Consider the following 121,896-nt stretch of genomic DNA (forward strand, 5'->3'; position numbering starts at 1 on the left):
AGTTTAAAATCTGTGGCTCTGGTCTTTTGTAGCAAGCTGCTGTCTGACTGTCAGTCAGTGTGACCATCTGCCTGTGATAGAACTGTGATGTTACTGCATACATGTTCAAAATAAATGGTTTTTATTGATTTATTTCTGGATCAAGACAATTAAACAGTAATCCAAAGGATAACATGCTAAAGTAAATTACTTATTTCCAGCACGGTCCTTGAAATGCAAAAACCTTTCCATCAAAGCGGATGGAGAACTAACTGCAGTCCAACTACTGTAGTTGAGGCACAGACAGGGGGCAGCATCATGACTCCAACAAGTCTAAAATATATATATTCTTCCTTTTCACTACAGATGTTTTCCCCCCAAAAATAAAGGAAATATGATTTACATTGCAGATCTATACAGTATGCTGTAGCATAACAACATGCAATTTAATTTCCACTAGATTTACAGTACACTATCTAAACCAATTTTAAGGAGACGAAACAACTAACTTTTAAGATTCTTCAGCTGTAAACATGAATAAGATCTTGCAATGACTTAAGCTTTGACATTCCAAACATGCCACATTTTAATGACATGAAAACATAATGGTTAAATTGGCTTTAAAAAGATGTGATTAATCATCATGTCTAGTCGGTACAGTATATGATAGACGGAGGGGATATCTACACCTCACCTGTCAACATGCCCTCACTAACCATTAGTTACTTATGATGTCATCTTTCAAAATCTAGGACTGTGTCTTATGAAACTCTTCTTATCAACCAGCAATCCTGTGACAGCTTTATGGATGTAGCTATAGTCACAAGTGGCTGTGATTCCATCGGATTCAAATTCACTTATCTGTCTCCTTGACACATCCAGCCAGAGTGACAATACATTTTCTCATCATAAAGATTTGAAAGCTGTTGAAAAAATGTATTTAGTCTTTCTAAGGATATTTTTGTCTCCTCCGATCACTGCACACTTGGAATTGGGTATCCAGTGGATTTTATGTGTTCATTTTAGTTTAGATTCCTCAACAACAGCCAATCTGATTTACAATAGTCTATATCCACGACGTTCCACTTTCGGGATTGCTCTTGTTCTGCCAGAAATTCCGCCAGATGTCACTCTTTTCGGAGGTCTGTTTTTGGATGTCCCGTTCCCTTCCTCTTTCTTTGTGTTGACGTTCTAACCTCTGTTGGATTTGTGAGGACTATGGTTAACTGCTCCTCAGATCTCTGCAGGGTAAATCCAGACAGCTAGCTAGACTATCTGTCCAATCTGAGTTTTCTGTTGCACGACTAAAACTACTTTTTAACGTATACGTTATTTTGGCTATTTTGCAGAAGCACTGTGGCTCCGCTTGGTGCTTAGCACCACCCAAGACGATTGTGATTGGTTTAAAGGAATCCCAATAAACGAGAGCACGTTTTTCTCCCATCCCAGATTGTTGTGTGGACTAGCCAGGCCCTCCTCCGCAGCGCTGTGGAAGAGGGTCTGGCAATGCGAGACTAGATTTACAGACACTATGTTGTCCTGTTCTTCTGTATGTGAGCCTGGCAGCAGATCTATGCTCTCTTCAGTGTGAAAATCCCAGAATATCCACGTAAAGCAGGATGGATAGCATCCATTCTGAACCTTTAGATGAGGTCTGTGATCTAATTCCTCAGTCTTTGCTTGTTGGGAATCTTCCTCTGTCACGTGCGGATGGATAGCGTGATGTTCTCTTAATGTCCTGTGGTCACAAAACAGGCCAGATCAATACTTGCTTTCCATAACGTATCGCTTCAAAACACATACTGGTCCTGCATTTTTATAAATGATTGGTTCTTTATGCCTATATAAGCCTGCGTCAACTAATGAATGTTTTCTTTTTATGATAAAAAAGCATTAGAGAATGCTATTTTTTTTTAAACAAGCAATTGGTGGGGGGAAAATTAATCTTATGATTTCTTTGTTCCTTCCTGAAATATTCATAGTCAGGGCTGAGGTGTGTCTCAACGTTTTACTGCTGTTGGCATATGTCCTGCTGGATCAATACACTCCGGTCATAACTTATCAGCAATCAATATCTCAGGGCTTTGCAGCAGGGCTTTTGGTAACCTTTATTTTTAACCTGGGTAGGATCAGTCTTTTTAAGCTGCGCTTGGATCTTTATTCAGACGTACACATTGACATCTAGCAGCTGCACAGTCACAGTCCTAAACCACAGAAAAAGTTAATTTAAGAGCACATCAATGAGACGTTGCTTTTTTAAATGTTTTTAGGCATTTTAGTCCTTAATTATATAGGACAGCTGAAGACAGGAAAGGGGAAAGAGACATGTCCGGACCACCTCGCAGTACCCCGAGTTCAAAATCCAACATGGCTGCTCTGTGCATCAACAGTTGTGAAAGCTGTAGTAACATACAGTTATTAGCACTTCTGTCTTATTTGTGTCTCACTAAATCAGTCGTACACACAGTCCTGTCCAACTTCTATCTTTGGACTTCTTGTTACGCTGTTCGTATGCACACAAAAAACAGCAAATTGTATTGTTATCAACTGGTATTTCTATGCTAACGATGGCTAACCTGGGTAGAGCTGCCATAGCATATAGCATAGCATATAAACCATAGCAACGAGCAGAGCTGACCGTAAGGCGTAAACATGCAAGAGGCCGTAAACGGTGGTAAAAATCCTGATTGAGACGCACATTCCAAATGCGCTGTATACATGTCAAAAGAATGCCTCTAAAACCCAAATAATACCGCAATATCCCACGTGTTAATCAGAAAATGCTATATTCAAAAAAAGGCCTTATTAGGAATATCCAACTGGAATGTGCTGTTTGGGATATTGTCATATTTGGAAGAATAGTGGAATATTGGTGTGCGTGTAAACGTACTCAATGGGATCATTTTAAACTTCATCTGTTTTTGAAGAGGGAGTCATGTAGTAATGAATAATCTGGTGCTCCTGCTGTATGGGGATTTATTGTATTAGTCTGTGTTTTGTATTGTTTTGTCTGTATTTCCTTATGAGTTTTTGCACATTAAGGTATGTATCTATTGATGAGTTTGTGTTCTCTACTGTTACTGTCTACTGTTTTGAGTGTTAAGTTGTTGTATTTAAAAAAAGGGTCCATCTAGGGACGTGCATTGCAAATTAGCTTAGGGTATGATGGTGCGTGTGTGCTTGTGCATAGGTCTATGCTACATACTTGTTCCTATACAAATAAACATAAAAAAAGAAAAGCTCAGCACACTCTTTGTTGCCTGTAATTTATATGACTTTTGATGTGTCTGCCACCTCCGTACTTCATCTCTTCTCTGCAGCTTCCTCCCTCAGTTGAGTAAAAAACTACAGACATGGCCATTATGGCTGATGTGTTGTCGCTCCTGTCATGTCCCGTCCAGAGAACAAAGACACCTAGAGATGGACGACCTCTGTGTGTCGGTGTGTGTGACGAGACAGAGGCTATACGATCGTCCTCATCACAGAGCAACAAAGATTCTCCTTTTCGAGAAAAGCTACAAAATAAAATGATGAGGGCTGTTTTTTGGAGCTAAAAATCAGACATGGTTTGCATAGAGATTGACCAATCTCAAGACTCAAGACTGTATTCTACAGCGGCGCAAAATCCTTTGACTAACAATCAAGACCATCAGATAGCTTCACCACAAGAATGCACTTTAGTGATGGATATAATTACTGTATTGTGCAACATGTGAGAAGTTAATAATAACCTGATTTATCTGCCATACTATAACTAAGCACATGCAGTAAATAACTGTTTTAAAATGTCAGGTGACATGATGTAAATTCTTATATACAGCTCATAATATAATGCCTCATTCAATTCAAAACCAGCTCTACTCCAGGGTATAATTGTTCTTAAATAAAGAATGCTTTACACTTTTTCTTTTGAGCAGAACTCTTTCATGAGGATTTTTTCAATGACAAATTTTCCTTCATTTGGTACCATAGTACCATTCATACATTGATCTGGATCGATATATCGATTCAATCCTCAATTATGTCAGTTGGCAGGCGCCTGAATTGAATCAAAATCGTATCGTGGCAGACTTTGTGATGTCAGTAAATATTGAATCCAAAGAATCAATATAATATCGTATTGTGATAAAACGTGGGATTTACACCCCTAGTAATTAGGTATAGGGGTCAGAGAGTAGAACACCATTTTTTAGAAAATATTCAGCTATACTGTGCAGTGTATGAGATTAGTAGTAAATGGGCTAAACATGCACAAATAGTGGAACGATCCTGGTAAGATAGGCAGTCATGTGGACAACTAACTGCTTGGTGAAAAGTGCTTGAAAGCTCAGCATAACGCTTTTGGTCTACCTCCCTACTTCCCCTGCCTTCCTCTCTGCTGCCCGCTGACTGAGTTCCTGCTGCAGCAGAAGAAACTACAGACAGGGCCATTATGGCTGACGTGTCGTCATCCCTGTCTTGTCCCGTCCAGACAAACAAAGACAGAAGATCCTGTTGAACGGCTCTGTGATGATGAGACACCGGCAGTCTCCTGTCTGCCCCAGCAGGGCCTCAGGATGCGGCAGAAAGCAGGAGCTACATTCACTCCCATTCACAGTGGCAGCACGTGATGGAAAGCCTGTTAATGTTCAACTACAGACAGGAACTGATGCTAGTGCTTCTGCCAGGGAACGTTACACCCCCTCATTACACCGCTGCATCCCTATTCATTCATCATCTTTCTGTTGGCTGGCTCAAACAGGGTTTAGATTTGAACAAGTAGCAATATCCACAGGAATATTTGTTATCACTATTTAGTATGTATGATAAAACATACGCGCTAGGGTTGTAACGATACACTCAATGTAGGATTCAATACAATTAACCATTTTAAGTTCACGATATGATTTTCTCGCAATTGTTTTGACAGAGTGAGCTGCAGACAAATGACTGAAAATATTCCTTTATTTGTATGAACTGTTCAAAACAACACGTGTTCTATTATCAAAAGTGTAACTGAATTTGTTTTTTTATCTTAAAAGTACTACTAATAATAAGATTTTTCAAACAAATCCCACTTCAAAATAAATGAATATGTCTGAAGTCAAACAGGTAAAAATGAAAGAGTAGATTACGCCCTAGGCTTTTTAAAAATATATTCACAATTCATTTTTAATCTCAACCGATTACAATTTTTAAACATTTGTATAGATTTGTAACCGATTCATGCATTGTTACATCCCTAATATAGACTATTTTCATTTATGGGAATGTTGAAAACAGCATCTATTACATAACCTATATATTAATGTTATACACACATGCCTGTTTTACCAATTGTATTTAATGCTATATGACATAAAAGGCCCATAAATACTAACATAAGCAAATAGAAATATAATACACATGCAGATACAGACTGATATATGACTAATAATATGAATACACATACACAGTCAGTGGTGGAAGAAGTATTCAGATTCTTTACTTCAGTAAAAGCACTAATGTAAAAATACTCTGTAAACTGCATTGAAAATGCTACTTAAGTAAAATTATGTAAGTATCATCAGGAGCATGTACTTAAAGTAAATGTACTCAATGCAGAAAAATCCTCACATTTTAGAAACCGGAAACAATCTAAACAGTTCTGTCAATCAGCTAATTGGTTAATGGTCTAATCATTTCAGCTGGACTTGTAGGCTTATATAATGTTGGGTAGTTTAATTTATAATAAAAATCAGATTTTTTAAACTACATGTGTTTTGTGTGCAAACATTTCACTTTGTAAACTAAATAGTAGCTAAAGTTGTCAGATGAATGTAGTGGAGTAAAAAGAACAATATTTCTCTCTGAAATGTAGCGGAGGAGAAGTAGAAAGTGGCATGAAAAGAAAAGACTCAAGTAAAGTACCAGAACCTCAAATTTGTACTTCCGTACAGTACTTGAGTAAATGTACTTAGTTACATTCCACCACTGTACACACTATATACACACTAAATTGATAGTGCAATTGAAGTGCAATTTCCGCACCACATTGTACCCCCCCCCCAGTACTCGTGTATGGGACTGCTGGTAAAACTGAGAGACCCATCCGTCTCCCAGGTGACAGTCAGTACTACTCCACCAGGCCTTCTCCCAGCTTGCAGCTCCACATGTCCTGTTACCCCCTGCTGCTCTCTCTGCCCTCTCTGAGAGGCGATCTGTCCCTCCATCCTGCTGACCTACACTTTGGCTGCACATCTACTGCACAGATAGGATATTCGTGATTCCCCAAAAAAAATTAATATTAATGTTTTGGTGACCCCAGGACTTTGTTTCTAGATTCATCATCAGGTCAGAAATGTGCATATGAAGAGGATGGGTGGATGAAAGTGTTTGATTTCAATGCACCTATTGCCTTGTTTTTTTAGACACCCAGCGTAGCTCTGGAGATGGAAATGTTGGTAAATGTGTAACTGTCTTCTGTCCAGACTGAAATGTCTCCATAACTATTGGACTGCTGTAAAATCTAGTTCAGACACTCTTGGTCCCCAGAAGATTCATCTTAATGGCTTTGTTGATCCCCTGACTTTTCATCTAGCGCTATACCATGAGGTCAAACTTTTTGGTTCTGAGTGAAATGTCTTGACAAATACTGGATGAATTGCCATGGAATTTAGTACAGATGTTCATGGTTCCCAGATGAGAAATCCTATTGACTTTAGTCAACCCCTAACATGTCCTGTAGCACCACCAGTCCAAAACTTTGGTTCAAGCTAATATTTGCCAAACTAAATTTCTCAAACAATTTCTATCCTTGAGAATGCACACAAAGCAAGGTGCAGATTTGATGCAAGTCCGTCAAAATTGAAATAATCTTGTCCAGGACATTCCATTGCGTAAGTACGGTGTCTAAGGTAGGATGGTGTATATAAGGACACCAAACGGGGGTGTCATACGTGATCGGTCAGTATCGTACTCTGTCTACATCCTTTTGTTCACTTTGTAATGTAGCAATGGTACTGCTGTATATGAGTATTTCACTCATGTGTTAGAATTTGGGGTGATGGGGCAAAGGTTTTAATGTATTTAATGTAGCCTATTGAAGTTGATTAATAACAACTCAGACCTAACTGTGTGTGTGTGTGTGTGTGTGTGTGTGTGTGTGTGTGTGTGTGTGTGTGTGTGTGTGTGTGTGTGTGTGTGTGTGTGTGTGTGTGTGTGTGTGTGTGTGTGTGTGTGTGTGTGTGTGTGTGTGTGTGTGTGTGTGTGTGTCTGTGTCTGTGTGTGTGTGTCTGTGTGAGTGTGTGTGTGAGTGTGTGTGTGTGTGTGTGTGTGTGTGTGTGTCCTTACAGTTAGCAGTGTACTGTGTTAGCCCCCTGCTGTTTTTTTTCTCCTTATCCCCCATGACTGCTATTCACAGAGTAAATCAGCTCATCTATCTTTGTTGGTTAGTCCCTTGATCCCGAAATGTTTCAAAAACTTGAATGTGCATGTCCCAAGATGGCAAGCAATATTTCTGCAACCCTTTTGAGTTTAGCTGACTTGGTAGAGCAGAGGTTTTCCATGGTTCGCCTGGTCACAGTTAATCCCAAATGTCATGCCTATAAATGTTTGCGGATGTGTAAGACCGACTACAATCCTTTTTTTTTTAAGGAGCTGTCCGATGGTACTCTACATCTCTAAATGCAGAAAGATGCTGTCAGTGTGTCGTTACACAGACACAGCATCGTGTCGTCCATCTCGGGTGTCTTTGTCTCTTTGACAGGACAAGACAGGAATGACGACACATCAGCAATAATGTCCATGCCTGTAGTTTTCTGCTCCAGCAGGAAGTCAGTGGAACACAGAGGAGGTACAGAGCTGGAGGTACCTCTGATAGGAACGTCATCAGAAAAACTAATGTAAAGCTGGGGGGTCGAGAGGGCCACAGTGTCTGTGATAACGTCTATTATTATCTATTATAATAATCAGAGGTTGAAAGTAACTAATTACAATTACTCACATTACTCTAATTGAGTCGTTTCTTGTACTTTTGAGAATCTGTAATTTTGTTTGTTTGAAGTGTTGTACTTCGCTACATTTTAAATCACATCTGTTACCAAGTAAAAAAAATAAGGTTTTGGCATAGTTTTGTTATTTTTTTAAAGGATTTTGTCACTTTTTAATTTGCTTTTTTTTTCTTTTCTTTTTTTAAGGTTTTTGTCGCTTTTGAGTTTGTTTTGGCTATGTGCCCATAACAAATCGCAAAAGACAGTGATTTTTTATTAAATAAGTATAATAAGTATTACGTAAAAATAAAAACTATATTTCTCCCTGCTGTTAAAAAGTAAATCAGTAACTTTTACTCTCATTTGAAATGAGCTACTTTTTACATTTACTTGAGTAGATTTTCTATACTGGTAATTTGACTTCCATTCCCACTGGGAGCCGACCAGTTGGGAATCTCTGCCGTGCTGCTGAGCCCTCAGCAATGCACATAACCCAACTCAAAGGCTTATGTTCGCTCCAGTGTTTCAGATTGGTCTCTAAAATTCTAAAATGACCCAGACACACTGAAACATGAACACAACAGAAAAGTGCCTACATTTACCTACATCTACATTTGGTGTGAAATGACTGAGACTTTTTTATTTGTGAACCATCTTTTAAAGATTTGTATATTTATTAAGATCAGCGGCTGTAGCCAGGATTCTAGAAATAATGAGGTCATGACTCAAAGTCCCCCAACCTGACCCTAACCCACCCCTTCTAAAAGATTGTTAAGTTTTGGATGTTTGGAGAGCTGTTGAATCATATTTTGCCTACTGCAAGCTATTCAAATAGAGTAGTTCTTTCAAAAGAACTTAGTCTGAAAATCAACAGCTGCATCACAACTAACCAGAATCAGATCAATCAACACAAACAAGGAAGTTGCATTTGTGCTTGGTGCATACATAAACATATTAAAAAGCAAAATACTGCAGCAGAACAGGACAAAAATATAAAGTAGAAGTGTTACATTAAAAACACAACAACCTAAACAAATATGTATAACATGTAAAATTTACAATAGACAATAAGAATATAAACAATATATATTTTCCCTATAATATGTAACATATTAGTTCTAAATGTCCTAAATGTAGGACCCATTAAATTACTTTTTTCATTTCTAAATAATGTCAAAATACTTTTTCTAAGACTGCTCCATACAGCCAGGGATCACATCTGCTGAAGAAATACTGAATCATGGTGGAAGGATACTAGGTCCAAAAGTATTAGAATCAGCCTAAACGTTCAGTTTTTTCTTCTTCTGTAGATCACCGCTAGTGTTCCTTAAAAAAACAAATTCCAAGAAAAAAACTTGAAATTTAAGGACAAGTCTTCAGTGTCTTCAATGGCACAGAGAGGAACATATGGGCTTGGAGCTGAGTGCCACAGACAGGATGGAGAAGATTAAGATTATTGTTGGATTTGATCTTTCTTTGTTGACAATTACTGCCGGGCCTAGATCTCCATAATTCATTATTTCATTTCTTTTCATAAATCAATGCCAGGTCGTCGTTGCAAATGAGAACTTGTTCTCAACGGCCTACCTGGTTAAATAAAGGTTAAATAAATAAATGCTATTGGTCACCCTTCACGTACGTCTGTGGGTTTTATAAATATTTAAACAGAGACAAGGCAATTAAGTCTAAGGTAAATAGCTCAGTAAAATGTTGTCAAATTAGCCTTTTTTCATTTCCTCAAAATGTTTTTGGACATGCAAGGTTTTCACCCGACAGCGACGATATAGAATATCACCAACCTTATCTGGCATAAATGTCAGCTGACTCTAGCTTCAGGCTAAGAATAGCAGTGTTTTTTTTAACCCTCTTCCTCCTCAAAAAAAAAAAAAAAATAGCCTTAATATGATGCATTCAGCAACTGAATAAATTTAACAAGGAAGTGTCCTTTGTGGAGACTGGAATCCCTCCTGAGTATGTGGGGAAGGTGTGTGGGAGTGTTGTGTGGGCTTTCCCCATACAGGGCAACTCTAAAGGCCAGCCTACACACTCAGGATCCCACCTCTATCCCAGCCATGACATCCAGCTGGAGTCTGTCAGCAAAACAGCCAGCAAGGCAGAAACCATAGAGGAAGAGGACAACAAGGAGACCGGAGGAGGACAAAGGCTGTGTGAGAGTGAGTGTGTAAAGAAAGGAAAGAAAAGTGTGTGATGGAGAAAAGTGTGAGGTGGACGGGGATGCAGAAAGTGTGTGTCGGTGTGACCATCCTGGTGTGCAGAATAGGCCCACTCCTACACTCACATTCCTCTGCATTATATACAAGTCAGCAGGAATGACAGTATGGACACGCACATCCTCGACAGCTGCACGGTGAGCAGAACAGCCCGGGTACCTGCAGCAGGAAGAGATGGGACTCTTTTCCCTCTGAATTCAATTCAATTCAATTTTATTTATAGTATCAAATCATAACATAAGTTATCTCGAGACACTTTACAGATAGAGTAGGTCTAGACCACACTCTATAATTTACAAAGCCCCAACAATTCCAACAATTCCAGTAATTCCCTCAAGAGCAAGCAGTGCGACAGTGGCGAGGAAAAACTCCCTCTTGGGAAGAAACCTCGGACAGACCCAGGCTCTTGGTAGGCGGTGTCTGACGAGCCGGTTGGGGGTGTGATGAACAGTGGCGATAGTAGTCACATTAATAATGGAACAGTGACTGGATGTAGCGGGAAGCAGCAGGGTTCAGCAGGACGCAGCATGACATTGCAGGGCATCGCTGAGCTCAGCAGGGAGTGCAGCAGGACCACGGCGACAGCTGCAACCAGGGTCTTGGTGCAAACGTTCTCCAAGGAAATACGCTGGGGGAAAAAACATAAGGACTCCGGGGAGTAAACTCCCCAGAAGCTAGGATTAGTAACAAGCATTTCTACAACAGCGTAACTATAACAGGTAACTAAGAGAGACAGGTCATAAGGAGAGGTAGCTTTTTCGGGCTTAGAACTCTCCCCCTGCCGGATCTGGCTTGGCTGGCCTGCCTCCCTCTGCTCTGAAGAAGGAAAGCTCAGAAACAACAAGTCATGCTTTCTGTTTGGCAGGTGTGGACCTCCTCACGCTGAAGTGGTCTGGGACCCCACTGGGCTGGATGATAGGGCTGGGCAATATAGATCCATAATATATCGACAGCGATACATAGATATCGTCTTAAATTTTGGATATCGTATTATCCTGAGTGTTGTCTTTACTGGTTTAAAAGGCTGCATAAGCCGCCTGCACATCCACGGCAAAACCGCGAGGTAGGGCGCAGAGCGAAGAGGCAAAGCGCAGCGCAGGAACGTTCTGGAATTTGTTGCGCCTTGAAAGGTCAGCAGCGGTCAAAGTTGAAATAACTTGGACTTTGAAATGAAATGATTAACACTTAACATTTACTTTCTTGAGTAAATGGCAATGGTGAGATCCTGTGTCTCGTATCCAAAATTAAAATTCCACAATTGCACAGTATTTAGAGGCTTGATTACCCTAAAAGCTGCTTCTGACCAATAAGTGGCACAATTACGTAAATGTAAAACTTGACTTAAAACACACACACACACACACACACACACACACACACACAAACACACACACACACACACACCAAAATACAGCTGTGGAGTGGTGGAGTGCACATGCAGCAAGGTTCTCAGAGCCAGAGTTTGTCTAGTGGCGCCCCCTGATGGTCAATGACAGTACTGTACAGTACACAAAACAAAGATTAGGCCTTTACATTCATATTTAATACTGCAACATGACACAAAAATGTTATATCTTTAGACAGAAGTAAAGTATCTAGTGAGAATAATATCATAATACATACTAATCATGTAAGAAAAGATGACAGACTGCTATGGGTTGTTTTGTGTTTAAAGGAACAGTACACAACGAATGAATAGTCTGATTGCTGTTGTTGGATGAACATTTTGTATCTCTGTAATGCTGGGTTTCCACAGGCAGCTGAAATAACGGCAGAGCGCAGCAATTCAATTAATTCCCAATGAGAACAGCAGTACGTGCGAAATCCACTGATGGCGGCGAAAGTGCCCGGATGTTCACCGCTCTGCCCGCTCCCCCCAAAGTTGACTCCGAGTCAACTTCTGCAGAGCGGTAGCCAGTGAGAGGGCAGACTCACGAACGGGCCTCCAACATATTCTACCGTGTGTACACACGTGCTATACATGTAGACTAAAAGATTGTGATTTGCCTACGGCTGACTTTATGATACATCTTTGAGTGACTACAGGGATGCTAACAGCTAGCTTGGCAAAAGGTCGTCCAGGCAGTTGGTACTCCTGGTGGGTTTTTATATACTGTATATTTGTTTTAGTAGTTGTAGCATTGTAGTAACGTTAGCATTGTAGCAATGACAACTAGCTTTTTGCTAGCAATATAACGTTATTAAAACTAAACTAAACAACTTTTTAAGCAGCAAAGTATGTGATGTCTGCTTGTTGCAGTTGAAAAAGGCTGCCTGTGGAAACCCAGCGTAAGCCAAAAAGTTTGAGAACTTCTGGTTTAATCTTTAACACAGTATCTTAATTTATAGACTTGTTTTAATGTAAAGTTTGAATTTGAAAATTAACTGTAATACATAAATAAATAAATGTGGAGTAAAAGGTACAAACATTAGTTGGTACTTAGTACTCGATGAGTTTCGGTTATTTCAGCATGAGTGTCTCTGGCAGAGTGAACAGTCCTATGTGCATTAGAAAGCACCTTTGACCAAAAAAATGGAAGACTGGACAATATGTTTTGCTTCAGGTTATGTCATCTGTCACACAGGTGAAACCATAGACTGAAACACTGAAGGGTAACGTTTGTGCGACATGAAAACCAGTGAATAACTTGAAGCTGTGTCGGGTATTTACTGAACCATTCCAGTTGCTGGATGGCGAACTTCCTCCAACACAACAATGTTAACCCTCTGGAGTCTGTTCATCCCTGACTACACTAAGCATCTTTTATTAGTTTATTTCTCATGTAGAGACAAGCTGAGAAAAGCAATTCAAAATGCTGATGTGTGGCTTTCACACTGATGTTTGTCGATACAGCATAGTATCGCAATATTTTCCGTGGTAATACTGTATCAATACACAGACGCCAAGTATGGATCTATTATATATGTGTTGGTCAGTTTGTCTGCTTGACAATGCCATTTCGCAGCAATACAATTGAAGTGAGATGAACAAACAGAGACATTTATCTTTTTTTGATAAAACAGATGTTGACAAAGTTTCCTTTTGGGGACGTCATTTGAAATTGGGAAAAATTTGCAATTCTCGCAATAATATCGTATTGTGACAACGTATCGTGATGATATCGTATCGTGAGGCCTCTGGTGATTCCCACCTCTAGTGACTTAGGCCTGGTGGGGGGCAACTTAGGCCTGGGGGGGCCACCACCAGGCTTGCAATACACTGGGGGGGAAACCCTGCAGAGAAAGCTTGACCAAAAGATTAACCAAAATGAACCTGCATTCCTAATTCCTGACCCTATGCTTGATAGAATCGTTACTGTGGGACTTCCTGAAGGCATATTATGATCAGGTTATGGAAAAGTGTGTCCTCATATCAGACAGTGTCCCACATCTCCCCGTGCTCTCTTCCCTGCTCTTCTCTTATTTCAATGGTGTTCCTGTGCTGAGAGGCCACTACAGGCCCTTGACAATGACACCACTGTGTTATTAAGCTTTGTGTTGTACTATATTCATCTGCCCCCCTTCATCTCCCTCTTCATCTGACCCTGTTCCCTCTCTCTCGCAGCCTTCTGCCTCTCTGGCAGCGTCTTGCTATAGATCCCCTCTTTCTTCTCCGAGCCCTCCCCTCCGCCGTTCTCCACTTCTACAGTATCTTTTATTCAATGAGCCATGACTCAATTCACATTTGTCTGTTGTTTGCTTGGACGCCTACAGAGTTCCTCTCAGACAGTGCTGAGGCCAGAGCAGTGCAGGGCAGCTGGAAACTCTGCTCCGTATGAACGTAGACTGGGCTGATGTTCTTGTGAACGTGAATTACTAAGTATTCATTATTTGGATCCAAGTGAATTATTATGATAGATAACAAAAAAATACAATGTTATGGAGTTTCTTTGTTTTATAGCACTTCAAAGACACACACTTTACACAAATAAATAAAGATTCACAAATGTATTAAACTTATTTTAATGATGAAGATAAACCATGTGTAAGTGTGGAAAAATTAATTAGTGGATAATGTCCCCCTTCTTGCTGTGAGGACTTTTGTGAAAATTCATTTTTCTTGTGTGGAGTTCATATCCTGCTTTTTATTTAAGGTTTTATGAGACACACAAACAATAGACACATCATTTTTAGGATGGTATTAGTAATTCAAGCCATTGTGGATCCACTTTATCTATTATTAATTAAACTGTAAACTAGCGGACACCTTCTTTAAAAACACTTACATTTACAGTTCTGCTAGTAGGAAATGTATTACTAAGAAAATCTGAACTGATTTGTGCTGACATGAACATCCTGAAATTATTTGGAAGTCAGTGCACGCTCATCTGTACATGTTCATGTGCTTGTGTTTAAAACTGTGCATAAGTATAGTTTATAAGTAAAAGACATTGGATGTCTTGCAGATTGGATGTGTCTCTGCAATTGAGCTCTAGCTGCAATCCATAATCAACCTATCAATATATTTTCATGGAAGCAGATACTGTATGCGCAGGAAACTGTATGAACTGAGCTCCATCTAGTGGTAGATGGAGTTCAAAGACGCACATTTTACACAAATACACACTCTTCAAACCCACAGTACAGGCCAACTCTCTGTGTTGTTTTTATTGGGGAAAAGCTTAACATGCATTTTCCAACACCAATGAATACAATGCAAAGTACTGTATGCCAAAAAGATTTACACATGGAAAATGATGACAATAAAACCAAATGAACCAACCGGGTCATTTATACTTCCTTCAGACATTCATCATTAAAACTCATTGGCCACTTTGTCTGTTTTGAATAAAGTACATCACCTTCAGCACAGAACACTGTTCCTTAAAGTATATCAGGACATACAAATGCATCTTGGGCACATTTCAGAATGCTGTGGATAACAATTCAAGGGCACTATCTCGAGATTACAACTTAATAAAGTGACTTCAAATTTGGCAGTAATGCACCTCCATAAAGTTGGGGAGATATCCTGACTCTTTGTCTTGAATACGTGTCAAACTCCAAAATGGCAGAATTCTACATGCAATGGCATCTTCGTCAGACCATCCCTGCCTGGCAAATGCCAACATCTTTTCATAATCCATACACTGTTAGTAACGCAGGTTTTCTGTTAACTATTTGTAGTCACCAAGCCCAAACTGAGATCAATTTTTTCAGACGTGACAAAGCTCCCCCAGAGCCACAGAATATTATACAACTGTCTTCGCAGGCAGAGTAGTACTCCTCAAGATGATTAAACTGAATTTAATGTGTAAAATTAGACAGAACCACATAGATTTACATTCTGGAATTACCAGCAAACCACGGCCTGAAAACATGATTACATAAAGCTCATTTGTATTTGTATTTATTATAAGGATCCCCATTAGCTGACGCCTAGACGACCCGCTAGGCTTCCTGGTGGTCCAAAACAACATTAAAATCAGACAATATTAAAACATTTCCTGACACATACAGAAAAGAAAAGAACACAAATACCACAACTGCATACAGAACTAAATAACAAAAAAGCAACCAAAATAAAAATTTAATAAAAACAATAACAAACCAAGCAAATAGAGAAATATCTTGAAAACAAAGCTAAAAAATAGCTAACATTAAGGTAGCTCACATAGACAAAAAAGAAAATCTAATATTTTAACCACATAATAAGAAATCTCATGATAAATAATTTAAGTAAGATTTGACTTTTTTTTCAAAATGTACCTTTCCTGTGATAAAACGAATGTTACTTGGGATATTATTCCACAAAAAACTTGCTCTGGAAATGAAAGTTTTTTTCAGGTTTTGGGATTTTGGTAAAGGTGCAATCATCTGCCCGCTACTGGCTCCTCTTGTTAAATACTGTTAAGTGTGGATATGTGAACTGTAAGTTAGGTTATCAAAACTAAATGACAGCAGAGATGCAAAGAGAATAAGTGCAACACCCTACAATTCTATACAGTGGGAGGTCCCTGTTTTATAGCACTCTCTGAAGGACTGTTGAACCAACAGCAAGTATCACTTCCTCCCTCACTGAATCAGGTAAATCACAAATTATTCATGTTTCCACATAACCTGTACAGTGACTGACAGGGGCAACACAGAGTCACTGAAAAAGCAAAGATGCTATCACTATACGTTTCTCACCGGAATGACAATATCAAAATACCGGTGACCCTGTAATACAGGACATATACTGCAAAACAGTCACATAATACATCCAGATTAACTATACACCTACAATGGCAAAATCTTTTTTTATAAAAAATTATTACACATATATATATACACACACTATTTATTTACTGCATTGTGAAGTGCTTCAATGATATTTATAGACAACTCAGATCAAACTGCACGCTAGACAATTCAGTTCTAGCCTTTTACACATTTATACACGTGTAGTCATAGGAATGTCTTTAAAAACAGCCATATCCTGGTAAAAGGCTGAACCTGCAAAAAGCACAAAAGAGTTTACAGTTTTTCTTAATCGATTTGGCACATTTACTGAAACAAACTTGTCAAAACTCTAAGTACAACCCTCACACCACTTGGTACATTCAGCACATCACTCTATGTGACCTGCAAAAGGTGATTACTCCATCAAAATAATGCTGTAAATAAATCCATCAATGAATAAATCATTGGCATCAAAACAAAAGGTTCCTTCATCATAGCTTAGACCAAGACAGTCAAAATGCAAAGACATCTTGTCAAATGACAGTGCACGCTGAAAGGGTGATAGTTACCCACTAATATTGTCCAGTTGCTAACATTGTATATTTAGGTAGCTGAATATTATTGATGTCAGCCATGGCACACAATATACTTTCTCATTGTATGTACACACCAGCCAAATGCAAATACATAAAGAAAGCCTGTACAGAAAAAAAAAAGATATACAACAGCAAAATGATCATGAAATACTGTACAAAGTGTGCAAGAAAAAAGAAAATATGTAGCAAATGTATCAACCTCATGGGTCATCCAATCTCTCCTCTCTGTCTGGCCACAACATTTTATCGACATCACACCTGATATCCTCAGTGGTGTAGTCTACGTGATACGCAGGTATACGCAGTATAGCCACTAAGAAAGCTCCAGGATTTCCATATATCCACTTAAAAATACCCAATGACACGCAACAACATACTTTCCATTATATTTTTTATATATTTTGAATTGTCATCTGTGTTTTTCTTCTTCACATAGGCTAAATAAAGGTATTTCCACCGTAAATTGGTGCATAAAAGTGTTTCCGAATACAAGAAAACAAAATCGTTGATGCTGAAAAATTCTCCTGGGGGGACACCCAGACCTCCCACTATGATATGCCTCCCCAAAAGGCAAATTCTGGCCAATATACACACACAGTACAGTATACCTACTACAACACATTAGACTACACCACTGGATATCCTCCCTTGCAATGCAACGAAAGAACAACTTTTGGCATGACGCGCCCGCGCCCCCTCATATCCTCACCTGCCACCTGTTTGCGTTTGGTTGCTCTAAATTGTGAGGAAATTGTATAGTTCCCTATATAGTCTAAGTCTATTCATCTGAAAACTTGTACAACTAAACCACATACCTATTATGTATCTAATATGTATGTGTGACAGGTTATTGTGATTGTTGGTGGCTCTATTTTGCATGTAGGGATTTACACAATAAACATATGTATAACTGCATTTGAGAATAATATGATTCAATGGCAAATGAATGCAAACTATTTTGACCTGCGAGGCTTACTCAATGCATTTTGTGCCAAAGCAATTACAAATGACTATAGTCATGTGAACAACTGACCTAATGTTCATATAAATAATCATATATAGTATGATGAAGTTTAATAGTTATTCAATGATTGTGCCAAAGCGATTGAGAAAAACTGTATAGTTTCTACAGAGAAGAAAGGAAACAGCTCTGCCTCAGAGAAACTCTCGTCTTTTCAAGCAGTCCAAAGTCAAGAAAAAATACAAATGGCACATCATTTCACAAACAGGAAATAACAACCATAACCATACGTTCACTTTTGATGGCAATTACTGATTACGGTGTATTGACAACAAATAACCAACAACATGATATCCTTATGTATTGTGAAGAAAAAAATCCAACTCCATATTATTTTGTAATAGCAGAAGTGGCTTTGTTTCAAATATGACGCTAGAATTTTCACTTAATATATGCTATCAACCATGGTTGTGTCTTTTTGTGTCTATGCCTATGTGTTCTTGTTTTATGATTATGGGTTGTATTGTTGTGGCTTATCTCATGTTTTAAGCCATCAACCTGCTAGGGACTGCAGATGAAAATTAGCCTGCATGGCCAAATCTGGCACATTTACATGTTGGACTCTGGGCTCATGTTGATTAAAGCTAGCTAAAGTGCGTAGTTTCTGTCGCCCCCATGAGGAACTTTAAGTAATCTGCATCCTCACGATACAAGCCTTATGTGATTGCGCTCCATTGAGGCAAGTTTCTTTCAAAACCCAAATACTGTTGTAATCTCTTACTATAAAAATGTAATTTCTATGAGACAGGGTTGTCATGGGATATCGTAGACATCTTGACCTCAGATATTGGATCTCACAGTATAAGTAGGGTTCATCATACTGACAAAGATATTATTTTTTTCTGGATCACATGATTGCAAATTACATAACACATGGACATTTTTGGTCTGGTTTCTAATAATTGGTAATGCTTATTATAGGCGCAGATAGTTTCTGATGATTTCAAAGTGTGGCACTATGGGAAGCTCTTACCCAGACTGAAGGGGGTAAACTTCTGGGCCTGCTGAGCTCCAATCTCAGCCACATACAGGGCCCCTGTCTTTAGGTCCAGGTCTACCAGGTGGGGCTTCACTTCCTCAGCCAGCTGGATCACACTGACCACACTGCACTGGCCAATCAAACCCACCGGTGGGGCATCCAGCAGCGAAATCTGGTTGGTGTTGAGCTGGACAACAACAAAGTACTTCTTGTCTGGTGTCAGGCGGACAGAGTAGGGCGCATCCTCAGTGAAGCAGCTCCCCCATGTCCCCAGCCAGTCCCCGGTAATGGAGTTAAAGACCTGGATCCTCTTGTTCCCCCTGTCGGCCACCCACACCCTGTGGGCGTTGTCCACAGTCAGGCTGTGGGGGATGTAGAACTGAGCCAGGCCTTGTCCTTTCTCTCCGTGCATCCACAACACCTCCTGTTCTTTGGACAGCTTGATGAGGCGGTTGTTCATCCCCCCGTCACCGTCCACGATGTACATCTCTCCGGAGTCGTGGACGAAGATCTCCGCCGGCTGGTCGAACTGCAGAGGGTTCAACCCGGAGCCTGCCTTCCCTGGCGTACCAAGAACCTGACAAAACCAAGAAAGTAGTCAACACCAAGCAACATTTGGCTTTTCTAATTATATATATATATATATATATATATATATATATATATATATATATATATATATATATATATATATATATATATATATATCACGCTAAATACTACAAGCTAATGGAACCTGAACCTAGTCTCACATAGCCAGACCTTCCTCAACAGCGCTGCAAAGGAGGGTCTGGCTAGTCCACACAGCAATCCGGGATGGGAGAAAAACGTGCTCTGTTTATTGGCATTTCTTTAAACCAATCACAATCGTCATGGACATCGCTCAGCGGCGAACGGAGCAACGATGCCTCTGCAAAATAGCCTCGGGAAGGAACTTGTTTTGGTGGAATGTGGAGGTTCAAAAGTAGTTTTAGTCGTGCAACAGAAAACTCAGATTGGACAGATAGTCTAGCTAGCTGTCTGGATTTAACCATAGAAAAGAGGGACATCCGGCGGAATTTCTGGCCGCACCTGAACAATCCCAGAAGTTGTATATTGTGGATAAAGACTAACCTGAACCAAATATTTCTAGTTACAAATCAAATCCTAGAGAAAGCAGTCACCTGCAGGAGCTTCCCAGATGGGGAGTACTGTTTGATGCAGTGGCCGTACGGGCCGTTCCCCACATCTGTGATCCACACAGTGGGGTTTGACGAGGCAGCGTCTGCTACAAATATACCATGAGGCATCTCCAGGGTGGTCGTGTTCCAGGCCATAAGGAAATCTCCGTCTGTGGTGAAAACCAGCACCTTGGGCACATTGTTACCTAATAGCAAAGCAAAGGCAAACACTGTCTGAAATGTCTGGCAGTACATTTTATATTGATTTGATCGGTACTTGTTCAAAGTAAAAAGTATGATCAAGAGAATAGGAGCTAGGAAGATGAATAGAGTATGAATAATACTATTCTGCAACGTAGGGGTTGTAAAGATATCAAGAGACAATTGTTTGACAGCCATTTAATGCTTTATAGAAACCAAATGTGTTTCTGGAATTTTTTGACAATACTAAAAATATGGAATATTATCAGCTTTGTCTTTGTAAATGGTAATGGGTCTAACAATTTGTATATGCCATAAGGATCTGAATGCCACTCAGAAATGGTTATTATGCATCAACAAAGGGTTAAATGTACTGTGTGTGAATTTTCAGATTTGGGATACACTTTGTGGTGCTTACTAGCTGGTTTTGGACAAACACACACTTAGATGTGGGTATTAGGACTAACTCCAAGTCATGCTGGAGGAGGATTAATTGATGATATTAATGGGTGATATATTTACAAACAGCTGTATGCAGATTGGGTACATTTGATTGGCATGAAAAGTTGAAACAAAAGAATAAAACATGAGCCATCTGTAACAATTTCAAATTTCAAATATATATATATATATATATATATATATATATATATATATATATATTTGAAATTTGAAAATATATATATATATATATAAAAAATATATATATTTGAAATTTGAAATATATATATATATATATATATATTTGAAATTTGAAATATATATATATACATACACACAGTACATTCACAAATCTTAGGAAACAATTGTAAGCTTTTACAAAAATCAGTATGCATTTACACAACAAGATAGACATTCACACATCTCAGTGCACGTTTAAGCATCAACAACAAGTCTCAGCACACATCTGAAAATGTCATTCATATTTTCAAATTAGAACACACCTACAAGTCTTATACACATCTGGAATTATTTTCACAAATGTTAATGAACATTTGTGACGGCTCCTAGGCCTATTAAGTCCCTTTGGTTGCTGGGCTCTGGGGATTTGCTAATGAGGACTGATGATTGACACCTGGAGCAACTGATTGCTCACCTGTCTATAAGTAGGAGTGCTTGGCCAGTCATTCTCTCTCCCTCCTCAAGACTACTTGGTTTGTTTGGATTTTGGGTTTAGTTATATTTGCGTTCTAGCTTTGATACATCTACAGACATCCATACATTTCACACATTACTGATTAACTGATTTCACATTTATCTTGGTTACTTTAATAAATGTGGTTTAACTGAACAAACCTTTGTCAGTTAAACCAATGTCATGCCTTTGAGCCAGGTCGTGACATGGGGGCTCGTCAACTCAGCCATTGGTAATAATTATTTATCTTGTTAGGTTGGGGTGGAGTATCACATGTGATTTTAGTTGTTTGGAGTTTTGTTTGAGGACTTTAGAGGAAGGTTTTTCTTTGGCTCAATGTTGAGGTAAACAAATAGTGCTTAATTGGTTGGTGTGGTCTTGTTGTGACTGGTGTCCTCCTCTGTCAGGTTTAGCAGCAGGTTATATTAGAGTCTGTTGCAGGGTAATTTGTTAGTGTGACGGGGGAAGTGGTTGGAGTTTTATGCTCGGGATCACATCCATGGTGTTCTGAGGGTGACTGCATAGCAGGGGCCTTTTCAGACCCATTGGTTTACAGTGAATAAATACCCGCCACCTGTACCTGTCCGAAGACTAGGGATGAGTTTTAGTTAGCTAGTTTATTGTACTAGTTAGTTTAGAATGAGGTTCCAGTTTGTTTTTATATGTTTTGGACCATGTTATTTTGGGAGGATTTGTTTGCTTCACATTGAGTATTATCCTTTTTTATGCTTGGTTTGTTAGGTCTAATATTGTTGAAAATTTCAAGGTCCATCTGTTGAGTTGCTGGAGCAATGTACTAAAGAACAGCTGAAGAGGATTGCTCAGCATTACTCTATTGATGTGGACCTAAGGAGGCCCTGAGGTGTGTCATTATGGCTAATTTGGCAGAAGAGAAAGTGTTGGGGGGGGATGAGGGAGATAAGAGTAGTTTAACTATTTCCACTACTGCGTTAACATTTGAAAAACAAAAAATATTATTGGTTTTGAGAATGGAACAGGAATTGGAGAAAATCAAATTCAGAAGGGAACAATGGAAATTTGATTTGGAAGTTCAAAAATTGACATTGCTGAAAGAGGGAAAAATTTCTGCATCAGCTTTAAATTTTGAATCTCCTCGCTTATGTTTTGATGTTGCAAGCAATTTGAGGTTGTTGCCAAAGTTTAGTGAATGTGATGTAGAGATTTTCTTCAGTTTGTTTGAGCGGATTGCAGATTCGAGAGACTGGCAGGATGAGGAGAGAACTTTGTTGTTACAGTGTATTTTTACAGGTAAAGCACAGCAGGCTTACTCAGCTTTGTCTTCTGAAGCCTGTAAAAAGTACAAAACGGTCAAAGCAGCTGTCTTAAAGGCATATGAGCTCGTTCCTGAGGCATATCGTTAATGCTTCAGGGGCTGCGAACAGACTGGTGAACAAACACATGTTGAGTTTGCCAGGGATTTGAAATTGCATTTTAATCGTTTGTGCTCTTCTGGTGTTACGTTTGATGAGTTATGTGATTTAGAAGTTCTAGAGCAGTTTAAACAGTCTGTGCCCGATTATGTCGCGACCTATGTTAATGAACACAAGGTCAAGTGTCCGAGTGAGGCTGCAGTGCTGGCCGATGAATGTGTTGACACACAGGCGTATCTTTGGTGAGCAGGGCAACAATGAACGCTTTCCCAGGGCAGAGGTTATGTCCCCAATGTTGGAACACCATTCTATGGACAAAAGTGACCCAACGGTGTGTAATTATTGCCATCAACTAGGTCATTGGAAGAAAGGGTGTCCTCTGCTACAAGAGAAAAGTACGATGTACAATGTTAAGTCGGCTGGTTTGACTGCCCCTGTTCGGAGTCTTACACCTGGTGTTGCGGCAGGTTTGGTGGCTCCATTTCGGATGCAGGTTAAGCCAGTATATACTTCGGAGATTGATTTGTGTTATGCTCAATTTGTCTCTGAAGGCTTTGTAAAGCTGCTTGGTAGTGATGAGGGGGTTCCAATCAAAATTTTGAGGGATTCGGGAGCGCAAAGCTTTGTGAGGAGAAAGATTTTGCCTTTTTTCTCCAGTATCAGACACCAGTAGCTGTTCCCATTTGGGGCTTGGGCCTGCGGACTATTTTTGTGTCTGTGCACAAAGTGCATCTGTCTTGTGGATTGGTACAAGGGGAGGTAGACGTAGGTGTTTGTGCAGAACTACCAGTTGAAGGGATTGACGTTATTTTGGGAAATGACCTGGTAGGGGGTTGTATGTGGCCAGAGGATGTAGGACCAAATGGTGTACCCCTACCGCCAATACGAATGCATATGTCTGCTTTAGTTTCAGGAGTGCCAGAGGTCCCTGAAAGGGGGAGGGCAGTGTGTGCAGTCTTGTCTTCTGAGATGCAAGTGGCCGGTAAACCAGAAAGGAGAGAGGGAAGAGAATGCGCCGCATTACGGACAATGTGGTGGCAGATGCCCTGTTGCGTGTGCCATTGTTGTGTCAGGACTACCTATCATTTTCTTGTTTCATGAAATGTTCCAGTATTTCCTTGGATTTACGACCCTTGGGTTATGTAGATAATGCGCTGAGCTGAATGTTAGAGATGGTATTGACATGGTCGGTTGTTTAATATAAAATGTGTTTTGTTGGATTTAACTGTTTTTTTTTTTTTTTTTCCAAGGTCATGGTGGGACGTTGTTCTTGAGGAGGGGGGTGTGACGGCTCCTAGGCCTATTAAGTCCCTTTGGTTGCTGGGCTCTGGGGATTTGCTAATGAGGACTGATGATTGACACCTGGAGCAACTGACTGCTCACCTGTCTATAAGTAGGAGTGCTTGGCCAGTCATTCTCTCTCCCTCCTCAAGACTGCTTGGTTTGTTTGGATTTTGGGTTTAGTTATATTTGCGTTCTAGCTTTGATACATCTACAGACATCCATACATTTCACACATTACTGATTAACTGATTTCACGTTTATCTTGGTTATTTTAATAAATTTGGTTTAACTGAACAAACGTGTCTCCCCCTTTTTGTCATGCCTTTGAGCCAGGTCGTGACACATTTTTAATTTATTCTATCTATTCATTTAAAGTAAAGGTTTTATTTACAAAACAAACACAAATGTTTTTACTAATATGATCAAAAACCTACATTTGGAGTACACAAATGAAATAAAGCAAAATGTAGATTTGCTCTAACTTGATAATTTGCATGTGGAGCTGGGCGATATGGAAACAAAATCAAATATCACTATTTTTGGCCAAATAAATCAATGTCGATATTGTGGCAATATAGTAACGTTAACTATTGGTGCTTTCACAAAGCTAGTTAGTCAGGTAAATTCAGAAGTAATACACTTTAATGAAACCTCTTAAACCTTAAAAAGACAACCCTTGTGTCATATCACGATATTACGATATCCAAACATTAAGATATCTGTCCTCATATATCGATATAATATCGACATATTGCACAGCCCCTACTTGCACGTATTTACCTCTCTGTGCCACATGCACCACACCAGCGTACTGGTTGACAGCCACTCCGAACACCTCCCCGGTGAAGAGCTCTGGGTTCTTGGGCCAGCTCAGGTCCAGTTTGTACAGGGGTCTGCCCAGCAGCTGGTAGTCCCGTCTGAGGCTGGAACTGCCGGGCTGCTGGGTGCCAATGGTTCCACATCCGTACAGCATCACCATGAGCAAAACTAACGAAGCCATACTGGACGCTAGCAAACACGTATGGCCTCTCTTTTTCATCAGCATCGGTGGTTTAGCTGCTGGCTTGTGTTGCGTTTAATATCCTGGTCAAGTGACGCTCGGTAACGTTAGCTCTGCGAGAACACACTATGAAGTAGGCTAATCAGTTACCGTCAGCCACACAGTTTGTTCCGAAACAAGCAAAACATGTAATGTGATAACTGTTAAGATGCGATACTATAAAGTTAAAACCCGGGGATTTACATATCATTTGAAACCCACTGACCACATTCAATGTAGAATTCACTTCCTCGAGTCCTAGACAAAAACAAAACAGAGTGCAAGTGATTAACGCATAGCATTTCCGGTAATATTTCGCAATAAAAGCATTCCTAAAACACTAAGACCATCAATTCTGGCTAACGTTAATACTTTACCGTTACCGGGCAGATTATGGGCCAAGCAAGAGGTCCGACTCAATGTTTGAGTGAATATTAAAGAAATGCAGATGCCTGGTTGTTCGTATTTTACAAAGACCGTTGCGACTATTCCAACGCTATTATTTGAAGGCTTTTAATTTCAGGGCAAGCCTTTTTCTATTCCTGGTAATTTGTGGGATTTGACGCAGCACAACGTCTAACCAAAACGTACTGTAGAACGGATGTGACATCATCACGACGTGTTGACGCAGCTTTGACTGTGGAGGCGACTGTTGTGCTTCCCTGACAGTAGCTAATATTCGTATAATTCTTTTTTCAATACTTTTTTTTTGTTATCGCAGTGCGAATGACAGCGACACATTTCATGTAGTGTAAACCATAGAAGAATCGATTCCATGGAGGTCGTGGACAGCCCGCTTAATCTCGTAAGTTTCGGTCTTGATGTTGCAATAAGAGGCTAACGTTACTGTAGCTAAGAGAGAGATTGCATAGGTGAACTCCACTAGCTGGCTCCCATACAAGTTAGCGGCTAACCGTTCTGTTTGCCTTGTTCCTGTTGTCTGCTGACAGGCTACACATAATACATTTTGGGTTTGTCCTCGACAGAACGAGCCAGACTTCTGACGTTGGAACATGGCAGCTACTATCCGATTGAATAACGTTAGGTGTTTATGTTGTTATGGCTATGTCGTGTTAAGACTTGTTATTAACAGCGAGGTGCGAACTTACTTAGTTGACTTGTTTGCAAGGCCATTTAATAACTAATGTTGCTGTTAGCCGGGTATTTAAAAACGTATCGCTGTATGACCTCACTGCCATTTAATCGCTATAATGTCTCCTTGTTGTCAATTAAGGACAATGACAGTGGCATTCTTTTGAAGGCAAGTTACCCGTTTTGATCTAGCATATAACATTGTAATCAGCATTGTAATTAAGAAAGACGACATTAGGGGTAACGTTAGGGTTGGGTATGGTTTGGATTTTAGGGATTCCGATTCCAATTTTGCTTATTTATTCCGGTTCTTAACGATTCTTGATTACGATTCTTTGAGGGGCGGGATGAAAACCGATCACATGCTTAAGTCACAGATTGTGAATTGCTTGTTTTGTGGTTCGTATCCTATCATGTACTGACTTGACTTCTGTGAGTTGATTCTGTATCAGTGGAGCACTAGGGCTGCACATTAATCACGATTTTACCAAAATCGCAATATGAACTCGTGCAATATCCAAGAGTGACGCAGAGATCGAAAAGTGGGTGATGGTCAGCCGCTGTGGTAAATCGGTCCCTCCAGGATTCCGCGATGTTGCGATTGCGCCAGTTCACAGAAATTCGTGAATTTGGTGTGACTGCAACTTTTCCGCAAATTTGACCAATAACCAGAGTTTCCTGTGACTTCGACCAATCCCAGCAGTACCACGTGCCAGACTTTGCGTCAGTATGTGACTCTGAGAGCCAATGACCAAGCGGGAGTGAGACGTAACACACAGACGTCGCCAAATTAATTTCCTTGTTTCTGATATGAAGATGAGACGTGTGTGACTGACTCGGAACATCTCACATTTCCCAACAAAACGTACAGCGAAAGACTGTGCAAAACATGTCAGGCTGTCCTGCCAGCCTGTAGACATTTTAACGTCAATGTACGCTGTAACGTTTTTTCCCTCTAAAGTCACTGAAAACTGCTGCTGTTTCAATCCTGTCGCCCCCCCGCAACTGACGTGCACACACACACACACAAACAACACACATGGTGGATGCAGGAAAAAAACGGAGATGAGACGTACAGGATGACCTAAATTGAGGACAGCTACGCTCGTTATTGTAAGTGAAATGATAAGTTAAAGTCCAATAAGTAGCATTACTTTATCAAACTGTATGACTGTGTCCCAGGCCAGGATAGGAAATTAACTAACAATGTAAAGATCAACAAGCCACTGACATATGTTCAAATTTGATTCATTCAATAAATTTATTTTTGGTCTTAAATCCACCAGCCATTTTCATATAATACCAACGTTTGCAGCATCCTGAGCCTTTTTGGTTACTAGGAAAACTCAGCCCAGAGTCATTTTATTCTCCCCTAAACAAGTTTCCTTTTTATTTTTAAATTAAAATTTCACTGTCTCCCGCAACTTCATTGCAACAAAAAGACATCGCAACTTTTATTGCAATTTTTTACAAAAGCTCCCGCAAAATCAGGCATTTTGGGCCGCAACATCTCAAAAAAAGGTAGCGAATTCCTGGAGGGACTGGTAAATAGGCATAATTCGATTCCCTGGCGCCACATACCACTCACTACAGCGGCATTTGCCGGAGAGAGGAGAGATAAACTTGCGCTTAGTCGCTCTCGGGTACCGAAATTTGGCACCGTTTGATTTAGCGTGAATCAGTCCACGGTAGTACCGACATAATTCGGTCGGTACCCTAAAATGTACCAAGTTCGGTACCCAACCCTACTTTTCGGCCGGATGTCCGTTACCTTCCGCTTCATTGTGTTGTCATTTTAAACTCCGGTGGATTTTTGAGGACTATGGTTAACTGCTCCTCAGATCTCTGCAGGGTAAATAGCCTGTGATCCGTTAATCTGAGTTTTCTGTTGCACGACTAAAACAACTTTTGAAAGTACACATGTTCCACCAAAATAAGTTCCTTCCTGAGGCTATTTTGCAGAGGCACCGTGGCTCTGACCTCCCAAGACGATTGGTTTAAAGGAATGCCAATAGACCAGAGCACGTTTTTCTCCCATCCCGGGAGAACTAGGAGTGGCCAGATCCTCCTCCGCAGCACTGGGGAGGAAGGTCTGGCAATACGAGACTACTACATCCCTAGACGAGTGATTGCGGTTCACCGGCTCTGCTACCAACGGAGAGCCTACGAGCCTCTGTACAGCAGCGGGGGCGGGTTCAAAAAAGCAACTTGTGACAAATCTAGCAATTTTCTGGAGAAGAGAGACACCAGTATTGTCCGGAGAGAGCGAGGTCTTTCTCTGTGTGATCATTTTACAATCAAATACAGCCAAACGCACACCACAGCTGTTGTCTTTAACTTATGTATTAGGGGATTTGTCATATGATGTCGCGGTTATAAAATTAAAAGCCGTAAAGCCGCACATTTGAGAAACTAGTAGCACTAAATGATTCACATTTTCCCCGAATAATGACTGAAAAGATAAAGCAATTGTCAAAATTCTTGCGGATTCATTTTCTGTCGTTTGATTGTATTACTCTTATAATTACGTCAGTCAATTGTCCGTCGAAACCCACATTCAAATCAAATCATTCTACAAACACTCTGCGACGGGGGCAAGTCGAGGGGGACAAGAGAACGATAACGTAATTTATGATACGATGATGATTGGAAAATATTATTGAAACTTGCCTCTCTTCAGGCTCATCAGCAGTGCAGGAAGGCAGACCGTTTGCTGGTGGCTGGAAAGTATGAAGAGGCCATCTCCTGTCATGGAAAAGCAGCAGGTAAGTTCAGTGACACAGACACTGAGTCTGTGGCAATCGTGCTACTTTTGAGGATAGCTGCTCTTAAAGGAGAATTGCGGCGCAAAATGAACTTAGGGGTTAATAACACGTGTACTGAGTCGACCATTCTCTGGGATATGTTTTCATGCTAATTGGATGTGACCAGTTTTAGGGCAAACCGCTAATTAGCTTATAATGCTAGTCGTCGGGGCACTGCTAAAGTAAAAAGAAATCGCTATTTCTACACCACTAACAAGGCTCAAAACGGCACCACACTTCCACGGTAGTATAATGAGGGTCCCTACATGTAAACCGAAGCATTGAGAACTTTGTAAGTGGACTGACAGTTTCCAGTTAATCTTTTAATGTGTGTAATTATAATGTGTTGAGTTATTTAAACAAACCATCGGTGAAATAAACGCCTCCTGTCCGCGAGTCTCATTGATAGAGCCTGCGGATGGATGGAGCTCTATCAATGAGAGCTAGCTAGCCTCCTCTTAGAATTCCTCAGAAATTCACAAAAATTCATTAACTTGAAATCGGACACCGTTGTTAGCTTTATAAGACCTTGAGGTAGATGTTATATAAGTGGCGTGACGAAATTCAAACTGTAAATGTTCTCTAATTACGCCGAAAATGAAGCTAACTATCCATGATTTGTAGCAGCTAACGAAACCCCTAATGTTCACAAAAATTCATTAACTTGAAATCGGACACCGTTGTTAGCTTTATAAGACCTTTAGGTAGATGTTATATAAGTGGCGTGACGAAATTCAAACTGTAAATATAGCTACTCTAGTTATGCCAGCATCTGGCAGCCAGCCAAGATTAACTGGAACCTGTGGTAAGAGATTGCTGGCGTAACCAGCTCGCTGAACGCGCTCTCACTCACACACACCGGCCATTTAGCAGGAAGAGGGGAGTTGCAGGCCCTGGAGCTCTGTCATGGCAGCGGCGTTTGGTAGTCCATTAGCCCAAAAACCGGTGACTTTGCACGGGTATGAAGTGCTGTGGGCTGCCAGCCGTGACGGAGCTCAATCTACCTCACAGCAGGCCGGGGTCTGTGAAGGAAGGCAGGCTGGGCGACGAGGCAGCTACACAGGCAGCACCGGCGGCTGAACTCCGACACACAGTCGGACAAAATTTGCAATTAGCCATACATTTTCGTAAAACGGCCCATATTTGAGCTTTATACAGTTGATTTCTCACTTAAAAAAGTCTCAGAAGTGAATTTAATAACGAAATAGCCCGACAAACAATGTATAATTGTATATAATTGTCTGAAATACGAGATTATAACTTCTGTCTATGTCTCCATGTTGTTTCTATGTATTTGCAAAAACCAATCCGCACGCGCTCAATTCGATATGAGCATATACATATATGAGCATACCATATTTGGAAGAAAAGCTCTTGTTCCAAATAGAGCCATATTCACAGGGTAGTTAAGGGCCTAATAAAGTAGCATTCGGGCAATTTTCAGCCCAACCAATGTTACATACCCTATTAGGAGACCTTAAGGAACAGTGTAAAATACCCTATAGAATCATTCTATCACCCCTTTAATGGTTTCATGGGCGTGCTGGTCTTACAGGGAGGTGTGTTCAGGTGCATTCTGGGCATGCTGGTCTTACCGGGAGGTGTGTTCAGGTGCATTCTGGGCATGCTGGTCTTACAGGGAGGTGTGTTCAGGTGCATTCTGGGCATGCTGGTTTTACAGGGAGGTGTGTTCAGGTGCATTCTGGGCATGCTGGTCTTACAGGGAGGTGTGTTCAGGTGCATTCTGGGCATGCTGGTCTTACAGGGAGGTGTGTTCAGGTGCATTCTGGGTGTGTTGGTACATTCTGGGAGTATTGCTATCTTGAGGCAGCGAGAAGTGATCACACCATTGACCAACAAAAACCTGGTCTAAAGTCAATAACGCAGCATTTCATTGTTATTTTAACAGAGCATTAGTAAAATGCTCCTAGGCTCGTGCAGACTATGCTTTTTACACACACAGGGACCCACAGCAGCACACAAACATGCAAATGATTAAAAATAAATATATTACGGTGCAAATCCTCCATCATAACAGCAATGCTCTAAGGTCCAAACGCGCCTGGCTTTTAAAGGGAATGGGAGATACTCTGATTGGTCTATTGCATGTTACGCCCAAAACACACCTCTGATTAATGAAGACACTAAGTACAACCCTTGTATGCCATGCGCTTAGATCGTTAAAATAGGGCCCGAAGTGTTGCCACACTGGTGAATTCAAGGAAGGGGATGAATTTTCCAGTTCTCTTGTTTCTCCATTATCTCCGCCTCCAGCAGTGGCCATGGTGTCTGGAGAAGTGCAGCTGCAGGCTACTGATAAGCTAATGTTATGCTGTGTCTTTAGCTGCATACTACCAGTAAGCTAAGCTGTGTTTTTTTCTTTTTTCTTGGGATGTGCGCAAGCAGCGGGGATGGAGAGAGAAACAAATACTTGGGGGAATCGCTGATCCTACTTTTGATTTTGATAATCAAAATTGAAACCTTGATTTAAAATCGTGGCACCCCTAATTTATAGCCTCTATTTACATTGATAATGGAAGTTTGTGGAACAGGCAAAGTTGTTGGCCTCCCCCCGTGTTTCTGAACTCTCTTCTCTCTCTCTCTCTCTCTCTCTCTCTCTCTCTCTCTCTCTCTCTCTCTCTCAGATCTTTTGACAAATGCAATGAAGACAACCGAGTGTAAGCAGGTGAGATATTCCAGTTTGTTTGTGTGTGTGTTTGTGGAAAATGTGCCCATGGAGTACTTTTACTTTTGATATTTTAAGTACATCTTGCTGATAATACTTTTTTACTTTAAGAAAAGTAAACCTTTTCTGACATTATTAATGTTAGACAATGCTGTAATTTGCTTGGTGTCTCATACTTAAAGAGATATTCTGGCCATTTAAATCCAGCTCTGTGTCATGGCGGTGTGGGCAGTGTGTTTAGATGACTTTCCTCCGTGGCGCCAGCGCATGGGACTCCAAGCGGAGGTCTGCCAAAAGCCACTGGATGACACAAAACGCGTTGCATTATAAAAATTGCTCCTATATTATATTCCTAACATTAAAACACTGTCTGAAGTTTAAAAAAAAATGTAACAAAGCCATTAGTCACTATTACTGCTGATGTGGATTCACTGCTGGACAGGTAAGGCAGGTAGAGGGAGGAGTGGCTGGTGGGGGCTGCCATCGCAACCTGTAAATCTACATTCTTACAGATTTTGCCAAATTTTAAGAAACGTGCATATTAGTCAAACCATTACAAGCTTTTATTTTAGCTTGTTCATAAGAATTTCCTTACCAGTACGCTATGGCTGAAACATACCGGTGGTGGATGGGAGGTTTTATTGCACTTCCAGTAAGGAGTATAGTCGTCACCAGCTTGACTGAAAGGTTAACTTTCACTTCTCACCACTGCGGCCTATCTGCTCTCTCTCCGCTTTCGAACCTAAAAATCTCGATACTTACGATAAGTAAGAACTACTTCCAATTCAGAACTGGATTTTAGGGGGCATCCCTACTTGTTTACTAATTCTTTACAGACAAGTCTGCGTACTGACTTTCTTTCCTTGTGTTAGTTTGATATGTCAGTGTAACTGTAAATATTGTAAGTGCTGTGGCTGGTGTTGATACTGTGTGTCTGTAGGCCTGTCTGTCCATGGAGCTGCAAAGGGACAGTCATATCAAACAGCAGCGACTGATCCAAGAGCGCTTGAAGAGAGAGGCTCGCCGTGAGGCAACAAAGGCCCGACCTGGCCAGGTGCAGCTCTCCGGCAGCCCAGCCCTCCCGTCTCAAGCCCAGTCCGCCGGCCAGCTCCAGCCCCACGGTTCCCCAGGCCTCTCGGCTGAAGAGGGTGTAGGAATCAGGGAGAGGGAGTACGACACCTTGCTCTACCAACTTCAGACTCGGCAGACTGGCGGCTGCCAGCCTTTGACTCCACCATGCCCTGGATCTAAGACCACCAAGGACGACAAAACTCGCCTGGAAGAACAACAGACCACAATCAATGACCTGCGGCGCCTGGTCGACCAACTAATGAATGAAAACCAGCGGCTAGCAAGCGAGAACAAGCAGTTACAATCGGAAAACGCCCGGCTGCGCTCAGAGGCATGCGAGGCGGCAGACTTTGTGGAGCGCTCGGAGCTCTGGGTGCTCCCTCAAACAGGTGGCGCTATGGGAACAGGGGGTGGGCAGGAGAGGAAAAGCACAGGGAAGGGAAAGGAGATCGCAATCCCTCAGCTGCCACCGCTGGAGATGCCAGCTCAGGAAGATCTGTGTTTGGATGATCTGCCTCCTCTGGAGCTGCCAGAGGACATCCAGAATGAACTACAGGAGCTACTGGACAGGGACAAACTGTGATACGAGACATGTCTCTCTCAAACCCCCCCCACACCACACCACACACACACACCCACACACACACACACACACACACACACACCACACACACACACACACACACACACACACACACACACACACACACACACACACAAGGGTTCAACCAATATGGCTTTTGAGTTTGGATGCCAAAAATGTTTGACATCTGAAACCCACAGGCTCTGTCTGATCAGACCTCTGCTCAAGTTAAAGGTGGACAGAGCTATCATGGAAATTCTATGAGCCCCAAACTCTCTGCACTAATAAGAATGATACAGGTGCAGGAAAACTAATAATAATCAGGCAGATGAAGTGATAACACCTATACTACTAATACAATGATGCAATCGGAGATAACGGAATAGTTCAGCCACAATGTCAGATGGAAAACAGTGAGATTGTATGTCAGACAGTGATGGATGAGAAGATGGATGTTGAGGTTATATTTTAGTTTTTTTTTCTTAAACTACACAGAACATATTTTACATTGTGTCTGGAAATAGCCATTAAATAACTCTGAACAACTTAGGCAGCATAATTTCAGTGTTCCCAGAGCTAAATTATAGTGCTCTTTATAAGTCAATCATTTACGTAATATTTTGTACTTGTCAGCACAGTAAATAAACAACATTACATTGTTTAATTATTCCATTGGTGGACTTATTTGTAATTTGTGTGTATGTGATTTTGCATTACCTTTTTGACTTCTGCAACAGAACCTGATTTATTTATTTTTTTCTGACTACTGGAAAAAGAAAGAAAGAAAGAAAGAAAGAAAGAAAGAAAGAAATTTAAAAAAAGCATGAATGAGAGGTGTTAAAACACACCATTGTCTCAAACTTTATGAATGAAAACAACTGAATTTTCCTATTTCTGTCTAAAAACGATACTATGTTTAAAATCATCTAACATGATTAATGTCTATAAGATAATCGTGTAATCATGGACTTTTTTCAGAGCCCTTAATATGCTACATGAGCTGTTTGGAGTTATTTTCTGGGTTCCCAGCTGCCTCAGTTGTTAGATAAGTCACACACTGACATACAAACTCCACAGCTTGCATTAGGGTGAGTTGATAATGGCTAAATTTAGAATGTGTGGATGAACTGCTCCTTTAAGGGCATCATTGGAAGGGCGCAGCACCAACTTGACTGCCTATTAACAGTGTCAGAGGGAGGTATTGGTCTATCATAGGGGTTTCAGACTCATTTTAGTCCATTGGCCACATACAGCCTAATTTGATCTCAAGTGGGCCAGACCACTAAACCACTCCAGAAAGATCAGAAACTGTTCGCAAGTTGCTTCTGCTACGACGGAATTCTAAGGCCATTGTTGGAAGAAAAAACAATGTTACGGAAACAAGGAAGAGGGGTAATATTAGGCCTGATTGGACCCTTTGGCGGCCCGGTTCTGGCCCACGGGCCATATGTTTGACACCCCTGCCCTACCACACACACACACACACACACACACACATATACATCAGGATCATGCGCAGTGTGATTCAGTCACAGGAAAGCATATTGCTGTTGTTGAAGAAAAACTACATTGCTGCATATTTTCTTTTCTCTTAGCATACTTAAATTAAAAGCTTCAGTGATCATTTGTGTGTGAAGTGATTTTTTATGAGCAGGTCTTTGACATGTTATGGCTGCCAATGAGAGAATACGTACCATCTCTGATTTTCTTGCAGATTGGTGTTTTTATGCAACAACAGCAATACACACACACACACACACACGACATTAGCTAAAGCCTGAGGTTAACCTAAAGGTGATAGAGCCTTGCAGACACATCCAGACACTGCTTGTTCACACTGTGAGCAACTAAGTTGATGAGTTTCTCTGTTCTCCAAAGCTTTGCAACAGGAATAAGGAGTTTGCTGTTTAGATCACGATCCTTTGGTAATGCTCTCCAGTGAAAAGAGCATACTAAGTGCTTTACCCCAAATCATCTGCCCTACATCTGCTGAGCTTTTCCCAACATTGCAGTGTCACAGACTTTTGAATGTTGTTCATCTTCCAGGCAGACAATGCCACATTTGTAGAGATCTGAAATTTGCTTATAGAGCTAAAACAATTCATTAATTTATCAGTCAATCAATTGACCAAAATAAAATGAACTATTTTAATATTGTTCCAGCTTCTCAATTGTGAGGATTTTCTGCTTCTCTTTAGGTAATTGTGCTTTGCGCTGTCGGACGGACAAAACAAGTCATTTGAAGATGTCATCTTGGGCTTCAGGAAATTGTGATGGCCATTTTTCTATATTTTCAGACCAAAAGATGAACTATTAATCGAGAAAATAATTGGCAGATTAATCGATAATGAGAACAACTGTGCAACTTCTATTTACGTTCGTAAAAGTGCTTCTTTTGCCGCTGACAGACTCAGATTAATATTCTTAGTGTCTGACAACATTATGGAAAGGATTTCTAAGGAGGTCGACCTTCCTGTTAAAGAGTAAGATCCTTTTTTTAAACATAAAAACATCCGCGAAATTGTGTTTGCAGAACAAAGCACTTTTAGTGGACCAAATTGACGATGCACATTTCCCCATAGGGTTATATTACAGCCCGGTCTGTGGCTGCCGGTTACAGCTTTCATGCTTAATACTGGACCAATTTCAAAGATTGTTGTTCCTATCAGTCACTTACACACAAAACCATAGGACAATAGGGTCCAGGTTGAAAAAAAAACGAAATTACCCTTTAATACCTTATGGTAATAAATTAAAAATAAATGACTGCCTGGAAGCCAAGAGAAACACATTTAGAAATCTAAAGCGCTGTTAGGTATTGGAAGTTGGTCAGCAGAAAGGACATAAAGAGGACTAAAACATGTAAAAACACTGGTGTTGTTCTTTGAAAGGTCCAGTGTGTAACGTGTTCAGTTGTTCATTCTCTAAATCTGTGTTGCCCGTTCACCAACTTGTCCTTTTTCATGAATATTTACCACCACCATCAATTCCAAGTATTCCTTTTGGCTTGAAATTTGACATTTGCATGAACTGGGGTAGACGCTCCATATTCATGTTCCATCTTGAAATAAGTTAGCCAGTAAGGGACATACAGGACGTACTGCTCCGTCTTTCACGTTTTCTCTGTCACATGATAAACTCACAGGTGCTGCTAACGCTGCTAATGGGTATCGTAGCTTCCCGGCCCCGGTGGCAAGTTTGAAGAAGGAAACATGGAGGACCACACGTATTCAAAATCCAAATGTCAGGAACAGGAGTCTTCTTCTTCGCCCCGAGAAAAAGAAAAAGGAGATTGAAAAGAGCAAGAGAGTGGCTTTTTGAAGCGTGAAGGCTACCGTAGCTGTAATACCTACTTTGAACTGCGTGGTGCGAAAAGAGTTGATTGCGATATATGATATCAATGCTAGATGGGAGACATTCCTACACATTGGACCTTTAAAGCTGCACTAATCCATTTCTGCTCACTAGTGGGCTAAAGAACTCCAAGCAAATTGATAGACACAGCAACCATACCAAATCTGTTATGGCCAGCATGGTAGCAAACTATTAGACTATTTACACATCCAGCAGATATTGGCATTGATTTGGAGTGGTGTTTCTGGCCTGATCTATTCACTTTCAGCTCTGCTTTGGTCTCCCTCAGCTACAGAAAAACATATTTGGCTCTTTAGCTGCTAAATGCTCCACAATGTTCATCAGCTAGTGTGTGACAGCTGTTGATACGAAGGAAAGAAAAGGGCTTGAGATAACTTGTTGACTGTTGCTTGCAGTCTGAATGTGCATGCACACACTATCACACACTGTGAGGCATTAGAACTCATGGACTCACACTTAGAACATTGTACTGTATGTACTTACTGGAACAATAATGGTATGCAGAACTGGCTTCAAACAGGACATTATGCTGCTTTCACGACCTATGCAAAACATGATAAATCCACATTTTCAGCAGTGAAATACTCACATTATGGTTACCTTAGCTTTTAGCTGTTAAATACTACAATACACGTTTCTTAGTAAGGGTTAGCATTAGAATTTGACTGTAATGCTGTAGAAAATGAAAGCTGATTGAGTAAAACATTTTTATCATCATTTCTGATCACAGCTTTTAAAAGCTATGGCAGAACATAACGTCTCTCTGGTTGTTTTAAAAAAAGTCTTTGACATGATAGACATATTTCACATACTTAGTAAGTGTTAAATGTGAAAAGGTCAATGAGGAGCTACTGATCTCTACAGAAATCTACATTCGTGGACTTGAATTTAAATTAGTGAATAATTGTTGGTTGTTGCGATTATCATTCTCATAGGACGTGAATGCAGCATTACAATGAAAACAGACATTCATTTCATACAGCTAAAGGGAGAGTCACCTCTCACTTGGAATTGATGGCCGGAGTTCTAGAAGGCGTGGAAACTCTCCGGTCACTTCTCCGTCAGCTTCACAAAACTTATGCTGAATTGTCTATTTTCCAAATATTAGTTGTGCTTTATGTGGTTGACATTGGAAGGTGATGGCATGTGGCTTTGAGTCGCTCATCACGCAGTCTCCTGCTGACTCTGCTAGCCTGGAAAAGATGAAGACCACTATCAGCTAGGACCTATGGCTACGATCCTGACCAGGGGTGTCGGACTGGGGGTGGAGAGGCGAATGAGTACCCAGGGCCCTCATGTGAGGAGGGCCCAAAAAGGTGCTAGAAAGAATTGCTGTGGATGTGGGGAGGGGCCCAAAGAGAATGCCTTTGTACAGGGCCCAGCATTTTGTGCTACGCCCCTGTTCCTGACTACATGGACAAGAAAGACCATCTCTGTGTCCGTCTCCATCTCTCCATCAGAGGGGGCTAAAGAGGCAAGCGTGGAGGAATCGAACACCGACGGCGACTTCTCTGCTAGGCATCCTGCTAGCCAGTGTGCAGGCGTCGGGCGGTGGGCTGGGGGGCCTCTGAGTCTGGGTCTGTTTCCAGCTGGATGTTGGGAGCTGTGGTGTCCTTTCCCTGAGACTTGGCTGGATCCTGGAGTGCCGGTGCCATTCAACCGGGTGACTCTTCTGTGTGCCGACCTGACCTGCCACATTCTGCAATCAGCACAAGTTTAACGAGCTGATGGGATTACATTTCACTGGAATTGTACCTCGTACGAAATTAAAACTGCCGGCTGGCCGGCTAGAATTAATTAAAGTAGCCGAAACAGCTTCAACAACTCTCTAAACTCTGTTCCCTTCTCAACAAAGCCAACCCGTGCCTTGGACTGTGGTGGCAGTCACATCTTTGGATCTTCAGATGGATAGATGCAGTTGTCTTTGAACATATTGTCCGACAGGATTGTTAATCACACTGTACTCAATACTTAATTAAAACATACTCAATTGTCAAAATAGGTATCTAATGCGGCTTTACCACAGGCCTGCCATAGCCTGCGGTAACCACGCTGTACCAAGCCACGACCATGTACTGTTGCCTTGTGGTTCTGCTCGGGGGCAGAGCCTGTGGCTGTAGAGAAAGCTCTGCTGCTTTTACATACGACAGATAGCAGGTGTTTATTGAGAAGCAGCTACAGGAAATGAAATGTATTTGGCGTGGAGAGTAGCAGCTCTGTTTGCTTTGTTAGCAGTGCTATTGTTCAATAAACAAAATATAACAAAATATTATTCAGCACTATTTGCACAGTGGATTAGTATTACATATGGCATGAAGGAATAGTCCAAGCAAAAACATGAGCTGTTACTCCTCGTTCACTAGAGGTGCCGTACATTGGGAATGGAACCTCCAGCACGGCCTGAAAGAGTTAACAAATGTCTTCTGACGTGTCCTCTGACAACCAATTGAACTTGTTTAGATTCCCTTGGGAAACAGGTGTACTACCAAAGAAATGTTTGTCTGGCTCCGGCCAGAGGTGGAAAGAGTACAAAAATATTCTACTTAAGTCAAAGTACTGCTTGAATGGTCACGGTTGCTCAAGGCTTAGCTCAGTGGGAATACTCGCATAAAAGAAGTCTTGTTGATGCAGACTTATTATGAGCCGACAGTGTGCCGACTGAAACCATTGTCTTTTGGTATCACGATGCCTCTCAAACATAATTCAGAGCATGAGACGGCGACGATGGGAACTCAGACGGTTTGACAACTGCAGACAGCGCAAGGATCTGACGTTAACTTTTCTTACACCATTCCTATTCTCTCTCTCTCCAGATGAAGACTTGTTTTGATGACTTTAATGATGCGTGTGTAGTTATGGTAATGTGATATTATGTGATTTGAAGACTGATGTGTTTTTGTTCTACCACCGTAAAGATAGAATCTTGTACGTGAAAGTTGTGTCTTCGTGTGTTATTGGACGTGTGTGTGTTGTATGAGTGTGAGAGTTTGACTGATTTAGGGTGTCTTTACCTCCCTACTGTAACCAACAGTTACCTATGTTTTTGGCTTATAGTTAATATTTTATGCTGGTATCTATTAGTATCGGTTGCCACCAAAGAAGTACTGAAGTGCGATACTCAGCCCTACTTGACACAGAGTAGACTATGGGAAACTAAAGCTCAACATTAAGATAACCCCCCCCCCCTTCACAATAAAACACATGCACTCAATTCTAATGAATCAGATCCAAATTTCTATTAGAAACTGTTCCAGAGGTTTCTACCAGAGTGTAGTTTTTCAATTAGGCAAACTAGATCATATATGTCATATCAGCAGACTAACTGACAGTTGGCCGTCTCATATCAGTCTAGTTCTCGTACACTCTTGTACGGTCAGCTGCCATCTTCCCACCAGCCTGTGAAGGGAGCAGTATGTTTTTTTTTATTTTATTTTGTTAATTTGAAGGGAAAATACTCATTTAAGCTATTTGCTTATTTTACAATGCTATGCAGTATATTGTCTTTTTTTTGTGGGACAATAAAATCAACACCACTCTCTGAGAGTGGTATTGATTTGGCAAGAAAGTAAATAAGTGTATTTCCCATAATGTCAAACTGTGCTCTGCCTTTTTTTTTTCCTGTGCTAGTTATGGCAGTGAGCAGAGCATTCTTTGGAAACCAACGGTACATTTTTTTTCCTTTTGGTTCACATAGGGCCCCCTATGTGACCGTATGGAGTGCTGGGGTCACAAATGAGGCTATCCTAAACTGTGATAAAGAGCATAATAATGTTTTTTTTTAAATTCAATTCTATTTAAGTTCTGTAACATTGTAACATGTTTAAGTTGACTTTTTGTAGCACACTCAGAGCGGCAAAAGCTAATTTGTCCAAGCTGTCTATCCAACAGTTTGGTCCAATTACAGGCCTGATTACGAAATGAACCGCAAATATTCATAGTCCCCAGGGGATTGAGCCTAATGTGAACAAACACCGCACCACAGCACAAACTTTACACTATAAGAAGAATATAAGAATAGCTAAATTGTATCTTGTTCCAACTTTTGCATTGCTGAATGTAATGTACATTTCAGCCTCTAGGTGTTGCTGGTGGGGTTTAGGACTTCCATTTATTTTATTTACTTTACTGTCAGTCTTATTTAGTTTTTTTGGCACTTGTGTGTATCGATGTTCGAACATCTTGTGCGTTCTCCAGACATAAAACCTGTCAGAAATTTGGTATCAGAGGTTTATGTGTAGCTTGTATCCCCAACCTGGATTCAGTTCAGGTGAAAAAAAGGGAAATAAATCTTCATCCTGAGGAAGGACGGGTGTCATTTTACACCGAGACACAGTTGCATTTCCTGTATGAATATCTGTTGTTACCCATGTGTGTTGTTCTGAACCAGAGACACAGGTGGCATGGCTGCATTAACCTGCACGTTAAGTAAAGTTAGCTGCTGGGTCCCTTTTATCAACCTGCCCCAAGGTTTGCTGTGCTGTTGTAATTTGATTATACACAAACTAATTTGGGAATATGCGCCATGCAAGAACAATATCAGCTAAATTAAAAATAGCCCCTGACAAATAGCCCCTCTTTATGATAGGGCCTCAGGTTTAGGTGCTAGAACAGGACCCATCTTATCAGTTGAAACTATGCTGTGCCAGTCGATACAGAGTGAAATGACCGAGTGCCAGCTTCAGACTCACCTGTGTGTGTTGAAGAGGGAACCAGACCTGACTTGTTATTTTTCTAATAATATATTTTATTTAATGTCCAAATGCATAGTATGATTCACACAATTTGTATGTTATGTGAGCGTCATGTGCTGTTTAATCTCATATGAACAAAGACGATGGTGATGAATCTGTTTTTCTCTGATGATGATGCATGGATGATCATAACTAATAATAAAAAAAATTGTATTTAATTGAAGTGTGTGGTATGTGTCTGCATGTGTCAGAGCTTCATTCCATCAAGCTTTCACTCCGAAATATTTTCATGCGACAGATTTCCATCACACTTCCATGATTATAATTTACGAAACAGACTACCATATTAGTGAATATTATATTGGCATTTCCTCTTACATTTCCACCCTAGCTGGCTAACTAGCTAGGTGGGGTTGTGGCCCACTACAGTTCTAGGCAAGACCCTTCCTATGAAGCAACCCAATTGGTTGAGGTTAGGCATTGACATAGAGTAGTTACGGTTAGGATAGTCGATATCTTTCGCGTTCCACTTCCGGGATTACTCTGGTGCTGCAGGAAATTCCGCCGGATACATGTATTTTCCGTTTCCTTCCTCTGTCTTTGTGTTGGTGTTCTAACCTCCGGTGGATTTGTGAGGACTATGGTTAACTGCTCCTCAGATCTCTGCAGGGTAAATCCAGACAGCTAGCTAGACTATCTGTCCAATCAGAGTTTTCTCTCGCGCGACTATTTTACAGCGGTTCTGTGCGGAGCTTAGCGCCGCCCATGATGATTGTGATTGGTTTAAAGAAATGCCGATAAATCAGAGCTAACCCTGACCCAGTTTTCCTCCCATCCAAGAAGCGTTATTATGAAACCCACGCAACTTCTAGGCAAGACCCGCCCTTCAATAGCATTTACACACTACTATTGGCCAGACGTCCATGCTTACGCAAGGTAACGTAACCCGATTTGTTCAGGTCCTATCCCCTGACCAATCGGCTATCCTAACCTTAACCACTCAAGGTCAATGCCTAACCCCAACCAATCAAGCTGCTTCGTAGGGCGGGACTTGCCTAGAAGTTACATGGGATCCTATGTGGAGTAGTCAGACCCTCCTTCAGAACGCTTTGGAGGAGGGTCTGGCAAAGTGAGACTAAGGTTAGAATAGCTGATTGGTCAGTGGATAGGACCGTTGGGTTCCGTTACCTTGTGCGAGCACGGACGCCTGGCCAATCGTAGCGCGCAAATGCTATTGAAGGGCAGGTCTTGCCTAGAACTGTAGTGGGTTCCATAATAATGTGGGGTTGTGCGCTTGATTCATATAATCGGCATTGAAGTGAAGAGACTTATAACTGCAGCAGCTTTGAGTCTAAAAATGTTCCTCAGAGAGAGGCACGCAGCTCTGTGAAGAGCAAAAAGACTCTAAGGTTGCTCAAGCTAAGAGGAAGTTAGCTGGCTAACACTCAGTGTTTACACTGTATACTGTGTATAGCCTATTAATACCAGTCTCTAGTTGGTTGATTCAGAATAGCAGTTGTTCTAGCTAACAGGCTAAATGTGATAGCAGTTGTTGAGCTTGCTAGCTTAAGCAGAGACGGTAGTATAGACTAGAGCAGGGGTCTTTAAAGGGGTGATAGAATGCAAAACCGATTTTACCCTGTCATAGTTGAATAACGACAGTTTGGTGGGTAAATAGGACATACATAGAAGCTCAAAGTCCCACTGACACCCCTTTACTATGAAAATCTCAAATTTTGAAACTGCCTCTGAAAACGGGCGAATCCCAACAAAGCTGAGTTGCTTACGCAAGCATCTCAAAATCCGGAACCTTAAGAGAACAGTCACGCCCCAACATTTACATAGGCTACACAACTGACCTGAGATCAGGTAGTCTTCTGAATCTAGCTAGGTCACGCAGATCTCTGCTATTCCATTACAAAATTCACTTCTGAAACTTTTTTATGCGAGAAATCAACCATATAAAGCTCGAATATGGGCCGCTTTCCGAAAAGGATGGCTAATTGCAAATTTTCTCCGACTGTGTGTTAGAGTTTAGTGCCGTGTTGGTGCTGCCTGGGTTACTACATCGCCGCCCTGACCGCAGTGTCAGCGAAGCTTGTTACGCCCGCAATCTTTTACCCCAGCCCGCAGGTTCCAGTAAATCTTATAATGGGTATGTGTGTTGAGTTATTTAAACAAACAATCGGGGAAATAAAGCCTCTTGTCCGCAAGTCTCATTGATAGAGCCGCGGTGAGATGGAGTCCATCAATGAGAGCTAGCTAGCCTCCTCCTAACTCTGACATTCACAAAAATACATTCAATTGAAATCCGAAATCGAAAAAGTGTTAGCTAAGCTTTGTAAGACCTTGAGGAACCTATAATATTCATGCTGTGACGAAATTCAAACTGTAAATATACTTTAGTTATGCGCGAAGTGAGCAAGCTGCGATATTTCTCCATTGTAATGAATGGGACATATAGCAAGCAGCTGCGCCGTTCACCTACAAAGACGCCTTTGCGTTTTCATAAAAGCCTTAAAAATCAAATCGGACACAACGGTTAGCTTTATAAGACATTGGGGAATGATGTTGTATAAGTGGCGTGGACGAAATTCAAACCCGTAAATATATTAATTATGCCGGCAGCTGGCCGCGGAGCCCCGTAGTGCAGTATCCACAAAGGGTGACTTTGCCCTGGGTATGGAGCCCAGCAGGCTGCCGCTTTCTCGTCAGACTGTGTGGAGCTCCTAAAGTCCGACACGTCTTACCAAATTTGCAATTAGCCATCAATTTTTGTAAAACGGCCCATATTTCAGCTTTATATAGTTGATTTCTCGCTTAAAAAAGTCTCAGAAGTGAATTTGGTAATGAAACATTGCAGTGTCTGGAATATGAGATTCTGTCGCTTCTCTAATGTATGTGTATTGGGGATTCGCTCAACCAATCAGCGCGCGTCTCTAATGTCTGCGTATGGCAAGTCGCTCAACCAATCAGCGCGCAGCTCATCTAAATATTCATGACCATACCATATTTGGAAGAAAAGCTCTTGTTACAAATAGGGCCAAAACACAGGGATGCATAAGGGCCCATAAAATATCAACCAGGCCATTTTCAGCCCAACCAATGTTACATACCCCATTAGGAGACCATAAGGAACAGTGTGAAATACCCTATATAATCATTCTATCACCCCTTTAATGTTTTTTAGGCCAAGGACCCCGGCTGAAAAGTATACGGAGCAGGGACCCCTTACTATATGTATTGTATACAACTGAGTTGCATATTAAACTGGGCCTACAACAATGTGTAGGGCAGCCTAGAGCCTTTAGACATACCTTGCTATGGTGCATACAATACTAAGCTTTTCAAATAATAATTGTTGACGGGGTTTTTTTCACGTATGTATACATCATGTTTTAATGTTAAAATGTGGCACAGGGAATCCTCAAGCTTAACAGTAGGCCTATCTGTGGATGGCTACCTTACCTCTAGAAAATAGGGCTGGGCGCACTCAACTCATGTAGATACTTGGAAAACTTTGAAGGCTGGGTGCCGGATCCTAAACATGAATAATCATAAATAAAGTTACTAGGACAGCACTCCAATTTGATTGAGTTCATTCATTGCCACACAACAGATGTTTCGGGCAGCGCCCCTCCTGTACACAGGCAAATCCAAACAATACTCCACACAGGTGGGTATAATTATACAACCACTACTGCACAGGTGGAGTAAATGATCTACAACTAGCACATCAATCCCAACGGAGGGAGCCACAACCAATCGGATCAGGGTTAGTAAGCACTAGTCTGGCTTTGCCAGACCCGTCCTCCAAAGCGCGCTGAAGGAGGGTCTAGCTACTCCACATAGCATTCAGCGAATGGGAGGAAAGCGTGCTCTGGTTTATTGGCATTTCTTTAAACCAATCACAATTGTCATTGTGATTGGCGATCCGCAATCGCTAAGATCCGCACAGAGCTGCTGTAAAATAGTTGTGCGAGAGAAGACTCCGATAGGACAGATAGTCTAGCTAGCTGTCTGGATTTACCCTGCAGAGATCTGAGGAGCAGTTAACCATAGTCCTCACAAATCCACCGGAGGTTAGAACGCCAACACAAAGAAAGAGGAAGGACACAGAAAAACCATGCATCCACCTGATTTTTCTGCAGCACGGGAGCAATCCCAGAAGTGGAAGGCAAAGGATTTAGACTAGTAAGCATAAACCAAAACATAAATAAGCAGTGAAAAATAAATGTAGGTATTTGAAACTGAAGAAAACTAAAATCTTCAAGAAAACTTTAAACTAACTACAACTATATGACTGGGTTTTTTTATTGTTTGGAATTGCCTGTGCACACGCTGAGGAGGGGCGCTGCCCGAAACGTCCGTTGTGTGGCAGTAAACTCAAATTGGAGTGCTGTCCTAGTAGCTTTATGTACCTTACCTATAGGCCAGGAAGCCTATCATCAATGTAGTGTAAATAAATGAAAACAAGATTTATCTTTACAATTAATTGGTTGGTTCCTGGAATATTTTCAGACATATACAGTATATATATTTTTTAAACTATCAAACAATAATTTGGTGCCGCCCCCCCTGCAACAACTCTGAGGACCCCCTGTTGAAGATCTCTGGCCTAGAGCTGCAGGGGGCCTGTGATTGGCTGAAAAATGAGGGGGCAGAGACTGTTGACAACAATACATTCTGTCATTATAAAATAAAACTTCATAATTAAATAAAAATGTCTATAATGAAATAAAACATATCCAATAAAAGTTATTAAAATAAATGATAACAATTTGAAACATTACAGATTGCGAAATAGATTGCCAAACCTAAGAGAATATTACCATGCAGCACAAATTAGACCAATAATATATTGGTGTACTAAGGACTAGGAAGCAAAATGGAAAAATCTAGAGCTATATGTACAAGAAAGGGAAATCCAAAGCCTCATTGGAGACAGAGATGTAGCAAAGGGATTACTGGAACAGTTAGACTGTGTCACTCAATTTACATTACAACTTTAATCTGATACGAAAATATGGATTAGAGCAGGGCTCTACAACAGGGTCCGTGACCCCTAGGTGGTCCTCAGAGTCAATGTAGGGGAGCCTCCAAATTATGGGTAAATTTTTTTTTAAGTTTATTTCAAAAATTAGAAAAGTCCAGCATATTACTAGCAAATATAACTCCCCACTTATGATTGGCTTACTGGCCTATAGTAGGTAATGTAGTCACTAAGGCCATCTACAAATAGTTCATCCTAACGATTCACTGTGCCACATGTATGTTTAACATTAAAACAAGATTAAAAAAATCATTCCAACAACTATTTTAATAGCTTAGTATTCTATGCAAAAAAGGTATGTATAAAGGTTTTGGGCCCAGTTTAATACGCACAAAATGACACACTATGCAACCAGAACCTCTTAGATATTTACAGTTTAGGGACTTATACAATAGAGAAATAAAGCATAATGTAAATTTCGATAGAAATGGAATAACTAGAACCATGATTGGACTTTACAACTCAAAGAAGTATAGAATAATATCTACATTGTATCAGCACCTAATGGAGAGAACAGGAAATACAACCTTATATGTAAAACAAAAATGGGAGAAGGAACTAGGTGTGAATATCACAGAAGATGAATGGTTGCATATTTGGAGAACGCAACGGTCAGCGACAGCCTCACGTTCTTGGAGAGAACACTGTTGGAGGAATGTAATCGGATTCTTCTTTACTCCCAAAATGAAGAGTAAACACTTGTCTGTGGCACAACCATGTTGGAGACAGTGTGGGGCAATACATGTAGATCATTCACATGTATTCTGGCTTTGTCCTAAAATTGAACAGTTTTGGGTAAATGTTCTTATGATCACTATCACAATTCAGGGCTATGACATACCTTTGTCATGCAAAGTACTGTATTTTGGCAAAATGATAGGGGATATTGTACTAAGAGAAGACATATTTGCTTAAGGTGCTGTTGGCAGCTTGTAAAAAGGCCATTACGAAGAGATGGTGCAAGGCAGAACCCCCATCACAAGAAGAAGAATTGTGACAGGAATATATGATATGGAATAATGAACCTATATGATTAGAGGGCAGATGGAGCAATGCAGAGAGGAGTGGGACAAATGGACAATGTTTACAGGACAACGGCAAGAAGAGAATGTACCATTAAACAGGTCCCAGGAGTAAACCCATTTTGTGGGGACATAACAATCCAGATCTTCCATGGGTTTGGTTATGTTACTGTAATTTGCGTTTTCTGTTTTTATTGCAGTTACTCTGTAGCTTGCTTGGTTTGGTCTGTGAGATTTTTCTGTAAAGGAAAAGTAATAAAAATAAATCCTTAAATAACTTTCCATAATAATGAAATTAATAATACATTTTTAAGTTTTAATAATCTTATTTAAAAAAAAAATGGTTCATTTATATATTTTACACAATTTATTCATATAATTATGTATTTTTTTATTGATATGAACATATATTCAAGTGATTACTTTTTCTTTCTTTTTAAGATAATTCTTTGGGCATTTTAGGTCTTTATCTATACAGGACAGCTGAAGACATGAAAGGGGAGAGAGAGGGAGAAATAACATGCAGCACAGGACAGCAGGTTGGAGTCGAACCTGCGGCCGCTGCCTCAAGGAGTAAACCTCTATATATGGGCGCCTGCTCTACCAACTGAGCTATCTGGGCACTCTCAATAGTGTAGACCAGGGGTCTTCAACGTTTTTAAGCCAAGGACCCCTTAAGTGGAAGAGACGGAGCACGGACCCCCTACTACATATGTTGTATAAAATATTGCTGAAAATGGGCCCAAAACCCAAAAAAAAACCCTTTTTAAAATTTTAAAAAAAAAATAACTAAAAAAAACTAACAAACAACAAAAAAAAAATTTTTTTTTTATAAATTTTAAATTTTGAAATCAACTTTAAAAAATGTAACCATAATTTGGAGGCCCCCCTGCATTGACTCTGAGGACCCCCTAGGGGTCACGGACCCCCTGTTGAAGAACCCTGGTGTAGACATTATGAAATAAATATTAAAAGATAACAAGGTCATCAGTGAAACATCGTAAAAATATTTTTTAGGAAGTTCAACAGTCTTTTGCAAAAAAAAAACTCATGTTTCTTGTTGGAAAATGTACTCTTGAGTTGCTAACTCCTGTTGGAAGTGTTCTTTTAGGGCCACAAGTCCGTTATATTGAGAGAAAAAAGTCACACTACATTTATGTGTAGTGTGACTTTTTTGGCAGAACCCATGTGTGCTCCTATAGTCTGTATGGAGATGGAAAGTCCACACCAACACAAACACCCAAACTTTCTGGTATTACACACTTCCTGAAGGCATGGAGAAAATAAATGCAACAGGCCACAGACACACTTTACTTGTTGGCCATTCTTTATTTGGATAGCCTTCATTGAATTGCATTTGCAATCCACACAGCAGACATTTTCCCCACACAGATCAAAAACCCCAGCCACACAGCTCCGGGTGAGTACATGAAGCTTTGGTATCACTATTTAGTTAGGGTCATTAAAATGGACATCAGACATGAGAAAGTTTGGCTCGTTATTGATATACTACAAATCACACACACACACCACACACACACACACAGCTCTCGTAATACATTGAGTGTCTGCATGTACGGATAATAGGATATAAGAAATCCGTGCAGATTCTAGCAAAATTGGGCCAATGACAAAATGTACGGCACACAGATCCTTTTGTATGAAGTTGTTCCACCACAAGCCTCAAGAACAGCTTCAGTGCTCCTTGTCATAGATTCTTCAAGTGCGTGGAATCAACAGCATTCTTTCAAAACATATTCCCTCAGTTGATGTTTTGATGGTAGTGTGTCTAAAGGGTAGAATATACTGAAAAATGGAGGCAGACATGCATGCTGTTCTGTTTATGCTCTGTGGAAAACCATTCCTACCATGCCAGCATGGCTTGAATGGTCGCGCACTTACACCCCAGCTCAGGGGGAGTAGCCCCACCTGTATCGAAAACGGTAGAACGGTATACAAAACAGCCGTGGACAGCAGGGTGGACAACTTCTTCCGTTTATACTACACTGGGGATGTGCTAAGGCACGCATGTTTACCCATGTGCAGGGTGTGTATGGTCATAAATTACGCAAAGTAAAGGGCAAATGGTGAAACTCATGCCACACTAAACCTAGTCAGCATCAACGGAAGAACATTTCCAGGATGCCCCTGACCTTCCGTTCTCTGTGTTGACGTTCTCAAAATCCCTTCGCTTCAGGAAACAAACTTCGAGCTAGCGAGCTACACGCTGAAAATGGCAAGTTTAGAAGAAAATTTGGACCGTGCAACAAGGCAGGCCTGCTTGGTTCTTTCGGGGAATGATCGTAAAGATTTACAAAGAATATGTTTACGGCATTTCCTCTGTTACTGGGACGTTTTGGGACCGATTGACGGGACTGCTGTGGCTAAAGTACACACGACGATACACTGGTAAGAGCACTTTTTTTCTTCTCCTATCCTAGAATGTACGTGGTGTAGCCAGACCTTACTCCACAGCGCTGTGGGGACAGCTCTGGCAACGTGAGACTAGTATTTAATCGTATCTAGGAATACTACTAGGCCAGTTTAATAGTAGCAGTAATTTTGCTTCAGCCAGACGTACCCATGAACCACAAGAAAACGGACACAGAAAGCACAGAAACAGACTGTTCCATCTCTAAACAGCAACTGTAGAAGGAACTTCAGCTACAGCAGCGTAGCACTAACTGCACTACCAGAGGACAAAAACAAGCCAAACTTTAGGATGTCATGAGAGGCCGTTAGTATTAGCATTCATCATCAAGAATGGCTAAGCTCATTTGTGTGCTGCATCCTCCCACAGCGAAAGTACATTATAAAATGAGATGACAAGCAACAACAGCATTGATACAAAGGTTTGGGAGGAGGTCTATGTGTGCAAAAACAGGTGGTTAACATACAAAAAGACTCCATCTGATCCAAAGGTAACACACATACACACACAGAATAACATTTAAAAAGCTAATCTTCACTGATACTAAGAAATACAGCGAGAAATTTACAACCAGGGGTGTGATCTGGACACAGCCATATAAAAAATACATGAGTAAAAAGCAGTAAAATAAGAAATCATCATTTAATAGTCAGCGGGAGTTCTGGGTCCTTTATAAAGGCTGACATTTGCACGGAGAAACCTGGGAGAATCACGGTTTCATTTGGTTTTCTCTTCCCTTTCTTTCTCTTCATTGGTGTCCACAGTCTCCCTCCTCTGACAGGAATAAGGGATAGTGTTCATCTGCTGGTGTTCAAGTGTGTTTCATCGCATTCATTCAACTCCACTCTACTAAAGTTCAAACGTTGATGTCAGAGTTGCTGGTATCCTACTGCGAATCAGAGCTCTCGTACTGTCACCACTGTGACAGGGAATGTTGCATGTGTCTGAACCTACAGGACATGTCCCTCAGGGTAAGAGCTAGTCTCCATTAGTATGTTGAGCCACACGGAAGTTAACGGACTCCAACACTAGTGTCAGATAAAATACCTGAAAGGCAGCGAAGCAACGTTTTAATACAATACTCTTTATAAAAGGGTTTTTAAGCTGAAACTAATAACATACTGAATGTGTAATACAATAGTTTAATAGGTCACTTATGAGCCATTAATCTAAACAACTTTTGAATTGCTAGGTTGTTAAACAAATCTCTTTATCTCCATATCATTGTTTAAAAACAATGTAGTAAGTCTTTTAAAGCTGATAAAGTCCAATATTCACTTTCCTCACCAGCTAGTTGCTAACTTTGTCTGCTGCTTGGTGTGGAGAAGGTAGTGTCCAGTGGGGTTTAAAGCTTGAAAACAGATGCCTGCACTAGGAGAGGGAACCAAAACAGTAAAGTTGTGGGCCAAAACAATGAGCTAAAAGCTGCAAAAAAAGCCCTCTGAGCTGAGGGGAAATTCAGAGTTGGTGCAAACACATAGCCCTTCATTTAGCTAACATTAGCCAACATTAATCACTGATAGACCAAATAATGCTGTAGTAGCAAAGCCCCTGAGTGTATTGAACTGATCAAAGATGTACTTTATTGATTGTAAATTCAACTATTTGTTTGCCAAAGGAAGAATGTGTTATTTCTAGTTGCATAGTTGTTTGCATTAGCAGATGATATGTAATGTGAGCTAAAAGGAGAGTGAATATTGGACCTTGTTGTGCTGCACCAAGTAAATGAATGCCGCTTTAATAAGGGTCCATGGATTTTCACTTAGTAATACTCAACAGTTGTACATGTTTACAAGCTGTTGAACAATAAAACCTGTTTTGGTGCAGATATTGGGAGAGTCTCCCGGACAAATTAAAGAGCCTAAAAGACAAAGCAAGTGTTGGAGGAAAAACACAAGCTGAAAGGATTCACAACCCAGTAACCCAAGCTTGTTCTTATTAAGGGCTTAGAACCATGATATTAAGCATTAGTGAATGATTTAACTATTAGTTAAGCCATTCATTTCAGTTTATGAACTTTTTTTTAAAAGAATGCCTTATTAGAAAGAGGCTAAATTAAACTAAAAGACTGAAGCGACTAGATGTAAAATCTAAAAGACTACGCATAACATCACACCTACACCTAAACTACAATTCTAACAAACAACAGATGAAACACACACAAGTTCATGCAAAAATCAACCCAATGAAAAACGTCAAAGTTCTCAGAGTGTAGGCTCTCGAAGAGTCACTGGTTTGGGATGAATGAAGTAGTAATAAATATGCTAGAAGAAAGCTCATCATCAAAGAGACATAAAAGTTCAGGCTCTAAAGAGCTGGAATCCCATCCACCGATCAGCAGATTGCTCTGCTGTGTGCGTGTGCGTGTGTGTGTGTAGCATTCTTTTCACATTCCATAGTTAACAGAGCTCAGCGCTGGTCTCTTCTTGCCTTTAATCTTCAAGGATCCATAACGCACCTGGTGACAAAATGATGAAAACAGTAGTTATGTATGTATGTATGTATGTATGTATGTATGTATGTATATATATATATATATATATATATATATATATATATATATATATATATATATATATATATATATCACTGAGTTTCTGCACCATTTGTTGTGATACAGATTGATTTTAAAATGAATATAAACTAGGGGTGTAAATAATATTGGATCATTGAGGATTAAATTAAATCAATATCTCGATCCGGATCGACATATACTGTATGTACAAAGTCTTGAGCACCTCCTCTCTTTGCCTTGTAGCGCCGTTTTTTATTCTTTTTTTATTATTCATATGTCTGGTTCAGGGCTGTAGTACTTGAGTCCGGACACAGACTCAAGACGTTTTTCTGTTGTCTCGGATTTGTCTTGGGACTCGTTGGTATTTAGACTCAAACTTGGACTCGCCAAATATTCTAGTTGGTCTCGACCGAGTCCAGCACTATATGCTTTTTTTTTTGTAAGTAACTACCTCCTTTAAAACAAAACCATTAATGAAGCGTGCTTGTTCAGAAAATTCTGAAAAAACGTATTAGTTTAATTCAAAATCCATCTAGACGGGCACTGACACTGGTTGCCTGGTACACACCTGGCTGCCCCGTATACCTCAATCATCAGGTATCAATCTTTTTTAGGATTCTTTTTTTTCTGTCTCGGCCAACTAGTCCTGTCCAGGACTTGTCTTGGACTCGACTACAGCCCTGGTCTGGTTATTATTTTTCTTTTGATGGACTATAAAATAGGAACTAATTACAGAGGATTTTTGCTATCTGAATACACCGCCTCCAACAACATGGGACAGAAGACTTACATCTTTGCGGACTCTGGATCGTGAGATCTTGACACTCTGCGATCGCCTCAGTCCTTTCTGAGTGACTGCCTCGTCTTCAGAGAAGGTTGGTTCCGCCTCTTCATCAGTCCTCTCCTCCTGGTCATAGTAGTAGTCTGCAAAACATAGACACACACATACACGTATCAGGAATCACTGAAACAGACTGAGATTTGTGTCCTGACAACACAAATGTTTCAGACACCATGTTTGGGTGCATAACTGAGCCGGTCCTTTTCACAGCTGAGGTTAGGACTGCAGTACTACATCCACGACGTTCCACTTCAGCGATTGCTCAGGTGCCGCCGGAAATTCTCTTTTCAGCCGGATGTCCATTACCTCCCGCTTTCTTTGGGTTGTAATCTTAAACTCCGGTGGATTTGTGAGGACTATGGTTAACTGCTCCTCAGATCTCTGCAGGGTAAATCCAGACAGCTAGCTAGACTATCTGTCCAATCGGAGTTTTCTGTCGCACGACTAAAACTACTTTTGAACGTACACATGTTCCACCAAAACAAGTTCCTTCCCGAGACTATTTAGCAGAGGCACCGTTGCTCCGTTCGGTGCTTAGCACTGCCCAAGACGATTGTGATTTTTTTAAAAGATGCCAATAAACCAGAGCACGTTTTTCTCCCCTCCAGAAATGCTGTGTGGACTAGCCAGACCTTCCTCCGCAGCGCTGTGGAGGAAGGTCTTTGCGGCATGCTTCTACCAACATCTTATGTGAGACGGGGCTCACGTAGTATGAGCTGAAACATAAATAGAGAGATCTGTGCCACAATGTGTAATGTTGTAATTTCTAAAGTATCGTTTAGGAACCGGAATCAAAGTCAGGTTATCAGTCTGGGTACCGTTATCAGGAACTTTTGAACGATACCCAGCCCTAGCAAACACCATGGCCATTAGAACTTTATTATTATTATTATTATTATTATTATTAGCACAGAGACAGGAAAAAGACAGAAAAAGAAAATTGCAGGAAATTATTATTTTAAAGATAGAATGAAAGAAAAACTACTATAGTAGTAGTGGGAACTATATTCGCTGTATTTCTATTTCACTAGTTTTACAGTGAATGCATCGTGATCACACAGGCCTGTGCTGATATTGTGTTGAGGTGGCCATGTAGAGAGCGGCTGGTCCAGCAGAGGTCAGCAGACACTCCGCCAACACACCGCTGCCTCGCTGCTCGGCTCTCTTTGTCTCTCCTCATAGAAACACAACAGCTAGAAAGGTCATACACTAGCCATCTGTTTTACACTCCAGCAAGAAAATACACTTTAGTAGCACGATCTCAAAGGCTTTTGAGAGCAGCTACGAATTATATTTGTAATTCAGATTCATCACACAAGAGCTACCATGTTTTTTTCTGTTCTGTTTCTGTTTCGGACTCAGCTCATTACTTAGCATGGTATGGCCCTCATTTCAATACACATTGTATAATTTATAATAAATTGAACGATATCAACATTATGCCACATTTTCATGCTTTGCAGCCCTCTTACAAAAAAGCAAACCTACTACTAACCCTAATGCAAATGTTCACGAAATGTTTATTATGAAATATAATAAAAGGGTAAGGTAGTTTTTTTTTGGACCCTATTTTTCCATAGTGACTGTCTGATGGGAACAACAATCTTTGACATTGGTCCAGTATTAAGAAAGATCGCTGCTGTCGGCAGTCAGCTAAACAAGCTACAGTGCAAGTTAATAGGGCAATTGTCCAGCTTGTATTTACCTTCACAAAAGTGCTTGATTTGCCACTGACAGGCTCAGATTAATATTCTAAGTGTCTGACAACATTATGGAAAGGATTTCTAAGGCGGTCGACCTTACTGTTAAGGAGTAAGATCCTTTTTTAAAACATAAAAACATCCACAAAATTGCGTTCGCTAAAGCCACCAGACTCCATGTAAATAAACAGTAATTTTAGCATCGTAAAAAACACTTCATTCAAAGTCAACAGATACAAAATAAAACTAAGAAAAGCCGTTTTGGGTTAGTCTTTCCACTTTTCCAACCATCACAACTCTAGTTTTGGTTGAAATAAACACACAGTTTACCGATTTACATGTAAAATATGTTGGCTCTATACACTCTAAAACTATTGTTTTTTTAAATGGAGTCTGGTGGGTTTTAGCGCAAGTGACCTCAGAGCTGTTTCTGGAACAAACAGAAAGGTAAATGTTACTTATATAAGGCCTATCTCTGTAGGGATCATTTCCATAATGTTGTCAGACACTTAAAATCATAATCTGAGCCTGTCAGTGGCACAAACAGCGCTTTTAGTGGACAAATTTGACGATGCTCATTTGCCCCATAGGGTTACATTGCAGCCTGGCCTGCGACTGCTGGTTACAGCATTCACGCATAATATTGGACCAATTTCAAAGATTGTTGTTCCTATCAGTCACTTACACACAAAATCATAGGACAATAGGGTCTAGGTTGAAAAAAAAAAACTAAAAATTATCCTTTAAGTCAAATTCTGGAGAACTGACATCTCTGGAAACACCCAAAACACTGTTTTATGTTAAATACTGTTACTTAAAGTATTGCCACCTGGTCGTGTTCTTTCATCCAAGCGCTGCCTGAAACCATGCCCAGGCAGTATTAGTGTCCATCAGGGTTTTCTAACGCTGAGTTTGTATTTGAACAGCGATGTTTTCCATTGGTTCTGGTTCTAGCTGCTGCTGCGGTTGTTGTCACATCTGGAGTCTATAATAGAAAAACCTCCCACTCTCTAGAGTTGGAAGCAACCTTTCCCCTCCCAGAGGAAACAGGGTGGGATGAGACAGAGGCCAGCTTCACATTAGATTTCACATTCCAACACAAGATCAAAAATACCATCTGAATTCTGGATACGTTGGTTGCTATACAACAAAAACAATCCAGAGCTGTAGTTTTGAGGTTGATATCGAGTAGTAGTCCTGCTACTTGTGTACGGTGTTCAACTCCGCAGTTGAAACTACCCTTGTCTAGAAACTACCCTTGTCTAGAAACCAGGCGGTTCAATGTCCGCAGCCTGCTTGGCTCCCACTATACCGAGGAAGGACTCTGCAGCTCACATAGTCTATATCGCCGACGTTTCATTTACAGGATAGTTCCTGTGCTGCCGGAGGTTCTGCTGGATGTCCCTCATTTTAGGCCAGGCATTCTAAACTCCGGTCGACAGCCAACAGCAAAAATCTGCAGCAACAAAAAAAATAAGCACAGTCTAGTCTTTGTAGATTTACACCGTCTTAACCTGCTGTTGAGCTTTACTTTTATTCTCAAAACACACTCCACCTACTCATGCACCCTCCAAAAATGCACCTGTAAACTACTCAAAGTACACCTGATGTATCTTTGGACAAAGTAAGGGGGCATGTTTTTTTTTTTTAACTTGCAGGCCTGGAGTCTTCCTCTATCAAGTAGCCGTAGCATTTTCAATTTCAAATTTTAAAACATTATATCTCTATCCTTTGTTACGCAGATGATACTCAGTTATATAGACCAGTATAATGATCCCCCTTCATCTCTACTGTACTGAATGTCTGGATGATACTACAATTCGGCCCACCTACCATCACTAAACCCATTTCTGAAAAACTTTATAGTGATCCAGTTTGTTTCGAGAATGCCATATCTAAATTACTACTACTTTTAAATATTTGCCTATATTATGTTTTATATCCTCTTTTACTTTGATGCTGATGATACATAACAAGGACAGTAGATTCATCTGTAAGAGTGCTTAAAGCCAATATTTTACATTTTTCTAATAGTCAACCAATCCCATGAAACAACCAAAGCCAAGAGTTGTGTTGGTCCGTCTCTGACTTCCCTACCCCCTGTCTGTGGCTTTCAGCGACAAGCCCATTGGTTCCTACTGAAGATCTGAACACCTGATCTCACGCATATATATTGGTTCATTTAAAAAAAAAAGTTCCTGGTCACTGTAGTTTTTAACAAACATTATTCACACATATAACGCATTTTTTTGGGTACTATTTTCAGTGGCGGAATAATCAACATGTGGGTGTTTTTGGGTCAGCAGGACGGTGTATGTTGGACTGAGTCAAAATAAACTACAGTGTGTGTGTGTGTGTGTGTTTGTTTCATGGTAAAGGAGGAATATGTCTCAACAATGGAGCTCTACAGCACAGAGAAAGAAGATATATCAGGCTTTGATACCCACATACTTGGATACATTTATTGTTAGTTTGAAATTTGTTGATTGTAAAGAAAAATATATAGAATATCACCAGAGGTATCCTTTGAGTCACATGTTTCACAAAACAATCATCTGTAGAAAACCATTGTTGCCTAAGATATGATGACCTCCAATATGGCCACCAGAGGGTGTGTGATGTCATGTCAAAGCAGTTGGAGGGTAAAACAAATCCCTTTCTCCCCTCATCTCTCTGCTGGCTGGCTGAGCTGAATACATTATACTTTTTTTCCTCTCTCAGTATGCTAATGTTGTCTACCAGCCTTGCTTCCCTCCGTCAATCCACCTCTTCTTCCAAATTCACTTCTTCTCCATCCATCCCTTACATCGCCACTCTCCTCCTATACATTCATCTCAGTTCTCCCTTTCTTCTCCTCCACTACCACCCCCTGCTCTCTCCCTCTCCATGCCTCACTGACCGGCTGTGTGTTTGAGAGAGATAGACAGAAGGAACAGAGAGAGAGAGAGTGTGTGCATGTGTTTGACATTCCACCAGCATCCCACTCAACCTCATCCCCTCCGTCTGCTGGGAAGTCATCTCACACACACACACACACACACACACACACACACACACACACACACACACACACACACACACACACACACACACACACACACACACACACACACACACACACACACACACACACACACACACACACACACACACACACACACACACACACACACACACACACACACACACACACACACACAAACTTCATTGATATGACAGCCAGCCTGCAGTTCTCGTTGTTTGACACAAGCATGGTGTTGCAGTGATATGGACAGCCCTATCTGTGTGGCTAATGTCCTTAAAGATTTGGAAATTTGCATTATTTTGCCAAACCCAAGTTAGGACAACGAAACCTAGCTGAGTCCACCTGTACCAGTTAGGCTGAAATCAATTTCACTCATGATATGATAGATAGAGATATGATTGAGGATATATATATATATATATATATATATATATATATATATATATATATATATATATATATATATATAGTGTTCTTTTTAAATTACTTTTTATTGTTGTCATTTTTGAGAAATGTAATGTAAATATATAGCACACGCATGTTTTCTTGTTCTTATTTCTATTTAGGATAAACAACTACTACGGTTCCCATCATGCTTTGGGTGATGAAAACAGTTTTGCCATGGAGTCAGTGAGCTAGGTGTGGGCTACAACAGATATTCCTATATTTTGTTACACGTTGGTGAATCTGCACCATAAAAATTCAGTTCCTGTTTAAACTGTAACCACGGAACCATGAATACTGAAGAAAATGTCTAAACATGACATAAGAGCTCAAGTCAGCCCTATCTCTGGAAAGATTAGGTATTGCTGATTTTGTGTATGATGTCTGAGTTCAGATTTGAGTGTGTTGTTGTATGAGGTGTGCCAGCTTTAACAAAACTATGACAGTCAGGCTTAAAGGGTTAAAATACTTCAGAATGCGCTCACAGTTTTCACTTTTAACTTCCTGGATTTATTTTCCTTTCAAGGGATGTTTGGGGTTTGTATATTGTCATATTACCTGGCTAGCGCCACATATACAAGCGTACTGATCAGTCCTGAATCTAAGGTAAAGACTATGGGTGACTAAGCTTTTACAATCAGGGCCCTTGAGCTATCCATTCACATTTTTCTCAATTATATATATATATATATATATATATATATATATATATATATATATATATATAAAACTTTGGGTTTATATTTAAATATAAATAGATAGTGTGCCCTTTAAAAAAATAGACAAAAAAAAATAATCTTACTAGCATCTTCCAGGAAAGCTGTCATCTGCATTTCACTTTCTCGGCAGATGGATTTTTCTCAGTTGTCTTAGAGGATGACAACTGAGTGAACTTAATCTGCTAAAGAAGTCTGTGCAAAAAACGGCAGAGTGTGTGTGTGTACCTGTTCTGTCGCCAGCGTCAGTGCTCTGAGATCTCCTGGCGGCAGGGTTGGCTGAGCGGGAGCTGTACTCGTAGAGCTGGTTCCCTGCGCCGTCATCTTGCTGGGTTATCTGTGTGAGGTCGTGCATACTCAGGCTACGCAGCTTGTCTGTGATGGCACCCTGACCCTGTGACACACACACACACACACAATTACATCACCAGCAGACTGCACTTTAGACCTCACAGAGAACAACACTGATGAAGTGAGTAAGTGTTGAAAACAACCAACTACCAACTCCTCCCCTCAACATCTTTTTGGGTGAGGGGGAACTTTTTGGTGCAGTCAGACAAATCTCAATTTGTGAAGTAGACCAGTATGTGACGGTCAGTGAGTTTGTTTTATTGTAAATGAGCGTGGTCATCTTCTTATTTATGGGTTACTACCATACAAATTAACTACTGACTGCTGCTTAAGTACTAAAAACAGATGTATGTTGTCTTACTTACCCAAAGCCCTGACAAATATTCTATTAGTTGGATGCAGCTTGAAAAGTTAGAAATATTCCAGCAGAGCCTTTATGTTCATCCAATGCACAGCTAGTGTAAAATTTAACGTTGGCTGCTTTTCATTGCATTTCCAGAGACTTATAAAGTCCACTGAGCTTTAAATCGTTTTGCTTTGAACCTGTGTTTTTGTCTGAAGAACACCAAGTCCCCCCTGTGGTCCCATTACGGACTTGTATGTTAATGGTTTAACTTCACTTTCACAATATCCTTAAATCTCTGACCACTAGAACTTCAGGTCATCCACATCCTTCATCTGACCCATAAGCTGACAGACTGCTCTCACCTGTTCACTACTCAAGAGTATTAAAATAAAATTGCCCAATATTTCGACTTTATAATTATTATTACAACTAGGTCTGGGCGATATGGCCAAAATCTTCTCTGCCGATCATTTTATATACTTCCAAAATGATATATATCATGATATAGCTTCTTTTCTGGTAATTCAATAAATAAATAGTCTATATGAAATAGCCTATTTTTGTAAAGTACTGAGTATTTTCTCATTTCATTTTATTAGTGCAAAATGCACGACATGGATCAGAACATAAAGCGCCGTCCAACGCAGTTTGGCCGCTGCGTTTTCAAAATAGTCAGACAAAATATAAACAATAGACATTTTTATGCCGTTTTGACGATATACCGTATATCGTCATTTCACCCAGCCCGGATAACAGCGTTTCTTGTAAAAATCACTAGCTGATTTAATTCTCATATTCCATTTCTTTTCCTGTAAAACTATCACTTTATTCTCAAAACATTTTGTTTTTTTCTTGTAAAACTTGTTTTTCCTTTTTAGTGGCCATACTACTGGAATATATACTGTTTTGCTGCCATTTTAATATTATTTCATGACAAATGCAGGGGTCAGATGTCATAAACATAAGCATTTAGCCTTCATTGCGTGCCAATGACTTGACCAGTTACAAAATTGATAAGGCAAATTAATAAACCTCACTCCGAACCTCTGATAGTTAGGGCTGTTAACTGTAGCAGGCTAACTTATTCTTAACGGTAGTGACAACGGAAAATGTGATTTTGTGTCCTGGCTGGCAGTTTATCAGGTGCGCCAGACATATTAATGTCAGAGATTAAAATGTCTAATCAAAATTCTACAGACAAAGAAAACATCATCATGGAAGTAAACAAACTTGGGCAACAACAAGAAGGGAGGAAAAACAATTGAGGAAAATTTGACGAAACAAAGCAAGTGAAAAAAAAAACTGGAAGAATATGTGAAGTGTTATAATGAAATGAAAGGTTTAAACACACAAACAGCAGTGCAAACATTAAGAGATATAAATGAATAAAAATTAGATTTGTAAATATTGAGTTGAATGTATTTGTAAAGGTTGATTCTTTATTACAACACTAAGAACTAGATGGAAATAAACACATTTATTTTTCAGCTACCAGGCCTGGTAAAAGAACAGAAATGTTTGAATATCAAAGGATGGGGACCATGCTATCATGGAGGAATAATGCTGGTATGAAATGGAAAGTTCTGTCCATGCTGCTTACACTGACTGGTTTTACCTCCCAGAGTAGCCTGCTGAAGCACACAAACCCTAAAGAAAGAAGGATGTCAGTACAGAGAGAGAGAAAGAGAAACAAAGTCAAAAGAGGGTTAGCTAATAAGCAAGCTGGGGGCAGATCCACACAACCTCACCCTGACCAAATAGCAAAATAAATAAATAGAAACCACACAATGTGGCTTTCAGTCTTTCCAAATTCAGTGTACATGGTGGTTAGACACTTAGAGCAGAAGCCCAGCAGAAGTGATACAGTTTTCCGACAGGCTCCCAATAGTTGACACCATATTAAGCATTAGCAGCAGAAACATGCCTTTTGATAACCTTCAATCAATTTCAAAACAAAGACAAGGCTTTGCAGGGATCAGGGTTGCACTGCTTCATCTAATAAAGAATCTATAAAAATCTATAGTGCAGCCCAATCAAAAGCAACAACTATGTAAACCTGTAGTCACTTTAGCATCACAAGCTAGTATTACTTCCAAACATTACAGTTTTAGAGGACCAAAAAATATACATTTTGTGAATTAAAGCTATAGTGCGTAGTTTCTGTCTCCCCATGAGGAATTCTAAGTAATGACAACCAAACTATCGGCGCCTCCACATGATACAAGCCTTCCGTTGAACACGGAATCGCGTTTAAGATTGACATGGTTATTAACCAGGTGGTGCAGTGGTCAGCACTGTGACCTCACAGATAGAAGGTTCTGTCCAAAGTAGGTATAGACTGATTATCGGCCCGTTTTTTTGGCAGTGTGCAGATTATCTGTATCAGCGTTTTATTTGGCTGATAACAGATAACGTTAATTTATTAAAAAGTGTTCTACTTTGGCTCTGCTACAGCTCTAGGTCTGTCCCACTGCTTCAGTTTCACTCACCACTGAGTCTGACTTAATTGCCTGACTTAAGGCCGGGACACTCTGGCGAGGTCAGTGACTCAAATCTGTTCGGTGTGTCCCGTGCCGTCGTCCGTCTGGGGGGCTGTCGGCGTTCATTTTGGCCGACCTGACATGTTCGGTCGGCGGCAGGGAAGTCGGGACGAGTAAAATCTTTTAAACTGACCTTTGACGATCTGAAATGAAGACAGATTCAGCAACTGCACGGCCTATTTCTCGTTTAAAATGTTTTCAGAAACACGTTTCAGTGAACTATTTTAGTACAATATGAGATCGTATTCTGAACGGCCGCCATGACAGTCTGGCTCTGAATTTCCGGAGAAAACAAACCCATGTGACGCGTTCGTCCAATCAGCTGCCGGTTTTCATTTCTTGGGCAACATTACAGATTAGCGCCGCCTGCTGTTATAGAGATGTATTACATCTCGTCTCCTCTCGTCTTTTTGGTCTGTTCTGTGGCAGTTTTTTGGACCTCGGGGACGCGACTGATCATATCGACGGGGTTTTCTGTCAACGGTCGCCCGTCGGCTATATGTGTCTACACCATTAGGTTAACTGGTGACCCTAAAATTGCCAGTAGGCGGCTTTCTGTCCCTATGTGTCAGCAGTGTGATTGAATGGCGACCTGTCCGGGGTGTACTCCGCCAAACTTAATAGAATCTTAAGATTCTGATTCAGGTAGAACAGCAGCAACAACTGAAGGAAGCAGTAAGAAAAGAAAAAAAAAACAGTCTGCTTCTTCACACCTATAGAAGCTTTACAGATGCAATTTAAATCAGCCTCAGGCTACATGCACTTCGATATGCCTGTATAAAAAAGAAAAAGAGGCATTTGTAAACCAAACCACGGCTCCAGTCTCTGCTGAAATCCTTCAAAGTGCTCTCTGAGCAGTTTTCTTCTGTCTGGCAGGTTCAGACGATGGATTTTATGTACGGTGCAGCTGGCTGTATTGTACAAGCCAAGGTTAATCAAATTCCAGCTTAGAACGCAAAAAGCTTTTTAAATGATTTGAAATAGCACTGTGACCTAAAACGGTGATGATAAAACACAGGGGGTTAGGAAGGAAGAAACAATAAAGACAAGGGGAGGCAAAGGAAATAAAAGAAATGTAAGAGATAAAAGGAGGGAGGCGGGGAAGAGACGAGAACAGTTTTCAGGCAGAGAAGAGACAAATAAAAAGAGACACAAAACGTGGTGGAGAGAGAGAGAGAGCATGACATTGGAATGCTGGAGAGTGAGAGAGGGGCATAGCTTTGAAGCAGTGATTAATGACATGTTTAATGTTAGCAGAGACAGGAGGGTTTTTACAGGTCCCACACTGGTGTCACTATACGGACACATACACTATAGTTATGTTAAAGCTATAGCCAACTATTTCTACCCCTGGCATTGGTTCTTCTGATCCACAGCTCCTTTGTTTCGATATACTGTATATATACACAAGCACACACACACACACACACACACACACACACACGCACACGCGCCGCACACACACACACACACGCACCTCAAGTCATTCCTTAGTGTTTTTATTCGAAGAGACTCACAGAACACTGTGGCTAAATTTACATCCAACACAAACTAATTGAATTGAAGAGTAACAGTGGCCCAGTTCTCAAAGGAGTGTAACTGAAGAGCTTTGTAAACCAGAGGAAAGTTTTTCCTTTTTGTTTCTTACAGTTTATTAAAAGTGCTGTAGGTAGGATTGTGAAGATCCAGGACTTAGCCAAAAAAATGTAACATCGACAACTTCTCAGTCCCTCCCCACCTTTCTGCTAAAGCCCAAAACAGTCTCCTAAGCCCCTCCCCCAACAAGGGAGAAGGAATGCGTGTGCATGAGCAGTGATTGACATGCAGTTAGACACCTCCCCTGGCCCTGATTGGTGCATCTGAACAGGGAGCAGTAGATTTTTGCAAATCGCACTACAGACTGTAGGTGGAGCCAGAGGAGCTGGATTTATTTTAAATGCCCTGCTTCATGTAGTTCTACTGGAACATAGGGTCAGTTTCAGCAAATGTGACAGACCGTTAGTTTTATAAGTCTTACCTACTGCACCTTTAACTGTGAATGCTTATACTGCGTCACATTTTGCGCATTTAGTGGTTTTGCGAATGGTTTTTCGAACATGAAGCCTGCTACGCTGATTTAAATGGCAATGGCAATGTTTCCTGCAACAACAAAGCGCTCGCCATGTCTTGCTCTTCTCTTCTTCCGTAAAATACAGTTGCCTTAAAGTGCGATCGTCGAGATCTATAAACAACTGAAAAAACAGTAACTGTGAAATGTAAAGTCTACTTGTGCGAGACTGTGGGGTCAAAGAACACAATAGGACGTCACACAAAGGGGCCGTTTGTGACCCTCCCACACGGCCGGACTACCCTGCGGCAAATTGCCAGATCGCTGTTTCCCTGTCTGAATGCAGCTTTAGACAGGAGCTCAATAGGGATTATCTGACATACTCAGGTATTCACACAATGCTGATAAAAACCAGTTCACACACACACACTCATTTATACTGACTTTGCAGTGAGTGGGAGCTGTAGGCCAGCAAGGTACTTTAAAAACACACTCACAGTGGATACATTTGCATGAGCACAATGTTTTTCATCTTCAAGTTAATATTTTATTCAGGATTTGCTGTAACGTGTAATGCAACTCTGCTGCATTCTTTTACACAGCAATAACTATTTCTGTCCGTTTTCTCATACAAGTGGTTTAGCAAGCCAAGTGACTACATTCCCTTCCAACAGGTTGAATTTAGCAAAACAATCTGCTGGATTGCTTTGCTGCATAAAACAGGTAGAGAACACTGTTGCATCTAAGCGAAGGGAGCTAAAGGTATAACAGTTTCTTACAAAGTCAGATTGGAAAAAGAATCAAGAAAAATACTTATCCTCCTAGTTAAAGGCCAAGGTGTTAGGGAGAGGCAACAGGAAGCCGTGGGATTTGTGGGACATTTTGTCTTAATTTAATGAACTACCACAAGAGTGAGATATACTGTAGGGTACAAACTGACTCAGCCAAGCTATTGTGAATTTGTGGTGAATACAGAAGGGCATCTTATGTAAATCAATGATGAAAATAATAAAGGAAAAAGTACCACATTTAAACAAATATCAAACCAAATAGAGTAGAAGCAAGAGATACTTGCCTTGACAGCTGCAGTGACAGCGGCGGTGGCTGCAATGCTCAGTCCCTGCTTGCCAAAGTTGACCATGGTCTCGTAGCTCCTCTCTTTGGCATGCACAATATACTCATCTATTTCCTGCAGGGAGACAACATCAATAACTTTTCTAGTAGACAGTTTAATCAGAGTACAAAGTGGTAAAGCTATAATATTCTCAACAACAATTAAATGGATGAATGGATGGATGGATGATCTTACCCTCTCTCTAGAGGACAGCAGAGGGTGCAGACACTTCCTGTAAATGAGACTTGCTCCTCTGGTGTAGGGGGACAGCAGCCAGATCACAAAGGCTATCTTCAGCTCGTAGTACAGAGGAAACCTGGACACACACAGACAAACACACAGACAGACACACAGACAGACACAGACACAGACACACACACAGTGGGCAGTATGTTTAGATTAACAGTGTTTGGCTTCTCTCTGGGGTACCAGTGCACGTACTGTAGCTTCCCGCGGAGCAGATTACCATCCGATTAAAGTGAAAGGCATCGTCTTGCAAAAACAACTACAGAGGTCACTGTAGTGTATATTTATGTATAACTTTTTGAAACTCTTTTGACATAATTTTCCTACACATTCATTCACTGGGGTCTCAAACCTGCAAGTTGCTTTTTAAAAACGCACAATGTGGACGAGAAAATTTCTTAGCGTTTGGCAGAAATGGGTTACAACACAGAGCGTAAGAGTGCAAGGGTAAAATGAACAGATTTATTATCAAAAAAAGGATCACAATGACGCTTCGGGCCAGCATATTGGTTGGTTGCATAAAAGTTTCTTTCACCTTCATGGTGTTTCCAATTCCCACAGTGCTAGCTTCTGTGATTGAGGTTAGGGTTTAGGGTGCCTCCACTCAATGGATACAATGATGAGTGCAGTACAGAACATATTGTCACTCCCACTCAGGACATCTCAACAACCCCACATTGCACCACAGGGGCACATTTGAGTAGAGGTGTTCTTTGAATTCAATTCACAGTGAATGGCATTCTGCCGCATTGCCAGTGTTTGAGTCTGAATGTGTGAATGGCGCGATAGGTTAGGTTACAGTTAGGTGTCTCACAGATGAGTGGTGGGGTTGGTTGCAGGTTAACTTGTAAATGGTGAAGTGGCCCCACATTATTTATTAAACTTCTTCCCCCAGGTCAGAGAGGCTCACAGGCACAACACCAGGTCCAGTGTAGCACATCTGACCTTGGTAAGAATCAGTTGGGTCAAAGTTATTTCAGATACCTGGGTTCCTATGATTGGAACATGCCATAAACCCAGTCATGTTTAAGGCACACTGAAACACTGGCTTTAAGATAATGTACCCCTGTAAAGACGGTTGCTTAGGCAGAGTATAATTTAGAGCCTGTTGATGCCCAATGTGAATATTTTCTGTTTTGAATGACTTACATCAACGACTACATGGAACATCACAGTTTGTGAAATACAGTGAAAAGAACCTCACACCAAAGACTCACTCCTGAAGTGTATGTTAAGGCTCTGACACACCAACCCGACGGCCGGCCGTCAGCAGAAAAGGCAGTTGGACTGATCAGTCGGCTCCCCGGGGTCAAAAAAGTACCTTGGACGCCGACTTGTGCGTACGTTCTGCGCGTGCGCGAAACGTAATACGTCTCCCTAACAGCAGGTGGCGCTAATTTGTATTGTCGCCCAAAAAAATTAAAACCGGAAATGACAGAACATCTCCATAGACCTCGTAAACACAGAGCACGCTGTCGTCAGTCATTGTTTTCATCAGACAGTGGTGATAGCAGTCAAGAAGGATCGCTGTTGTCATTGCTCGCTGAACTGAAGAAAATACGATGGCTAGTAATAAGAAGATACTGATGTTGTCAGCTGCAGTTTTCTCGTGCACTGATTCGCTAGTCAAGGGCTAGCACTCCACCAATCAGATTGGTCATTGAGTCCGACTGCCCACTGGCCGATTCAACAAGTCAAACCGGCCAAAATGAATGCTGACAGCTCCTCTGACTGACGACGGCACGGAACACACTGAACAGACTGGAGTCACCGACCTCGCCAGACTGTCTGACGGCCGATTATCGGGTTGGTTGAGTGAGTTTCAGATAATGCTTAAGTTAAGAAATTGTTGTCTATTGTGTGTTATTGTTTCTTTAGGTGTTATCTGAGATATGACCAGTGTGTGTTTGTGTGAAACTCACCATGCCAGTGTCAGGTCGGTGACGGTCTCCACCACAGTGTAGAGGGCAAACACAATCCAGTACATCATCCATCGCACCTACAGACGCACAAAAACAGAGAGAACACTGAACAATAGAGCGCCACACTTAAGAAAAGCCTCATCTGCTTCATATGGAAAAATAAGCATCCATGAATATGATCGTGGAGGAGAATAAATTAGGACTTCCACTGTACTTATACCTTTATTCATCACAAACCAAAATCCTTACAAAACATACACCTCAGAAACACTATATTAGGCTGGCATGAGGCCCACACCTTTATAAATGAAACTACAAAATGTTCATGTTTCTCACCCATTTGTGGAAATAATAGATTCAGACCAAGGAGGCATGATTCAACATTGGATGCAATAAAAAAAACTAAGTACAAGAAAAGACCTACATAATGAAGGTTTCAACAATTACTAAGTACATATGTCCCTCCTAGGAAGTACATATTTAAGTACTTATAAAATTAGGAGTTTTATACATTCACAAATTAAAACTACATTGGAACCCTCACTGGCTACTATTAAACAACTCACAGTAAACCATCTACCTAAAAGAGATTTTTAGCGTTTTAAAATCGAGCTCTGTGTCATGGCAGTGTTTAGACGGTGTGTGGCTATCCTCCGTGGCCACAGTGCATGGATGTCTGCTGAGATCCACCAGATGACGCTTTGTTGCGCAAAATGAATTTTGGATTTTGTTTTCAAGAATTTCCGCAGACCTCAGCTTCTCCGAGCTCCGTGCACTGCGGCCACGGAGGCAAGCCACGCACCATTCATCTAAACACACTGCCCACACAAATATGACACAGAGCTGGATTGTAATCGGCAAAGTATCCCTTCAACAACTGTCAGTTGACCATGTTTTATGATAGATTTTATTAATAGGTTCTAAAGAAAACTCCTATCTTCCTATCTATCTGCATTAAAGAATGACCTTCAGAAAGACATCTCTGAAGAGGGTTTGGGGAAGACATGTCTTCTGGCCCAAACCAAAATATAAACACCAGATTCAAAAGAAAACCGTACAAATGGCTGTTCAGGACTTATGGGCAAAAACATGGTCCACGCAAGTACGCGGATGCAGACGTTTCGAGGTACACAGGATCCATTTCACGTTGCGTTAACCCTAAGCCTAACCCCCCGCTCAAAGCAACCAGAGCTGACCAGTTTGACAAAGCTGTAACTGAACATGTCCGTATGCGGCGGCATATTTATGAAACTTGGTAAGAGTTACACAATTTGAGGTTTATATGGTATTATTCTTCTCTTCTTTCTTTCTCCTTTTATCCTGCACCTCTTTCCCTCTCAGGCCAGTAGTAGTGAAACAGAGGTTTAAGAGTTTTTCTATTTGCTTTTATGCTTTCTGCCGTCCTCCCTGCCCTCTCGCTCCCTCCGTCCCTCTTTAAGGGCTTTCCAGGCTCTTCTGTGTGGATTTCCATATCAAAGCCAGCGGTAGACGGTGGCAGGCAGGCAGACAGTCACATGGCAGGCTGCGGTATTAGCCAGACCCGGCTGCTGCCGCATGACTGAACACACACTGACACTAGCTAATGAAATGTCAGTGTGTGTGTGTGTGTCTGTGTGTGTGTGTGTGTGTGTGTGTGGGTGGGGGGGTGGATGGATGAATGAGGGAGTAAAGTCTGTGTTGAGAGAGGGAGAACAAGAGAGAGACACACAAAACACAGACACACACATTTACCTGTCTCACAAGCACAAACTCTCAAAATCACAAACGCCTGCAGTCTGATTCACATTACTGCTGGACTGCTTAATTGGTGACCTCATAGTGAACTCCCTAAACACACACACACACACACACACACACACACACACACACACACACACACACACACACACACACACACACACACACATAAATGTAAAGAGGAGAGAGAGTGAAACAGAGCCAGTGAGATGGAGAGGACATCTAATTTATGTTTCAATCCACTTGTGCCTCCACCACTTCTGTCTCTCTTCTACCTCTCCCTTTCATCTTCCACTTTATACCCCCTTCTATCTCTGTCTCTTAGAGCATTTTTTTCTCTTTCCCTCCCTCCTTCATCTCATCAGTAGGGAGGACATTAAGATGTGACCTCAGTGAAATATACAGCAGCCATTTTGCCTTCCTGAGGCAATAGCAGACATTTATTGGCCCCGTCTGTGAATAACTGCCTTCCATTAAAAGAGAGAAAAAAAGAAAAACACCTGACATCAGCTCTTAACAGCGACACTGGTAAAGCTAAACTTGGGAGACAAAGCATGAAGACAGAGCTGGGCTGCAGTGGGGCCTGACCAACACTTGCTCCACCCCACCTGCCGACAAGTTTAATTTAGTGCACGGATTTTCAACATTTTTTAAGCCAAGAACCATTTAACTGAAAGAGAGACGGAGCAGGGACCCCCTACTACATATATTGTATGTAGTAGGGGGTATACATTTTTATTTGAAACATATGTAGGAAGTTTTGAGTCTCACTGACAGTAGCTTAACAGCGATTGCAAAAAAAGAAGAAAAACTGCAAAAATAAAGGCATCGAAATTATTTGTGAAAGAAATTTGCATTTCTGTTAAAAAAGTTAAAGTGTCCTTGGCAGAGAGGCGAGTATGACATGAAAACATGTGCTGTGGAAATGGACATTATACTGAACTGATCTATGGGAGCACACGTAATCCCATACAGTAAATTGAGAATTCACAATTTATTGCCATTAGCTTCCAGAAATGTCATCAACATTTGTTCTGTTCATCTTTGCTGGTCCATCACTTTCGTTATCGCATCTTTACTTGAGTTGCGAGTTTCAGTGAAAGTAATTACACAAACACTGTCAACATGCTTAAGAATAGCAGCGGGATTCATAATACCGCTACGTCGCTGTAGTTTCTCCCCCCTTAATGCCTGTCAAGGTATTGGGGAATACAGGTAGACTGACACACTGTGTAACCAATCAGAGAGGCAGAATAAGCTCTATGCTGTGAAGAACCGTGGGCCAGATGTACCAACGCTTTTGCGCCCAGTTCAGGCGTATTTGTTTCGCAATGTGCGTGTAAAAGCATGGCAAGGTATGAACTAACAGGCCACACTGAGGTAAAAGAGCAGACTGCCTGTCGCAGGAACTGAAAATGGCAAATTGCGCTTTTCCGTGTCATGCATATGCATTCACGGGAGGGTGAAGGGGAAAGTGGGAGTTTCCCATAAAGAGATGGGAGGGGAAGCGTAAAGTGTGCCTAATTAAGTATTCCGCGCTATGTACTAAAAACATACCGCGTGAAAGCGCGCCTCTATTTTGCGGTGACAATTGTCTGCCTCTTAAAAGCAGGTGTAAACCAGGAAGCGGGTTTCCTGGCATATACCTCATGATAAAATGGCAGCAGTAATCTGAGCAAGACGAAGACATAGGCCAAGGAGACGAGCTGCCACAAGGATCACACTTTTTCAGTTGAGTGAACACGAAATCATGAAGCGTTACAGATTAAGCAGCCATGCAATATTACAGTTACTGGAAGAAATAAAATCGAATCTCTGACTCAGCGTTCACATTCCATTCCAGCAGCTGTTAAACTCCAATTACAAATATTGGCATCAGGATCATTTAAAACAGTCATAGCCTCAGTAGTGGGAATATGGCAGTCTGCACTCAGCCGTATCATAGCACCAGTACCTAACGCTTTGCTACAGTGCAATCTACGGTATAGTGGGCGGAGAAAGGCGCTGATTACCCGATGAACTGCAGGTTTGGTAAATATGACGTGCGCTTTCTGCGGGTTGGCCACGGTGCTGATAACGCTACATTCGCAAATGTACGTACAGCTGGCCCTGTGAGTCAGTAAGCAAGGTAGGTAGACGGCACTTTGTGTATTGCTCATGTAACATCGTTCTTGTGGAGTTAAACTATTTGTTCTAAGTACAAATAAGCTGCATCAACATCCTTCTGATGCATCCATCCATTAACTGCGTGAGTCTATTACCAATATGGCATCAGGATTATGTCCTATTTTGCAGACGCAATAAAAAAATGACATTATTTCACACGCCCAGCATGTTTTATTGTGCTCCGGAGATATGATATACACCATCTGTGCTTAGTTCACGTCTGTAACAGCAGTACAGTCGAGTGTGTTATCTAAACTGTTAAAGTCAGTTGAACCAGTGTGAAGATAACGTTGTCGGTAGGTAATAACGGTTACAAACAGGCTTGGTATTAAACGACACGCTAACGTGCTAACTTTTTTGGGTTTTGTAGCTGGATGAACGAGAGAATATTAAAAACAGATCAGTGATGCCGTTTTGCCCTCATGGTCGTCTGTGAAGTTTGCCGCAATTGATGTAATGTAGCATTACATGTGAAGTGAGAAAAGCGTCAGTCTCTGTTTAAAAAAATAACCTTTGAAATCTACAGATCTCCATTTCCAGATTTGGTAAGAGAAATTGTTAGGTAATTTACCTATACCTATCCAACTGCTTTATGCAACAAAGAAGTGGACCTGAGAATCAGTACTAGCAGAGATCAAGCGACAGAAGCAGACAGTAAGGAGGACAAAGAGGAGGCTGAGAGCAGAATCACAGCTTACTGCGTCTGAATCTGTGAGCCGGTGTGTTCACGCTGTGTGTGCGTGTGTGAATGTGTTACAAACTCAGCGGACTGGGATTTCACTCTCACTGACATTACTTACATCAGCCAAGATCACCAAGAAAACACCTCCAAGCCCTTACATCTATATGCTTGTATAGGTTCCCATTAAAACCTGAGTTCAAATGGAAATACGTGCTAAGACACAATTCACATTCTGCAATTCCAATGATTTAAAAAAAAGTAATCTCTTCAAAACACAGACGGCTGGTTTCCTAAACTGAATGATGTCATCAGGTGACACTTTCACAGACTAGAATCACCATGGTCTGGGTGAATACTCGATTCTGATTGGCTGCAGGGTGTCCATTAAAAAGTGATGTAGGACACCAATAAAGGAGTTCGGGGAAACTGACTGTTTACTGTTCTTTTTTAAATGAATGCGCTACATTAAATCAAAAGAGAAATGGATTTATTATTTCCAAATCGTCCTCTGAACACCGCAGGATGGCGCTTAAAATACACAGGCTGCAAGAAGTAAGTTCTATTGGCCCTCTGGACTGACTCAGTTTCACAGAGAATAACGTTATCTCACATCCCGTTTCACTGTTCACCTCGCTGCTTCAGGCTGCTCGCCCGTCGACAGTAACGTTACACATCGCGGATCAAATTCTTCGTAAAAGTCGTTATATTGTTTTGGGGACAATGACATGGCTGGATAGCTAGCTTGTCTTGTTGTTCAACATACTGTCAAATTATTTTTACTGATTGCCAACTGTACACAATGTTATTGACTTTGGATCTTGCTAGCATAGCGTCAGCTTTCTGGCTCGTAGCTAAACTGAAGGCTTCTATCAGCTGAGCGGACTATTTAAATATCTCTGGTTGCTAAGGGGAGGCAAGTCGTAAGGTTCTTCCTAATTCCTGGTGGAGAGAACAACGTTTGCATTGCATAAGAACCTGATGGATGGGAATGATTGTTCCAGGTATTAGTCAAACCGTCAGGCGTAACCAGGGAAACGGAGTTATTGTTTGGATAAACTTTAGATTTCGATTGTAAAACTAATTAAAATATGAACTAATGTTTTAAAAATGTGTTATTTGGCAAGTGACCATGGTATAAGCGGGTTAATGCCCGACGAGGTGTCCATTGTCAGGTATTAATGGACTTCGGCTGCACGTCGGACGGTTCACGCCTCGCCGTCGTCCATTAATACCTGACAATGGACACCTCGTCGGGCATTAACCCTTACGTATATCATGGAATCAGAGGGTTTCCAGTTGGGAATTCAAAACATTCTATTAAAGTGCTCATATTATGCTTTTTGGCTTTTTCCCCCCTTTTCCTTTATTGTGTTATCAACCCAGTCTCACGTCACTTCGTGATGGCATTACGAAATTAAATCTATTAGAACGTGATACCCTCACGTTATTTTGAAGATTTACGTGTTGGGGTCACGTTTTTTATACTAATGTATTTCAATGAGAAGCATCTTACGTAATCACAGCACGAAACTTTCTGCCAGTCGGGCTGCAGCAGAGAAGCTGGATACAGCTTTGATATTATTGGTATTTTTAGCCCAATAACCGCTGTTTTAATCAACATTTATTCACCAGATCTTATCACGGTTTATATGTATTTCTTTTAATGTTATTATTTCGGGTCTATTTCCGCAGGGAAGCTGGATTGCTTTGTTGTTTATTGATATTTTTAAAACTATAACGCTACATCTTTCAACATGTATTTAGCTGTTATCACATTGTGCATTTCTTTATTTTAATAATATTATTTCGGTCTTATTACCGGTAAATATTACAGTAAATAAGACAGAACAGTAGGCTACGATATGAAGCGAGCTGGCGCATTCAAAGCCGATGTCCCACGATGCGTCGGGCATTCATTCACAGAATCAGACAGCGATCAGCGGGTCTTTAACGCCTTATCATATCACTTCAATGTACGTTAGGGATCATGTAGAGAGCGTTGTTATAGCGACTACAACAACGGCAGGGTGATCAGTCCCGAACCGCCAATCTTCTTTCAGCGGATCGATTGATAGCTCTCCTCCAGAGGGAACAGAACTGCGTCCGCGCAGGCACGCTATGCTATGCATGGCAACGTTGTGTTATACTTAGCAACGGTCTGTTATCAAGAAAATAAAAGACCGTATTCTACATTAGAATTCAAGCAAGCCATGTAATAAATATAATATATATATATATATAATCAGTGGTTTTGTCACCAGCAACAACGTGTTGCTCAGTTATGTTCCAGTAACTTATGCACCGTTTAAATAAATCAGCTGAAGACTCCGGAAGTGACGTCGTAATTACCGCTCGGCGGGTAGGAAAGATAAAAATACATAATATTCGTAATATTGATGTTTTTGTCTAACGTTGTATTTGAGGAGTTAAACAATAAACATAGCAATAATAATAAAATACAGTTTCATGTATTTGTCTGATGTACTGTTTGCTCAGCCGGCCGGCGGGCGGCATCAATCTGAAATGGAACGAAGCCCACTCACGGCAGACAGCAGAAACAGGAGCCCAACACGTCCGCCCACCCACCCCGGAAGAACTACAAGTGCTCAAGCTTTGTAACAGATTATGGGCCGCGGCTATAGTGGGAGTTGCAGTTTTTAAATATATTGGTATATTTCTCATATGTAGAAGTTGGTAGTGTAGAATTTTGGATACACCCTGGGGTTTTTTTGGGATGGGGAACACACTGGTGTCATCAGCTTTTAAAAATCGAATCGTTAAACAGGTGAAAATAGCTTATTACCATATTTGACAGTGTTTACAGTGGGTAAACTTTGGTGACCATATCTACATGATAGCTGAGGTCCAGAGCTTTTTTATGTGTGTTGCACCTTCTGTTGCTAAATGACATCAGCTGAAGACTCCTGAAGTGACGTAGTAATTACCACTCGGCAGATAGAAAAGATTGCTGCACGTAAAAAAATAAAACAAATTGCTGCACGTTGCACGTGAGAATTTATACAATAAAAATACCAATAATGAAAAAATTGTGTTTTATGCTAAGCACTTTGATTTGCCTTGTCGCAGAAAAATACTAGGCCTATATAAACAAACTACAGTTAAGTGTTTAGAACTACAGCCTAATGGCTTGTTTGACTAATGGGCATTTGTTTTGACTTGTAGGCTATGTTGTGAAAAACAAAAAATAAAACTACTTACAAAGAGAAGCATTTTTCATTTTATTTTCCATGCATAGTTATTTAAAAACGCAATTTTCTAAATTTGCAGTTGATGAATGTTAATAGCAAAGACTAAAGGGGAAAAAAAACATAAGGATATTTATGTATGGGACTTAATTTGATTTAAATCACACTGTATTATTAGTTGTTTTAAACAATTTATGGTAGGCCTATCATTAATTATTATATTCAGAATATGATCCTGATATCAATCAGCATGGTTACAGTACAGCTTGTAGCCATAACCTCTGTAGCCTTTACTGAGACTACCTTTTCAAAATTAAGAAGGGGCTAGTTTTAGGAAGCATTTTAAGCAGATTTTTGCTGAGGTTTTTGTTCACAGAGATGTATATAGCTTTGTATGGGTATGTGTACACAAACGTGTTTTGGCATTTTTGGCACACTTCTACCTCAGCCTACTGCACACAGACACAAGTACTTTTGCATATTCTGCTAAAATAGAGACCAGAATGTGGTGCCAAACCAACAATCTCATTCAACCATTTCACAAAATGAGGAGTTGGTCGTGACATGGGTCAGAGAGTATCAGAGGTCATAAATGATGAACCAATCAATGGGCTCTGCTCCTACAGGCACCTTGGTGTGTATATGGACAACACCTTTGGCTGGAAGGCCCGTGTTGAAAGTGTGTCTTATCATTTAGAGCAGACACTCACAGTGAATCAGATGGTTTATGTTATACAAGGCTGCATTACAGAGCATTTTAATACGTCAGCAATATCTAAAAACATCTCATTTAAAGCTTACTTGTAAGGGGAGCACAGAGAATATGGTCTGATCAATCTTTATTCTCCATGCCAAGTAGCTCTATCCTCTGACAGAAGAAATGGGTACCCTAATGTAAACTAAATAATTCTAAACTATAGCCCTAATTTGGACCTACCTCAATTCAAAGTTAAAATAATGTTGCTTGAGGCTGCAGGGAAATAGCTTCATGATATGATGCATATGGTTGTGTGTTGCTCACTGTTTGTGAAAGATGAGCAATAGATTGTGGCTGTGTGATGTGCTTCAATCTGACTCCATATCACTTTTTTTATGTTTTTTTATCATAAGTATGTCATCTGTATGCTGATAAAACAATATGTCAAGTGTTATTTTTGAAGCATTTTAACTCAAGGCAAATATCCCTCTGGGGATAATAAAGTATTGCTTGCAAAATGGTCCCTATGATATGTGAAAATTAAAACCTTGTCGTAGGACTATAGCAAACACATCGTTGGAAAGGTCTCAGCCTGGACAGTAACCTATGTCAGTCTGAAGAGGATACATTATTCCTGCTTTGAAATATTGACATCTGAACCTTGAACCCAGTACATCTTTGAAGGCTTGTCATTTAGCAACAGAAGGTGCTACACACATAAGACCAGCTGTTCTAGAAAGCTCTGGACCTCAGCTATCATGTAGATATGGTCACCAAAGTTTACCCACTGTAAGCACTGTCAAATATGGTAATAAGCTATTTTCACCTGTTTAACGATTCGATTTTTAAAATCTGATGACACCAGTGTGTTCCCCATCCCAAAAAAAACCAGGGTGTATCCAAAATTCTACACTACCAACTTCTACATATGAGAAATATACCAATATATTTCAAAACTACAACTCCCACTATAGCCGCGGCCCATAATCTGTTACAAAGCTTGAGCACTTGTAGTTCTTCCGGGGTGGGTGGGCGGACGTGTTGGGCTCCTGTTTCTGCTGTCTGCCGTGAGTGGGCTTCGTTCCATTTCAGATTGATGCCGCCCGCCGGCCGGCTGAGCAAACAGTACATCAGACAAATACATGAAACTGTATTTTATTATTATTGCTATGTTTATTGTTTAACTCCTCAAATACAACGTTAGACAAAAACATCAATATTACGAATATTATGTATTTTTATCTTTTCTACCCGCCGAGCGGTAATTACGAGCTACTCGGAGTCTTCAGCTGATTTATTTAAACGGTGCATAAGTTACTGGAACATAACTGAGCAACACGTTGTTGCTGGTGACAAAACCACTGATTATATATATATATATATTATATTTATTACATGGCTTGCTTGAATTCTAATGTAGAATACGGTCTTTTATTTTCTTGATAACAGACCGCTGTTCGCATAACATAACGCTGTTATGCATAGCATAGCGTTGACATGGACGCAGTTCTGTTCCCTATGGAGGAGAGCTATCAATCGATCCGCTGAAAGAAGATTGACGCGGGGTCCTGATCACCCTGCCGTTGTTGTAGTCGCTATAACAACGCTCTACATGATCCCTAACGCATTGAAGTGATACAGGCGTTAAAGACCCGCTGATCGCTGTCTGATTCTGTGAATGAATGCCCGCATTGCACCGTGGGACATCGGCTTTGAATGCGTCAGCTCGCTCATATCGTAACCTACTGTTCTGTCTTATTTACTGTAATATTTACCGGTAATAAGACCGAAATAATATTAAAATAAAGAAATGCATACCATGATAACAGCTAAATACATGTTGAAAGATGTAGCGTTATAGTTTTAAAAATATCAATAAACAACAAAGCAATCCAGCTTCCCTGGCCGAAATAGACCGAAATAATAACATTAAAAGAAATACATATAAACCGTGATAAGATCTGGTGAATAAATGTTGATTAAAACAGCGGTTATTGGGCTAAAAATACCAATAATATCAAAGCTGTATCCAGCTTCTCTGCTGCAGCCCGACTGGCAGAAAGTTTCGTGCTGCGATTACGTAAGATGCTTCTCATTGAAATATATTAGTATAAAAAACGTGACCCCAACACGTAAATCTTCTAAATAACGTGAGGGTATCACGTTCTAATAGATTTAATTTCGTAACGCCATCACGAACTGACGTGAGACTGGGTTGTGTGTTATATATCTTTTTTGTGCATGTTATAGGTTTACAAAGTGAAAAAGCCCAAAGTCCCCCCCCCAAAGGGACTTACCATCTCCAACAGAAAACACTGTTTACAAACTGCTCCAAACAGCTCTATTGTAGTCCAGCATTTACTTCAGAGACAAACGTGGTCACTTTGGAACACACGTTATAATGCTCACCTAGCTGCTAGCATGGCACGCCCTCAAACCAAGCTAGTTCGAGCTGAAGAGTTCAGATAGTTGTATCTCCATATCCAGGAGACAGAAAGATTCATTTGATAACATTTAAATAACGTACTACTCTGAAACGTCTTACTCCAGTCTAGGTTGCGAAGCTGGGTCGGCTTGTTCTGCCTGTGTTTCGAGATCAGACTCGGGTTCGAACCCGTATGGCTGAGCCGTAGCCACGGTTACCAGCTGAGCCGGGTTTGTTTTGGATGACACTAGCATGCTTGTCAGGGCCCGCCCTACTCTGCTTCTGACTGGCTAGTAGTCCTTACCTAGGTACTGTCAGGGCACGCCCTCATACTCTGCTTCTGACTGGCTATTAGTCCTTACCTAGGTACTGTCAGGGCCCGCCCTACTCTGCTTCTGACTGGCTAGTAGTCCTTACCTAGGTACTGTCAGGGGCTGCCCTCATACTCAGCTTCTGACTGGCTAGTAGTCCTTACCTAGGTACTGCCAGGGCACGCCCTCATACTCTGCTTCTGACTGGCTATTAGTCCTTACCTAGGTACTGTCAGGGCCCGCCCTACTCTGCTTCTGACTGGCTAGTAGTCCTTACCTAGGTACTGTCAGGGGCTGCCCTCATACTCAGCTTCTGACTGGCTAGTAGTCCTTACCTAGGTACTGTCAGGGCACGCCCTCATACTCATTGCTGTTGATTTTTAGGGGGTAGACCACACAAAACTGGCAATATGATGCTGAATATGTGTATTTTTAATTTAAACAGTTAAAGTTAAGAACTGCGTTTAATTAAGGACTAAATGGATGCTCCCAGAAAGAAAAAAAAAGAAAAAAAGAAATAATAAAAAAAAAAAAATAAATAAAAAAATAATCTCTTTCCTGTTAAACTGGATGAGTAGGCTATATTGTCTTGAATAAAAGTACTAATGTAAATATGTAAAATTTATAATTAAATTTTGTTTATTCTGAGTTTTTCATGGAGTGAAGGATAATATGAAATTTAAAAGTTGAAGTTGGCTAACTCTAGCTGGCAGATATGGACGTGTTAGGTGACAATGCAAGTGTATGTTTATTTGTGTTAGATACATATACAGTTAGGGATGTGTATGTGTGGTTGTTTGTTTGTGTGTGTTTTATAGTTATGTGTATGTTTAAGTGTGGGTTAGGGAGAGCTCCGATGCAGTTGGTATTAGATAAACAGGAAGATAACAATTACTGCTTGAAACAATGATGAAGCACTCTAAAATGCCAAGAAAAGGTTTGAAGATAGCTCATATTAATATCTGTAGCATCAGAAATAAATTAACTGAAATTTCTGAAATATTAATGTTTAATCAATTGCATATTTTAGCTGTGTCAGAAACACATTTGGATTCTACATTTGATGATGCTTCTTTGAATATACAGGGATATTGTATTGTAAGGAGGGATAGAAATGCATTTGGTGGAGGAGTTGCATTTTTTATTCAGGATCACATACCAATTAAAATTAGAAATTATTTAATGCCAATGGTGGTGGAGGCACTATGGCTACAAATACAACTGCCACATTTGAAGCCCATGTTGATTGGTTGTTGTTATAGACCACCAAGTGCAAATAGTGAATATCTAAAGAAAATATGTGAAATGTTAGAACATGGGTGTGAGGGCAGTTATGAAATCTATTTTATGGGAGATCTGAATATAGACTGGAATGCATTAGGTTGTTCAATGAAAAAAAGTCTTCAAAATGTTACAGATTTATGTGGTTTGTCACAGGTAATTAACAAACCAACTAGAATATTTACTAAGAGTGACGACACAATTACTTCCACGTGTATTGATCATATTTTTACTAATGCAGTTGAGCTATGCTCAAAAGCATTATCTATACCTACTGGCTGTAGTGATCATAATTTAGTTGCTGTTGTTAGAAGAGCAAAAGTGCCGAAGCCTGGACCGAAAATAATACAAAAGAGATCATATAAATGGTTTGATCAGGACAGATTTAGAAATGATGTAAAAAGAGGTATGTTGGTCAGATGTATTACTGAAAACAAATCCTGAGGAAGCATTGAAAAACTTTGTTGGTATTTTTATGCCTATAGTTGAAAAGAATGCTCCAGTGAAGAAGTTTACGGTCAGAAGCGTCAGTACACCATGGTTAGATAAGGAGTTAAAGGAACATATGGTGGAACGCGATTTAGCAAAATTAACAGCAATAAGATCTGGTTATCAATCAGACTGGCAAATCTACCATAAACTAAGAAACTTTTTAACTAATTTAAATAGAAAGAAAAAGAAAATGTATTATAAAGCCAGGATTAATGATATTAAAAATGATAGTAAAAGATTATGGAATACGTTGAACAGCTTAATGGGAAAGAGCACTAAACAAACTCCATCTTTTTTGGAGAATCATGGAAATTTCCTCACAAAACCAGTGGAGATCGCAAACCACCTTAATAATTATTTTATATATAAAATAAATGATTTAAGAAATAATATGACAGAAATAGAGAATGAGATCTCTTATTCATTAATAAAAGAGAAAATCATGAGCGGCAAAGATTGTAATTTTAAATTTGTTGGAGTAAATATTAATAAAGTAGAAAAAATGTTGAAAACTTGTAAAGATAAACCACCAGGTGTGGACAGCCTTGATGGTAAACTTCTTAAATTGGTTGCAGACCTAATTGCCCCTGTTATCTGTCATATTATAAACCAAAGTTTAAGTGAATGTCTATGCCCTCAGGAATGGAAAATTGCTAAAATAATTCCATTGCCTAAAAATGTAAAGGTTACCATTCTCTGGGTCGAGTAGTCGTCCGATAAGTCTATTGCCTGTGTTGAGTAAAATTATGGAGAGTATAGTATGTGAGCAGATTATAGAATATTTTTCTTTGAATGACTTAACAACTGATTGTCAACATGCTTATAGAAAGGGATACTCAACAGCTACTGCTCTAACTCATATGACTGATGACTGGCTGAGAGATATTGAACAAAAGAAATTAGTAGGTGCTATTATGCTTGATTTTACAGCAGCATTTGATATCCTTGATCATAATTTATTATTGAAAAAACTTGAACAAACAGACAACAACTCGTCTTTTTTTTTTTTTTTTTTTTTTTAAAAATGGTAGCTACTCGGAAGTTGGAGCGGTTAGCTGTGGAGTTCCCCAGGGGAGTTGTCTTGGGCCATGGCCATGGTCATGTATAGAGCAATGCAAGAATGGAATGTGTTACCTGAACAAATAACACAGGAAAGCAGTAAAAGGAGATTTAAAAGTTCAGTTAAAACCTATTTATTGTTTAAAGAAGATGAGTAGAAAAAGAAACATTGGTTGAGGTTTAACAAAATATATGTATGTTTGTGAAATTGTGACGTGTCCAGAGAGGATGAAAGCCATGTTATAGTACGATAGTATGTGGATTTTATAATAATAATAAAAAAAAAAGTTGTTCAACCTAAAAGTAAGGAATGTTCGATAACTGCACTGGTGGAGCTATGTGTCTGTCTAGTCTTATGTGTGTGTATTTTGTCAAGAAATTATAGTGTATGTTAAGTTTTCGTTTTAAAACTTTGTTTATGATGTTATGTGTATGTATTATTGCATTGTCACAGTTACAAGTGAGTTGTAAGGACCTCAGGAAGAATAGCACCTGCAATGCAGGAGCTAATGAGGATCCTAAATAAACAAACAAATACTCTGCTTGTGACTGGCTAGTAGTCCTTACCTAGGTACTGTCAGGGGCTGCCCTCATACTCTGCTTGTGACTGGCTAGTAGTCCTTACCTAGGAACCGTCAGGGCTCGCCCTACTCTGCTTGTGACTGGCTAGTAGTCCTTACCTAGGAACCGTCAGGGCTCGCCCTACTCTGCTTGTGACTGGCTAGTAGTCCTTACCTAGGAACCGTCAGGGCTCGCCCTACTCTGCTTGTGACTGGCTAGTAGTCCTTACCTAGGTACTGTCAGGGCACGCCCTCATACTCTGCTTGTGACTGGCTAGTAGTCCTTACCTAGGTACTGTCAGGGCACACTCTCATACTCTGCTTCTGACTGGCTAGTAGTCCTTACCTAGGTACTGTCAGGGCCCGCCCTACTCTGCTTCTGACTGGCTAGTAGTCCTTACCTAGGTACTGTCAGGGCACACTCTCATACTCTGCTTCTGACTGGCTAGTAGTCCTTACCTAGGTACTGTCAGGGCCCACCCTACTCTGCTTCTGACTGGCTAGTAGACCTTACCTAAGTACTGAGCATGTGCGACTCCCAACGAAGATGGAACAGAGGTGAGAGGTCTCACTCTGTAGCTAAAACAGAGAGCTCAACACACAGGGTGAAAAGAGAAGCTGCAGCAATGTGCAGTACAACAAAAATATGGTGTTTATTGAAAATTAACATATTCTGGTATAACCTCTAAATACAATTATGAACCTGAAAATGAGCAGAAGTAAGAAGATACAGGAATACAGTCCGTCCCTCTGCTGCTGAGGTCTGAGAAAGATTGGTCCAAAATACACTAAAAACTTAGCTGTACAATCAAATCCAATGCTCATCTGATTTGCATTAAACAGATATTTTTCTTTAAAAAATTGAACACTTTCTTTGACAAAGTGATTGTCAATTTTGTCATCAACATAAAACTTTATAAAGCACCAACTATATTAAATATATTCCCTTTATAAATGGTATTTACTAGGGCTGCCAAAATGAACGTGTTAATAGAGGCATTCTACATTAAAAACTAGTACTAGCCGCCTGGAAAGTACTGAACATCACAGACCAATGTTTTATAACTATCTTCAGGAGTTACGTATATAAATGCTTCATTTGAAGGCAATCTTTTGATTGTTTAATTTGCATAGTTTAAGAACACGGTTGCATACATGAATCTTGGCAGCTGCAAGAAAGCTACTACATAGACGGAGATGCCTATCAAAGCTGTTTGGTTTGAATGGGTGATCAACAACAACAGAAATGCAGGACACATCCCACTTCCACATGCTGGAGCTTGTACACTGTTTGGGCATGGTTAACACACACACGCACGCAAAAATGTAATGTAGCAGACAGGCAGTGTCAACAAGTTACTGGCCAACTTCTCAAATGCTGACTCTAACAAGACCACATGCAGAAAGACATGCTTTGGTTCAAATAAATGCAAAGCTCTCTACACAAAAGAGGTGGGTGGCAAATATAGGCATATATAAATCAAAAGACAGGATAAAGCAGTATCTTCTCAAATGCAGACCAGCTTATTTAAATAGAGAAATAAAGTGTGTACTGGAGGTTTACTATGGCATGTGACAAAGTATGGCACGACAAATGTGATCTGGTTATTTTTAAGTTGAAATTGTGTTTGCAGAGAAACTGAACATTTGGTCACTGTGTTTTCCTTGAGTAATGAGACCAATGGATTTATTTTTGAAGCTTATAATCGATTCTGTGCAGTTACAATATCATATAGTGTACTCTGTGACTCCTTAGCAGAAGAAAAGTGAATGGTCATAGTTGTATTCAGTTTAGTCTGGATCAACAGAAGTACATTTCCAGGATAGAGCCTAACACCTGGCGCGTACGGCTTTGCCCCTCCGCTTCCGCTCTGTGTTGGCATTTTCAAAATCCCTTCGCTTCGGGAAACAACAACAACCTTCGAGCTAGCGAGCTACACGCTGAAAAAGAAATTGTCAATCGTGCAATATGCAGGCCTGCTTGGTTCTTTCGGGGAGTGACTAGAGATTTACAAAGAATAATTTTACATAATTAACTATCTAACTGGGACGTTGTGTGTGTGTGTGTGTGTGTGTGTGTGTGTGTGTGTGTGTGTGTGTGTGTGTGTGTGTGTGTGTGTGTGTGTGTGTGTGTGTGTACGTAGTAGAATCATACAAAAACCAAGGAGGTCGTCCATACATGCTGTGTGGTGCTCATGTACTTACATATTCCTTGACATTTTTTGTCTTGACAGCTTTGTAAGAGTAGTATGCAGGATACAGAGTCCCAAAAAGCAGCCTGCAGGGAGAGAGAAGACAACATGAAGTGTATAAGTTTGACTACAATCACATGTTAAATAAACCCAACTACCCATTTACTAATATTTCTTGCAAACACAAACACACTTCCGAAGTGTTCTCATTGTAACACTGACATGCCTGCCTAAATGTGGTAGAGTGTTCTCACTTAATGTGTCATTGGTTTCCCAAAGATGATTTGGATATACTAATGCAAACAGCCATACACAGGCCATTTGAATATAGGCCTATATGTGACGGATCTATGGAGGTCTGTTTCTTACTAAAAGGAGAAATTGTGTTTGTGGGTTTTCACACGGTAGGAAATCAAGCAGTGCCAAATCTCCGTACCTAGCGTGCGTACCCCCGTCTCTTTTATATAGACCTTAGTAGTCCCTAATACTGTATCTGAAGTCTATTTCACAAAATTCTGCCTTGGTGCAGAATTACAGCCACTAGAGCCAGTCCCACAATGAGCTTTCCTTAGTTTGTGCCATTTCTGTGTCTGTAGCTATTGAGGAGAGAGGTGGGGGGGGAAAGGTGGAGAGTGGGGGTGTGGCCTTGACCAACTGCCACTTTGCTCGTTTTGAAAGCCATGATGTCTCTCTCTCATGGGTGTGCCAAATTCTCTGAGTGGGCAAAGCAGAGAAAGGGGTGGTAACCTTGCTCCTTATGACCTCATAAGGAGAAGATTCCAGATCGGCCCATCTGAGCTTGCATTTTCTCAAAGGCAGAGCAGGATACCCAGGGCTCGGTTTACACCTATCACCATTTCTAGCCAGTGGGGGACCATAGGCAGGCTGGGGGAACGCATATTAATGTTAAAAAACCTCATAAAGTGAAATTTTCATGCCATGGTAAGGCAAGGCAAGGCAGCTTTATTTGTATAGCACATTTCAGCAACAGGGCAATTCAAAGTGCTTTGCATAAAACATTAAAGAGCAGTTAAAAACAATTGAACAATTTAAAAACATTAATAAACAAATTAAAAACATTACAAGACAAGAATAAAATTGATAGTGCAGTATAAGAATAAAAGTTACAGTGCAGTATAAGAAATTAAAGTTAATAGATTATTTAAAGAAAAGCAACATCAAAAAGATAGGTCTTTAGCTTAGATTTAAAAGAACTGAGAGTTGCAGCGGACCTGCAGTTTTCTGGGAGTTTGTTCCAAATATGTGGAGCATAAAAACTGAACGCTGCTTCCCCCCGTTTAGTTCTGACTCTGGGGACAACAAGTAGACCTGTCCCAGACGACCTGAGAGGTCTGGGTGGGTCATAATGTAGTAGCAGATCAGAAATGTATTTTGGCCCTAAACCGTTTAGTGATTTATAAACCAGTAAAAGTATTTTGAAATCAATTCTTTGAGGCACTGGAAGCCAGTGTAGAGACTTCAGTACTAGAGTGATGTGATCCACTTTCTTGGTTTTAGTGAGGACTCGAGCAGCAGCGTTCTGAATCAGCTGCAGCTGTCTGATTGATTTTTTGGGGAGACCTGTAAAGACACCATTACAGTAGTTAAGTCTACTGAAGATAAAAGCATGGACAAGTTTTTCCAGATCCTGCTGAGACATAAGTCCTTTAACCCTTGATATATTTTTAAGGTGATAATAGGCTGATTTTTTAATTATGTTAATGTGGCTTTTAAAATTCAGGTCTGAGTCCATGACTACACCAAGATTTCTGGCTTTGTCTGTTGTTTTTAACATTGTCGTTTGAAGCTGAGCGCTGACTTTCAATCGTTCCTCTTTTGCTTCAAAAACAACCACCTCCGTTTTTTCTTCATTTAATTTAAGAAAGTTCTGGCACATCCAATCATTAATCTGTGCACATATTTAATTGTTGTATTGGGCTATAGTTCCCTGGTGATAAGGTTATGTAAATTTGGGTGTCATCCGCATAACTATGGTAACTTATTTTGTTGTTTTCCATAATCTGAGCCAGTGGAAGCATGTAGATGTTGAACAGAAGAGGCCCCAGAACTGAGCCTTGGGGAACTCCGCAAGTCATATTTGTATGCTCAGATGTATAATTACCTATAGACACAAAGTAGTCCCTATTCTTTAAATAGGATTCAAACCACTTTAGTACTGAGCCAGAAAAACCAACACAGTTTTCCAATCGGTCAAGCAATATGTCATGGTCTACCGTATCAAATGCAGCACTGAGATCAAGTAATACTAAGACTGAAATTTTGCCACTATCTGTGTTTAAGTGGATGTCATTAAAGACTTTAACAAGAGCCGTCTCAGTGCTGTGGTCGAAAACCTGACTGGAAGGCATCAAAACTGTTGTTTAGCGATAAGAAAAGGTTGAGTTGTTGAAAAACCACATTTTCTATGATTTTACTTAAAAATGGAAGGTTTGTTATTGGCCTATAGTTGCTCATTAGTGTCGTGTCTAGATTGTTCTTTTTTAGGAGTGGCTTGATGACTGCAGTTTTCAGGGCCTGTGGGAAGATACCTGAGAGAAGAGATGTGTTTACAATCTGTAGAAGATCTGAAGCCAAACAATTCAAAACATTTTTGAAAACACCCGTTAGTAGAATATCAAGGCAACAGGAGGTTTTCAGATGTTGTATAATGTCCTCCAGGTTTTTAAGGTTGATCGTATGAAATTGTGTCATGTTGGAATTTGTTTTGCGTGCACACTGTGACAACACATATCCTGTACTTGATATGGAAGCACTGACTGTTTGTCTAATTTTCTGAATTTTGTCTGTGAAGAAGGAGGCAAAGTCATTGCAAGCCTTGGTAGACAACAGTTCAGATGCTACTGGTACTGGAGGGTTAGTTAATCTATTAACAGTAGCAAACAAAGCACGTGAATTATTATTGTTTCTGGCAATAATGTCAGAGAAGAAGGACCGCCTTGCATTTCTTAGTTCCAGATTATAAATGCGAAGTCTCTCTTTATAAGTGTTATAATGGACCTGGAGATTAGATGTTTGATGATTGATTAGGTGTTAAAATAGTGTTAAAATCTCTTCTCGTTCTCATGAGCCCAATATCGTGTATCATCTCATGAGCTGAGGGTCTCGTCACACCCCTACTTATCAATAAATTTGCTCTGTTTACATTAACGTAGTTTAAAGGCTGCAGTTTGTCTCCACCTTTACTGTCCGGTTTTTACACTCCCAACAGTCCCCACGCACTTGTGAAGGGGATTTTACACTCCAAACTAAATGGCAGTACAGCATGATCCAAAGTGTACAAAGGCTTACATACAAAATTGTGGTTTTACAGTTAAAAGCCATCACCCGTTCCTGCATAACAAACTGGGGATTTATTTATAACCTATCATGATCGAGTGTTGGGTTCTGAGCCAGAGTCTGAAAACCACTGGAACACAAGACAATGACTCAATGTTTCCGCTGTAATCTTCTGCAGCGGCAGCGGTTAGGGGTAATGTGGGGTTTGGTTCCATGTCTGGTCCAGTGCAGGTTTCAGCACTACCTCAACGTACTGCACTCTTCTTTTGTTCTTTTGCACTAAGATACACAGTAATTTCTATGTACAAATGTTTATTGTTTGCATGTAAGGGTCTTTAGAATGTGGTGTTTTTGCAATGCACTGCTGAAGAAATTTTAGTTTCTGTAGGTGGTGCCGTTTTGTCTGCCCAGTGCTGCTAACTGCACAGGCACTCTTTTTTGTATGGGAAACATGTAATGCATTACTGTATTTGGGAACAGTAAATTATAATAAGAGCTATGAGACATTGAAAGCTTACAACAATAGGAACATGAGACTCAAACAGCTTATATCAGCATACCTAGAAGATGCAGCAGAGCAGTCGAGTTGCCTCACTGGGTAGGGGTAATGTCATGTTCAAAGCAGTTAAGCTAGCTGGTTAGCAGCACACATAGGTCGAAACGTTTTGCATGTCATTTGGGCAGACAGTACAGTCCTTGTTAAACAACCATGATCACAGGTGCTAAACCTCGGAAGGGCTACTTTAAGATTACGTATGTGTGTCTTGGAGTGACCAATGCATTTACACCTTTTACAACATGTGGCTAAAATGTGTCTTGAACAATCTTGTCTTGTAGTCTGGAGGGCTAATAAATATAATGCAACTATAAATGGTAATGAATTAAATCTCTCTGAAGCTGCATTGACGTCATTTTTTTGGGCCATTGGGGGCAGCAGAACAAAATTGTACGACACTATACAACAGTGACCTTATGAAGTTGTTATGGCAAACGTGTTAGCAACGTGTTTCCTATTTACACATCCAGCAGTTACAGACTACAGAGCAACATTGACAGTTGACATTGACATTAGGAGTTGTGTCTGTGTGCATTTGATGAATATAAGTCCAATATTCTCTCTGGTTTTGGTGTCCACCAACTCCTGAGGGACATAGCTGTCTCTTTAGCTGCTAAATGCTCCACTATGGTCACCAGCTAGTCTTGAGCGGTGTCTGTTTGCTGTTGATACTGAGCGTAGTTGTACAGGGTTTGTTAGAGCTTTTTCACTAAAAACAGCAACCAGCAAATGTTCAGTCTTAGCTGTGAAACGAAACCAAAACAGGGAAGCTGCATGCTTGAAAACAATTCTATAAACTGAACTTATGCTTCTGCGTTAAATCGACGGCGTGGGTACGTAAGTAGGTATGTGAAGATACCTAACCTACGCCACAGACCAACCTGTACCTCTCAAAAAACTCACGTCACTCGGCCGTGGCTTGGTAGCGTTGCATTACCCCCCTTCTTTTGGGAAAGAGACTTCAGATACAGTATTAGGGGACCACTAAGGTCTATATAAAAGAGACTTCAGATACAGTATTAGGGGTCCACTAAGGCCTATATAACAGAGACTTAGATACAGTATTAGGGGACCACTAAGGTCTATATAAAAGAGACTTCAGATACAGTATTAGGGGACCACTAAGGTCTATATAAAAGGGACTTCAGATACAGTATTAGGGGACCACTGAGGCCTATATAAAAGCATCCAAAAAGCAGCATGTCATAGGACCTTTAAGGAAATATTATAGACGTCTGTATGCAGATATATTACAGATATTATTATTGTAGTTTTCACCTCAATGGTGAGATAAACACCATAATTGTTAATATAGGACCAACCACTTACAGCGAGAGTAAAACTATAGGTCTTTGTTGAAATCAACAGAACCCTCTTTCTATCCACACACACACACCTCACTCACAGAGGCACAGAGAAACAAGGGCAGTTTGTCCAACCTCTCTGTTCTAAGCTGCACACCATATATTCTCCCTGACAGAACTGTGTGTGTGTGTGTGTGTGTGTGTGTGTGTGTGTGTGTGTGTGTGTGTGTGTGTGTGTGTGTGTGTGTGTGTGTGTGTGTGTTTTGTTTTGTGTGTGTGTGTGTGAGAGAAAGAAAAACGACTAGATCAATTTATAGCAGGACCCTCCTTCCCTCTCTCTGACATTGTTCTGCTCCTCCTCCCTCCTCCCCCCTCCCACTGAGCTTGCCATGTCTGCAGCACAGTGTGTTCTCTGCAGATCTGCCTAGGATGCATGCTGGATCTGTTCAGCTAGAATCAGCAGTCACTGCTGGTACTAATTTGTACAATCCTGGAGCTTTTCCCAGGTTTCAAGATGAATCAGGAATAAAAAGGTGTTTACAAAACAATCCACACACTTCTTTTTTTTGAGATGGTATTCATTTATAAATATGCTTTGTATTGAAATTCTTTATTGGGAATTATTCCTTGAGATGAACCATCTCATTTTCAAGGGGGACCTCAACAATACATGCACTTTTCTTTTGGGGCAAAGTTGTCATTCACTGCCATTAACCAATCATACTTGGGACTGGACATGTTGTAGATATATGAATGGGCCAATATTGGCTGGATTACAAAGTGGAGCAAATAACTGTAGTCACACTACACAAAGTTGTAGATTGTAGTTCAGCATACTTTCACTCTTGCATAACAGAAGTTGTGATTTCCTGCCAGATCAAAATGCATTTCTCACTACATTTCTCATACTGAAAAACAAGGATACAAATCTCATAGTTCAGTGGTTTAAAGATGTACAGCAGCAGCACTCCAGCTCTCCTATCATATTTAAACGGTTGCAAGAGAATCATTTAAAAAACAATGGTCAGAATCAATGCAGCAGAGGCTAGAGGGGGCCGATATGCATTAGTCTACTTTAGACTATTTTACAATCAAAGAGCAGGACTGCTTTGTTGTCATATTAGGCATTTTTGCAACTTGACATGTCATGTATTTACTTAATCAAAACTGGCATTTCTTCTATTTATTCCATTAACAATTTCTCAATTGGTTTTCCACGTTGGGGTAGTTACTCAAAATAAGGTAACAGATTACACATTACTAGTTACTTGACAAAAAAGTAATGCCTTACTTTACTACATTACTCACTGCTGAAAGTAACTAGTTACATTACTTTTGGATTACTCTGTAACATCACCTGAGATTACCTTAATTAACTTACTTGCCAAATAACAATATCAAGTTAAACCTCATGTATGCCCAGATCAACACAAACCCGTATTATAATGAGGACACAAGATCTCTCTTTTAGGCTCTTTAATACCACAGAGCACATCAGCAAAACATTTGTCAAGAAGTACTGGCGGCGATCCGCTCTTCAATATCTGTATTTTGCCCAGTTCAAGATTTCTGTCCTTTCGCACAACTAATTTGAAGTAATGGGCATAGATAGATACTGTAAATACTTTATTCATCCCAAGGGAAATTTTAGATACCTCCACCCCTTAAAAGACGTCTTAAGCGGTAGCTCTGACGTTTGTGTTTCGTGTACTTGGACGAGCGTTATGGTGTTACGCAAACACGCACAAAAACGGACTTTCGATTTGTTTTTCTCTCCTCCCGTTATGCAGATAGTTCAAGAACCAGTAACGCAAGTAACGCGGTAATTATTTGATAAGTAACTGTAATGTGATGACTGAGTTATCAACAGAAATGTGTTACAGACTAATGTAATCTGATTACAGTAACCCCCAACACTGGTGATGATACAGTATATATTGGTATTAGAGCCCAGCCAAAACTTTGGCCTATGAATTGCCTGAGCCGAAATCTGTGTAAATATCAATAACTCTTGGTGTTTGTAAATAAGTCATTAGGGTCCATTTTAGTCGTATTATTGATTATACTGAATAGGAAAACTGGCACTTTAATTATGAAATGCAGAACTCTAAATATTTTAAATTATGATAATTTATGGTTGTATTCCATGTGATTATTATTCAGTACCCCAGTGTGCTGTGTGTCCAATTGTCTTGCATGTATGCCTTGCTACAAATTGACCCTCGAGGACAGTATCAATGAATGTGAAGTTTAATTTGAAATGTCGGCCAATAAGTAACAAATTGTTTAAATTGTTTTTTGTATCAGCCTCAAAATTCCATTGGTCAGGCTATAATATAGCCTGGGAAAACCCTGACGAGCTTCCAGCAAATTTGAGATTTGCTCTGTAAGTCAGTCTGGCGAAGAGCCCATTCAAACCCATTTCCAATGTCCCCAAAATCGAGGCACCAATCACAACCGCTGAGGTGGGCTTTACACCAATCACAACCGTTGAGGCGGGCTTTACACCAATAACAACCATTGAGGCGGGCTTTACACCAATAACAACCGTTAAGGCGGGCTTTACACAATGACGATAGTGCAGCGGCGGCGAGCAGCTTTTTGTTTACATTTAACATCACGGCCAACGAACCGAAGCGCAGCAACCCGTTGATGCCGCTGTTGCTGCTACGTCACCCGGATCGTTGGTCTGATTGGTTGAAGGACTATCCAATTGCGCCCAGAAGCATTTGAGCGGCGTCCGTTGGTGACACCCCTTTGGAAATGGGCTGTGAATGAAACTTGCCCAGACCCACTCTCAGTTACAACTGAGAAGGGTCTGGTGTCAACCAGGCTAGCTATAATTAATACTTTGATATAAAATTGCGTACCAAAACCATAAAGGATTTTTTTCCACATTGCCCACCCTCAGCAGAGGCAATGATACCCTGATTTTTCAGATTATGGGTTAAGCCCCAAAAACACTAGTCCCTACACTTCCCATAATGATTCTCGACAGTGACTGCTCACGCCTTTTAAACTCCAAACCACTGAGTTGTAAGGATTCCTGTATTTGTAGTCTCCCAGCCCAAACTGAGTTAATCCTGGGGTATGTTTTTTTCTTTCAGACTTGACAAAGCTCCTCTACAGCCACAGAAGATATTATACAACTGTTCTCACAGAATGAGTAGTACTGACCACGAGGAAGGCAAACTTGATGTGAAAAATCGTCCGAGTGCCCCTTAAAAGCCAGTGATATCAATTTGTTTTTGATTAATTCTGAACAACTTTAATACCTGAAAAATTGATGTTCCTCATCATGCTGATCCTGTAAAATCCAACATTGCCGAGCAGTCCTGCTCATTGATTTACAACACTGCCTGCAGGGTGTAATACAACCAGAGACATAAAGGGAAAGATACCGCATATAAATAGTACGGCAACATCTCTGACAGCATACAGCTGAAAGCTGTAGTGAAGAGATACACTGTCAAAGTGTACTGCACTTGGGTACAGTGATGATATAGATAAGTAAGTGTCCCTTGATTACCTCAGTCTCCCTGTAACTGTAACTGTTCTCAAGACTGACAGAAAAACTAATGCACAGGCATAAAATCTAAAATTGCAACTCCCAACTGGTAATACTAATGTCATTCTGAACTGGATCAAGAAGGGGAAAAAGAGACGCTGAGGGAAATAAATAAAGAGAGAAATTAAAAGGAGGCATGATCTTACTTAGGGCAGTCACGCTGGCAACCTGAACTAGCAGACTTGAGCTGCTGAATTTAAACTGACCCAGTATTTAAACTGGCATCGGGAGGAGAGAGGTGGGAGGAACCCTGGTTGCTATTGCCAAGGCCCCCTGACACACCAAGCAGACGTCTGTGCCTGCGTGCAAAAAGTTGCAACTGGCACAGTAAACTTCTGTGTAGCTTTGCTGACAGACGAGCAAGTAGGGATAAACACCCGTCAAGCCAAATGCAGACTTGGTACCAAGAATGTTGGACTTGAGTTAGCCTCACTTTGCCAGACCATCCACACGCTGCGGAGAGGAGGAGGGTCTGGCTAGTCCACACAGCATTTCTGGAGGGGAGAAAAACGTGCTCTGGTTTATTGGCATTTCTTCAAACAATCGTCTTGGGTGGTGCTAAGCTCCGCTCGGAGCCACTGCAAAATAGCCTCGGGAAGGAACTTGTTTTGGTGTACGTTGTGTACATGTGTACGTTCAAAAGTAGTTTTAGTGGTGCAACAGAAAACTCAGATTGGACAGATAGTCTAGCTAGCTGTCTGGATTTACCCTGCAGAGATCTGAGGAGCAGTTAACCATAGTCCTCACAAATCCACCGGAGGTTAGAACGCCAACACATAGTTTAATTTAATTAGTTTATTTGTCAGGGACAATGTACAAAATACATTAATCTTACGAAAAGATGTTTTGTACCAGAGTTAGCTAATGCTAGTTTCCATCTGCAGGTGCACACAATATTAAAACATTACATTATAAATAACTGTCAGTAGTATTAACAAATACATGCAAGATTAGTTAAACACTAATCAGATATTTAAATGAAAAACTAATCAAAAAACCATCACAGCCTAAAATATTTACAACATAGTCAAAAACATTTACTTTACTTTTATTAAATTTGTAAACTTTTAAGTGTGCTGATGCTCACATAGCTGGTTATCGAGGATGTATTTCTTTAAGTTTCGAGAGAAATTATTCAAATCTACAGACAACTTTAGACTGCCTGGGAGTTGATTCCATTGTTTAATGGTTTTAAATGAGAAGGCTGTCTGTGCAAAGGCAGAGGATCTTTTCAGGATAGCACAATTCTTGTGAGCAGTGGAGCGCAATGTTGTGTTCGTATGTTCAGAATAAATTTCTATGAATTTTTTCATTGAGGGTGGAGCAATATTATTAACAATTTTGAAAACGGTTCTTAAGTTTGTATATCTAATTAGGGAATCAAAACTTAATATTTTATATTTACTGAGAATATCAAGCACTTTTAACGCTTTATTATAGACCGATCTGAGGAATTTGAGTGTAGTCTCGTTGACCTGAGACCAACTGGACAAACAGTAGGTGATGTGTGGTGAGATCATGGCATTAAAATACATAAAAGATTCTTCAATTGTCAAACTATTCCTAATGTGTCTAAAGATAGAGATATTATATTTAATGGAGTTGCACATTCTTTTAATATGTTTTTTAAAACTTAGAGTTTGGTCCAAATGGAAAACTATACAAAACAAAATATTTTATCTCTGTCACAATGTTAATTTTTTGTCCATTAAAATAGATGTTAGGCATATCTTTAACTTTGTTGGACTTAGCGAAATACATTCCAACAGTTTTTTCAATATTTAGTGTTAAGCAAGAAGATTTAAGCCAATTACTTATTTTGTCCATGGCTGAGGACAATTTAGTGGCTACTTGCTCCATATCCCTCCCATGTACGTAGATGACGGCATCATCCACGTACATGATGATCTCTACGCCCTTGCACACAGCCGGAAGATCATTGATGTTAATACTGAACAAAAAGGGTCCCAGAATGGATCCTTGCGGGACCCCAGTTGTGCAGGGCTTCAGAGAGGACAATGTATTTTTTACCCTCACACATTGCATCCGATTTGAAAGATATGATTGTATCCAATGCAATGTCTCCATGGACAGATTATACTTACAGAGCTTAGACAGGAGGACACCATGGTTTACCGTGTCGAAGGCTTTTTGCAAGTCCAGAAACACGGCACCCACCGTGCCCCCTCTGTCCAAGATACTTTCTATCAGATAGCAGCAGGCTGCGTCGGTGGAATGGTTGCGTCTAAAACCGAACTGCATGGAGTGCAACAAATTATTACAATCTAAATGATCGGTTAGCTGCTCTATCATGGCTTTCTCAAGAATTTTAGATACTACAGGCAATATACTAATAGGCCTTTAGTTGCTTATTTCATTTTTGCTTCCCGATTTATAAATTGGGGTTATAACTGCTGTTTTAAAAACACTGGGGAAGATACTCTCATCAATAGAATTATTCACAATATATGTAATAGCTGGTGTTAAAATCTCCCTATGTTTTTTAATGAGAGAGCTATCAAGTCCCCAGAAATCTTTAGCTTTTGAGTTCGATAAGGATTGTATTATTTTATCTGTTTTAGAATAATCAATGTGTTTAAAACACAGAGCCTCATGATCATAAGTGGAGGGCTGAGGTGATGAACAAGGATGAGGCAATCCAGAGGCATGTTGGATAATTTCATTCACTGAATCAATAAAATAATTACTAAAATAGTTTGAAACTGTTAGACAATCCTTGTGATTTTCATCATCTATTTTCAGCTCTATTATTCCACTCTTAATTTGCATCTTTCCAGTTAGTTTGTCTATAGTTTGCCAAAGTTGTTTAGATTTTCCCTTTGCTTGTTTAATTATTTTCAGATAAAATGTTGCTTTTGCTTGACTTAGCTGTTGAGTGACTTTGTTTCGAAGTCCATTATAGATCAAACGATCAGTAGCGAGTCCCGTTTTATGAGACTTTTTTTAATGCAGAACCTCGAGTTCTCATCAATTTCCATAGAAATAATTTTTATAAAATTATTTTATTTTTTTTTTTTTTTTTAAAAATTTTTTTTTTTTACCTTTTTTTATTAAAAATTTTTCTTTTTTTTTTTTTTTTTATAAAAAAATTAAAAAACCGATACGGTCAGCTTTGTTAGTAAAAACTAGATCAATAAGTGTTTGAGATGTCTTAGTAATCCGAGTTGCTTTTTCAATCATTTGTGTAAAATAAAATTTTTGAGTAATCTCCTTTAGTTTTTTTCTACCATTTTTATCAATACAATTTATATTAAAATCCCCCATGAAAAGTATTTCTTTCACATCACATTTTTTAAGAATGTCAGTTAGGTGATCAAAAAATATATTATTTGCTGTCGGAGGCCTATACAAAACAAGAACAGCGAATGACATTTCCGGAGACAGCCTAATTTTTATCCTCACACATTCCAAAACCTCTCCTACAGATTCCATGTGTACACATTGAAAAGTGTCCTTGACATAAATCATTACTCTGCCCCCTTTGCCATGACCACAGTCACGCCTGTAGATGTTGTAGCCTGGAATATAAACCGCACTATTTGAAGTGGTGGGTTTTAGCCAAGTCTCAGAAAGACACAAAAAGTCAAGGTTGGAATGTGTTAGCAACTGTTCAAGTTGTTCAGATTTCGATACAGCGCTTCTTATATTTAGGTGTCCCCCAAATACACCTTTAGGTTTAACCTCTGGGTCCCAGAGTACTTTAGCATGGTTAACAGTCTGAAATAGTCTGTATCTCTGTTGTTTGGTGAGAGCGTTTGAGAGACACGGCATGAGTAGATGAGACGAGTGCACCGAATCACATGCCACTCCAACTTCCTCCACAGCACCTTTTCGTTTATTTACCCCAGTATCCGGACAAAATTTATCTGTGCGTAGTGTCTGTGCCAAAGCACCCGACAAGTTCTTTTTACGCAATGTCTCGGTACCGTCTGGGGAAGGCGCATCTAACTTTATCGTAGGAGAAACCTTCGAAGTTCCAGATCTTTCCTCCTCCGTGCACAATGTTGGTGGCAAGCAATTTTGTCCGTTTGTTTGTGTGTGCTGCGATCGTGACTGCAGATACACACATAGGTGAAACGCCATTTGCTCTCATTAGTTCTTCCCCACCACCAAGTCTGGGGTTTAGATGTATATCCCCGCTCACTGCGAACGTGACTGCAGATCCACACATGGGTAAAACTCCATTTGCTCTCGTTTGTTCTTCCCCGCCGCCAGGTCCGGGGTTTAGATGTATATCCCCGCATAGTAAGAGTAAAGTGCACAGCAAGGTTGAAACAGCTGATCCTCTGCGGCACTTATTAAGATGGGAGCTGATCGATAAAGGTACAACTACGCGTCCGTGTTTTAAAACAGACGCGTAAATGGCGTGTTTGCTCCATGTATTGAAAGGTGGTAGTACATGGCATGTCGCGTTGTAATCCGACCGGCAGCAAAGAGCTTGCCAGTCACTCCACGTTGACAGTAACACCGCGGCAAGCACAAACAAGGCGATAACCACATACTGATTTGTATGTAGTCGCCCACTTTTTCTCAGATAAGGCAACTGTAATTCAGCATCAGGTCCATTGTTGTTAAATGGCGACTCCTCAGAACGTATTAAGGAAGGTGAGCTCGCAGGACCTGCCAACCTACAGCCTCCACCTGACGCCATTTTGAAAGCGGAAGGTGACGGACATCCGGCCGAAAATTAGGGACATCCGGCGGAATTTCCGGAGCAATCCTGCATGAGTGAAAGGAAGAAGTGTCTAAAGTTATCAGTTACTGTAGCGGTCCTGTTGTCCCACATTGTTCCATCCTATTGCCGGAATTTTAATTTTAACTCCACACCCCCAGATTCTTCAGATTCGTAGTCTGCAGCCCCAACCGACGCTGACTCATGTGACATCACTTGGACCTAACAGAGTTCCCTCTGGAGCCACAAAAGGATTTCATCCTACTTTTTTTCATATATGCAATAGTACTCCCCGACACCTAAATACCACACAAAATCGCTGGAGTTCCCCTAAATGATCGAAGAAATCACAGCAATGAAATGTCACCATCAACTCTTATTGAAAATGAATGACTGCTGGCCACTTTTGCTGCTCATAAATCTTTTGCTGTGATTGCACAGTTGATGTAACTGTGCTGACAAATCGCCATCTGCTCTTTTTCAGACAATTTCTTCGATCTACTTCCTCAATCTCTGGCTCCCATTATCTCAAACGCTGTAGTCATCGCTCTACCATTCTTCTTTATTTGTCTCTCCCACATTCATACCCATCTATGCTGTCAGTAAATCCTGCTACTGTGACTCCAAACTGTCACCTTTACAGGGACTAATGCCATGATCAGACTACACAATATCATCCCAATAATGGCCCGACCCGACAGACATAAGGCATGTAGTGTGTCAAAGGTGGGTCAATGGACTTCTTGAGTAAAAAAAATAAATAATCTGTACTACTGCGGCTGTCTGCCTCACATTCTCGTATGGGCTTGGGCTGATTCTCCTAAACGTTCAGTTCCGCTGGTGATGTCCGACTGAGCCGGTTTTATTACACTTAGACACAGCCGGTCGTCCATAAAGTTAGTGGGCGTGTTGATGAAGTTTCTATCATGCGGCTGGCGCTACCGGAAGTAAACAAAACAAAGAGGGTGAAGAAGAAGATGCCACAAATAACACCGAAAATGTCTAACTGGCGAGAAGAGGAGATTCGGGAACTGAAATCGTTGGACAAATTCAAGGAACGGCAAGAGACTCGGTTGTTTACGACCAAATTACGAACCGGATACGTGAAATTTGATTTTTGTGCAATTTTGACAGTAATACTGTCCTTGGCACCTTACCAATCCCCTTTGTACAACACCATACAAGTCATGAAAGGCAGCAGCGTATTTATAGAGGTTTACTCCTTGACGCAGCAGCTGCGGGTTTGACTCTGCCCTGCGGCCCTTTACTGCATGTCATTCCCCCCCCCTCTCTCTCTCTCTCTCTCTCCTTTCATGTCTTCAGCTGTCCTATAAAAAATTAAGGCCTAAATATTTTTTATTTTAAATAAAAAATAAAAAAAATAATACATTATACATAGAAATGTATACATAGAAATAAAATGTATTCAAATGTAATCCATTAAAGTTTAATATTTTATATTTACAAATCTACAGTATATTTATATGTTTTGGTGTTACATTAGGAATTGCTGCTCATTTACTTTTTGTATTCATTTTATATGGAAAACTACATGACATCTCACCAATCAATCTCATTAAATGCTAACTCCTGATTTTATATTGTTCTTGTTATAATTTCAAAATGTAATTAAAGCTGCGAGCAGCGATGGACGGGCCCTCGCGCCTCTGCGCGCGTCGGGGTTACCGGTGGACGCCGCTCCTTGCGACCGTGCATTTGCGCGGCACTCAGACGCCGCAAACCGTCACCACTGAAAAGGGAACTCCCCGCCAAGTTCAAAGATAGCTCACACAAGACTCTACGTCATACGGTTCATTAGCTGTGAAAGGGGGCGTGGCTAAAGCATAGGGGGCGGGTCCAACCATCAAAATATAACCATAAAAATTAAGCCTCTGCTGAGAAGAATGATACCTCACACAAGACTCTACCTTAAATGGGTCAGCATGTATGAAAGGGGGCGTGGCTTAAACATAGGGGACGGGCCAAACCATCACCGATGAAGAAGGAAGTCTCTGCTGAGTTCAATGATACCTCACACAAGGGTATATCTTAAACGGTTCAAATTTTATGAAAGGGGGCGGGGCTTAAGCATAGGGGGCGGGTCAAACCATCACCAATAAAAAAGGAACTCTCTGCTGAGTTCAATGACACCTCACACAAGACTCTACCTTAAACGGTTCAAATGTTATGAAAGGGGCGTGGCCTGAGTAAGTGGGCGTGGCCATATTATAGGGGGGCGGCTCAGTATCACGCCACGCCCACACCGTCTGACGAAAAGTTTTTCTTTTAATAACTTTTCATCGTTAAGGTGTTGGGATGGTACAGACCAAGTTTGAAGTCCATCGGATGAAATCTGTAGGAGGAGTTCGTTAAAGTATAGCACCTTGACTTTTAGGCCTACTTCCTGTTGCCACTAGGGGGCGCTATGACTCTTATGAATCCTGAAAAGTTTCGAGGTAATCGGACAACGTACACTCGAGTTACACCCACTTCCTGTTTCGGCGGCGAAACGCACAAAATGGCCGCCCCGCCACGGCCACGCCCTATGACGAAAAGTTTTTCTTTTAACAACTTTTCATCTTTAACATCTTAAGATGGTACAGACCGAGTTTGAAGTTGATCGGATGAAATCTCTAGGAGGAGTTCGTTAAAGTACGACGTGGAAATGGCCAAAATCGCACTAATTTCGAACTTTGAGATCAAAATGGCGGACTTCCTGTTGGGTTTAGGGTATGGCTGTAATGACGTTTTTTGTACATCTTGACATGTTACATATGTGTACCAAGTTTTCGTGAGTCTACGTTAAACGCACTGCAGGGGCTCAATTTTCTTAACTTTCTAGGGGGCGCTAGCGAGCCATTTTTGTGCACCTATTCCCGGAACCCTTAAAATACGTAAATTTTCACCAGACTTGATGCGACCGCCAAATTTGGTGAGTTTTTGAATATATTAAGCCCCTCAAAAAGCCAATTCATTTGACGGGAAAATAATAATAGAAGAAAGAATAATAATTCCTTCAGTTTCAATAGGGCCTTCGCCGCTGTCGGCGCTCAGGCCCTAATTAAAGCTGCGAGCAGCGATGGACGGGCCCTCGCGCCTCTGCGCCCGTCGGGGTTACCGGCGGACGCCGCTCCTTGCGACCGCTCCTTGCGACCGCGCATTTGCGCGGCACTCAGACGCCGCAAACCGTCACCAATGAAAAGGGAACTCCCCGCCGAGTTCAACGATAGCTCACACAAGACTCTACGTCATACGGTTCATTAGCTGTGAAAGGGGGCGTGGCTAAAGCATAGGGGGCGGGTCCAACCATCACCAATTAAAAATGAAGCCTCTGCTGAGATGAATGATACCTCACACAAGTGTTTACATCAATCGGGCCATTAGTAATAAAAGGGGGCGTGGCTTGCACATAGGGGGCGGGCCAAACCATCACCAATAAAGAAGCAACTCTCTGCTGAGTTCAATGACACCTCAGACAATACTCTACCTTAAACAGTTCAAATGTTATAAAAGGGGGCGTGGCCTGAGTAAGTGGGCGTGGTCATATTATAGGGGCCGGCTCAGTATCACACGTAGACCACACATTCTGAGTTTCATGCAAATCGGATGATGTTTGTCATATAAGGCACATTTCATGTTGCCAGCGGGGGGCGCTGTGACCAAAAGTCAATTTTGGCCTGTAGGTGTCCTCAGGAATGGACCCTTGTTAATCGTGAGAAATTTTGGGCAGATACGACAACGTACACTCAAGTTACAACAACTTCTTTGTTCATCGCTAAACACTCAAAATGGCCGCCACGCCACGCCCACACCGTCTGACGAAAAGTTTTTCTTTTAATAACTTTTCATCGTTAAGGTGTTGGGATGGTCCAGACCAAGTTTGAAGTCCATCGGATGAAATCTCCAGGAGGAGTTCGTTAAAGTTTAGCACCTTGACTTTTAGGCCTACTTCCTGTCGCCACTAGGGGGCGCTATGACTTTAAGTAAATATTGGCCTTTATTTGTCCTCAGGGTTGGACTCTTATGCATCCTGAAAAGTTTCGAGGTAATCGGACAACGTACACTCGAGTTACACCCACTTCCTGTTTCGCTTGAACGCGCAAAATGGCCCGCCTGCGAGCGGCCACGCCCTATGACGAAAAGTTTTTCTTTTAACAACTTTTCATCTTTAACATCTTAAGATGGAAAAGACCGAGTTTGAAGTTGATCGGATGAAATCTCTAGGAGGAGTTTGTTAAAGTACGACATGTGGAAATGGCCAAAATCGCACTAATTTCGAACTTTGAAATAGAAATGCTGGACTTCCTGTTGGGTTTAGGGTATGGCTGTAATGACGTTTTTTGTACATCTTGACATGTTACATATGTGTACCAAGTTTCGTGAGTCTACGTTAAACGCTGCAGGGGCTCAATTTTCTTAACTTTCTAGGGCGCTAGCGAGCCATTTTGTTCGCCCTATTCCGAAACCCTTAAAATAGGTAAATTTTCACCAGACTTGATGCGACCCGCCAATTTGGTGAGTTTTTCAATATATTAAGCCCCTCAAAAAGCCAATTCATTTGACGGGAAAATAATAAAAAGAAGAAAGAAAGAAAGAAAGAAAGAAAGAAAGAAAGAAAGAAAGAAAGAAAGAAAGAAAGAAAGAAAGAATAATAATAATTCCTTCAGTTTCAATAGGGCCTTCGCCGCTGTCGGCGCTTGGGCCCTAATAATAATTCCTTCAGTTTCAATAGGGCCTTCGCCGCTGTCGGCGCTCGGGCCCTAACTAGAACTGCAAGCAGTTATGACGGGGCCCAAGCCTCCGATGCCATTCACCTCCGATGCCAGTCGTCCCCGACGCCCCGGGTAGCCGCGCCAATCGCCTCCGATGACCCGCTAAGCTGCGCCAATGTGGGACCTGAAGCATTACGTGGACGTTGGTGAATATCGAGAGGTTTGATGCACAAGGTCTGCTGTACTCGGTCATGGCAAATGTAGTGGTTAACAGTTCATCTCCATGCATATACAGACTACCTTTAACAATTCTCTACTATAAACAAACTTCTTAACCCCCCTGTCCACAGGGGACAGCAGAGAGAAATGAGAGAGTGACTGAGAGGGTGGAGGTACCGGCAGGTGTGGTGGTTGAAAGAGCAGGGGAGGTGGTCAGGTTGTTGTAAATGGTGTCATAGGCGCCGGCTGATGTTTTCCTCCGTGGGTGCTCACAGGCGCACGTCGTTTAAAAAAAAAAAAAAAAGTAGTCAAAAGTTGTTTGCATTTCAAAACCTTAGGAAATGGACAGCGGCCGCCACAAACACACGCGCCTATTAACTCGATAATAAAGCCGTAAAGTAGGCTTTCAACTCAGGACAGCGCCACTTCTCACAAATACAGATAGGATTGGAGATGAGAAGTTTAACTGACACGTAGGCGCGATCAGCTTCGTGGGAAATTAAGAATCAATGCCACAGACATAACCAATCACACTATGATGGACTCTCCACTTAGCACCAACTGCAATGTTTATTTGCACAGTATCAGCGCATATGAATGGTGTTGATTTTGGATTCAAAAAGTGGGTGAAAAGAGTTACATTTGTCCACTGTGAAGGTTGTAGAGGCTGGATGCAAAACCTTCTGTAAGGGGTAGGAAGACGAAGAAAACACCAGCAGAAAGGGGCAACTGTTAGCTTTTAGCTCCAAAAGACCCTACGCTTTGACTATTTATAATTATGAAGTTATAAAGTTATGAATCAGAAGTGCCGTTTGGGGTTGTATACAACATGCTTGACCTCAGACGGGGTTAAAAGGCCCAAATTGATATATGTTTACTATAGCGCCCCCTAATGGACGATCTTCACCAAATTTGGTACAGAGCCTCAGAACGGCCGAACAAGAATAACAAGTTTCGTGTTGATTGCTTTTACTGTGGCAGAGATATTACAATTGCAAATTTCCCATTTAAATGCATTGAGTTCTTGGCCAAAATAAATAAACGTTGCTTATAGCGCCACCTAAAGGCCGATCTTAGCCATAATTGGTACAGAGCATCATAGTGGGATGTTGAATAATGATATTAAGTTATTTGCTGATAACATTTAATTTGGCCGAGATATGATATGTGTGTGGTAGCTAGCTAGGAAAATTTGTTTGGTCGTCAAATTGGCATACTTGAACGTAGCAAAATTCCTTCAATAACTTTTGGTCAGGTCCATCTGGAGATGCTAACTACCAGGTTTCGTGCAGATCGGTCGCACGGCCTAGGACGAGTTCGAAAAAGTTGGTTTAGCACATTGCGCGATTTGGCGAAAAAACGTTTGCGCAGAAATGGGCGTGGCCTATATCAGGTAATTCATCTTGATTCAAAGAAGACGTGGATGTAAGAATTTCTAATGTGCGATGTGTATTGTGGGAGTTAATGACAAAAATCCATTATAGCGCCACCTAGTGGTCCACATGTGTAATATTTGGTAGGTGTGGTCTATGGACCATTGACCATCTACCCTGTAAATTTAAAGCTGTTCACATTAGTGTAAGTGGTAAATTTAGACATGTGTCCCATAGGCCACGCCCATTTTGACCCTTCGGTACCCCATTCTAGGCTTGGCCTCAGGATTGGCCCGAGATGGTACCCATAAAATTTAGTATAAATCGGATGAGCCGTTCATGAGATATAAACTTTTTGTACTTGTAGCGCCCCCTAGTAACCCATTTTCATAAAACGCATGTGCGACGTCCAGAGGGTCATGGCAAAGAATAATCTAAAGTTTGCCGTTGATCCCTTTCATTTTGGCCGAGCTATGGCAAAGTTGGTGTTTTCACAATTAGCTACACAAATTAGTTTGTGCGTTATATGCGCAATTTTTATCGTATAACAATTCTTTCCATAACGTTTAGTCAGGTCAGTCTGGAGATGCTACGTACCAAGTTTCGTGCAGATCGGTCGCACAGTCTAGGAGGAGTTCAAAAAAGTAGGTTTTTGATAAATCACGATTTTTCACGCATAAAAGTCTAGGCGGAAATGGGCGTGGCCTATATCAAGTGATTCAGTTGGATCCAGGGAACACGTAGATCTATGGTTTTTGAATATCGGATGTACGTGTGGGAGTTATAGGGGCAAACGCGTTTTGTCTGCTATAGCGCCACCTAGTGGTGGAAATGGGTAAATTGTTGCGCCTGAGGTCCTTGCGGGGTTTTGGACCAGTCCTGAAAATGGCAACCCCCCACCATGTACGGTTTAGGCTGCAGTCGGAGTTTTAGGCGGAGAAGAATAATAATAAGTAAGAAAAATCCTTAGAAAAACAATAGGGTTCCACAGCCCTGCTGTGCAAACGGCGTAGCTATTGCTACCGCCAGTTCTTGCAGACTCGGGCTTGGACCCCTAATAATCCTTAGAAAAACAATAGGGTTCCACAGCCCTGCTGTGCGAACGGCGTAGCTGTTGCTACCGCCGGTTCTTGCAGACTCGGGCTTGGACCCCTAATAATCAGTAGAAAAACAATAGGGTTCCACGCTCCGTTGGAGATGTGAACCGCGTTGCCTTGCAACACGCGGTTCCCATGCCCCCTCGGGCTTGGACCCCTAATAACCCAACATGCATTCTATTGCCTTTTCTGTGAGTATGTATCAGAACCTGTTCTGCACTTCAGTGGTCTAATTAGTTTGTTAGATCACACGTACAAGTAGTTTGTATTAGTGTGTGTTTGCATCTGGTTGTGTACCGTTAATGTGTTGTGGATTTGACACTTATATGGGATGTGTGAAAGATAGTCAGCCACTCTGTTTTCATATGTACTGCTTATTATCCAATTTGCAAATGATGTGTGACATGTCATCACAGTTGTCTCTATGTAGAAAGGTTTTTCACATCCTCACCTTAACCCGAGGATGACCATTTATGGTCATACTTTGTCAAATCCATGCAGAATTAAAGAAGAACCGGGAACAAGAACACAACAGTGTGCAGGTACTCTTGATGATAGTCTCAGCAACAAGGCATTTTATGATACTCAGGCAATTCGGTCTGTGCCTAAAAACTATTGAATTTGGTACCCGGCCCTAAATCTGACACAGTCAGGAATACAAAAATACCATGTAGTCTGATTGCAGCATAATAATAATAGCCCTGTTTTAGAACCACCATATGGTTTGGATTTGATCTTCTTGGTTTTAGAAATCTGAAGGGGTGTTGACATGCAGAGTACCTGGTAAGGATGCATTTATACCCTGGTCTCCACTCATCTGATTGCCTTGGCTGTTGCCACAACACAGACATGGTTACACAGGAGGGATGAATGAATCAGCTACTTTATAGGAGAATAGGATCCTTCAACTTAGAGACGTCTGCATGTTGAAAGAGGAGCTGGATGGGCTTAAATGATGACAATGTGGAGAATTTGCCAATAACAGCAACCTACAAGCATACACAGACACACTGTATATAGTCTTTTATACAGACACACTGTCCAGAGTCCCTTCTGCAGCAGGCGAGCAGCCAACAACCACAGCAGTTTATTTCCCTGCTGTTGCTATAGAAACAGGAAGGCTGCCAGAGCTTGCATGCTCTCTCTTCATGTCTATATCTCACTGTGAACTCACTGTGCTTTATTTGCATGACTGTAGAGAACAATAGTGCTGAACCATTGGCCCAAATAAATCAAAGTTGAATGAATCCCTTTCCTCTCTTACGTTGGTATGTGGGTGTGTTTGTATGCATGTTTGTAGTGGAGAAACCGGGACAGCTGCCTGGGTATCAAGTGTCTATATGATTTAGTCTGTCATAGTTCTGCACATACAGGTCTTTCCTCACCAACGCCGGAATTTGAAGGCCTTGTGTTTGGCTAGAGAAGATCTTAATCATGCTAATGAAAGGCGATTGCTGATGCTGTGATAATAGCAGGTATTTGTGTCTCAGTTGCTCCTAATTTGCTTTGACTGCAGCATGAGTCTGGTCACAGAGCTCCAGCACACACATGGCTGGCCTGGGCCCATGGTGTGAAGGAAATAAAGACAATAATAACCAACAACTAAAACAACATTAATAAGCTCACGTCACCAATCAATTCTGCAGTCTACAACTTGGCTGTTTTGATTCAAATTATGTGAGCTTTGTTTGCTGCAAAAACCTATTACAGGACACGTACCTAGCAACATCACTGCATTAGACCTACTAATGCAGGTACACGTGCTGCATCTCCGACGCATCGCAGGGTTTTCCCTACCATAACACTTAAGCACAGGCACTAAGCTGTAGCCAAATGGAAAGAAAAAAACTATGCCGAGTTCTCTACCACGTTTTGCTGTCATTTAATTTCAGCATGTACAGACACGAGTATGGGCTGAAATATGTGCCACCAGAAACTGAATTTGAATCATTTTTGAATTTGAATTGCTAAATTTAAATCATTGCATTGAAAAACTGAATCTGAATAGTATAATTTGAAATAGAATTTATTCGTTTGTAACTAAAGTCCAATAAAATTTGATCCTCACTGAAAATTCAACTCTATATATCTTCACATTCAGTTCTCACAATTCAGATTCAGTTCTCAAAATTCAATTTCAAGTTACTGTGACAGACATCCGGGTAGTTGTAGGATGAAGGAAGAGCAATCGAGCGCAGATCGATAGGTAGAGTTCAGTGGCGCAGGATTAGCACTAAAGATGCCAGACTGTCGTGCTGTTTATGGATGTTGGAACGAAAGAAATGAAAAAAACAAACAGCAAGGGATAACAGTTCACAGGTGAGAATGTGTTTTATGATATATATGCCGCCTTGGACCTGCAATCTGAGCTCCGGCGGCAGTGGTAGGTGGAGACTTCCATGGCCCGGCAGCAGCGTCTCTTTCCCCGGGCAGGAACACCGCTTCGCCTCGCTGCTGCGCCGGACCCCGCTGATCCATATGGGACCGACCAAAGACAGAGTGGTGATCGGCAGGATCTTCCACGTAGTCCAGGACGACCTGTATGTAGATTTCGGCTGGAAGTTCCACTGTGTTTGCTGGCGGCTGGCGGACGGAGAGAAGCTAAAACGGCAGCAGAGTCCATTTGCAGCTGCAGGATCTGGAGCTCAGTGCCCACTTCCTGGGAGCCAAAACCGACACCACGCTGCTGGAGGCCCAGGCCGTACTGCTGGGATGGCTGGAGGGAAGGGAAGCCCGGGAGAACTAGAACCAGGATTCAGCAGAGCAGCCTGCTGAAGTTTGAATCACAGGTTTCCTAAAGGGAGTCGGCGGGACTCGGACTGTGGACGACGAAACATGACTTTAAGTCTCGTTAAATAAATAACTACATGCAGAAATAAATGAATAAATAGTGGAGGGGTGAGCCTGGACATTTCAGTCTGTTTGAACCTCACTTTGAAGCAGAACCTAGATCAGAAGGGTGAATTCTGTTTGGACTCAGATCTGTGAACTGATTATAATAAATATTCTTTGTATTAACACATTAATTAGTCTCTTTGTTTTGTTTGTTACTGCACATGATAAAGCTACACTTTTAAATCACAAACAAAACTAACTTTAATATGTATATAAACGCTCTAAGGAAGGAGACAAACGATCAGATATTAGAGTTGATTAAAAATAGACTTAAATAATAATTTACTATTTTGCGTTTTAATGTGGAAACATCTTGTATAAACTCAGGGGACTGGCTCTTACATCACATTGTATTGCAGGCTTGCTGATGTACAAAGTAAACCAATACAATTCAAATGTTTAAATTAATTAACATGTATTTTCAAATATGGATAGTCACACTATTTTGCATGCAGTAGGCTAGGCTAAGGTAAGTAGCGATAGTTAATTTTAAGTTTACTTAAGTGGAAGAATGTGACTAATAAACCTAGGCCTACTAACACCAGGCATTACATTTTCAACATTGTGAACAGGTAGATTATATTATCTGAGTCTCTGGGTCAAGGCGAGGCAAGCACTTCTTCCTCGTTTCATGGTGGGTACTGTGCTCCAAAACGTAGGTGCTGATTGGCCGAAGAAGAGTCCCGTGTATCTGCGCCACTTAACTCTACCCATCGATCTGCGCTCGATTGCTCTTCCTTCATCCTCCAATTACCCGGATGTCTGTCTCAGTAACTTGAAATTGAATTGTGAGAACTGAATGTGAAGATATTAAGATATAGAGTTGAATTTTCAGTGATGATCAAATTTTATTGGACTTCAGTTACAAACGAATAAATTCAATTTCAAATTATACTATTCAGATTCAGTTTTTCAATGCAATGATTCAAATTAAACAATACAATTTCAAATTATATGATTCAAATTCAGTTTTTCAATGCAATAAAATCAAGTTTAGCAATTCAAATATAAATGATTCAAATTCAGTTTCTGGTGGCACATATTTCAGCCCATACACGAGATAATTATAAAATTTGAAGCATAATGTAATATATGTGTATTGATTTTATTTGTAAGGGACCGTGTCACCATTTGATGACTGTACCAGAGTTAGGTTACAGCCGATTTTAATCTCCAGTTTTTGTAATTTGTTGTTCAAACTCAAGTTATTTGCCAGAATGTTTCTAAAAAAGAGTGCATGTTTGTTGGTTTAAGTATGAAAATTGTAGTGTAATTAAAAGTGTAAATTACTTTGGCAATAAACGCTTTTCTGATTTCTGACATTTGTATTATTTATTTTTCCTTAATTAAAATATGCCGAACCGTGAATTATGTTTACCGTTACACCCCTACTAGCCATGCACCACATCACCTCGCAGCAGCAGTTTCTTAGAAATACAACGGTATCATTTATTAAGCAAAACATATTCTTGTCCTATTTGGTAATACCTAGCGGATTTATCTGGTGCCAAAAAAAAAGTATCACCTTTCACTAGCCTTGACTTTCAATGACTCTATGACATTTCTTCTAGAGATGCACCGATTAGAACTTTCTAGGCCGATTCCGATTTACGATTTTCTTTGAGTTTGACCTGCCGATATCGATTTTAGCCGATTCCGATTTCATTTTTTCTAACCACTTTACAGCACACCCAAATATTTATTTTCTATCTTTTCTTAAATAGAACATTTTACATTTTGCATAGAACATTTTTTGAACAGATAATGGATCACTATAAAATATAACTATATAAATTACTCCTGGTGTGGGAAATTCACACACATCTAAAGAGCAATGTTAGAACCATTTCCTTCTTTTCACATCCAATAACCAACTTTATATAATAAATATAGCCTTTTAGTATAAAGATATTTCTCAAAACACACACGCAGGCCTGTTTGAACGTCAACAGTAACGTTACCTGAAAACATAAACGTCACCACTCATTTTACACACAGTTTAGCAACAAACTAAACGCTGGGGGAAGATTACTACGTTTTTAATGTTGGTGTGGAGCGGTATATGCACCCCCACTAACCTGGAAAGCGTTTTAAACAGTAACGTTAATACAGCGGGTCGGAGGAATACAGTCTCTTTTTTTTTCCGGTCACTGGCCGGTCAATCGGTGAATCTCTAATTTCTTCATGTATTTAAAGATCTTAAATGTCCATTTACGTCTTTGAGAGTAACTGTGGCCCAGCAAAGACATAAACCGAGTGTCTCTCCAACTACGACGACTTCTTGAAACAATTTCATGAAACGCAGGGCCCCTTTTCATACCCAAACTATCATCTCTCCATTTCCCTTTTCTCCCTCCTCTTCCCATTTATTATAACAGCCCCCGCCCCCTCCTCTCTGCATGCAGCTGAGAAAATAGCCCCGATGCTTTTAGACAGACCTTGACTCTGGTCTCCAGGTCAATTTCCCTGGTTTCCTGACACCGTACACCACCAACAACCAGATGGAGGGAGGGGGAGGACAGGACGACAAGAGAGAGAGAGAGAGAGCGCAAAGGAAAAGAGAGAAAGAGAACAAGAGCAATAAAAACAGGAGACATACCAAGAGGGAGACATACCAAGAGGGAGAAACCGAGAGAGGAAAAAAAAACTGAGATCTTCAAGATTTGAGCTCGCACCATCTGGTTTGAGCTTCAGGAATAAGAATTTGATTACATGACTTTCCCCCTAAAAAACACAGAGGGAGGATTGTTGAGAGAGAGAACTGCTGCTACAGCAAATGGGACTGGTTATAGTCCAGAGGCCTGTACTATGAAGCCAGATCAACATGTCCTGGATTTATTTCTGTTACCCTGCTTCAACAAACCTAACAACCGCGGTCCGGCATAAGCTGTGACACGACGGTGGTTATCAACTTGTTCCAACAACCCAGGGTTTCCCAATCCAGCGACGCGCGCTGTCACATAAAAGAGGCGATGTTTGCTCCATATGACCAATCAAAAACATGGACAAGTCTACCAGATTTTACACAAGAAGAGCAAACGATAATCCTACAGAAATATGAAGAACACAGACACATAATACAGGCAATACAGTCGCTGCTTCCTAAGCCAGGAAGGAAAGCTGGCAAAAAAAATAGCCAACGCTGCAAATGCATAAATTACAAGACTTATCAATATCACTGCCCCATCAGTCAGGCACAAGATCTGACCATAATTACACTTGTGCATTCCATAAACTTTCGTTGCCATAGCCTATTCTTTCAGTTGCAACCCTGGCAGGGGTAAGTGATCGTGGAAGCAAATAAAAAATAAATATCAAACCGATATATCACATTGGCAATGTAATATCCAGAGAACTTCCTCATGGAGAAAAATAAATGACAATAGACTGAATCTTCCCACATTAAACAACAACTTAACGCATCGCCTCGTACACAAGTTCAAACTTTAGCTTAGCTCTGCATAGTTTTTCCAAGCAGAAAAATACTGCACAGCCTACAATACATTTTTAATAACACCAACAGGGCAACTGACTTGCATAAGGCTAACAATCTACTTAAAAATTCTGGTTTATTAAAACTTAAAACACTTTTAAACTGTTTATATATGTATAATATGTTTTAATATGTATTGTCATTAAAGCCTGCCCTGTCAAAGACTTTTCTGTCACAATATTTTCTTATATGTAACGGTTATGCTAACATTGTACTCACCAACTCAATAGCTGAGATCTGAGAACACAGCGACGTTGCTATTTAAGTCCAACAGGTCAAAGCCATCAAACCAACAGTATATCCATCCATCCATCCAGTTTATCTAAACCACTTCATTTGGAAGTTAAACTGATAATTGATACTTGCTAATAATCCCCAATTGCACAGAAAAACGTGTTAGTACAGTAGGTCAAAGTTGAAACAGTAAAGCCTGGGACAAACGAGACTAGCTGAAACTATACACACCCCACCTAAAGATTGTCTCCACCAACTTGCGCAGATTTTTTAGTCTTTGACAGTCAGGAAGGAACATAGACCTCACGACTGAGTGAATACATACAGTACAGGCCAAAAGTTTGGACACACTTTCTCATTCAATGCGTTTCCTTTTTATTTTCATGACTATTTACATTGTAGATTCTCACTGAAGTCATCTAAACTATGAATGAACACATATGGAATTATGTACTTGTAAAAAAGTGTGAAATAACTGAAAACATGTCTTATATTTTAGATTCTTCAAAGTAGCCACCCTTTGCTTTTTTATTAATAAGGGACAAACTTCCACTAATTAACCCTGACAAAGCACACCTGTGAAGGTAAAACCATTTCAGGTGACTACCTCATGAAGCTCATTGAGAGAACACCAAGGGTTTGCAGAGTTATAAAGAAAAAGCAAAGGGTGGCTACTTTGAAGAATCTAAAATATAAGACATGTTTTCAGTTATTTCACACTTTAAACATTTTCAACATTCTTTTATGGACAAACTCAACATTATATTGAATATAAATACACCACTAAAAAAAGAAAGACAGTTTTCTTCGGATATTTTCTTTCAACGAACACAAAAATCGGTTTTGTGTTGCAATATGTCGCAGCCGTTCGCAATGTGTATATTGCAGCAGTTGATATTGCGATGACGCTTTAAAAAAAAAAAAGATATATTGTGCAGCCGTACTACAGTATATACGCTTATTATGTTATATCATATTAACAGGGATAGACATTGTGAAAGCATGCCATGCATCCTACTGATCCTGAAAGGCTTGTTCTTCACTCTGCTGCCTAGAGGTATAAGCAGGCTGCAGCAGGCAGATTGTACACAACGTTCAAACTGGAGAATAGAACCAGTGCCGTTTAAAAAGTCAATACATTTCCACTCATGAGCACACAGGTCTTTTCCAATTACTCAAGTATCATAAACACCTGCGCAATTTGGTGCAATCTTATACCATAGCCTGACAACAAATACACACTTCCAATAATACCACAGAGTGGATCATTCTGAGCTCCAGGGGATCCTGCATCAAATTGCACTACACTGAAAAGGAGCTCATGATCGTCTTTGCCTCCTGTGCTTTTTTTATTTGTGCTGCTACATTTCTCAAAATAAGAACACTGCTGTGCTATGTGATAATTATCACCATAGAGGTCCACAACTTAGGGAAGAATATCAGTGTTTTTCATGGCTGTTAGTCCTGGGTACACAACTCAAGTGTCTTTGTCAACACTAAAAAAGGAGGCCATAACAAACAGAAAGAGGTGGACACACAAATATCCCAGAACCATTCCATGCAGGCTTGCCGCCTAAAAATAGTTGGTCATGGAGTGCTGGGTTAAAAATCAGCTATTGAAAAAATATGTTTTAACTGTTGCATGACTAGGCAATTTAAATGGTTGTTGGATAGATGTGTGACAGAAACACTAGAAAAGAAAGAAGCCTGTTTAGAATGTTGTGAGGGTCTGCTGAGCGTGTTTTCTGCTTTTCTTTTTACAAGTTTCAGTTCCTCCTTCACTAAATGGATTTTAATCAGTTACGCGAATGTGTTAACAGAAACAATAAATCATTAAATGACTAATCCAAGAAAATTGTCATCCCATAATTTCAACATTACGAGTTGGCAGCTACACTGTAGCAGTAGCAAGCCACTGTAATGAAAATGTATGAACACTCCTGACATGGGCAAAGGGGACCCACCAGAGATACAAAACCCAAGATCCAGAGAACAGAATCCAGGCGAGTATACTTCCAGATAAGTTTTAGCCTGTCTAGATAAAATCATAGCAGACTCAGCACTGCATACCATTACCGAGCTTCAGATTTCAAAGTTGAGTTAGGGGTAAAATTGAACACAAACACAGAATTATCTCATAATCAGTAACCAAATTTGCTTGGTTGTAACGTCAGCTAGTCTTTCATGGCAAACAATTTGAAACCAAATGTGATCATTTTAATTTTGGCCCTAATAAAACTGCAAAACGTTTGTAGAGAGGATAATAATGTAATGCAAATTAAAGCTGAATGTAAGCTCTTGAAACTTATAGTCACGGTTACTGTTCAAACATAATGTTCTAGGCAAAGAGACCCATTAATAACTAATACAAATATGTCACTGGCCAAATACTGGACTGTATATTGGAAACCAGCGATGGGTTGAATCCATCGTTAATGTACTGTGGTACATTCTGTTGTTCAATTGTGCAAAATGCAGCATTTCGAGGTAGGAGAGTAGACAAAGTTATGGACAGGTTATGACAAGAGGGGCCTACAGGCATGAAAGGCTAACATGCTCATTTCCTTGTGTTTGAAAGTTGCATAGAGAAAGAAGGAGAGGCTTTTGGGTTGGGTTTTTTCCCCCATCCACACCCTTTTGTCATTTCCACCACATTCCTATCCTCCAAAATACCAAGTTATGCAACTACTGTTCCTGGATGTACGGGCAGAGAAAGACAAAGGGAGAATGGGCGATAGAAAGAGAATGAGAAAAAAGGCATGATGTTGGGTCAAAACTCAAAAAGTGGTATTTTTACTTAAAATGAAACACATCTCCAGTGTTATATGAATCTCATTATATTAATCTCTGCCTTCTGCTTTATTCACAAAGGATTCCAGTGATGTGACAATAATAACTCTAGTAACCAAACAAATCCATGCAAAGCCAACTAATCCGTATAATGGGGTTAAATTCGCCTTTCTTCCTGTGTGCCAACTATGTTATGGTTGCCATGTCAAATTGGGAAGGGCCGACTAATAATACCTTTAAGATGACAGCTGTACCTGACACTCCTTCACAGATTAACTTGAAATGTTCCACCTCACCGATACATAAGAAAGGTACATATTGTTACGGCTGACTCAACAGCAGTGCGCATGGTCATGATTCATAAACAAGATGGTAACATTAACGTTAGCTTTATTGTCTCAATAGCACTAGGCTAGCTGACGTTAGTACAACTATTTATTTTACAAAATAAACAATTGTGTGTGTTAGTGGCGTCTGGTAACTGTTTGCTAACCCAAATGATATCGTTTCTTGTTGATAAAGTTTCTGCACTGAAAGACTAAGGTGAGGTCATAACTTAGCCCAAGGACGGTAACGTTAATAAGTTAGCCGAGCTAGCTAGCTAGCTAGCTAGCTAACAAATTCAATCCCATCAGCTGCCCCTATTTTTTCTCCATGAGCTAAAAGGACAATTTATCTCACTTTCAGTACTCTCAATTGTCTTGGTACTTACACGACGCTTCTCGAAATCATCCAGGACACCATGTTTTCTGTCTTTGTTGTTTAGGGCTGTGTCAAGTGGTAGAAGACAGCCAGGTGATAACGTTAATGGCTAGCCGTACCGCTGTAACGTTAAACTTCTTCAGCCAAAACTTCGATGAGCGAATTCAGGACCAGATAGCTATCTCGCTGTACCCGTCAACCAGCATGTCCAATCTATCTCACTGTTCTGTTTGTGTAGCCATAGCTAAGCGATGGAATATATATCCAATATGATTCCTGTTGTTTTGTGGCAATCTCTCATCCCTCAGGTTTCCTCCTTTACTCCCCAGTTCCTGGCAACACAACTGTGCTCAGATAGCCACTGACGTCAACAGGAAAAGGACAACCTCCCGTACCTACTATTGGCCAGTTCAGTCTGTTTACAACAACCACTAACTATCATTGGTTGCATACATTTGCACATGTGACTTGAGTGTTTGACAGAAGCGGTGGGATTTCAAACTCAGCGAACTATGCTCTGATTGGTGGGTCTATAAATCGTGGCGAATTTTAACCAACGGGTGAGAGAAGCAAGTGGTTTGGTGGGTTTTCCGTGCGTTGTTGTCGGAGACCGTTCTTATTATACATCCAGGGACGCATTTTCCTTGCACGGTGACTTCGTATTATGTTCCAGTGCAGCACTCCGTATAGGCAGGTTCAGTCTTAATAACAGCTCTGCACATTATTAAAAATGTATATGTAACGTTATTTTATTGCACATTACATAAAGAACATTTCAATAAACCCTTATAGGATCGACCAAAGGAAGTGCCTGTACGCATAGACTGTATAAAATAGCCCGTAAGGGGCGCAATGTGAACTTAAACAAGCGCGCCCTTCAACGACGGAAAAATATATCGTGTTAGGTAATGCCAGTCTGTAAGTCATAATGATCCATGGGAGTCTGTGTACAAAAATAGACCTATTTAATGGTAATGGATGTTTTTGCTATGCAGAAAAACACTTTCTAATTTTAATTCAATTCTTTTATGTTTGAGAACCAAGAGGAACAACATATCACAGATGTAAAATGTGCACACAAGTGAGTCCTTCCTTCCTATTTGAATTTTGAAGAGCAAGGTTCTTGTTGGGTTTAAAAAAGTTAAAATCATGCTTATGTTTTAAAAAACAATGTACTTTTGGTTATAAGCAGCTTGCAGGTAAATCTAACCAAGTAACTACACTAATCAGCATTTGTCTGGCTCACACCTTCTCTAGCTTCTAGAGAATCAGAAGAGGTCATATCAGTCATTTAGCATACAGGAGAAAGCTCCTTGTCTCCACACATGGAGATCTATTGTATCTGTTTTGGGGGAGCCGCCCCCTGTTGGGCCAGACTGGGTTAGAACAAAGGAAATGCATATTTCTGTAGAATCAACACTACCATGATAAACAACCTTAGTCTGTGACCTGAAATTCAGAGGTGTGTCCTTATCCTGAGAGACAGGAATAAATTTGGGAACAGGAGAAAGATTCGGGACTTCAATCTGTGACCACGCAAGGGAAGCAAGTTGAAGTCCGCTGTTTACAGCGTATTGTTTTGTCATGTCACAGGACTGTTCTTCTGTAACTCCGCAAGGAGAAACATGAGATCAGTCCGCTGTCAGCTGCAGTGTTTTATGTTTTATGTTTGATTGTGTTTTGACTGTCGTGTTCATCGTGTTGTTTTATTAAACCTTTTGCTTAACTTTCAATTCGACCCAAGCCTCTCCTTCCTCCTCAGAAATCTAAGTAACACGTCTTTTAGTGATTTCCTTACAATTGGTGACCTTGACGGTGATTTTTGGAGGACAAAAGGAAAAAGGCGTATTGAAAGACTGGATCATGGTGACTTGTTGAATTTTCACATGGGCCCAGACAACTGAGAGGTGAGCAGAAAACCTGTTTTTATCAAAACACTGCAGAGCTTATATAGGAAACGTTTTAGATGTGAAAATTCAGCAGCATCACTCGTAAGTCTATTAAAATCTGTAAAAGTAATTGAAAAAAGTAATGCCAAATTGAGAACTACGGTGAAGGCTATAAGTCAAGGACAATGTAGGCCTATGTGATTGTGTGTGATTTGTATGTGTTAGCTTAAAAAGCCTGAAAGAGGGTCCATGGAATTAAGAAAAAGAGTTTGAGCCGCGTGCATTAGAAAAGTTCGTGAAAAAGACGACCAGGGTGCGTGTGTAAATTTTAAAATGTATGAGATCGTGAAAAAAGTCGACCTGGTTTAGCTTGTATAAATTTTGAGTTTATGAGTTCGTGAAAAAGTCGACCTAGTAAACCTGTATACATTTTTTAATTTATGAGTTCTTGAAAAAGCAGACCTTGTTACGCCTGTTAAATTAAAAAAAAAAAGTCCCTAACAGCCGGCCAAGTTAGACTCTGATAAATTTTATTTAAAAAGACCGTGAGGGCGGCGACAGAAAATTAGTTTCTGTGAAGGCACGGAAGAAAACATTAAGACTTTTTTAAAGCCAGTGTAAACAACTGTGAAGGATAGGACTTGGTAATGCTTATCTCGCAGCGACGGCGGAGATAAAGCGCCACTGGAAGACTCTTCAGTTTTTTCTCGTGACCATAGTATGGAAATAGGAAAATCAATTAAATAGGTATAGTCGAATTGTGTGAAAACACTTAGGAAATTGTACAGAGGCCTACTGTAAATATTTTTGAAATAGAATTGTGGTGTTGGGATTTGAGTCCGGCGCTGTGTGTGTTTTGTGAAAAATTGTAAATAAGATTGTTTTGTTTAAATTGAGAGCGTGCAGCTCAGCGGTGGGGTTTGTGGACGTGTTGAGGTTACAGACGCAGTATGGTTGTGGATTAATTGTGGATATTCGTTTGTGTTGAATTGATAAGCATTAAGGATTCCATCCTCTGGGTGGCAGAACAAACAGCGGCTGGCTGGTTGGATTTTTGTGGAAAAGGGTGGAGCAGTGAGAAATGGATTAATCTGTATGAATGTCTTTAAAGAGTTGGGCGCCGACCCTGAAGGTATGAAAGACGTGGAACATTTTAAAGTTTGAATGGAGTTTCTCAGTGAATGTATGAAAATGTGCTAAGCAGTTGAAAATGTATGAAAATGTGTTTCGAGGGGGCAAAGATGCCTGCTAAAATGTTGAATATTGGAAATGATTGGTTTCATTTGATTACATTTTTTGTTCATGTTTAGTGTTGTTCTATAGGGACAGAAATGGAGAATACCTTACAGTTTTAGTCTTGTATGTCTTGTAACTTTAAATCCATTTTCCTGTTCCTTGACTAAGTTTCAGTTATTCTTCCAACAAACAAACTCTTACAATATTGTCTCCTGTGTAAATGAAGGACTGTCTAGGAGACACAGGGGGGTTTTCACACCTCATTCAATGCAATAGATGCAGACAGATTTCCTGAGGGAATCATTGTAATCTTCTCTCTGAACTATTTGATATGTTCCGCCATGCCAGAATATTTTGTAATTGAAATAAGGGATTAATCATTATATTCTAAGTAGGTTACTGGATTTTGAGTTTGTTTTTCTTCTGCTACATTTTAATAAATTTTACTCTGATCCTTCTGTTATCTTTTTCTTTTCTTTTACTTTTTGGTTTGTTGCTTTTGAGTAGGATTGTGTCCGAGTTATTGATGAAGCCCATTGCAAGTCAGAGCATTCCAGGGAGTTCTCTGAAAAGGGGAAAAATAATTTGAGGTACTTTAAGCAATTTGACATTAGCTAAAATTGGACCAAAATGAATTTAAGATTCTTAGGGGGTTTTTCAATGGATAATTTGGTAGATATATTTGGCATTTTTGTGTATCTTGACTCAAAATTGGTTTGTTTTTCACAAAAAATGATAAATAACAGGCACATGGAGATAAATTAATTGTATTTTTAAGCATTCTGATCTTACTGTAGCTAATCTTCTTCCACTATTTTTTCTTTTGTTGGTTTTTATTCTTCTATGTTGCTGATGATGTCTCTGAAAAAATCATTGGGTTGATAGAGTCAAGGTAGTAGTTTTTCCATTGATATTTCTTTATGGTTTGTTGATTTTTTTATTATTTATATTCTGTAGTTTGTAAATATTTTGTTAAAAAATAAATAAAAAATAGGGGGAGATCAGAGGATTTTTAAGGCGTCTCTGTGCTGGCCACACAGAGGTGCTATGCAAATCTTCTTCTCAGAGTATGGAATGGAGCACAAAGTGACACGTGACTGACATTTATTTGCTCAAAAAATAGCAATTTGCAAAATGTTTAAAGTAATAGTAAAAGATCAAACATGCAGCCCATTCCCCCATTGAGAAAGAAAATTGTGGCGTTTTTATTTTTTGTGTTTTTGTAATTGATGATCTGTGTCATGGTGCTGTCTGTTTTCCCTCTCCCCTCTCCCTTGTTTTTTGTCTGTCATGTGCTGAGTGGGTGTGGCGCTCCTGGCTCTCTCTCCCTCCTCGTCAAGACACCTGTGGCTTCCTGTTCACCTGATTCACATCCAGCAATCACCACTCCTGTTATAAACCCCAGCCTTCCAACAGTCTCTGCCAGATCGTCCGTTCACCCAAGTGGTAACACTCGCTACGGCCAGCCCCAGTGTTTTTGAAAGACTGCTTTTTTTTGTATACCTGTTGCAAGCCTGGTTTTGACTTTTTGTGTTTTTGTGTCCAGATTCCCACTACAGCCCTGGAAGCCCAGTCTGCCTATCTGAGCCTTGTTCTTCTCTCGATCCTGCTTCTCACCTGTCTGCCCGCTCTCAGCCCCAGGGGATATCCAGCACCTGCATCACTCATTTTTTTTGTTCAATAAACCTCAATACCTGTTCTGACCTTCTTCCGTGTCTGCGCTTGAATCCAGGCAGCCCAGCCTAATGGATCTGTACTGTATGTTTACAATGGACTCATGACTTTTTGGGATCATTTATTGTGTTATGGACTGAAGCTTTTTGCCCATTGTCTTAAGGACTTTGGAAAACACAGATGACAAAGGAAATTTCTCCTCCATGAGAGATTAATGGACAAATTAAGGACAAACTATCACATTTTTTCTTCTTCCTTGTTTTCACACCTAGACATTGCCCAACAATGAAAACAATATGACTTTTTGCAAGGCAGTGTGATTGCATATCACAGCCATTTTATTCACAGGTGAAAGCAGCCTCCAGATTCCTGCTGATGAAGTCATTCAGCCTGATGACTACATCTGATCAAGGAGATCAAGGAATCCAGATCAGATTCAGGCAAGGTGCTGCTGGGCACCAGCGCTGCAGTGGAGTGGGAGAGACGCATCACAAGGGTCCATGTTCGCACTTCAACTGTCCAGCAGAGTGCCTACAGGAACCCAGTCCAGGTTCAGATGCCGACGGAGAAAACCAACAACGCTGACTTCTAGCCTACAGACCAGATTATTGCTGCTTGCTGCGGCTTTTTCCTACAGGCTGGAGCAGGCAGCACACACAGCTGGTCCACCTTCATGTTTCAGAAACAGGAGGGATAAGGAGGGAGAGGCCAGTGATGACATCCACATGTGTCAGATATGGTTTACCAACACCAACAAGGAGAGCGGGGAGAATTGGGTCAGCGGTAAATCCACAAGGAGACCCTGGGCTCCCCTCTGATCTGTCACCTTCCAGTCAACTGTTAAAGGGCCAGAATGTTCAGCCAATTCTTCGGACAGAAAGGATGAGGGCATTTTTTGCTGCAGCCAAGCTAGGCGCACAATGTGACGTCAAGAGTGCGCCATAGCCTGCTAAGTTTTTTTTGGTGAAGTTGCCGCCTGGTGCTGGGTGCATGAGAATGAACCAGCAGCAATCTGAGATTTTGTCCCAATTTTCAGATTGGACAACAAGGAACTTTTTCCCCAGTGTGCATCTTTCACTACAGAATGGACAATGATAAATGTTTTTCTGTGCTCGCTCCATCTGAACTGACAGCCTATATTGAAGTATGTGTGTATCAGTTTTTAGCTCTTTTGTGATTAGAATCACAAAGATCAAACCTAATGCATTCTTTCCTTGAGCCAGATAAAAGATATTTTCTGCCATTGAATAGATTTCAGCCCACCTGATTGCATTACAGATTTGAGACTAGTTACTACTTGTGCAGTATTTGAAGTGCAGTGTGGAAAGTAGAATTTGGTTTTGATTTCTAAGATGTTTTCCCTTCCATTATTTTTACCTGGTCAATAACTTTTAACAGCTTCTGATTTAATCAAGTGTATCTGCTTTTTGTTTCAAATGGAATGCTAGTCACTAATCTCTGTGAGTAAAACCAACTAAACCATATTTTGTTAAGAGAAATAACCTTCTTGATACAAGATGAGGAGTCAGATGATGAGGTCAGAGAAGGACATGAATTTCTATTATAAATTATGATTTAGTTCTTACAACTTTGCTAATGTATACATTTTTG

At 40.6% G+C, this 121,896-nt stretch overlaps 3 protein-coding genes and 1 long non-coding RNA gene across 7 annotated transcripts; 2 read left to right on the forward strand and 2 right to left on the reverse strand.

Moving 5' to 3' along the window:
• Positions 1–14,736: 14,736 nt before the first annotated feature.
• Positions 14,737–25,417, reverse strand: LOC120550740 (NHL repeat-containing protein 3-like). Its single transcript, XM_039787515.1, has 4 exons — positions 24,872–25,417; positions 20,084–20,286; positions 18,915–19,497; positions 14,737–16,597 (listed from the first exon to the last, which is right to left on the reverse strand). Exons 1-4 carry the CDS (start codon positions 25,134–25,136, stop codon positions 16,536–16,538), a joined length of 1,113 nt encoding a protein of 370 aa, XP_039643449.1. The 5' UTR covers positions 25,137–25,417; the 3' UTR covers positions 14,737–16,535.
• Positions 25,418–25,728: 311 nt separating this feature from the next.
• Positions 25,729–33,437, forward strand: nrbf2b (nuclear receptor binding factor 2b). 2 transcript variants are annotated; one of them, XM_039787516.1, is made up of 5 exons: positions 25,729–25,935; positions 28,903–28,987; positions 31,672–31,712; positions 32,653–33,386; positions 33,420–33,437. In XM_039787516.1, the coding sequence occupies exons 1-4, from the start codon at positions 25,906–25,908 to the stop codon at positions 33,364–33,366; spliced, it is 870 nt and encodes a 289-aa protein (XP_039643450.1). In that variant the 5' UTR covers positions 25,729–25,905; the 3' UTR covers positions 33,367–33,386; positions 33,420–33,437. The 2 variants fall into 2 exon arrangements, with proteins under 2 accessions (XP_039643450.1, XP_039643451.1); XM_039787517.1 differs by lacking the exon at positions 25,729–25,935 and adding an exon at positions 27,292–27,335.
• A 15,379-nt stretch (positions 33,438–48,816) lies between these two features.
• On the reverse strand, positions 48,817–115,844 carry reep3b (receptor accessory protein 3b). The gene is made up of 8 exons (XM_039787518.1): positions 115,497–115,844; positions 84,567–84,639; positions 67,746–67,822; positions 65,773–65,893; positions 65,539–65,652; positions 59,408–59,573; positions 53,244–53,377; positions 48,817–52,396 (listed from the first exon to the last, which is right to left on the reverse strand). The coding sequence occupies exons 1-8, from the start codon at positions 115,526–115,528 to the stop codon at positions 52,325–52,327; spliced, it is 789 nt and encodes a 262-aa protein (XP_039643452.1). The 5' UTR covers positions 115,529–115,844; the 3' UTR covers positions 48,817–52,324.
• Positions 115,845–116,094: 250 nt separating this feature from the next.
• LOC120550744 lies at positions 116,095–120,314 on the forward strand. Of its 3 annotated transcripts, none has more exons than XR_005637774.1 (3): positions 116,095–116,567; positions 117,249–120,057; positions 120,158–120,314. It is a non-coding gene; the product is annotated as an uncharacterized LOC120550744 (long non-coding RNA). The 3 variants fall into 3 exon arrangements; XR_005637775.1 differs by having other exon boundaries at positions 116,095–116,391; positions 116,524–120,057; XR_005637773.1 differs by having other exon boundaries at positions 116,104–120,057.
• The last annotated feature ends 1,582 nt before the right edge of the window (positions 120,315–121,896 follow it).

The sequence above is a fragment of the Perca fluviatilis genome, chromosome 21, assembly GCF_010015445.1.
Source record: "Perca fluviatilis chromosome 21, GENO_Pfluv_1.0, whole genome shotgun sequence".
In the NCBI taxonomy this organism is placed as follows: domain Eukaryota; kingdom Metazoa; phylum Chordata; class Actinopteri; order Perciformes; family Percidae; genus Perca; species Perca fluviatilis.

Coding starts and splice junctions, on each gene's coding strand:
- LOC120550740 (XM_039787515.1), bottom strand. CDS start 25,136: ATGCTGATGAAAAAGAGAGGCCATACGTGTTTGCTAGCGTCCAGTATG. Junction 19,498..20,083: donor CATCTGGGAAGCTCCTGCAG/GTGACTGCTTTC, acceptor TGGTTTTGTCAG/GTTCTTGGTACGCCAGGGAA. Junction 16,598..18,914: donor GTTTACCCCCTTCAGTCTGG/GTAAGAGCTTCC, acceptor TGCTTTTTGCAG/GTTCAGCCTTTTACCAGGAT.
- reep3b (XM_039787518.1), bottom strand. CDS start 115,528: ATGGTGTCCTGGATGATTTCGAGAAGCGTCGT. Junction 84,640..115,496: donor ATGATTTCGAGAAGCGTCGT/GTAAGTACCAAG, acceptor CTCTCCCTGCAG/GCTGCTTTTTGGGACTCTGT. Junction 59,574..65,538: donor CTGTCACTGCAGCTGTCAAG/GCAAGTATCTCT, acceptor TGTGTGTCACAG/GGTCAGGGTGCCATCACAGA.
- nrbf2b (XM_039787516.1), top strand. CDS start 25,906: ATGGAGGTCGTGGACAGCCCGCTTAATCTC. Junction 25,936..28,902: donor TGGACAGCCCGCTTAATCTC/GTAAGTTTCGGT, acceptor GCCTCTCTTCAG/GCTCATCAGCAGTGCAGGAA. Junction 31,713..32,652: donor AGACAACCGAGTGTAAGCAG/GTGAGATATTCC, acceptor GTGTGTCTGTAG/GCCTGTCTGTCCATGGAGCT.